The sequence below is a fragment of the Carcharhinus amblyrhynchos genome, chromosome 13 (genome assembly GCF_965287045.1).
Source record: "Carcharhinus amblyrhynchos chromosome 13, sCarAmb.v2.hapA, whole genome shotgun sequence".
Lineage (NCBI taxonomy): Eukaryota > Metazoa > Chordata > Chondrichthyes > Carcharhiniformes > Carcharhinidae > Carcharhinus > Carcharhinus amblyrhynchos.
Window position 1 is genome coordinate 76,768,614 of NC_137336.1, and position 144,179 is coordinate 76,912,792.

The 144,179-nt window shown below is 49.9% G+C and overlaps 3 protein-coding genes across 3 annotated transcripts in view; 2 read left to right on the forward strand and 1 right to left on the reverse strand.

Moving 5' to 3' along the window:
• The first annotated feature begins 48,282 nt into the window (after positions 1-48,282).
• LOC145351602 (solute carrier family 15 member 4-like) lies at positions 48,283-95,554 on the forward strand. The gene is made up of 9 exons (XM_080201186.1): positions 48,283-48,374; positions 61,352-62,100; positions 69,804-70,087; positions 73,280-73,424; positions 77,674-77,769; positions 82,850-83,018; positions 84,143-84,301; positions 90,872-91,030; positions 95,173-95,554. The coding sequence occupies exons 2-9, from the start codon at positions 61,531-61,533 to the stop codon at positions 95,352-95,354; spliced, it is 1,764 nt and encodes a 587-aa protein (XP_080057312.1). The 5' UTR covers positions 48,283-48,374; positions 61,352-61,530; the 3' UTR covers positions 95,355-95,554.
• A 10,809-nt stretch (positions 95,555-106,363) lies between these two features.
• On the forward strand, positions 106,364-128,246 carry LOC145351366 (ribonuclease inhibitor-like). The gene is made up of 12 exons (XM_080200979.1): positions 106,364-106,450; positions 108,659-108,821; positions 110,405-110,587; positions 110,999-111,165; positions 111,692-111,863; positions 114,361-114,730; positions 116,382-116,468; positions 118,321-118,491; positions 119,894-120,064; positions 122,266-122,436; positions 125,357-125,524; positions 127,091-128,246. The coding sequence occupies exons 3-12, from the start codon at positions 110,419-110,421 to the stop codon at positions 127,176-127,178; spliced, it is 1,734 nt and encodes a 577-aa protein (XP_080057105.1). The 5' UTR covers positions 106,364-106,450; positions 108,659-108,821; positions 110,405-110,418; the 3' UTR covers positions 127,179-128,246.
• A 3,323-nt stretch (positions 128,247-131,569) lies between these two features.
• Positions 131,570-144,179, reverse strand: part of LOC145351367 (transmembrane protein 132D-like) — a 57,420-nt gene continuing 44,810 nt past the window's right edge. Inside the window, exon 10 of the mRNA XM_080200980.1 lies at positions 131,570-133,318. Within this exon, the coding sequence (XP_080057106.1) occupies positions 131,570-133,318 (1,749 nt within the window). The remainder of the gene's footprint in view (positions 133,319-144,179) is intronic.

The window sequence follows — 144,179 nt, forward strand, 5'->3', positions numbered from 1 at the left end:
CTGATTCATAAACACGCTGATTCATAAACACGCTGATTCATAAACACGCTGATTTATAAACAAGCTGATTTATAAACACGCTGATTTATAAACACACTGATTCATAAACACGCTGATTTATAAACACGCTGATTTATAAACACGCTGATTTATAAACACGCTGATTTATAAACACGCTGATTTATAAACACGCTGATTTATAAACACGCTGATTTATAAACAAGCTGATTCATAAACACGCTGATTTATAAACACGCTGATTAATAGACACGCTGATTCATGAACACGCTGATCTATAAACACGCTGATTTATAAACACACTGATTCATAAACACGCTGATTTATAAACACGCTGATTCATAAACATGCTGATTCATAAACACGCTGATTTATAAACACGCTGATTTATAAACACGCTGATTTATAAACAAGCTGATTCATAAACACGCTGATTTATAAACACGCTGATTCATAAACACACTGATTCATAAACACGCTGATTTATAAAGGCGCTGATTTATAAACACGGTGATTTATAAACACACTGATTCATAAACACGCTGATTTATAAACACGCTGATTTATAAACACGCTGATTTATAAACAGGCTGATTTATAAACACGCTGATTTACAAACACGCTGATGTATAAACACGCTGATTTATAAACACGCTGATTTACAAACACGCTGATTTATAAACACGCTGATTTATAAACACGCTGATTTGTAAACACGCTGATTTATAAACACGCTGATTTATAAACAAGCTGATTCATAAACACGCTGATTTATAAACACGCTGATTTATAAACACGCTGATTTATAAACACGCTGATTCATAAACACGCTGATTCATAAACACGCTGATTCATAAACACGCTGATTCATAAACACGCTGATTCATAAACACGCTGATTTATAAACACGCTGATTTATAAACACGCTGATTTACAAACACGCTGATTTATAAACAAGCTGATTTATAAACACGCTGATTCATAAACACGCTGATTCATAAACACGCTGATTTATAAACACACTGATTCATAAAAGCACTGATTTATAAACACGCTGATTCATAAACACGCTGATTCATAAACACGCTGATTTATAAACACGCTGATTTATAAACACGCCGATTTATAAACACGCTGATTTATAAACACGCTGATTTACAAGCACGCTGATTCATAAACACGCTGATTCATAAACACACTGATTTATAAACACGCTGATTCATAAACACGCTGATTTATAAACACGCTGATTTACAAGCACGCTGATTCATAAACACGCTGATTTATAAACACGCTGATTCATAAACACGCTGATTTATAAACACACTGATTCATAAACACGCTGATTTATAAACACGCTGATTCATAAACACGCTGATTTATAAACACACTGATTCATAAACACGCTGATTTATAAACACACTGATTCATAAACACGCTGATTTATAAACGCACTGATTTATAAAAACACTGATTGAGAAACACGCTGATTTACAAACACGCTGATTTGTAAACACGCTGATTTATAAACACACTGATTCATAAACACGCTGATTTATAAACACGCTGATTCATAAACACGCTGATTTATACACACGCTGATTCATAAACACACTGATTTATAAACACACTGATTCATAAAAACACTGATTTATAAACGCACTGATTTATAAAAACACTGATTGAGAAACAGACTGATTTACAAACACGCTGATTTACAAACACACTTTTATAAACACGCTGATTTGTCAACACGCTGATTTACAAACACGCTGATTTACAAACATGCTGATTTGTCAACACGCTGATTTATAAACACGCTGATTTACAAACACACTGATTTATAAACACGCTGATTTATAAACACACTGATTTATAAACACACTGATTTATAAACACGCTGATTTATAAACACGCTGATTTACAAACACACTGATTTATAAACACGCAGATTTACAAACACACTGATTTATAAACACGCTGATTTATAAACACACATTTATAAACACACTGATTTATAAACACGCTGATTTACAAACACGCTGATTTATAAACACACTGATTTATAAACACACATTTATAAACACACTGATTTATAAACACGCTGATTTATAAACACACTGATTTATAAACACGCTGATTTATAAACACGCTGATTTACAAACACACTGATTTATAACCACGCTGATTTACAAACACACTGATTTATAAACACGCTGATTTATAAACACACATTTATAAACACACTGATTTATAAACACGCTGATTTACAAACACGCTGATTTATAAACACACTGATTTATAAACACGCTGATTTATAAACACACTGATTTATAAACACGCTGATTTATAAACACGCTGATTTATAAACACGCTGATTCATAAACACGCTGATTCATAAACACGCTGATTTATAAACACGGTGATTTATAAGCACGCTGATTTATAAACAAGCTGATTCATGAACACGCTGATCTATAAACACGCTGATTTATAAACACGCTGATTTATAAACACGCTGATTTATAAACACGCTGATTCATAAACACGCTGATTCATAAACACGCTGATTCATAAACACACTGATTTATAAACACGCTGATTTATAAACACGCTGATTCATAAACACGCTGATTTATAAACACACTGATTTATAAACACGCTGATCTATAAACACGCTGATTTATAAACACGCTGATTTATAAACACGCTGATTTATAAACACGCTGATTCATAAACACGCTGATTTATAAACACGCTGATTCATAAACACGCTGATTTATAAACACGCTGATTTATAAACACGCTGACTCATAAACACGCTGATTTATAAACACGCTGATTTACAAGCACGCTGATTCATAAACACGCTGATTCATAAACACGCTGATTCATAAACACACTGATTCATAAAAGCACTGATTTATAAACGCACTGATTTATAAAAACACTGATTGAGAAACACGCTGATTTACAAACACGCTGATTTATAAACACGCTGATTTATAAACACGCTGATTCATAAACACGCTGATTTATACACACGCTGATTCATAAACACGCTGATTTATAAACACGCTGATTTATAAACACGCTGATTTATAAACAAGCTGATTCATAAACACGCTGATTCATAAACACGCTGATTTATAAACACGCTGATTCATAAACACGCTGATTCATAAACACGCTGATTCATAAACACGCTGATTTATAAAAGCACTGATTTATAAACGCACTGATTTATAAAAACACTGATTGAGAAACACGCTGATTTACAAACACGCTGATTTATAAACACGCTGATTTTTAAAACGCTGATTCATAAACACGCTGATTTATAAACACGCTGATTCATAGACACACTGATTTATAAACACACTGATTCATAAAAACACTGATTTATAAACGCACTGATTTATAAAAACACTGATTGAGAAACAGGCTGATTTACAAACACGCTGATTTACAAACACACATTTATAAACACGCTGATTTATAAACACGCTGATTTGTCAACACGCTGATTTACAAACACGCTGATTTACAAACACGCTGATTTACAAACATGCTGATTTGTCAACACGCTGATTTATAAACACGCTGATTTATAATCACGCTGATTTACAAACACACTGATTTATAAACACGCTGATTTATAAACACACTGATTTATAAACACGCTGATTTACAAACACACTGATTTATAAACACGCTGATTTATAAACACGCTGATTTATAAACACACTGATTTATAAACACGCTGATTTATAAACACACTGATTCATAAACACGTTTGACAAGGTACCTCACAAGAGGTTATTGCAGAAGGTCGAGGGACATGGAGTTGGGGGTAGGGTGTTAGTGTGGATAGAGGATTGGTTGTCAAATAGGAGGCAGAGAGTGGGGGTCAATGGGTGCTATTCGGATTGGCGGTTGGTGACTAGTGGGGTGCCCTAGGGGTCGGTGCTGGGGCCTCAGCTATTTACCATTTATATAGATGATCTGGAGGAGGGAACCGAGTGCAGGGTGTCGAAATTTGCTGATGACACCAAGATTGGGGGAACGGCAAATTGTGCGGAGGGTGTGGAGAGTCTGCAGAAGGATCTAGATAGGCTGGGCGAATGGGCCAGGAAATGGCAAATGGAATTTAATGCTGGCAAGTGCGAGGTGGTCCACTTTGGTAGGAATAATGGTAGGAAGGACTATTACTTACGGGGCAAAAACTGCAGCAGGCGACGGTGCAGAGGGACCTCGGGGTCCTTGTGCATGAGTCGCAAAAACCCAGCTTGCAGGTGCAGCAGGTGGTCAGGAAGGCGAATGGGATGCTGGCCTTCATAGCGAGGGGGATTGAATATAAAAGTAGGGAGGTCTTGCTGCAGCTGTATAGGGCATTGGTGAGGCCGCAGCTGGAGTACTGTGTGCAGTTTTGGTTGCCGCTCTTACGCAAGGATATTTTGGCATTGGAGGGAGTGCAGAGGAGGTTTACTAGGCTGATACCGGAGTTGAGGGGGTTGAGCTATGAGGAGAGGCTGAATAAACTAGGCTTGTACTCGTTAGAGTTTAGAAGAATGAGGGGAGATCTCATTGAGACGTATAAGATGATGAATGGGATGGATAGGATAGAGGTGGAGAGACTCTTCCTGCTCAGAAAGGACAGTAGGACTAGGGGGCACAGCCTCAAGATAAAGGGGAGGCGGTTTAGAACGGAGTTGAGGAGGAACTTCTTCACTCAAAGGGTGGTGAATCTCTGGAATTCTCTGCCCGTTGAAGTGGTGGAGGCTGCCTCGCTAAATATTTTTAAGAAGCGGGTTGATGGGTTTTTGATAAGAGAGGGGATTAAGGGTTATGGGGAGAGGGCGGGAATGTGGAACTGAGACACGACAGATCAGCCATGATCTTATTGAATGGCGGGGCAGGCTCGAAGGGCCAGACGGCCTACTCCTGCTCCTATTTCTTATGTTCTTATGATTCACAAACACGCTGATTCATAAACACACAGATTTATAAACACGCTGATTTATAAAAACGCTGATTTATAAACACGTTGATTTATAAACACGCTGATTTATAAACACGCTGATTCATAAACACGCTGATTTATAAACACGCTGATTTATAAACACGCTGATTTATAAACATGCTGATTTATAAACACGCTGATTCATAAACACGCTGATTTATAAACACGCTGATTTATAAACACGCTGATTTATAAACACGCTGATTCATAAACACGCTGATTTATAAACACGCTGATTTATAAACACGCTGATTCATAAACACGCTGATTTATAAACACGCTGATTTATAAACACGCTGATTTATAAACACACTGATTCATAAACACGCTGATTTATAAACACGCTGATTTATAAACACGCTGATTTATAAACACGCTGATTTATAAACACACTGATTCATAAACACGCTGATTTATAAACACGCTGATTTATAAACACGCTGATTCATAAGCACGCTGATTTATAAACACACTGATTCATAAACACGCTGATTCATAAACACGCTGATTTATAAACACACTGATTCATAAACACGCTGATTTATAAACACGCTGATTCATAAAGACACTGATTTGTAAACACGCTGATTTATAAACACACTGATTTGTAAACACGCTGATTTATAAAAACGCTGATTTATAAAAACGCTGATTTATAAACACGCTGATTTATAAAAACGCTGATTTATAAAAACGCTGATTTATAAACACGCTGATTTATAAACACGCTGATTTATAAACACGCTGATTCATAAACACGCTGATTTATAAACACGCTGATTTATAAAAACGCTGATTTATAAACACGGTGATTTATAAACACGCTGATTTATAAACACGCTGATTTATAAAAACGCTGATTTATAAAAACGCTGATTTATAAACACGCTGATTTATAAAAACGCTGATTTATAAACACACTGATTTATAAACACGCTGATTTATAAAAACGCTGATTTATAAACACGCTGATTTATAAACACGCTGATTTATAAAAACGCTGATTTATAAAAACGCTGATTTATAAACACGCTGATTTATAAACACGCTGATTTATAAAAACGCTGATTTATAAACACGCTGATTTATAAACACGCTGATTTATAAAAACGCAAATTTATAAACATGCTTATTTATAAACACGCTGATTCATAAACACGCTGATTTATAAACACGCTGATTCATAAACACGCTGATTCATAAACACGCTGATTCATAAACACGCTGATTCATAAACACGCTGATTCATAATCACGCTGATTTACAAACACGCTGATTTATAAACACGCTGATTCATAAACACGCTGATTTATAAACACGCTGATTCATAAACACACTGATTCATAAACACGCTGATTTATAAAAACGCTGATTTATAAACACGCTGATTTATAAAAACGCTGATTTATAAACACGCTGATTCTTAAACACGCTGATTTACAAACACGCTGATTCATAAACACGCTGATTCATAAACAACTGATTTATAAACACGCTGATTTATAAACACGCTGATTTGTAAACACGCTGATTCGTAAACACGCTGATTTACAAACACGCTGATTCATAAACGCGCTGATTTATAAACACACTGATTTGTAAACACGCTGATTTATAAACACGCTGATTCATAAACACGCTGATTCATAAACACGCTGATTCATAAACACGCTGATTCATAAATACGCTGATTTACAAACACGCTGATTCGTAAACACGCTGATTTGTAAACACGCTGATTCATAAACACACTGATTTGTAAACACGCTGATTCATAAACACGCTGATTTGTAAACACGCTGATTTGTAAACACGCTGATTTATAAACACGCTGATTTACAAACACGCTGATTCTTAAACACGCTGATTTGTAAACACGCTGATTTATAAACATGCTGATTTATAAACACGCTGATTTGTAAACACGCTGATTTATAAACACGCTGATTTACAAACACGCTGATTCATAAACACGCTGATTTATAAACACGCTGATTTATAAACACGCTGATTTATAAACATGCTGATTTATAAACACGCTGATTTGTAAACACGCTGATTTATAAACACGCTGATTTACAAACACGCTGATTTATAAACACGCTGATTCATAAACACGCTGATTTATAAACACGCTGATTCATAAACACGCTGATTTATAAACACGCTGATTCATAAACACGCTGATTCATAAACACGCTGATTTATAAACACACTGATTTATAATCACGCTGATTCATAAACACGCTGATTCATAAACACGCTGATTCATAAACACGCTTATTCATAAACACGCTGATTTATAAACACGCTGATTCATAAACACGCTGATTCATAAACACGCTAATTTATAAACACCCTGATTCATAAACACGCTGATTCATAAACACGCTGATTCATAAACACGCTGATTTATAAACACGCTGATTCATAAACACGCTGATTCATAAACACGCTGATTTACAAACACGCTGATTTATAAACACGCTGATTCATAAACACGCTGATTTATAAACACGCTGATTCATAAACACGCTGATTTATAAATACGCTGATTCATAAACACGCTGATTCATAAACACGCTGATTTATAAACACACTGATTTATAATCACGCTGATTCATAAACACGCTGATTCATAAACACACTGATTCATAAACACGCTGATTTATAAACACGCTTATTCATAAACACGCTGATTTATAAACACGCTGATTCATAAACACGCTGATTCATAAACACGCTGATTTATAAACACCCTGATTTATAAACACGCTGATTCATAAACACGCTGATTTATAAACACGCTGATTTATAAACATTCTGATTTATAAACACACTGATTTATAAACACGCTGATTTATAAACACGCTGATTTATAAACACGCTGATTTATAAACACGCTGATTCATAAACACGCTGATTCATAAACACGCTGATTTATAAACACGCTGATTCATAAACACGCTGATTCATAAACACGCTGATTCATAAACACGCTGATTTATAAACACGCTGATTTATAAACACGCTGATTTAGAAAAACGCTGATTTCTAGCCACGCTGATTCATAAACACGCTGATTTATAAACACGCTGATTTATAAACACGCTGATATATAAAAACGCTGATTTATCAACATGTTGATTTATAAACACGTTGATTTATAAACAAGCTGATTTCTAGACATGCTGATTTATCAACATGCTGATTTATAAACACGCTGATTCATAAACACACTGATTCATAAACACGCTGATTTGTAATCACTGATTCACAAACACACTGATTTATACACACACTGATTTATAAATACACTGATTCACAAACACAGTGATTTATGAACACGCTGATTTATAAAAACACTGATTTACAAACACACTGATTTATACACATGCTGATTTATTAACACACCTCAGGATTTCCCAGCCTCGCCCAGGGCTGGGATTCCCCGACCTTTCCAGGGATTCCCCGACATCTCCCGTGATTCCCCTATCTAGCTCGGAATTCCCTGACCTCCCCCAGGATTCCCCAACCTCGCCCGGGGCCCGGGATTCCCCAACTTCACCCGGGTCTGGGATTCCCCGACCTTGCCCGGAGCTGGGATTCCCCTATCTCTCCCAGGGCTGGGATTCCCCGACCTCGAATGGGATTCTGGGACCTCACCAGAGCTGGGATTCGCCCGCCTCGCCTGGGATTCCCCGACCTCACACGGGATTCCCCAACCTCGCCCGGGATGGGTGGCACGGTGGCACAGTGGGTTAGCACTGCTGCTTCACAGCTCCAGGATCCTGGGTTCGATTCCCGGCTCGGGTCACTGCCTGTGTTGAGTGTGCACATTCTCACCGTGTCTGCCTGGGTTTCCTCCGGGTGCTCCGGTTTCTTCCACAGTCCAAAGATGTGCGGGTTAGGTTGATTGGCCATGCTAAGGAATTGCCCCTTAGTGTCCAGGGATGTGTAGGTTAGAGGGATTAGTGGGTATAGTGTGTGGGGATAGGGCCTGGGTGGGATTGTGTTCGGTGCAGACTCGATGGGCCGAATGGCCTCATTCTGCACTGTAGGGTTTCTATGGATTCCCCAACCTCGCCTGGGATTCCCTGACTTCGCCCTGTGCTGCGATTCCCGGGATTCCCCGACCTCGCTCCGGGCTGGGATTTTCCAGTCCCACCGCAGTGAATGGAGATTTGCCTGGGTGTCCATTCTCCCGTCACACAGACAGCAGCAGCAGGACAAACGAGACCCGAGGATCCAGGTCAGGGTATCCACCGACTATCGGAGGATCTGCCCAGTCCCAGCAATGGGCAGGGTGGAAAATCCCCGCTTTCAAACACCACAGGGTCTTTAAGAGGATTCAGAGGAGAGGTAGAGAGGCGAGAGATCTTTGGACTGTGGGAGGAAACTGGAGCAACCCGGAGGAAACCCACGCAGACATGGGGAGAATGTGCAAACTCCAACACAGGCACAAGCCTGGAATCGAACCCGAGTCCCTGGCGCTGTGAGGTAGCAGTGCTAACCACTGTGTCACTGCGCCACATATCTGTTCTTCGATAGGAAGGCTAAGATTTGACACTGTACTTTCATTGTGGCCCCATCTATGGCCTATATCATAGGGTGAAACCAATGGCCGAGTGGTATTATGGCTAGACTATTAATCCAGAAACGTTTTGGGGACCTGGGTTCGAATCCCGCCAAGGCAGATGGCAAAATTTAAATTCAATATAAAATATCTGGAATCGAGAATCTACTGATGACTATGAAATCATTGTCGATTGTTGGAAAAACCCGTCTGGTTCCTTTAGGGAGGGAAATCTGCCGTCCTCACCCAGTCTGATCTACACGTCACCCCAGAGCTACAGCAATGGGGTTGATTCTCAGCTGCCTTGTGGTAACTAGAGATGGGCAATAAATGCTGGCCAGCACACGTTCCCACGAACGATTAAAGAGAAGTAAGACTTTTTTATCCTTACACACCTATCGTTTTGTAACAACACCTAGATTCTGAAATGTCGAAGACTGCTAACTCTCTGTGGTTTCTGTACAAAAACACGCAGCGAATCGTTTCCCTGTCTCGCACCTTTCAAAATTATCCGTCCAGTTTATTTTCTGAATCAAAGTGCGTCGCTTCACAATTCGCCATGTTGCATTGCATCAGCCATTTCCTCTCCCGCTCTCAGAACTTGTCTAAATTCCTCTCCAGCCTCTTTGCTTCTTATTGCTTACTCCCCCCCATTTAACTTCTGGGCTGGATAGGCCCCACACTTCATTCCCTCGGCTAAATCATTAACATTGAGAGTAAATCGGTGAGATCCTCGGGGAACTCCCAGTGCCTGCCAACCTGAAACTCAGTCCTGCTGTCTGTCTTTTGCTGACTGACTGATTCACAATCCATACTGATATATTCCACAATCCATCAAGTTTGCTCATCAACACACACAGACCTCAATATTTATTGACAGAGGCACACAGTACAAGCGGACAACTCCAAACATAACAAGCACCGTTTCCATTACTGTCAGAGAAACCCAATTTCAGAATTCCAAACAGCAATTTAGAGACGTGTTTATGAAATTAAATGTACAATTCGATGGACAGCGATTGAGGTAGATTGACAAATCTGATAAATGTTTAATTCTGTGTTGGAGTAAACGAGTATGTTTCCTCGGACAGGATGTTTTGTCCATATAGCACACAAGAAACAATACTTTTCCCTGTATCCCAATACGTGTGACAATAATAAATCAAAATCAAAATCAAAAAATATGTAATTCTATAAATGTTTATATGTAGAACAAAATGGATCTGCGTACAGCTATATAACGGATATAAATGCACAGTTATACACATTGCAGTGCTGATGAATCATAGAATTGCTATAGTGCGTAAGAAGGCCATTCGGCCCATCGAGTCTGCACTAACCACAATCCCACCCAGGCCCTGTCACTGTAACCCCATGCATTTACCCTTGCTAATCCCCCTGACACGAAGGGGCAATTTAGCATGGCCAATCCACTTAAGCTGCACATCTTTAGACAGTGGGAGGAAACCGGAGCAACCCGGAGGAAACCCACGCAGACATGGGGAGAATGTGCAAACTCCACACAGGCACAAGCCTGGAATCGAACCCGAGTCCCTGGCGCTGTGAGGTAGCAGTGCTAACCACTGTGTCACTGCGCCACATATCTGTTCTTCGATAGGAAGGCTAAGATTGCACACTGTACTCTCGTTGTAGCCTCATCTATGGCCTATATCATAGGGTGAAACCAATGGCCGAGTGGTATTATGGCTAGACTATTAATCCTGAAATGCTCTGGGGACCTGGGTTCGAATCCCGCCAAGGCAGATGGCAAAATTTAAATTCAATATAAAATATCTGGAATTAAGAATCTACTGATGACTATGAAATCATTGTCGATTGTTGGAAAAACCCATCTGATTCCTTTAGGTAAGGAAATCTGCCGTCCTCACCCAGTCTGATCTACACGTCACCCCAGAGCTACAGCAATGGGGTTGATTCTCAGCTGCCTTGTGGCAACTAGAGATGGGCAATAAATGCTGGCCAGCACACGTTCCCACGTACGATTAAAGAAAAGTAAGACTTTTTTATCCTTGGTAGGAAGAATGGTAGGAAGGACTATTACTTACGTGGCGAAAAACTGCAGCAGGCGACGGTGCAGAGGGACCTCGGGGTCCTTGTGCATGAGTCGCAAAAACCCAGCCTGCAGGTGCAGCAGGTGGTCAGGAAGGCGAATGGGATGCTGGCCTTCATAGCGAGGGGGATTGAATATAAAAGTAGGGAGGTCTTGCTGCAGCTGTATAGGGCATTGGTGAGGCCGCAGCTGGAGTACTGTGTGCAGTTTTGGGCGCCGCACCTGCGCAAGGATATTTTGGCCTTGGAGGGAGTGCAGAGGAGGTTTACTAGGCTGATACCGGAGTTGAGGGGGTTGAGCTATGAGGAGAGGCTGAATAAACTAGGCTTGTACTCGTTAGAGTTTAGAAGAATGAGGGGAGATCTCATTGAGACGTATAAGATGATGAATGGGATGGATAGGATAGAGGTGGAGAGACTCTTCCCGCTCAAAAAAGACAGTAGGACTAGGGGGCACAGCCTCAAGATAAAGGGGGGGCGGTTCAGAACGGAGTTGAGGAGGAACTTCTTCACTCAAAGGGTGGTGAATCTCTGGAATTCTCTGCCCGTTGAAGTGGTGGAGGCTGCCTCGCTAAATATTTTTAAGACGCGGGTTGATGGGTTTTTGATAAGAGAGGGGATTAAGGGTTATGGGGAGAGGGCGGGAAAGTGGAACTGAGCCACGACAGATCAGCCATGATCTTATTGAATGGCGGGGCAGGCTCGAAGGGCTAGATGGCCTACTCCTGCTCCTATTTCTTATGTTCTATCGTTTTGTAACAACACCTAGATTCTGAAATGTCGAAGACTGCTAACTCTCTGTGGTTTCTGTACAAAAACACGCAGCGAATCGTTTCCCTGTCTCGCACCTTTCAAAATTATCCGTCCAGTTTATTTTCTGAATCAAAGTGCGTAGCTTCACAATTCGCCATGTTGCATTGCATCAGCCATTTCCTCACCCGCTCTCAGAACTTGTCTAAATTCCTCTCCATCCTCTTTGCTTCTTATTGCTTACTCCCCCCCATTTAACTTCTGGGCTGGATAGGCCACAATCCATCAATATTCCACAATCCATCAAGTTTGCTCATCAACACACACAGGGCGCAATGTTTATTGGCAGAGGTACACAGTACAAGCGGACAACTCCAAACATAACAAGCACCGTTTCCATTACTGTCAGAGAAACCCAATTTCAGAATTCCAAACAGCAATTTAGAGACATGTTTATGAAACTAAATATACAATTCTATGGACAGCGATTGAGGTAGATTGACAAATCCGATAAATGTTTAATTCTGTGTTGGAATTTGGTGTTTCCTCAGAAGGGACTCTTCGAATGCAGACAGTAAAAATAGAACAAAACTCACTCCAACTTGTAAATCAAAGGAAGGGTTTAATAAAGAAACTTCATTCTCCAAACTTGGGACCTCGCCCTGGGCCAATCCAAGCTCCCCCCAATTTCCAACAGGTTCTTATTTATCCTGAGTCAGCTGACCATCACATCATTCTGTAATTGGCTCCATAGTTTACAGGTTGTATCATTGGTCACATTACATCCTGTACAAAGTTGTCACCGGTTACATTCTAACACGCGCGCGCACACATATACACACACACACACACACACACGCACACACACACACACACGTGCGCACATACACACACATACACACACACACACACACGTGCGCACATACACACACATGCACACACACACGCACGTGAGCGCACATACACACACATGTGCGCACATACACACACATACACACACACACACACATGTGCGCACATACACACACATGCACACACACACACGTGAGCGCACATACACACACACATGTGCGCACATACACACACATGCACACACACACACACACACACACACGTGAGCGCACATACACACATACACACACATGCACACACACACACACGTGAGCGCACATACACACACACATGCACACACACACACGTGAGCGCACATACACACACACACACGTGCGCACATACACACACATGCACACACACACACACGCACACACACACACGTGAGCACACATACACACACACATGCGCACATACACACACGTGCGCACATACACACACATGCACACACACACACACGTGAGCACACATACACACACACGTGAGCACACATACACACACACATGCACACACACACACACACGTGAGCGCACATACACACACATGCACACACACACACGTGAGCGCACATACACACACACATGTGCGCACATACACACACATGCACACACACACGCACACACACACACGTGAGCGCACATACACACACACGTGCGCACATACACACACATGCACACACACACACACACACGTGAGCGCACATACACACACACATGTGCGCACACACACACATATGAATACAGAATTCATACATAATAAATAAATTTGTATATTTCCTCATTCAAATGTACAGATTTTTAATTGAGTTCAGTAATATAAATGGACAGTCAATATATAAATGTATGTATCCTTTCTGGTCGATATGGCTTCTCCTCTGGTCAAGACTGCAAGAAACTATAAAGGGTTGTGAACGTAGCCCAATCCATCACGCAATTCAACCTCCCATCCACTGACTCTGTCTACACTTCCCACTGCCTTGGGAAAGCAGCCAGGACAATTCAGGACCCCACACACCCCGGACATTCTCTCTTCCACCTTCTTCCTTCAGGAAAAAGTTACAAAAGTCTGAGGCCACGTGTGCCAACCGGCTCAAGAACATTTCTTCCCTGCTGCTGTCAGACATTTGAATGGACCTACCTCGCACTAAGTTGATCTTTCTCTAGACCCGCCAAGACTGTAGCACTACATTCTGCACTCTCTCCTTTCCTTCTCCATGAACGGTATGTTTTATCTGTATAGCGCGCAAGAAACAATACTTTCACGATGTACTAATACATGCAACAATAACATATATTTATAACTTTATAAGACCCTTGTCAGGCCTCATTTGGAGTATTGTGCGCAGTTCTGGTCGCCTCACTATAGGAAAGATGTAGAAGCTATTGAGAGGGTACAGAGGAGATTTACAAGGATGTTGCCTGGACTGGGAGGCATGCCTTATGAAGTTAGGTTGAGGGAACTGGGTCTCTTTTCCCTGGAGAGACGAAGGTTGAGAGGCGACCTGATAGAGGTTTATAAAATGTTGAGAGGAATAGATAGGGTGGACTCTCAGAGGCTATTTCCCCGGTTTGAAATGGTCGCTACGAGAGGACACAGATTTAAGGTGCGGGGAGGAAAGTACAGAAGTGATGTTAGGGGTAAGTTTTTCACTCAGAGGGTGGTGAGTGAATGGAATCGGCTGCCGTCAGTGGTGGTGGAGGCGAACTCGCTGGGGTCTTTTAAAAGACTTCTGGATGAGTATATGGGGTTGTATGGGATTAGGGGTTATAGATAGGTCTGTAGGTTGGTAGGTGTTGGTGTGATCGGCACAACTCGTGGGCCGAAGGGCCTGTTTGTGCTGTAGTGTTCTATGTTCTATGTTCTATATCAAATCAAATGATATCCTAACTATGACAGTAACACACTGGCTGGAATTTTGCCATGTCACCCACCATGGGAATCGGAAAGGACGAGGAGTGGACGATGAGAAGGTCAATAGGCCTCGGACAGGATGTTTTGTCTGTATTGTGCACAAGAAACAATACTTTTCACTGTATCCCAATACATGTGACAATAATAAATCAAAATCAAAAAAAAATCTATAAATGTTTATATGTAGAACAAAATGGATCTGCGTACAGCTATATAATGGATATAAATGCATAATTATACACATTGCAATGCGTAAGAATCACAGAATCCCTATAGTGCATAAGGAGGCCATTTGGCCCATCAAGTCTGCACTGACCCACCCAGGCCCTATCCCATAAATTTACCCCTGGTAATATCCCGACACGAAGGGGCAATTTAGCATGGCCAATCCACTTAGCCCGCACATCTTTAGCCTGTGGGAGGAAACCGGAGTGCCCGGAGGAAACCCACGCAGTCACGGGGAGAATGTGCAAACTCCACACAGACACAAGCTGGGAATTGAACCTGGGTCCCTGGCACTGTGAGGCAGTGGTGCTAACCACTGTACCACCTCGTGCACTCACAAATATAAAACAATGCAATTACATATACGCAGTTACACAAACCACACAGATAAATATTTAACCGCACACAGGGGTCCAATGTATTAAATACACCCACGCAAGCATGTAAATATCAAGTTATAAAGACAGCCTTCTGCAAATCTATGCCAACATCGATACTGACATTGAGACAGGCTGGCAAGAAATCTGGAGGCCATTTGGCCCTCGAAACCCATTTTGCCATTATTTACAGCAATATATTATGTATAAAATATATAAATACACAATTTATTAAATGCTTTTATATATATATAAAATAAATAATTTTACATAATTTCACATTCTAGTTGGTATGGCTTCTGCTGTGATCAAGATTGCAAGAAACTATAAAGGGTTATGAATGTAGCCCAATCCATCACGCAAACCAGCCTCCGGTCCAAACTTCCCGTTGTCTTGGCAAAGCAGCCCCAGGTACCCCAGACATTCTCTCTTCCGCCTTCTTCCATTGGGAGAAAGATACAGAAGTCTGAGGACACGTACCGACCGACTCAAGAACAGTTTCTTCTCTGCTGCTGTCAGACTTTTGAATGGGCTTACCTCGCATTAAGTTAACCTTTCTCTGCACCCTAGCTGTGACTGTAACACTACATTCTGCCCTCTCTCCTTTCCTTCTCTATGAACGGTATGCTTTGTCTTTCTAGTGTGCAAGAAACAATACTGTTCCCAATACATGTGACAATAATAAATCAAATCAAAATCAAAAAAAGTGTAATTCTATAAATGTTTATATGCGGAACAAGATGGATCTGCGTACAGCTATATAACGGATATAAATGCACAATTATACACATTGCAGTGCTGACGAATCATAGTGCAAAGGAAGGCCATTCGGCCCATCGAGTCTGCACTAACCACAATCCCACCCAGGCCCTATCACTGTAACCCCATGCATTTACTCTTGCTAATCCCCCTGACACGAAGGGGCAATTTAGCATGGCCAATCTGCTTAAGCCGCACATCTTTAGACTGTGGGAGGAAACCGGAGCAACCCGGAGGAAACCCACGCAGACATGGGGAGAATGTGCAAACTCGATACACACACAAGATCTGGAATCTGAACCTGTGAGGCAGCGGTGCTAACCGCTGTACCACCTCGTGCACTCACAAATATAAAACAATGCAATTACGTATACGCAGTTACACAAACCACACAGAGACACGGATAAATATTCAACCGCACAGGGGGGGTCCAATGTCTTAAATACACCCACGCAAGCATGTAAATGTCAAGTTATGGAGACAACCTTCTGCAAATCTACGCCAACATCGATACTGACTTTGAGACAGGCCGGCAAGAACTCTGAAGACCATTTGGCCCCTTGATCCTGTTCTAGCATTCGGTAAGCTGGTGGCTGGTTCGATTCGGACCTCGAGTCTGATTTTCTCCTTCCACACCTACATCTCTTCAGCAAAAGAAAAACACTGCCAAACCGGCCAACACCCTGATCAATCACGAATCTGTCAAGCATCAGGCTGTCAAGATTGTTCAGTGACCTAGCTTTCGCTCTGCGCCAGGGAAGAGGATTTCCCAGGTCAGCGGCAGAGACAAAATACAATCCTTCTCTCCGGCTCCAATGGGTGACCTCTTATTCTGAAATAGTGACCACCACAACCACCCCATCCCCCCGCCACCCCGCCTCCCACCCGAGTTTTAAATTCTTCCACAAGAGAAACATCCTCTCCACATCCACCCTATCAGTAAATACCCCCTCAGGATCTGAAAATGCTCCGACACCATCACCTCTCAAGCTTCTAAACTACCATGGGGACAGGCACAACAGAGGAGGTAACATCAGATAAACACTCCGTGGTCACTCCAAATGATTTTGAATTGCAATTTCAGGGACTGAAATGGCAAAATAAATCATCTCTGCTCATTCTTGAGAAAGCTGCCAACTGTTTGCAGTTGTAACTGAAGTTAAGAGGGGAGTGAGAATTAGTTGGGGCTGGGAAGGGACTGCAATGGGTTGGGGGGGGGTTTAATTCCACAGAATTGTGTTTCGCAGGATAGAAGCAGGCCATTCAGCCCAACGGGTCAATACTGGAATTCACAAATCCTGCTCCAAGCCCCCTTACATCACAGTGACTCCCAGTGTGATACGCACTTCCCATCTCTGTATCGCACTGGGAGTCACTGTGCACAGTTCCAGTCTCCGTATCACACTGGGAGTCACTGTGCACAGTTCCGGTCTCCGTATCACACTGGGAGTCACTGTGCACAGTTCCGGTCTCCGTATCACACTGGGAGTCACTGTGCACAGTTCCGGTCTCCGTATCACACTGGGAGTCACTGTGCACAGTTCCCGTCTCCGTATCACACTGGGAGTCACTGTGCACAGTTCCGGTCTCTGTATCACACTGGGAGTCACTGTGCACAGTTCCGGTCTCCGTATCACACTGGGAGTCACTGTGCACAGTTCCGGTCTCCGTATCACACTGGGAGTCACCGTGCACAGTTCCAGTCTCCGTATCACACTGGGAGTCACTGTGCACAGTTCCGGTCTCCGTATCACACTGGGAATCACTGTGCACAGTTCCGGTCTCCGTATCACACTGGGAGTCACTGTGCACAGTTCCGGTCTCCATATCACACTGGGAATCACTGTGCACAGTTCCGGTCTCCGTATCACACTGGGAGTCACTGTGCACAGTTCCAGTCTCCGTATCACACTGGGAGTCACTGTGCACAGTTCCAGTCTCCGTATCACACTGGGAGTCACTGTGCACGGTTCCAGTCTCCGTATCACACTGGGAATCACTGTGCACAGTTCCCGTCTCCGTATCACACTGGGAGTCACTGTGCACAGTTCCGGTCTCCGTATCACACTGGGAGTCACTGTGCACAGTTCCCGTCTCCGTATCACACTGGGAGTCACTGTGCACAGTTCCGGTCTCCGTATCACACTGGGAGTCACTGTGCACAGTTCCGGTCTCCGTATCACACTGGGGCTCACTGTGCACAGTTCCGGTCCCCGTATCACACTGGGAGTCACTGTGCACAGTTCCGGTCCCCGTATCACACTGGGAGTCACTGTGCACAGTTCCGGTCTCTCTATCACACTGGGAGTCACTGTGCACAGTTCCGGTCTCTCTATCACACTGGGAGTCACTGTGCACAGTTCCGGTCTCTCTATCACACTGGGAGTCACTGTGCACAGTTCCGGTCTCCGTATCACACTGGGGCTCACTGTGCACAGTTCCGGTCCCCGTATCACACTGGGAGTCACTGTGCACAGTTCCGGTCTCCATATCACACTGGGAGTCACTGTGCACAGTTCCGGTCTCTGTATCACACTGGGAGTCACTGTGCACAGTTCCGGTCTCTGTATCACACTGGGAGTCACTGTGCACAGTTCCGGTCTCCGTATCACACTGGGAATCACTGTGCACAGTTCCGGTCCCCGTATCACACTGGGAGTCACTGTGCACAGTTCCCGTCTCCGTATCACACTGGGAGTCACTGTGCACAGTTCCGGTCTCCGTATCACACTGGGAGTCACTGTGCACAGTTCCGGTCTCCATATCACACTGGGAATCACTGTGCACAGTTCCGGTCTCCATATCACACTGGGAATCACTGTGCACAGTTCCGGTCTCCGTATCACACTGGGAGTCACTGTGCACAGTTCCGGTCTCCATATCACACTGGGAGTCACTGTGCACAGTTCCGGTCTCCGTATCACACTGGGAGTCACTGTGCACAGTTCCAGTCTCCGTATCACACTGGGAGTCACTGTGCACAGTTCCAGTCTCCGTATCACACTGGGAGTCACTGTGCACAGTTCCGGTCTCCGTATCACACTGGGAGTCACTGTGCACAGTTCCTGTCTCCGTATCACACTGGGAGTCACTGTGCACAGTTCCGGTCTCCGTATCACACTGGGAGTCACTGTGCACAGTTCCAGTCTCTCTATCACACTGGGAGTCACTGTGCACAGTTCCAGTCTCCGTATCACACTGGGAGTCACTGTGCACAGTTCCAGTCTCCGTATCACACTGGGACTCACTGTGCACAGTTCCGGTCTCCGTATCACACTGGGAGTCACTGTGCACAGTTCCGGTCTCCGTATCACACTGGGACTCACTGTGCACAGTTCCAGTCTCCGTATCACACTGGGAGTCACTGTGCACAGTTCCGGTCTCCGTATCACACTGGGAGTCACTGTGCACAGTTCCAGTCTCCGTATCACACTGGGAGTCACTGTGCACAGTTCCGGTCTCCGTATCACACTGGGAGTCACTGTGCACAGTTCCAGTCTCCGTATCACACTGGGAGTCACTGTGCACAGTTCCGGTCTCCGTATCACACTGGGAGTCACTGTGCACAGTTCCAGTCTCCGTATCACACTGGGAGTCACTGTGCACAGTTCCGGTCTCCGTATCACACTGGGAGTCACTGTGCACAGTTCCAGTCTCTCTATCACACTGGGAGTCACTGTGCACAGTTCCAGTCTCCGTATCACACTGGGAGTCACTGTGCACAGTTCCAGTCTCCGTATCACACTGGGAGTCACTGTGCACAGTTCCGGTCTCCGTATCACACTGGGAGTCACTGTGCACAGTTCCAGTCTCTCTATCACACTGGGAGTCACTGTGCACAGTTCCAGTCTCCGTATCACACTGGGAGTCACTGTGCGTAGTTCCGGTCTCCGTATCACACTGGGAGTCACTGTGCACAGTTCCAGTCTCTCTATCACACTGGGAGTCACTGTGCACAGTTCCAGTCTCCGTATCACACTGGGAGTCACTGTGCGTAGTTCCAGTCTCCGTATCACACTGGGAGTCACTGTGCACAGTTCCGGTCTCTGTATCACACTGGGAATCACTGTGCACAGTTCCGGTCTCCGTATCACACTGGGAGTCACTGTGCACAGTTCCGGTCTCCGTATCACACTGGGAGTCACTGTGCACAGTTCCGGTCTCTCTATCACACTGGGAGTCACTGTGCACAGTTCCGGTCTCCGTATCACACTGGGACTCAATATGCGCAGTTCCGGTCTCCGTATCACACTGGGACTCACTGTGCACAGTTCCAGTCTCCGTATCACACTGGGAGTCACTGTGCACAGTTCCGGTCTCCGTATCGCACTGGGAATCACTGTGCACAGTTCCGGTCCCCGTATCACACTGGGAGTCACTGTGCACAGTTCCGGTCTCCGTATCACACTGGGAGTCACTGTGCACAGTTCCGGTCCCCGTATCGCACTGGGAATCACTGTGCACAGTTCCGGTCCCCGTATCACACTGGGAGTCACTGTGCACAGTTCCGGTCTCCGTATCACACTGGGAGTCACTGTGCACAGTTCCGGTCTCCGTATCACACTGGGAGTCACTGTGCACAGTTCCGGTCTCCGTATCACACTGGGAGTCACTGTGCACAGTTCCGGTCTCCGTATCACACTGGGAGTCACTGTGCACAGTTCCGGTCTCCGTATCGCACTGGGAGTCACTGTGCACAGTTCCGGTCTCCGTATCACACTGGGAGTCACTGTGCACAGTTCCGGTCTCAGTATCACACTGGGAGTCACTGTGCACAGTTCCAGTCTCCGTATCACACTGGGAGTCACTGTGCACAGTTCCGGTCTCTCTATCACACTGGGACTCACTGTGCACAGTTCCGGTCTCCGTATCACACTGGGAGTCACTGTGCACAGTTCCGGTCTCCGTATCACACTGGGACTCACTGTGCACAGTTCCAGTCTCCGTATCACACTGGGAGTCACTGTGCACAGTTCCGGTCTCCGTATCACACTGGGAGTCACTGTGCACAGTTCCGGTCTGCGTATCACACTGGGAGTCACTGTGCACAGTTCCGGTCTCCGTATCACACTGGGAGTCACTGTGCACAGTTCCGGTCTCTGTATCACACTGGGACTCAATATGTGCAGTTCCGGTCTCCGTATCACACTGAGTTCTGGTCACAGGGTAACTATTTGGTAGTTTGTGAGGGAGAGACAATAGGTGAAGTTATTTGCTTTTAGGTGGATTTGACTTCAGTGGCGGAAGTGAGGGAGGCTCCTGGGCAGGTTTTTAGGTGAAGTGACTGCGATATAGTGGGACGTGTTCAAAGCAGAAAGGCCTGCGATATGAAACCACCCCATACTGTTAAACACGTGAGCTGAAGAAAGTGGAAGGATGAAAGTGGTGATGGGAGTGCTGGAAACGTCGTAGCTCACATCAAACTGAAAGAGAAAGCCTGCAAAAAACCCAAACTGATTACACAAAGCCTGACCAATGGGAAAGAGGCAAAGAGTTGGAGAGAAGAGTTACAGGATGTGAATATCAAAAGGAATGCGTGAGGGAAATGAAAATCTATCGATATATTCGGGAAAGGAGTGTGGGCAGGAGGAACACCGTCTCTGAAACCTGACAACTTGCATTGTCAATGAGTGAGGCAATGGCGCACACGTTTAATAATTTGGTTTTGAATATCCACAAGAAATCGGAACAGGAGGAGGCCATTCAGACTGCTCCAGCATTCAATAAGATCATGGCTGATCTAACACTCACTGAATCCACTTTCCCGCTGTCACTCCGCAATCCCTAATTACTCAATTAAAAACTTCAACGTTCAAGGCCTCGGCCTCCAGCATCCATGGGTAAGGAATTCCAACGATTCACCACTCTTTCAGGGAAGAGATTCTTCCTCAGATCCATCTTGAATGGAAAGCTCCTTATTCTGTGACTAAGCCCTCAGTTCCTGCACCGTCCATCAGGAAAAACCTCACCCCTCCATTCACCCCGTCACACCCCCCCCATTCACCCAGTCACACCCCCCCCATTCACCCAGTCACACCCCCCCCATTCACCCAGTCACACCCCCCCCATTCACCCCGTCACACCCCCACCATTCACCCAGTCACACCCCACCATTCACCCCGTCACACCCCCCCATTCATTCACCCAGTCACACCCCCCCATTCACCCAGTCACACCCCCCCATTCACCCAGTCACACCCCCCCATTCACCCAGTCACACCCCACCATTCACCCAGTCACACCCCACCATTCATTCACCCAGTCACACCCCCCCATTCACCCAGTCACACCCCCCCATTCACCCAGTCACACCCCACCATTCACCCAGTCACACCCCCCCATTCACCCAGTCACACCCCCCCATTCACCCAGTCACACCCCACCATTCACCCAGTCACACCCCCCCATTCACCCAGTCACACCCCCCCATTCACCCAGTCACACCCCACCATTCACCCAGTCACACCCCCCCATTCACCCAGTCACACCCCACCATTCATTCACCCAGTCACACCCCCCCATTCACCCAGTCACACCCCCCCATTCACCCAGTCACACCCCCCCATTCACCCAGTCACACCCCCCCCATTCATTCACGCAGTCACACCCCCCCATTCACCCAGTCACACCCCCCCCATTCATTCACCCAGTCACACCCCACCATTCACCCAGTCACACCCCCCCCATTCATTCACCCAGTCACACCCCACCATTCACCCAGTCACACCCCCCCCATTCATTCACCCAGTCACACCCCACCATTCACCCAGTCACACCCCCCCATTCACCCAGTCACACCCCCCCATTCACCCAGTCACACCCCCCCATTCACCCAGTCACACCCCCCCATTCACCCAGTCACACCCCCCCATTCACCCCGTCACACCCCACCATTCATTCACCCAGTCACACCCCCCCATTCACCCCGTCACACCCCCCCATTCACCCAGTCACACCCCCCCATTCACCCCGTCACACCCCACCATTCATTCACCCAGTCACTCCCCCCCATTCACCCAGTCACACCCCACCCACCATTCACCCAGTCACACCCCACCATTCACCCAGTCACACCCCCCCATTCACCCAGTCACACCCCCCCATTCACCCAGTCACTCCCCCCCATTCACCCAGTCACACCCCACCCCACCATTCACCCCGTCACACCCCCCCATTCACCCAGTCACACCCCCCCATTCACCCAGTCACACCCCCCATTCACCCAGTCACACCCCCCCATTCACCCAGTCACACCCCACCCCACCATTCACCCCGTCACACCCCCCCATTCACCCAGTCACACCCCCCCATTCACCCAGTCACACCCCCCCATTCACCCAGTCACACCCCCCCATTCACCCAGTCACACCCCCCCCATTCACCCAGTCACACCCCACCCACCATTCACCCAGTCACACCCCACCATTCACCCAGTCACACCCCACCATTCACCCAGTCACACCCCCCCATTCACCCAGTCACACCCCCCCATTCACCCAGTCACACCCCACCATTCACCCAGTCACACCCCACCATTCATTCACCCAGTCACACCCCCCCATTCACCCAGTCACACCCCCCCATTCACCCAGTCACACCCCCCCATTCACCCAGTCACACCCCACCCTTCATTCACCCAGTCACACCCCCCCATTCACCCAGTCACACCCCCCCATTCACCCAGTCACACCCCCCCATTCACCCAGTCACACCCCCCCATTCACCCAGTCACACCCCACCATTCATTCACCCAGTCACACCCCCCCATTCACCCAGTCACACCCCCCCATTCACCCAGTCACACCCCACCATTCACCCAGTCACACCCCCCCATTCACCCAGTCACTCCCCACCCATTCACCCAGTCACACCCCCCCATTCACCCAGTCACACCCCCCCATTCACCCAGTCACACCCCACCATTCACCCAGTCACACCCCACCATTCACCCAGTCACACCCCACCATTCACCCAGTCACACCCCCCAATTCACCCAGTCACACCCCCCCATTCACCCAGTCACACCCCCCCATTCACCCAGTCACACCCCACCATTCACCCAGTCACACCCCACCATTCACCCAGTCACACCCCACCATTCACCCAGTCACACCCCCCCATTCACCCAGTCACACCCCACCCACCATTCACCCAGTCACACCCCACCATTCACCCAGTCACACCCCCCCATTCACCCAGTCACACCCCACCATTCACCCAGTCACACCCCACCATTCACCCAGTCACACCCCCCCATTCACCCAGTCACACCCCCCCATTCACCCAGTCACACCCCCCCCATTCACCCAGTCACACCCCACCCACCATTCACCCAGTCACACCCCCCCATTCACCCAGTCACACCCCCCCATTCACCCAGTCACACCCCCCCATTCACCCCGTCACACCCCACCATTCACCCAGTCACACCCCCCCATTCACCCAGTCACACCCCCCCATTCACCCAGTCACACCCCCCCATTCACCCAGTCACACCCCCCCATTCACCCAGTCACACCCCACCATTCACCCAGTCACACCCCCCCATTCACCCAGTCACACCCCCCCATTCACCCCGTCACACCCCACCATTCACCCAGTCACACCCCCCCATTCACCCAGTCACACCCCCCCATTCACCCAGTCACACCCCCCCATTCACCCAGTCACACCCCACCATTCACCCAGTCACACCCCCCCATTCACCCAGTCACACCCCCCCATTCACCCAGTCACACCCCACCATTCACCCAGTCACACCCCCCCATTCACCCAGTCACTCCCCACCCCACCATTCACCCAGTCACACCCCCCCATTCACCCAGTCACACCCCCCCATTCACCCAGTCACACCCCCCACCATTCACCCAGTCACACCCCCCCATTCACCCAGTCACACCCCCCCATTCACCCAGTCACACCCCCCATTCACCCAGTCACACCCCACCATTCACCCAGTCACACCCCCCCATTCACCCAGTCACACCCCCCATTCACCCAGTCACACCCCCCCATTCACCCAGTCACACCCCCCCATTCACCCAGTCACACCCCCCATTCACCCAGTCACACCCCCCCATTCACCCAGTCACACCCCACCCCACCATTCACCCAGTCACACCCCACCATTCACCCAGTCACACCCCCCATTCACCCCGTCACACCCCCCCATTCACCCAGTCACACCCCCCCATTCACCCAGTCACACCCCCCCATTCACCCAGTCACACCCCACCATTCACCCAGTCACTCCCCACCATTCACCCAGTCACACCCCCCATTCACCCCGTCACACCCCCCCATTCACCCAGTCACACCCCCCATTCACCCCGTCACACCCCACCATTCACCCAGTCACACCCCACCATTCACCCCGTCACACCCCACCATTCACCCCGTCACACCCCCCCATTCACCCAGTCACACCCCACCCCACCATTCACCCAGTCACACCCCCCCATTCACCCAGTCACACCCCACCCCACCATTCACCCAGTCACACCCCCCCATTCACCCAGTCACACCCCACCATTCACCCAGTCACTCCCCCCCATTCACCCAGTCACACCCCACCCCACCATTCACCCAGTCACACCCCCCCATTCACCCAGTCACACCCCCCCCATTCACCCAGTCACACCCCACCATTCACCCAGTCACACCCCACCATTCACCCAGTCACACCCCCCCATTCACCCAGTCACACCCCCCCCATTCACCCAGTCACACCCCACCATTCACCCAGTCACACCCCACCATTCACCCAGTCACACCCCACCATTCACCCAGTCACACCCCACCATTCACCCAGTCACACCCCCCCCATTCACCCAGTCACACCCCACCATTCACCCAGTCACACCCCCCCATTCACCCAGTCACACCCCCCCATTCACCCAGTCACACCCCCCCATTCACCCAGTCACTCCCCACCATTCATTCACCCAGTCACACCCCCCCATTCACCCAGTCACACCCCCCCATTCACCCAGTCACACCCCACCATTCACCCAGTCACACCCCCCCATTCACCCAGTCACACCCCACCCCACCATTCACCCAGTCACACCCCACCATTCACCCAGTCACACCCCACCCCACCATTCACCCAGTCACACCCCCCCATTCACCCAGTCACACCCCACCATTCACCCAGTCACACCCCACCCCCCCATTCACCCAGTCACACCCCCCCATTCACCCAGTCACACCCCCCCATTCACCCAGTCACACCCCCCCATTCACCCAGTCACACCCCCCCATTCACCCAGTCACACCCCACCCACCATTCACCCAGTCACACCCCCCCATTCACCCAGTCACACCCCCCCATTCACCCAGTCACACCCCACCCCACCATTCACCCAGTCACACCCCACCATTCACCCAGTCACACCCCCCCATTCACCCAGTCACACCCCCCCATTCACCCAGTCACACCCCACCATTCACCCAGTCACACCCCACCATTCACCCAGTCACACCCCCCCATTCACCCAGTCACACCCCCCCATTCACCCAGTCACACCCCCCCATTCACCCAGTCACACCCCACCATTCACCCAGTCACACCCCCCCATTCACCCAGTCACACCCCACCATTCACCCAGTCACACCCCCCCATTCACCCAGTCACACCCTCCCATTCACCCAGTCACACCCCACCCCACCATTCACCCAGTCACACCCCACCATTCACCCAGTCACACCCCACCCCACCATTCACCCAGTCACACCCCCCCATTCACCCAGTCACACCCCACCATTCACCCAGTCACACCCCACCCCCCCATTCACCCAGTCACACCCCCCCATTCACCCAGTCACACCCCCCCATTCACCCAGTCACACCCCCCCATTCACCCAGTCACACCCCCCCATTCACCCAGTCACACCCCACCCACCATTCACCCAGTCACACCCCCCCATTCACCCAGTCACACCCCCCCATTCACCCAGTCACACCCCACCCCACCATTCACCCAGTCACACCCCACCATTCACCCAGTCACACCCCCCCATTCACCCAGTCACACCCCCCCATTCACCCAGTCACACCCCACCATTCACCCAGTCACACCCCACCATTCACCCAGTCACACCCCCCCATTCACCCAGTCACTCCCCACCATTCACCCCGTCACACCCCACCATTCACCCAGTCACACCCCCCCATTCACCCAGTCACACCCCCCCATTCACCCAGTCACACCCCCCCATTCACCCAGTCACACCCCCCCCATTCACCCAGTCACACCCCACCATTCACCCAGTCACACCCCACCCCACCATTCACCTAGTCACACCCCACCATTCACCCAGTCACACCCCCCCATTCACCCAGTCACACCCCATCCCACCATTCACCCAGTCACACCCCCCCATTCACCCAGTCACACCCCACCATTCACCCAGTCACACCCCACCATTCACCCAGTCACACCCCACCCCACCATTCACTCTGTCAAACCTCCTCCCAATCTTACTTATGCTTCAATCATACCAAAACTCATTCTTCTGATCTCCAAGGAGTGCAGAGAATCCTTACAGTGCAGGGGATGGCCATTCAGCCCATCGGGCCTGCACTGACTCTCTGACAGACTACCATGCACTGGCCCTCTCACCAGTCTTACCCCTGTAACCCCGCACATTTAGCATAGCTAATCTATCTAACCTACACATCTTTGGACACTGAGGGGCAATTTAAGAACATAAGAACATAAGAAATAGGAGCAGGAGTAGGCCATCTAGCCCTTCGAGCCTGCCCTGCCATTCAATAAGATCATGGCTGATCTGTTGTGGCTCAGTTCCACTTTCCCGCCCTCTCCCCATAACCCTTAATCCCCTCTCTTATCAAAAACCCATCAACCCGCATCTTAAAAATATTTAGCGAGGCAGCCTCCACCACTTCAACGGGCAGAGAATTCCAGAGATTCACCACCCTTTGAGTGAAGAAGTTCCTCCTCAACTCCGTTCTAAAACGCCCCCCCTTTATCTTGAGGCTGTGCCCCCTAGTCCTACTGTCCTTTCTGAGCGGGAAGAGTCTCTCCACCTCTATCCTATCCATCCCATTCATCATCTTATACGTCTCAATGAGATCTCCCCTCATTCTTCTAAACTCTAACGAGTACAAGCCTAGTTTATTCAGCCTCTCCTCATAGCTCAACCCCCTCAACTCCGGCATCAGCCTAGTAAACCTCCTCTGCACTCTCTCCAAGGCCAAAATATCTTTGCGTAAGTACGGCGCCCAAAACTGCACACAGTACTCCAGCTGCGGCCTCACCAATGCCCTATACAGCTGCAGCAAGACCTCCCTACTTTTATATTCAATCCCCCTCGCTATGAAGGCCAGCATCCCATTCGCCTTCCTGACCACCTGCTGCACCTGCAGGCTGGGTTTTTGCGACTCATGCACAAGGACCCCGAGGTCCCTCTGCACCGTCGCCTGCTGCAGTTTTTCGCCACGTAAGTAATAGTCCTTCCTACCATTCTTCCTACCAAAGTGGACCACCTCGCACTTGCCAACATTAAATTCCATTTGCCATTTCCTAAATCCACCAAATCTGCACATCTTTGGACATTGAGGGGCAATTTAGCATGGCCAGTCCACCTAATCCGCACATTGGACACTAAGGGGCAATTTAACATGGCCAATCCACCTAATCTGCACATCTTTGGTCTTTAAGGAGAAATTTAGCTTGGCCAATCCACCTAATCCGCACATCTTTGGACACTAAGGGGCAATTTAGCATGGCTAATCCACCTAACTGTGCATCTGTGGACTGTGGGAGGAAACCGGAGCGCCCAGAGGAAACCCAAGCAGACATGGGGATAACATGCAAACTCCACATGGACAGTGACCCAAGCTGGGATTGAATGTGGGTCTCTGGTGCTGCGAGGTAGCAGTGCTAGCCACAGTGCCACTGTGCTGCCCTACATAAATAAAGACCAAAACTGCACACAATCTCGGAGGTGCGGTCTCACCAATGCCCTGTATAAAGTCATTTGTCTTCTTGACTACAGGGCTGTACATGAATATTAAGTTTTTTTAACCCATGCATGAGAACGTCAAAATCCCATCACTCTGCACTCCTTCTGCATTTGAGTAAAACTCTGCTTGTTCACTCTTCCAGACAAAGCTTCACACTTTCTCACATTGCTCCACACACCACTCACTTAACCTCTCAGAAGACCATAAGGTATAAAGAACAAAGAAAATCGCAGCCCAGGAACAGACCCTTTGGCCCTCCAAGCTTGTGCCCATCATCATGCCTGCTTAATCGAAAACCGTATGTACTTACGGAGCCCATATCCTTCCACTCCCATCCTATTCATGTATCCGTCTAGATGCCCTTTAAATGTCACTATTGTACCTACCCCCACTGCCTCCCCAGGCCGTGAGCTCCAGGCATTCACCACCCTTTAAAAAAAACTTGCCCCTCACATCTCCTCTAAACTCTTCCCACTTTAAACTGATGTCCCCTAGTTTGGCCCTCCAAGCCTGTACGTGTATAACATGTATAATATAATATGTATAATATACGTATTATACGTTGCCTAAACCAAAACCGTACACATTTACACTCTCTGTATCCTTCTGTTCCCATCCTCTTCATGGATTCGTCTAGTTGACATTTAAATGAGGCTATCGTACCTCTCCCATCACAGCATCTGACCATATAAGGACAGATATATCATACACATATAGGAGAGTTAGGCCACTCGGCCCATTGAATTCAATCCACCATTCAATCGTGGCTGATACGATTCTCATTCCCATTCTCCTGCCTTTTCCCCATAACCTCTGATCCCCTTATCGATTAAGAATCGATCTATATACATATTGAACTATCTCTGAAGACGTTCAGTGACCTGGCTTCCACAGCCCTCTGAGGCAATGAGTTCCACAGATTAGCCACTCTCCGGCTGGAGAAATTCCTCCTCACCTCAGTTCTAAAGGGTTGACTTTTCACTCTAAGGTTGTGGCCTCGAGTTTGCATCTCTCCCGCTCGTGGAAACATCCTCTCCACGTCCACTCTCTCCAGGCCTCTCGTTATTCTGTAAGTTTCAATTAGACCCCCCCTCATCCTTCTAAACTCCATGATGTATATAAGGAGGTTGCAGAGAGATACCGATGCTCATATCAATCTGTCAGTAACCTCCTTACGTCTACTGCATGTCTGTCTTTCCTACCTACCCTTGTAGCCAAGACTTTGCAAGGGAATTAGAGACGGGTATATCTAATCTTAGAGTGTACAGTGAAGGAGAGGCAGATTAAAGGAAGGAGAGGTTGGGAAACGTCTATATTCCTATGGAAATATAGACTTAAATAGATGGAAATGTAGACTTAAATATAGACTTAAATAGATGGAAATGTAGACTTAAATATAGACTTAAATAGATGGAAATGTAGACTTAAATATAGACTTAAAAAGATGGAAATGTAGACTTAAATATAGACTTAAATAGATGGAAATGTAGACTTAAATATAGACTTAAATAGATGGAAATATAGACTTAAATATAGACTTAAATAAGTGGAAATGTAGACTTAAATATAGACTTAAATAGGTGGAAATGTAGACTTAAATATAGACTTAAATAGATGGAAATATAGACTTAAATATAGACTTAAATAGATGGAAATGTAGACTTAAATATAGACTTAAATAGATGGAAATATAGACTTAAATATAGACTTAAATAAGTGGAAATGTAGACTTAAATATAGACTTAAATAGGTGGAAATGTAGACTTAAATATAGACTTAAATAAGTGGAAATGTAGACTTAAATATAGACTTAAAAGATGGAAATGTAGACTTAAATATAGACTTAAATAGATGGAAATGTAGACTTAAATATAGACTTAAATAGATGGAAATGTAGACTTAAATATAGACTTAAATAGATGGAAATATAGACTTAAATATAGACTTAAATAGATGGAAATGTAGACTTAAATATAGACTTAAATAGATGGAAATGTAGACTTAAATATAGACTTAAATAGATGGAAATATAGACTTAAATATAGACTTAAATAGATGGAAATGTAGACTTAAATATAGACTTAAATAGATGGAAATGTAGACTTAAATATAGACTTAAATAGATGGAAATATAGACTTAAATATAGACTTAAATAGATGGAAATGTAGACTTAAATATAGACTTAAATAGACGGAAATATAGACTTAAATTCCTATGCAAGTTTAGGCAAGCATCAACTTTCTAACCAGGCCAACAATTCATTTTCCCCTCGCCTTCATGAGTTTCACCGTTAGTTAACCGTCTCTGATGAAGAATTTAAGAAAATGCCTTCTTAAATTCCATAGGCATTTCATAGGAAATTCCATAGGAATTTAAGAAAAGTAAATCGTTGACCTGGTTAGAAAGTTGATTAAACAGCGGGAGACGGTGGAGGAGGGTGAGGGGAGGGATTCTGTTTGGTACGTGACTGACAGAATGTCACTAATGGAGTCCTGCAAATGTCAAGGCCTCAGCGAGTCACTCTATTCACTGACAACTGCAGAGAAAGGATAGATAAACCAAACCTGACCTCAGAGGTGAAGGTATTTCTGACAGGTCAAAGGTTAACAAGAGATAGCGGCAGATTAGTCGAATGGGCGAAACTGGGATTCAGTGAAGGCAATGGTGGCTATTGGAGCTAAAATAAAAAGGGTATTTTCAAAATGGCAAAAGGTGTAAACAGAAGGCAGGATTTTTCGGTCTCGCTCACCCCAAAACCAGATAATCCCACCCAAGGTCCACCCCTCACCCGCTCCAATTCCTGTGGCAGCAGGAAGGGAACATTCGCCGGAGAGAGTTGATCGAGCTACACAGACCACTAGCAGTTGCAGGCAATAATGAAAAGGCTAGTTAAGGCTAAAAGCACACCCCGAGGCCTAAAAGCACACCCTGAGGCCCAAAATCACATCCTGACGTCTAAAAGCACAACGTGAGGCCTAAAAGCACACCGTGAGGCCTAAAAGCACAACGTGAGGCCTAAAAGCACACCGTGAGGCCTAAAAGCACAACGTGAGGCCTAAAAGCACACCCCGAGGCCTAAAAGCACAACGTGAGGCCTAAAAGCACACCCCGAGGCCTAAAAGCACAACGTGAGGCCTAAAAGCACAACGTGAGGCCTAATAGCATACCCTGAGGCCTATAATCACGCCCCAAGGCAAAAAATCACGTCTTGAGGTCTAGAATCATGCCCTAAGGCCAAATTACACTCTGAGGCCTAAAAGCACACCCCAAGGGCCAAAAGCAAGCCCTGAGGCCTAGAAGCACACCACAAGGCCCAAAATTACACCTTGAGATCTAAAAATCACACTCTGATTTTTAGTGTCCTTCGGCCTAAAATTACACCCTGAGGCCTAGGTTATGCCCTGAGGCCTAAAACCATGTCCTAAGACCTAAAATCATGCCATGAGGCCTAAAAGTGCACCTTGAGATCTAGAATCACGGCCTAAGGCCTAAAATATGCCTAAAAGCCTAAATTCACACCCTGAGGTCTAAACTCATTCCCAGGGGCCTAAATTATTCCGAGGCCTGGAATCGCAGCCTGAGACCCAAAATCACACCCTCAAGCCTAGAATTCTGCTCCTGCATCTAGTGGCCTTCTGGCCAAAGGACTTGGAGGGAACATCAACAGAGACACAAAGCCCTGGTTGGAGCAGCTCTGGGCACCCCAACCTCCAGAAGGATATGGCGGGCTGGCTGGGGAGGGTGCAGCATGGATTTATCTGAATTTTACCAGGGTTCGATTACAAGGAGAGTCTGAATGAAACATTCACTGGGATTTCACAGATCCGATGGGAATTTTCCAGTGACTGAGAGGAAGAGAGGGGGCGGATCGAGACATTATTTCCTCTCGCTGGAGGGCAGGGAGGTTTTTGTGTGTGTGTATGTGTGTGTGTGTGTGTATGTGTGGGTGTTGGGGGGGGTGGTAGGGTTCTAAGGGTAGTGAAGGGCGTGCACTATCCAACAATGAGAGATAGGCCCTTACATTAGAAAACATTTTGACCCACAAAGAGGGGGGCTCTTCCAGACAGCCAGGCTCAAGCACGTGGGGACCTGGGTTCAAATCCCTCCCTGGCAGATGGCAGAATTTAAATTCAATTCATCAACTCTGGCAAGTGAGGAGCTAATCCCAGTAACGACGACCATGACAACTATCACCCATCTGGTTCACTAATGTCCCTTTAGGGAGGGAAATCTGCCGTCCTTACCCTGTTCTGGCCTACACGTGACCCCAGAGCCACAGTGATGGGGTTTGACTCTCAAACGCCCTTGGGAAACAAGGAACGGGCAATAAATGCTGGACAACCAGTCCACGAGTGAATAAAAACTAAATAAAAGTCAATATGTCTGCTTGTAAGAGGAACACAAAAGGTCGCGTGGGGTACAGGAAGTGGTTAGGAATGCAAATAATCCGTTCCGCCTTTACTTTCCTTAACTCTTTCACGGAGATTTGGCTAGGATCAGCATTTCTAACCCATTCCTAATTGCCCCCTTGAACTCAGTGTCTCACTTGGCCATTTCAGAGGGCATTTGAGAGTCACCCACATCGCTGTGGTTCTGGACTCACATGTAGGCCGAATCGGGGTAAGGATGGCAAATTTCCCTCCCGAAAGGGACGTGAGTGAACCAGGTGGGTTTTTTATTGAGGGTGACAGAGTTGCGAAGGTTAAAGGTGTTTGTAGGAAGGTAGAGAGGAGGAGCAGGAGTAATTCAGCTGACTTTGGATAGAAATGCCACATTCCCGCTCTCTGGCCACAAATCCAGGCGTCATTACAGGCCAAAAAACATTGTCTGGCGGTACCGCAGAACTGTTAGGGTGGCACACTGGTTAGCACTGCTGTCTCACAGCACCAGAGACCCGGGTTCGATTCCCGGCTTGGGTCACTGTGTGTGTGTGTGGGGAGTCTGCACATCCTCCCCGTGTCTGCGTGGGTTTCCTGCGGGTGCTCCAGTTTCCTCTCGCAGTGCGAAACACATGCTGGTTAGGGGGATTGGCCGTGACAAATTGCCCCTGAGTGTCAGGGGGGTTATCAGGGCAAATAGGTGGGGTAATGGGGATAGGGCCTGGGTGGGATTGTAGTCAGTGTAGTCTACAATTCTATGCAAAGGAGGCCATTCGGCCTATCATGCGTGCACTAGCTCTCCGAACGAGTATGATCTGGTTCCCCGTACCCCTGTTTGGGACAGGAATGGTCACGTACTGGGTAGAGAGGGGAAGGGGGGAGAGTGGGGGGTGGGAGGGAATGGGGAGGGGAGTAGGGGACGAAAGCAAACATGAGCCGTGATCTTACTAAATGGTGGAACAGGTTTGATGTTTAACGGCCTCTTCCGGTTCTCTCGCTATTCGAGCTGTGAGATATCTGGGTATCGGGGAGGTTAAATGGGCAGTACGATCTCAGAGAGAGAGACAGACAGAGGATCGACCTTACAATACAATTCCAGGGTTTAAGCAAAGAAACAAAACTGGGGGAGTTGTTTCAAGTTATGGGGAAGGGAAGGATACTGTCTGGGGTGGGGTCACTGCGTTAATATATATTGGACAGTCACTCATCACCCAATGGGAAATCCAGAGAGAGAGGGGGGAGGATGTGGAACCCACTCCCACAGGGAGGGACTGAGGGTGAATAGTGAGGATGTGTTTAAGGGGATGCTGGATAAAATCACAAGGGAAATAGGGATAGACGGAGATGTGGATAGGGAGAGAGAGGGATAGAGGGAGATGTGGATAGGGAGAGAGGGATAGAGGGAGATGTGGATGGGGAGAGAGGGATAGAGGGAGATGTGGATAGGGAGAGAGAGGGATAGAGGGAGATGGGGATGGGGAGAGAGGGATAGAGGGAGATGGGGATGGGGAGAGAGGGATAGAGGGAGATGTGGATGGGGAGAGAGGGATAGAGGGAGATGTGGATGGGGAGAGAGGGATAGAGGGAGATGTGGATAGGGAGAGAGGGATAGAGGGAGATGTGGATGGGGAGAGAGGGATAGAGGGAGATGTGGATGGGGAGAGAGGGATAGAGGGAGATGGGGATGGGGAGAGAGGGATAGAGGGAGATGGGGATGGGGAGAGAGGGATGGAGGGAGATGGGGATGGGGAGAGAGGGATAGAGGGAGATGTGGATGGGGAGAGAGGGATAGAGGGAGATGGGGATGGGGAGAGAGGGATAGAGGGAGATGTGGATGGGAGAGAGGGATAGAGGGAGATGTGGATGGGGTGAGAGGGATAGAGGGAGATGTGGATGGGGAGAGAGGGATAGAGGGAGATGTGGATGGGGAGAGAGGGATAGAGGGAGATGTGGATGGGGAGAGAGGGATAGAGGGAGATGTGGATGGGGAGAGAGGGATAGAGGGAGATGTGGGTGGGGAGAGAGGGATAGAGGGAGATGGGGATGGGGAGAGAGGGATAGAGGGAGATGTGGATACAGAGAGAGAGGGATGGAGGGAGATGTAGATGGGGAGAGAGAGGGATGGAGGGAGATGTGGATGGGGAGAGAGGGATAGAGGGAGATGGGGATGGGGAGAGAGGGATAGAGGGAGATGGGGATGGGGAGAGAGGGATAGAGGGAGATGTGGATGGGGAGAGAGGATAGAGGGAGATGGGAGGAGGCTCAGAGAGGGATAGAGGGAGATGGGAGGTGGCTCCTGTGAGAGGGGGAACACAGACTGAATGGCCTGTTTGTGAGCTTTGAAATACTATCAATTAATGAGGGGATTTGGGTAACAGACTGGAGGGAAACAGGTCTCGATGTGCACACAATCGAACCTCCTGAGAATGTCAAAGACCCTCTCCCCTCCCCCGCCCCCTCCCCTTCCCTCCTCTCGAGGCCCCTTCGTTTTATCTCCTCGAGCGCAGGGAGACGTCCCCTCGAGTCAGTTTGATTGTTACTGAGAGGAATGGCCTGGGGAGGAGCAGATCGAGGTAGCACTGGGTAAGACCGTCTACATGTTGGAAGAGCTCAATGTCCCTCCCTGGGCTGGACCACATGGTGTGTTTGTGCCGGTGTTGGACTGGGGTAAACGCAGTAAAAAGCCTGACGACACCAGCTTTCAGTCCAACCGGTTTATTTGACAGTTCACCTGACGAAGGGGCTAACCCGAAAGCGAGTGATTTTACTATCAAAGAAATCGGTTGGACTGAAACCTGGTGTTGTCAGACTTTTTACTGTACCACATGAGCCTGGGGAGGTAAATGGGCAACTCTGGGACGGGGATGGTGAGGGGGGACGGGGACGGGGGAGGGGGACGGGGACGGGGGAGGGGGGACGGGGGCGATGGGGAGTTCCCTGATTGGATAAAACACAGCCAGCTCCCCGATCCTGCCCCACAACCTATTTCATCCCACACCCTCTGCTGCCCAAGTGAGGATACGAGACGGATCTCGCCCCCCCCGTCTCTGGCCGCCACCCCATATCGACAACAAACATCATTCTCAGAAATAAACAGAGTCCTCCCCTCTCCCCCACTACCCCCCCAAGCAATTATCCCCACCTCCCCCCAATCCCTGCTCCCCCCTACCTCTGTCTGTCCACATCAGAAGCGCCGTTGTCAGACTCAGCAAGAGCTCCATCCAAACCATCTCTTCATCGGCTCAGAGGGACAACGGGAAGAGGGAGGCGGAGAGGGAGGGAGGCGAGAGGGAGAGAAAGAGAAAACGGATAAAAGAAAGCGAGGTTGAGAGAAGGAGAGAGAGAGTGAACGAAGGGATGAAAGGGGAAAGGGGGTGAGAAAGAGAGAGAGGGCGAAGGGATCAAAGAGACAAAGATGGGGTGAGAGAAAGAGAGATGGTGAGAGAGAGAGAGAGCGAAGGGATGAAAGAGAGAAATAAGGGGTGAGAAAAAGAGAGAGAGAGATGACAGAGGGAAAGTGGGGCTGAGAGAGGGGGATAAAAGGGTGGTGTTGCTGGTTGGGGCAGTGCTGAGGATGTCCCACAACGAGATACAGCTCAGGTCTCGGTTGGCAATGACACAACAGAGAGCAGAGCTTCCTTCAGTTAAAGATACAGAGCGAGCGAGAGGGAGAGAGAGAGTGAGAGAGCGAGAGGGAGGGAGAGCGGAGACTTGCTGTGGAGAGTGGGTCACATTCAGGCAAGGCTGAGCGACAGGTTCTTCCCTCACTGCGATCTCGGGTGCCTCCGAGGCAGCTGACTGCACACACAGCACAACCGCTGAGGCAACCTTTCCCCGTCGTCGCGACACAGGAAGTGGTGAAAGGTGCGGTTGGAATCGCACTGGCAGGAGGAGATGGGGTTGCTCCGATGATGGTGGTGGGACAAGGGAGACAGGTCAAGTCTCCAAGGTGGTGCACAGCCGGGGACAATCCAAGACGGAATACCGGACAGGCGCAGAGTGTTAATGTTCCAGAAAAAAATACATTGAGTTATATTTGAGTTATAAAGAGAGGCTGGGTAGACTGGGGCTCTTTTCTCTGGAGTGTAGGAGGCTGAAGGGTGACCTTATAAAGATCTACAAAATAATAAGGGGCACAGACAAGATAGACAGTCAATATCTTTTCCCAAAGGAAAAGGAGTCTAAAACGACAGGGCGTAGGTTTAAGGTGAGAGGGGAGACATACAACAGTGTCCAGAGGGGCAATCCTTTCACACAGAGGGTGGTGAGCATCTGGAACAAGCTGCCAGAGGTGGTAGTAGAGGCGGGTACAATTTTGCCTTTTGAAGAGCATTTAGACAGCTACACGGATACGACGGGTATAGAGGGATATGGGCCAAATGCAAGCGATTGGGATTAGTTTAGGGGTTAAAAAAAAGGGGGCAAACATGGACAAGTTGGGCTGAAGGGCCTTTTCCATGGTGTACACCGCTAGACTCTATTACTCTACAATAACAATTGTCTCTCCACTAGAAAAGACCGTCAGAGGGTCAGTGCTGAGGGAGTGCCGCACTGTCAGAGGGTCAGTGCTGAGGGAGTGCTGCACTGTCAGAGGGTCAGTACTGAGGGAGTGCCGCACTGTCAGAGGGTCAGTGCTGAGGGAGTGCTGCACTGTCAGAGGGTCAGTGCTGAGGGAGTGCCGCACTGTCAGAGGGTCAGTGCTGAGGGAGTGCCGCACTGTCAGAGGGTCAGTGCTGAGGGAGCGCCGCACTGTCAGAGGGTCAGTGCTGAGGGAGTGCCGCACTGTCAGAGGGTCAGTGCTGAGGGAGTGCTGCACTGTCAGAGGGTCAGTGCTGAGGGAGTGCTGCACTGTCAGAGGGTCAGTGCTGAGGGAGTGCCGCACTGTCAGAGGGTCAGTGCTGAGGGAGTGCCGCACTGTCAGAGGGTCAGTGCTGAGGGTGTGCTGCACTGTCAGAGGGTCAGTGCTGAGGGAGCGCCGCACTGTCAGAGGGTCAGTGCTGATGGAGTGCCGCACTGTCAGAGGGTCCGTGCTGAGGGAGTGCTGCAATGTCAGAGGGTCAGCGCTGAGGGAGTGCCGCACTGTCAGAGGGTCAGTACTGAGGGAGTGCTGCACTGTCAGAGGGTCAGTGCTGAGGGAGTGCTGCACTGTCAGAGGGTCAGTGCTGAGGGAGTGCTGCACTGTCAGAGGGTCAGTGCTGAGGGAGTGCCGCACTGTCAGAGGGTCAGTGCTGAGGGAGTGCTGCACTGTCAGAGGGTCAGTGCTGAGGGAGTGCTGCACTGTCAGAGGGTCAGTGCTGAGGGAGTGCCGCACTGTCAGAGGGTCAGTGCTGAGGGAGTGCTGCACTGTCAGAGGGTCAGTGCTGAGGGAGTGCCGCACTGTCAGAGAGTCAGTGCTGAGGGAGTGCTGCACTGTCAGAGGGTCAGTGCTGAGGGAGTGCCGCACTGTCAGAGGGTCAGTACTGAGGGAGTGCCGCACTGTCAGAGGGTCAGTACTGAGGGAGTGCCGCACTGTCAGAGGGTCAGTGCTGAGGGAGTGCTGCACTGTCAGAGGGTCAGTGCTGAGGGAGTGCCGCACTGTCAGAGGGTCAGTGCTGAGGGAGCGCCGCACGGTCAGAGGGTCAGTGCTGAGGGAGTGCCGCACTGTCAGAGAGTCAGTGCTGAGGGAGTGCCGCACTGTCAGAGGGTCAGTACTGAGGGAGTGCCGCACTGTCAGAGGGTCAGTGCTGAGGGAGTGCTGCACTGTCAGAGGGTCAGTACTGAGGGAGTGCCGCACTGTCAGAGGGTCAGTGCTGAGGGAGTGCTGCACTGTCAGAGGGTCAGTGCTGAGGGAGTGCTGCACTGTCAGAGGGTCAGTGCTGAGAGAGTGCCACACTGTCAGAGGGTCAGTGCTGAGGGAGTGCTGCACTGTCAGAGGGTCAGTGCTGAGGGAGTGCCGCACTGTCAGAGGGTCAGTACTGAGGGAGTGCCGCACTGTCAGAGGGTCAGTGCTGAGGGAGTGCCACACTGTCAGAGGGTCAGTACTGAGGGATTGTTTGGAGTAATTCTATTCCTCTAGCATTATTTGTAAAGGAAAGAGTTCTGGAATAGAGTCACTGCTGTAATCCTTGAGGCTCCGCTGGATATTGGTGCACAGCAAGATCCCTCTGATTCTAATGACCTGGAGGCATTTATGTTTTGCTGACGTTTTGTTTTAGGTGTGAGTTTTGGCTAAGACAGCATCAAACCTCTTCCCCCATCCCGCTCAACTTAAACTGGATGCCATGGTAACCGTTCCGACCTGCCCCATGGACAGGGCCTCGCTTTGAAATCTCTTACGATGGGATAGGCTGACGACTTTCCGTTGGTTCTTTGTGGGAGCTTGCTGTGCGCATTTGGGCCGTGGCGATTCCCACATTGCGACAGGGCGCGCTCGCCCATGGTAGGTTGCTCATTGGCCGCGTTGTGTTTCTTGGTCTGGGGACAGACAGACAGGCAGGGTGGAAACGCCCGTGCCCCTGCAGCTTGGGGGCCTTGCTTGGGCCCTGCCTCCTGGCCCATTCCTCTCCTGTGCCGTCCCCTAGCTGGCGGGGTGGGGATGGGCGCCCTCCGCTAACTGGTTGCCAACTGTGGTGCGGCCTAGGGTGGGATGCTTTGCCGCACAACCGCTATTGGAGGCACCCACCCAGCCCCCACTCACCCTAAGATGCTCTTTTGAAGCGTAGGTGCGGACTGGATGGGCCAAATGGCCTCCTTCTGCCATTCGGTGGATTATCAATAAAATTCTGGGCCCAGCGAGGCCCTTACCCTGTAAACAAATTCTTCACAGCTTGTGCAATTCCCATCTTACATAGTCAACTGCAATCGGAGGCAGAGTGGAGAACAATACAGGGACAAAGCAGGAAGGGTCAAGAGTTGCAAGTTTTTAGGTATCCAGATCACCAACAACCTGTCCTCGTCCCCCCAACACCAACACTATAGTTAAGAAAGCCCCACCAACGCCTCTACTTTCTCAGAAGACTAAGGAAATTCGACATGTCAGCTACAACTCTCACCAAATTTTACAGATGCCCCACAGAAAGCATTTCATTCTGATTGTACCACAGTTTGGTATGACTCCTGTTCTGCCCAAGACCGCAAGGAACTCCAAAAAGGCATGAATGTGGGGTGGGGCAAGGCTTATAAGGGGAGGGTGTGGGGCAGGGCCTTTGGGAAGGCTGCAGGGGAGCGGTGGGCCATCCTGCTGCCAATCTTCACTTGGGATATCAGTGGCAGAGGCAGCAGTGCTCATCAGGGTGGATGGGCGAGTGCGGGGGGGAGGTTTGCGGCCTGCCGGGGGAATTCGGGGCTGAGAGTAATGGAGGCTCGAGGCTGCGATCAGGGAGAATCAGAGGGTCGGCGATGCAGGCTCACGGGGCTGGCCAGCGATTGGGAGGCCAGCAGTGCGGGGTCACTGCGCATATGTGGATCTCGGTGCTGACAGATCAAGTGTGAGATGATCAGGGGTCATAGTCAGTGTCCAGGGGTCAGCGTCTCATAGACGGGGTCAGAGTCTCAGGGTCAAGTGGTCAGGGGTCAGAGTCTCAGCAAGAGGGAATCAGGGGTCAGAGTCTCGGGGCACGGGTCAGGGTCTCAGGGGGCAAGGGGTCAGGGGTCAGAGTCTCGGGGCACGGGTCAGGGTCTCAGGGGCAAGGGGTCAGAGTCTCAGTGTCAAGGGGTCAGGGGTCAAAGCCTCAGGGTCAGGGGTCAGAGTCTCAGGGTCGAGGTCAGAACCTCAGCGTGAGGGGGTCAGGGATCAGAGTCTCCGTGTCACAGGTCAAAGTCTCAGGGTCAGGGGTCAGAATCTCAGGGTCAAGGGGTCAGGGGTCAGACACTCAGGGTCAGGGTGCCAGGGGTCAGAGTCTCAGCGTGAGGAGTCAGTGGTCAGAGTGTCAAGACTCAGGGGTCAGAGTCTCAGGCTCAGGAGTCAGTGTCTCAGCATGAGGGGGACAGGGGTCAGAGTCTCAAAGGTCAGTGGATCAGGGATCAAAGTCTCAGGGTCAGGGGTCAGATCTCAAAGGTCAGTGGATCAGGGATCAAAGTCTCAGGGTCAGGGGTCAGAGTCTCAGTGTCAAGGGGTCAGGGGTCAATGTTCGGAGTCTCAGGGTCAGGGGTCAAAGTGTCAGGGAGAGGGGTTCAGGGATCAGATCCCAGGGTCACGGGTCAGACTCTTAGCATGAGGGGGTCAGGCGTCAGAGTCTCAGGGTCAAGGGGTCAGGGGTCAGAGTCTCAGGGTGAAATTGTCAGAGGTCAGGGTTTAGATTTCACAGGTCAGGGGTCAGAGTCTCACCATGGAGAGGTCAGGGGTCAGTGACTCAGGGTCAGGGGTCAGATTCTCACTTTGAGGGAGTCAGGGGTCAAAATCTCAGGGTCAGTGGTCAGAGTCTCAGGGTCAGGGGTCAGAGTGCCAGCATGAGGGAGTCAGGGATCAGAGTCTGAAGGTCAGGGGTCAAGGTCTCAGGATCGGGCTAAGAGTCTCAGTGTCAAGGGGTCAGGGGTCAGAGTCTCAGGGTCAGGGGTCAGAATATCAGGTTCAAGGGGTCAGGGGTCAAACACTCAGGGTCAGAAGGCTAAGGGTCAGAGTCTCAGCATGAGGAGACAAGGGTCAGAGTCTCAAATGTCAGTGGATCAGGGGTAAAAATCTCAGGGTCCAGGGGTCAGAGACTCAGGATCAGGATCAGAGTCTCAGTGTCAAGGGTTCAGGGGTCAGAGTCTCAGCGTGGAGGAGTCAGGGATCAGAATCTCAGGGTCAGGCTCAGTGTGAGCGAGTCAGGGGTCAAAGCCTCAGGGTCAGGGGTCAGAGTCTCAGGGTTGAGGTCAGAATCTCAGCATGAGGGGGTCAGGGATCAGAGTCTCCATATCACGGGTCAAAGTCTCAGGGTCAGGGGTCAGAATCTCAGGGTCAAGGGGTCAGGGGTCAGACACTCAGGGTCAGGGGTCTAGGGGTCAGAGTCTCAGCTTGAGGAGTCAGTGGTCAGAGTGTCAAGACTCAGGGGTCAGAGTCTCAGGCTCAGGAGTCAGTGTCTCAGCATGAGGGGGACAGGGGTCAGAGTCTCAAAGGTCAGTGGATCAGGGATCAAAGTCTCAGGGTCAGGGGTCAGAGTCTCAGGGTCAAGGGATCAGGGATCAGAGTCTCTGGTCAGGGGTCAGAGTCTCAGCATGGAGGAGTCAGGGATCAGAATCTCAGGGTCAGGGCTCAGCGTTAGTGAGTCAGGGGTCAAAGTCTCAGGGTCAGGGGTCAGAGTCTCAGGGTGAGGGAGTCAAGAGTCAGAATTTCAGTGTTGGGGGGTCAGGGGTCAGAGACTCAGTATGAGGGAGTCAGCGGTCAGAGTCTCAAGGGTCAGACGATCAGGGGTCATAGTCTCAGGGTCAGATCTCAGTGACAGGGTCAGAGTCTCAGGGTCAAGTGGTCAGAGTCTCAGCATGAGGCAGTCGGGGGTCAGAATCTCAGCGTGAGGGTATCAGGGGTCAGAGTCTCGGGGTCACAGGTCAGAGTCTCAGGGGTCAGAATCTCAGTGTCAAGGGGTCAGGGGTCAGTGACTCAGGGTCAGGGGTCAGAGTTTCAGCGTGAGGGAGTCAGGGGTCAAAGTCTCAGGGTCAGGGGTCAGAGTCTCAGTGTCAGGGATTCATTGTCTCTGGGTCAAGGGGTCAGGGGTCAGGGTCAGAGTTTCATTGTGAGGGAGTCAGGGATCAAAGTCTCAGGGTCAGGAGTCAGAGTCTCAGCGTGAGAGAGTCAATCAGAGTCTCAGGGCCAGGGGTCAGAGTCTCAGGGTCAAGGGTCAGAGTACAGGGTCAGAGTCTCAGGTTCAGGGGTCATAGTGTCAGGGTCATGGGTCAGAGTCTCAGCTTGAGGGGTTCAAGGGTCAGAGTCTCTCGGGCACGGGGTCAGAGTCTCAGGGTCAAGGGTCAGTCTTGATGAAGGGGGCCAGGGGTCAGAGTACAAGGTCAGAGTCTCAGGTTCAGGGGTCATAGTGTCAGGGTCATGGGTCAGAGTCTCAGCTTGAGGGGTTCAAGGGTTAGAGTCTCTCGGACACGGGATCAGAGTCTCAGGGTCAGGGGTCAGAATCCCAGCATTGTGGGGGGGGGGGGGGGCGGAGGTCAGAGATCAGAGTCTCAGAGTCAGATGTCAGAGTCTCAGGGTCAGGGTCAGAGTCACAGCGTGAGGGAGTCAGTTGCCAGAGTCTCAGGGTCAGCGGTCAAAGTCTCAGTGTCAGGGTCAGAGTCTCAGGGTGAGAGAGTCAGGGGTCAGAGTCTTAGGTTCAGGGTCAAAGTCTTAGCGTCAGGGAGTCAGGTTCAGAGTCTCAGGGTCAGGGGTCAGAGTCTCTGGGTCAGGTGGCCAGAGGTCAGAGTTTCAGCGTGAGGGAGTCAGGGGTCAGGTTCTCAAGGGTCAGGGGTCAGAGTCTCAGTATGAGGTAGACAGTTGTTAGAGTTTCAGGGTCAGGGAGACAGGTGTCAGAGTCTCAGGGTCTCGGGTCAGAGTCTCAGCATGAGTGAGTCAGGGGTCAAAAACTCAAGGTCAGGGGTCAGAGTGTCAACATGAAGGGGTCAGGGATCAGAGTCTCAGGCTCAGTTGTCAGAGTCTCAGCGTGACGGGGTCAGAGTCTAGGGTCAGAGTCTCAGGGTGAGGAAGACAGGGGTCAGAGTCTCAGGGTCAGGGAGTCAGGGTCAGAGTCTCAAAGTCAGAGTTCATAAGAACATAAGAAATAGGAGCAAGAGTAGGCCATCTAGCCCTTCGAGCCTGCCCCGCCATTCAATAAGATCATGGCTGATCTGTCGCTGCTCAGTTCCACTTTCCCGCTTTCTCCCCATAACCCTTTCATTAAAGGGAAGTCGTGTCTGACAAATTTACTGGAGTTCTATGAGGATGTGTCTAGGGCGGTGGATAGAGGAGAGCCGGTGGATGTGGTCTTTCTAGATTTTCAGAAGGCGTTTGACAAGGTACCTCACAAGAGGTTATTGCAGAAGGTCAGGGGGCATGGAGTTGGGGGTAGGGTGTTAGCGTGGATAGAGGATTGGTTGTCAAATAGGAGGCAGAGAGTGGGGGTCAACGGGTGCTATTCGGATTGGCGGTTGGTGACTAGTGGAGTGCCCCAGGGGTCGGTGCTGGGGCCTCAGCTTTTTACCATTTATATAGATGATCTGGAGGAGGGAACCGAGTGTATGGTGTCGAAATTTGCTGATGACACCAAGATTGGGGGAACGGCAAATTGTGCGGAGGGTGTGGAGAGTCTGCAGAAGGATCTAGATAGGCTGGGCGAATGGGCCAGGAAATGGCAAATGGAATTTAATGTTGGTAAGTGTGAGGTGGTCCACTTTGGTAGGAAGAATGGTAGGAAGGATTATTACTTACGTGGCGAAAAACTGCAGCAGGCGACGGTGCAGAGGGACCGCGTGAGGGAGTCAGGGGTCAGAGTCTCAGGGTCAGTGGTCAGTGTCTTAAGCTGAGAGAGTCAGTCGTCAAAGACTCAAGGTCAGGGGTCAGAGTCTCAGCGTGAGTGAGTCAGTGGTCAAAGACTCAGGGTCAGGGAAAAGAGTCTCAGGGTCAGGGGTCAGAGTCTCAGTGTGAGTGAGTCAGTGGTCAAAGACTCAGGGTCAGGGACCAGAGTCTCAGGGTCAGGGGTCAGAGTCTCAGCGTGAGTGAGTCAGCGGTCAGAGTCTCAGGGTCAGGGGTCAAAGTCTCAGGGTCAGGGGTCAGAGTCTCGGCATGAAGCAGTCTGGGGTCAGAGCCTCAGGTTAGGGGTTGGACTCTCAGGGTAAAGGGGTCATAGTTGGAGGGTAAGGGGTTGGGGTTTGACTTGAGTGAGTCTCTGCTCATGATCTTATTGAATGGCGGGGCAGGCTCGAAGGGCTAGATGGCCTACTCCGGCTCCTATTTCTTATGTTCTTACGTTCTTATGTTCCGCAACTCCGCGCTGTGGTATGTGGTGGGGGCTGTCTTGGAGAACTTACATTCTGATCAGTATATAAACTGTGTGTGACTTTATATGGCCTTCTCTGATCAGAACCTTCCACACATCTGAACAGCGTTTCCGAAAGCTCGTGAGACTACTATCAAATAAACTGGTTGGACTCTAACCTGGTGTTGTGAGACTTCGGTGTTAAGAACATAAGAACATAAGAAATAGGAGCAGGAGTAGGCCATCTAGCCCTTCGAGCCTGCCCCGCCATTCAATAAGATCATGGCTGATGTGTCGTGGCTCAGTTCCACATTCCCGCCCTCTCCCCATAACCCTTAATCCCCTCTCTTATCAAAAACCCATCAACCCGCGTCTTAAAAATATTTAGCGAGGCAGCCTCCACCACTTCAACGGGCAGAGAATTCCAGAGATTCACCACCCTTTGAGTGAAGAAGTTCCTCCTCAACTCCGTTCTAAACCGCCTCCCCTTTATCTTGAGGCTGTGCCCCCTAGTCCTACTGTCCTTTCTGAGCGGGAAGAGTCTCTCCACCTCTATCCTATCCATCCCATTCATCATCTTATACGTCTCAATGAGATCTCCCCTCATTCTTCTAAACTCTAACGAGTACAAGCCTAGTTTATTCAGCCTTTCCTCATAGCTCAATCCCCTCAACTCCGGTATCAGCCTAGTAAACCTCCTCTGCACTCCCTCCAAGGCCAAAATATCCTTGCGTAAGTGCGGCGCCCAAAACTGCACACAGTACTCCAGCTGCGGCCTCACCAATGCCCTATACAGCTGCAGCAAGACCTCCCTACTTTTATATTCAATCCCCCTCCAACTCCTGCATCTCCCCATCCTGAGTGGGACTGGGCAGGGGGCGGGGTCTAGACGCGAGGGGGCTGGGCAGGGGGCGGGGTCTAGACGCGAGGGAACTGGGCTGGGCAGGGGGCGGGGTCTAGCCGCGAGGGAACTGGGCTGGGCAGGGGGCGGGGTCTAGCCGCGAGGGAACTGGGCTGGACAGGGGGCGGGGGCTAGCCGCGAGGGAACTGGGCTGGACAGGGGGCGGGGGCTAGCCGCGAGGGAACTGGGCTGGGCAGGGGGCGGGGCCTAGACGCGAGGGAACTGGGCTGGACAGGGGGTGGGGCCTAGACGCGAGGGAACTGGGCTGGGCAGGGGGCGGGGCCTTGGGGATTGGGCCCGGGGCCGGGGTTCGACTGAAGGGTGTAGTGGCAGGAGGGCGGGGTCCGGCCTGAAGGAGAGGATAGGTAGGGGGCGGGGTTTGGTTCGGGGCGGGGCCTGGGCGGGAGGGGTGGGGCCTGGCGGCAGGGGCTGGCTTCAGGTCGTAGTTTGACTGAAGGGTGTATTGGCAGGAGGGCGGGGTCTGGCCTGAAGGAGAGGATAGGTAGGGGGCGGGGTTTGGTTCGGGGCGGGGTTTGCGCTCCGGATCTGGCGCGCGAACGCAGATTGTTGAGCTTGTAGTGCCCCTGCTGGTGCGGCCAGTGAACCCCTCACCCACTAACTGTCACTCACTCCCTCAGTCCCCTCATCCACTGCCCCTCTGCCTCTCACCCACTCCCTCTCACTCACTGCCCCTCAACCCACTCACTCCCCCTCATCCCACTGCCCCTCAACCCTCTCACTCCCCCTCATCCACTGCCCCTCAACCCACTCACCCCCCTCATCCTCTGCCCCTCACTCTGCCTCTCACCCACTCCCTCTCACTCACTGCCCCTCACCCACTCCCTCTCACTCACTCCCCCTCACCCACTCACTCCCCCTCATCCTCTGCTTCTCACCCACTGCCCCTCACCCACTCACCATCGCTCACTCCCTCACCCACTCACTGCTCCTCATCCACTGCCCCTCACTCACTGCCCCTCACCCACTCCCTCTCACTCACTGCCCCTCACCCACTCCCTCTCACTCACTGCCCCTCACCCTCTGCCTCTCACCCACTGACTGCCCCTCACCCACTGTCCCTCACTCAGTCAGTCCCTCACTCACTCACTGCCCCTCAGTCACCCCCTGCTCTCACGCCCTGCCCCTCACCCGCTCTGCCCCTCACCCGCTCTGCCCCTCACCCACACTGCCCCTCACCCACTTGCTGCTCCTCACTCACTGCCCCTCACTCACTCACTTCCCCTCACTCACTCACTTCCCCTCACCTGCTGCCCCTCACCAACCCCTTTATCCACCTTCACCCAGTCAGTGCTCCTCACCTAGCCCTCTCTTCCTACTCTCCCACCCACACTCCCTCTCTCCCACCCACACTCCCTCTCTCCCACCCACTCTGGCTACACACAAGCCCTGGAGTGATCCCTGACCTGTGATCATCTCTTCTCAGGTCACTCCAAAGGCCACAGCTTGGAAAATCCTGGCTCCAGAATGTCCCAGGAATGGCTGCGGCATTGAACAGGGATTTTGTGTCAGCCTTCACAGTAGAATACACAAATAACATTTCAAAAATTGATGACAGAAAGGCTATAGCAGGTAAGGACCTAGAAATTATCATTATCATGGAAGAGGTAGGGCAAGTTAATGAGGCTAAAGGTAGACAAGTCTCCTGGTCCTGATGGAATGTATCCCAGGATGTTAAAATAGATGGCGGGAGAAATAGCAAATGCACTAGTGGTAATTTCCCAAAATTCGCTGGACTCTGGGGTGGTTCCAGCAGATTGGAAAACAGTAAATGTGATGCCACTGTTTAAAAGGGGAGGTAGACAAAAGGAGGGTAACTATAGGCTGGTTAGCTTAACTTCTATAGTAGGGAAAGTGCTTGACTCTCATCAAGGAAGAAATAGATATCTGGATGGAAATTGTCCCATTGGTAAGATGCTACATGGGTTCAAGAAGAGAAGGTCATGTTTGACTAATTTGGTAGAATACTTTGAGAACATTACATGCTCCGTGGACAATGGGGAACTTGTGGATGTGGTGTACCTGGATTTCCAGAAGACATTTGACAAGGTGCCGCACCAAAGACTGTTATATAAGATAAAGGTGCACAGTGTTACTGGTAATGTATTAGCATGGATGGAGGATTGGTTAACTAAGAGAAAGCAAACAGTGGGGGTAAATGGGTGTTTTTCTAGTGGCGTGCCTCAGGGATCAGTGTTGGGAGCACAATTGTTTACGATTTACATAGATGATTTGGAGTTGGGGACCAAGTGTGTCAAAATTCACAGATGACACTAAGATGTGTGGCAGAGCAAAGTGTGCAGAGGATGCTGAAAAGGATACAGATAGTCTAAGTAAGTGGGCACGGGTCTGGCAGATGGAGTACAATGTTGGTAAATGTGAGGTCATCCATTTTGGAAGGTATAACAGAAAAATGGACTGTTATTTAAATGGTAAAAAATTGCAGCATGCTGCTGAGCAGAGGAACCTGGGTGTCGTTGTGCAGGAATCACAAAAAGCTGGTTTGCAGATGCAGCAGGTCATCAAGAAGGCAAATGGAATTTTGTCCTTCATTGCTAGAGGGATAGAGTTTAAAAACAGGGAGGTTATGTATAAGGTGCTGGTGAGGCCACACTTGGAGTACTGTGTATAGTTTTGGTCTCCTTACTTGAGAAATGATATACTGGCACTGGAGAGGGTGCAGAGGAGATTCACGAGGTAGATTCCGGAGTTGAGAGGGTTGGCTTATGAGGAGACACTGAGTAGACTGGGGCTAAGCTCATTGGCATTCAGAAGAATGAGGGGAGATCTTATAGAAACATATAAGATTATGAAGAAAATATATAAGATAGAAGCAGGGAAGTTGTTTCCACTGGCGGGTAAAACTCGAACTAGGGGGCATGGCCTCACAATAAGGGGGAGCAGATTTAGTGCTGAGTTGAGGAGGAACTTCTTCATCCAAAGTGTTGAGAATCTGTGGAATTCCCTGCCCAGTGAAGCAGTTGAAGCTACCTCATTGAATGTTTTTAAGGATAAATTTTTGAACAGTAAAGGAATTAAGGGATACGGTGAGTGGGCGGGTAAGTGGAGCTGAATCCACGGAAAGATCAGCCTTGATCTTATTGAATGGCGGAGCAGTCTCGAGGGGCTAGATGGCCGTCTCCTGCTCACTGCATTGATCCCGAGCAGGTTAGCGGGGGTCACGACCCCACTCCATTATTGGCGTCTGGGACCCTGGCTGCAGGCCACCTTGGCAACGAATTCCTCTTTTGGTCCCAGACTCGCACCGTGCTGTGAGCTCTGCATCGCCATCCTCATCCCCCTCACCCCTTAACCACTCCGACAGGGTTAAAGTTCAAAGGCACATTGACGCAAAATTGGGGACAGGTGCGTGTGGTGGGTAACCATGGTGACGAGGCCTTGCCACACTGAAATTCCTGAACCCACCCCCCTCCCCGCAGAGGGTGACTGATTACCACGGGTCAAGTGAAAGTTGCCCAGAGTCAGCAGCATGGCAGGAGAGAGGAACATTGTCCACAACTCCACCGATTTTAGTGTCATCCACAAGTTTACTAACCCATCCTGCTAAGCCCTGATCCAGGTCATTTATAAAAACGAGAAGCAGCAGTGGCCCCAAAACAGATCCTTGCTGTACACCACAAGTAACTGAACTCCAGGATGAACATTTCCCATTAACCACCACCCTCTGTGTTCTTACAGCTAGCCAATTTCTGATCCAAAATGCTAAATTACCATCAATCCCATGCCCCTGTATCTTCTGCAAAGCTTACTTTACGTTATCAAACATTTTACTGAAATCCATGTACGCCACATCAACTGCTTTACTCTTATCAACCTCTTTGGTCACCTTCTCAAAGAACTCAATAAGGTTTGTGAGGCACACCCTACCCATCACAACACCGTGTTGACTAACCCTAATCAAATTATTCCCTTTTAGATGATTATAAATCCTATGTCTTATAACACTTCCCAAAACTTTGTCCACAACAGAAGTAAGGCTATTATTACCAGGGTTGTTTCTACTCCCCTTCTTGAACAATTGTTCAATTGTTCAAGGGGCACTCATAACTGAAAGGGAGCATTCCTATTTGACAGGGTGCACTCCTGATTGACAGGGTGCACTCCTGATTGACAGGGGGAGCTCCTGATTGACAGGAGGCACTCCTGATTGACAGGGTGCACTCCTGATTGACAGGGGGAGCTCCTGACTGACAGGGTGCACTCCTGATTGACAGGGGGAACTCCTAATTGACAGGGGGAGCTCCTGATTGACAGGGTGCACTCCTGATTGACAGGGTGCACTCCTGATTGACAGGGGGCACTCCAAGGGCACTCCAAATTGACAGGCAACACTCCTACCTGACAGGCGACACTCCTACCTGACAGGGGGCACTCCTACCTGACAGGGGGCACTCCTACCTGACAGGGCGTTCCTAGTTGACAGTGGGCACTCCTAATTGACAGGAGGTACTCCTAGTTGTGGGGGGAAGCACTCCTAATTGACAGGAGGCACTCCTAATTGACAGGGAACCCCTAGTTGACAGGGGGCACTCTTAATTGACGGGGAGCATTCCTAGTTGACAGGGGGTCTGCTAATTGATAGGGGGACACTCCACATTGACAGGGTCAACTCATTGATAGGGGCAACTCCTTACTGATGGGGTAACCCCTCAATGTCGGGGGGCACTCCTAATTGACAAGGTAACTCCTAATTGACAGGGGGCACTCCTAATTGACAGGGAACTTAAAATTAGGAGTGACCCACTGTTAATTATTAGGGGGCACTCCTAGGTGACATGCAGCACCCCTGGTTGACAGGGGGTACCCCTAATTGACAGGGGGCACCCCTAATTGACAGGGGAACTCCTCATTGATGGGGTAGCTCCTCACTATGAGGGTACACTGCTAATTGTTAGGGGGCGCTCGTAATTGACACGGGCCGCTCCTGATTGACAGGGGTCTCTTCTAATTGACAGGGAATACTCGTAATTGACAGGGGTCATTACTACTGGTCTGGGGGGGACTCGTAATTGTTAGGGGGCATTCCTTGGGCCACTTATAATTGACAGGGGCACTCCTACTTGACAGGGGGCACTCCAAATTGCTAGGGGCAACTCCGAATTGAAACTCTGACCCCTGACCCCCTCATGCTGACACTCTGACCCCTGACACCTTGACTCTGAGACTGTGACCCCGTCACTGAGATTCTGAACGTTGGATCCTGAGACTATGACCCCTGATCCCCTACCCTTGAGACTCTGACCCCTGTCTCCCTCATGCTGAGACTCTGAGCCCTAACCCACTGACACTGAAACTCTGACTCCTGACCACTTGACCCTGAGAATCTGACCTCTGACCCCCTACACTGAGACTCTTATCCCTGAACCTGAGACTCTGACCCCTGCCCCCTACATGGGACTCTTACACCTGACCTGAGACTCTGACCCCTGCCCCCTACACTGAGACTCTTACGCCTGACCTGAGACTTTGACTCCTGACTCCCCCATGCTGAGACTCTGACCACCTGGCCCTGAGCCCTGACCCTGAGACTCTGACCCCTGACACCTTGGCCCTGAGACTCTGACCCCTGACCTTGAGACTCTGACTCTTTGACTGTGGGAATTTGACCACTGATCACCTGAGCAGTGACCCCTGACTCCCTCGTACTGAGAATCTGACCCTGAGCCCCTGACCCCCTCACACTGAGACTCTCACCCCTGACCCTGAGATCCTGACCCTGACTCCCTCACACTGAGACTTTGACTCCTGACCCTGAGACTCTGAACTCTGACCCCCTCATGCTGAGACTCTGAGCCCTGAGCCCACCACACTGAGAGTCTGACAGCTGACCCTGAGACTCTGACCCCTGACCCTGAGACTTTGACCCGTGAACCTGAGACTCGGACCCCTGACACCCTCATGCTGATACTCTGACCTCTGACCCCCTGACCCTGAGACTCTGACACCTGACTGCACCATGCTGAGACTCTGACCACTGACCCTGAGACTCTGATCCCTGATTCCACCACGCTGAGCCCCTGATGTTGAGACTCTGACCCCTGACTCCACCACACTGAGACTCTGACTCCTGACTTGAGACTCTGACCCCTGATGCCTTGTCCCTGAGACCCTGACCCTGACACTGAGACTATGATCCCTGATCCTCTGAAACTTGAAACTCTGACCCCGTCTCCCTCATGCTGAGACTCTGATCCCTGATTCCCTCTCGATGAGATTCTGACCCCGACATTGAACTATGATCCCTAAACTTCTGAAACTTGACTCCTGACCTTTGAGACTCTGGACTCTGACCCCCCTGACCCTGAGACTCTGACCCCTGACCCTGAGACTCAAGCCCCTGAGACTCTGACCCCTGATCCTAAGACTCTAACCCCTCACCCTGAGAGCCTGTCCCATGACCCCTGACCCTCTTGCACAATGTTCTGACTCCGACCCTGAGATTCTAACCCTTGACCCCCTCATCTTCAGACTCTGACACCTGACCCTGAGATTCTGATCCTGAGACTTTGACCCCTGACCTCCTAACACTGAGACTCTGACCCGTTGACACTGAGACTCTGACCCCTGACACTGAGACTCTGAGATTCTGAGACTCTGAGATTCTGACCCCTGAACCTGAGACTGTGACGCATGACCCTGAGACTCTGATGCCTGACCCCGTTAACCTGAGACTCTGACTCCCTCATGACTCTTACCCCTGACCCTCTGACTTTGACACCCTTGTGCTGAGACTCTGCCTTGACCCTGTGACTCTGACCCGTTACTCTAAGACTCTGACTCCTGATTCCCCCATGCTGAGACTCTGACCCTGAGACTCTGAGCCCTTGACCCTTCACCCCCTGACTCTTGAAACTCTGGCCTCTGACTCTCTCATGCTGACACTCTGACCCCTGACCCTGAGACTCTGACCCCTTTCCCCTGACACCTTGACCCTGAGACTCTGACCTGTCACTGAGACTCTGACCCTTGGACCCTGAGACTATGACCACTGAGCCCCTGAGCCTTGACACTGTGACACCTGTCTCCCTCATGCTGAGACTCTGACCCCGACCCATTGACCCTGAGATTCTGACCCCAGACCCTGAGATTCTGATCCCTGACTCTCTCATGCTGAGACTCTGACCCCTGAGCCCCCCATGCTGAGACTCTGACCCCAACCCTGAGACTTTGACCCCTGACTCCCTCACGCTGAGATTCTTACCCTGAGACTCTGACCTCTGACCCCCTGACCCTGAGACCCTGACCCCTGAACCTGAGACTTTGACTGCTGACTCATTCATGCTGAGACTCTGACTCCAGACCCCTTGACTCTGAGACTCTGACCCCGACCTTGCGACTTTCACCCCTGATCCCCAGGAACTTGAGACTTTGCTCCCTGTCTCTCTCATGGTGAGACTTTGCCTCTGACCCTTGCGACTCTATCTCCTGACCCTTGAGACTCTGATCTGTGACTCCCTCTCGCTGAGACTCTGACCCCTGGCCCCCTGACCCTGAGACTCTGACCCCTGACCCCCTGATCCTGAGACTCTGACCTCTGACCCTTGAGACTCTGACCCCTGACCCTTGAGACTTTGATCCCTGAACCTGAGACTCTGACCCCTGACCAACTTACCCTAGACTCTGACCCCTGACCCCCTTACACGAGACTCTGACCCTGACACTGAGACTCTGACTCTTGACTCCATCACCTTGAGGCTCACCCCTGACCCCCTGACACTGAGACTCTGACTTCTGATTACTTGTCAATGAGACTGACCTCGGACCCTAAGACTCGGACCTCTGACCCCTGACCCCCTGAACCTGAGATTCTGAACCCTGACCCCCTGAACCTGAGACTCTGACCCGTACACTGAGACTCTGACTCTGAGACTTTGACCCTTGACACCCCCTTCGCTGAGACTCTGGCCTCTGACCCTGAGACTCTGACCCCTGACACCTTGACCCTGAGACCCCTGATCCCCTGAAGTCTGAGACTCTGACCCCTGTCTGTCTCATGCTAAGACTCTGACCCCTGACCCCCTACACTGAGACTCATACCTCAGACCCCCTGACCCTGAGACTCTGACCTGACTCCCTTATGTTGAGACACTGCCTCCTGACCCCCTTACCCTGAGATTCTGGCTCCTGACCCCCTTATCCTGAGGCTCTGACCCCTGATCCTGAGACACTGACCCCTTTAATCTCAGACTCTTACCCTGAGACTCTGACCCCTGACCCAATTATACGAGAATCTGATCCCTGACCTCAGCTTGAGAGTCTGATCCCTGAGCCAGAGACCCTGACCCCTGAACCTGAGACTCTGAACCATGACCACCTGAACCAGGGATTCTGACCCCTGATCCCCTGAAATTGAGACTCTTACCCCTGATCCATGACCCTGACACTCTGATTCCTGACTCCCCCATGCTGAGACTCTGACAGCTGACTCTGAGATTCTGACCCCTGACTCCCTGACTCTTGAAACTCTGACCCTTGACTCCCTCACGCTGAGACTCTGATCCCTGACCATAAGAACATAAGAAATAGGAGCAGGAGTAGGCCATCTAGCCCTTCGAGCCTGCCCCGCCATTCAATAAGATCATGGCTGATCTGAAGTGGATGAGTTCCACTTTCCCGCTTTCTCCCCATAACCCTTAATTCCCTGTCTATCAGAAACCTATCTACCCGTAACTTAAATATATTTAGCAAGGTAGCCTCCACCACTTCAACGGGCAGAGAATTCCAGAGATTCACCACTCTTTGAGTGAAGAAGTTCTTCCTCAACTCTGATCTAAACAGCTCCCCCCCTTATCTTGAAGCTGTGTCCTCTCGTCCTGCTATTTTTTCTAAGCGGGAGGAATCTCTCAACCTCTACCCTATCTATCCCCTTCATTATCTTATACGTCTCTATAAGATCCCCCCTCATCCTTCTAAACTCCAAGACCCTGAGACTCTGACCCATGACACTGAGACTCTGACTCCTTACTCCCTGACCCTGAGATTCTGACCCCCAGCACTCACTTGACTCTAACCGCTGACCCCCAACCCTGAGGCTTTGACCCTGACTTATGTTGAGACTCTGACCCCTGACCCCCTTATCCTGAGACTCTGACCCCTCACCCTGAGATTCTGACCCCTGACCCTGAGACTCTGATCCTTGCCTCCACCATGCTGAGACTCTGAACCCAGACCCCCTGACCCCGTGAACCTGAGACTCTAACCCCTGAACCTGGGATTCTCATCGCTGACCCTGAGACTCTGACCCCTGACCCCGTGAACCTGAGACTCTGATGCCTGACACCCTCACGCTGTGACTCTGACCCCGATCCTGAGACTCTGATCCTCGTTGGAGTTTAGAAGGATGAGGGGGGATCTTATAGAGATGCATAAGATAATGAAGGGGATGGATAGGGTGGAGGTAGAGAGATTCTTCCCGCTCAGAAAGGACAGCAGGACTCGCGGGCACAGCCTCAAGATAAGGCGGGGGGGGCGCAGTTTAGAACGGAGTTGAGGAGGAACTTCTTCACTCAAAGGGTGGTGAATCTCTGGAATTCTCTGCCCGTTGAAATGGTGGAGGCTGCCTCGCTAAATATATTTAAGTCACGGGTAGATAGGTTTTTGGTAGGCAAGGGAATTAAGGGTTATGGGGAGAAAGCGGGAAAGTGGAACTGATCCACTTCAGATCAGCCACGATCTTATTGAATGGCAGGGCAGGCTCGAGGGACTAGATGGCCTACTCCTGCTACTACTTCTTATGTTCTTATCCTTGACCCCCTACACTGAGACTCTGACCCCTGACTCCCTGAACCTGAAACTCTGATCACTGAACCTGAGATTCTACTCCCTGACCCTCTGAAATTGAGACTCTGACCTCTGACCCCCTGAACTGTGACTCTCATCCCTGAACCTAAGATTCTGACCCCTGACCCTCTGAAATTGAGACTCTTACCCCTGACCCTGAGACTCTGACTCCTGATTCCCCCACGCTGAGATTCTGACCCCTGGACCTGAGACTCTGACCCCTCTCCCCTGACCGTGAGACTCTGACCACTGATAAACAGAGCCTTGAGACTCTGACCCCTGACTCCTTACTCCTGAGACTCTTTCCACTGAACCCCTGACTCTTGAAACTCTGACCCCTGACTCCCCATGCTGAGATCCTGAGCCCCTGACCCCCTCACCCTGAGACTCTGACCCCTCACCCCGTGAACCTGAAACTCTGATGCCTGACACCCTTACACTGAGACTCTTACCCCTGACCCTGAGACTCTGACTCCTGACTCCCCCCATGCTGAGACTCTGACCCATGACCCCCTCACCCTGAGACTCTGATCCCGACCCCCTTCCCTGAGACTCTGACCCCTGACCCTGCCTCCATCATGCTGAGACTCTGAACCCAGACCCCCTGACCCTGAGACTCTCTCCCCTGACCCCATGAACCTGCAACTCTGATCCCTGTCCCTGAGACTCTGACCCCTGAATCTGGGACTCTCATCGCTGATCCTGAGACTCTGACCCCTGACCCCATGAACCTGAGATTCTGAAGCCTGACACACTCACGCTGAGACTCTGACCCCTGACCCCCTACACAGACTCTTACCCCGACCCTGAGACTCTGAATTGTGACTCCCCCATGCTGAGACTTTGACGCCTGACCCCCTTACACGAGACTCTGATCCCTGACCTTGAGACTCTGACTCCTGACTCTGAGGCTCTGACCCCTGACCCTGAGATTCTGACCTCTGACCTTTGAGATTTCTGACCCCTGATTCCCTCACATTGAGACTCTGACCCCCTGAACGTGAGATCCTGACCCCTGACCCTCTGAAATTGACTCTGATCCCTGACCTTGAGACTCTGAGACTCTGACCTTTGAGATTCTGACCCCTGATCCCCTGACCCTGAGAACTGACTCCTGACTCACCCATGCTTAGTCTCTGACATGAGACTCTGACCCCGACTCTCTGACTCTTGAAACTCTGACTCCTGACTCCCTCACGCTGACACTCTGATCCCTGACACTGAGACTCTGATTCCTCACTCCCTGACCCTGAGATTCTGACCCCTGACCCCCCTCGTCCTGAGACTCTGACCCCTGACCCCCGACCCTGAGACTCTGACCCCGACTCATGTTGAGACTCGAGACTCTGACCCCTGACCCCCTTACCCTGAGATTCTGACTCTTGACCCCCTTACCCTGAGACTCTGACCCCTGACACCTTCGCCCTGAGACTCTGACCCCTGACGCCCCCGTCCTGAGACTCTGACCCCTGACGCCCCAGTCCTGAGACTCTGACCCCTGATGCCCTCGTCCTGAGACTCTGACCCCTGACGCCCCCGTCCTGAGACTCTGACCCCTGACGCCCCCGTCCTGAGACTCTGACCCCTGACGCCCTCGCCCTGAGACTCTGACCCCTGACGCCCCCGTCCTGAGACTCTGACCCCTGACGCCCTCGTCCTGAGACTCTGACCCCTGACGCCCTCGTCCTGAGACTCTGACCCCTGACGCCCTCGTCCTGAGACTCTGACCCCTGACGCCCCCGTCCTGAGACTCTGACCCCTGACGCCCCCGTCCTGAGACTCTGACCCCTGACGCCCTCGTTCTGAGACTCTGACCCCTGACGCCCCCGTCCTGAGACTCTGACCCCTGACGCCCCCCGCCCTGAGACTCTGACCCCTGACGCCCCGTCCTGAGACTCTGACCCTGACGCCCCCGTCCTGAGACTCTGACCCCTGACGCCCCCGTCCTGAGACTCTGACCCCTGACGCCCCCGCCCTGAGACTCTGACCCCTGACGCCCCCGTCCTGAGACTCTGACCCCTGACGCCCCCGTCCTGAGACTCTGACCCCTGACGCCCCCGCCCTGAGACTCTGACCCCTGACGCCCCCGTCCTGAGACTCTGACCCCTGACGCCCCCGCCCTGAGACTCTGACCCCTGACGCCCCCGCCCTGAGACACTGACCCCTGACGCCCCGCCCTGAGACTCTGACCCCTGACGCCCCCGCCCTGAGACTCTGACCCCTGACGCCCTCGTCCTGAGACTCTGACCCCTGACGCCCTCGTCCTGAGACTCTGACCCCTGACGCCCTCGTCCTGAGACTCTGACCCCTGACGCCCCGTCCTGAGACTCTGACCCCTGACGCCCGCCGTCCTGAGACTCTGACCCCTGACGCCCCCGTCCTGAGACTCTGACCCCTGACGCCCCCGCCCTGAGACTCTGACCCCTGACGCCCCCGCCCTGAGACTCTGACCCCTGACGCCCCCCGCCCTGAGACTCTGACCCCTGACGCCCCCGCCCTGAGACTCTGACCCCTGACGCCCCCGCCCTGAGACTCTGACCCCTGACGCCCCCGCCCTGAGACTCTGACCCCTGACGCCCCCGCCCTGAGACTCTGACCCTGACGCCCCCCGCCCTGAGACTCTGACCCCTGACGCCCCCGCCCTGAGACTCTGACCCCTGACGCCCCCGTCCTGAGACTCTGACCCCTGACCTGATTCATCAGATATTTCCACTTGCTAGCGAGACCCGAATTGGAGAAGTCAGGGCCTGGGACACTCCAAGAAACTTCCGGAATCTTCCAGTCCCCTTATGCTGTGATTCGGACCCTTTTAACCCTGAGAGTCCAATGCCTGATCCACTTACCCTGCAATTCTGACCCCTGACCCCCTTATGCTGAGTCCAATCCCTGACCCCCTCACTCTGAGACTCTGACCCTGAGACCCTGAGCCCTGTTCCCCAACCCAGAGACCCTGACCCCTGGAACCCCTGACCTTGAGACTCTGACCCCTGACCCTGAGACTCTGACCCCTGACCCCTCTGAACCTGAGACTCTGATCCCTGTCCCCCGACCCAGAGACTCTGACTCCCTGATCCTGAGATTCTGACCCCCAAGGGGCGGCGGGGACTGTGGAACCTACACTCGGGGAGAGTGTCAATCCTTTCTGAGCTAATGAGCTGAGGGAGAGGGATGAATTGTGAAAGGATAAGCTGCCCAAGGAAGGCCATTTGAAGCTTCGTGTCCTGTGCTGACCCTTTAATCCCCCCACCCCGTCTTCTCTCCCCCACGCCCCGGTACGTCCCAGCAACTAGGCCAAGGGGCCAGGGTGGGAGGAGGTGGGGCTGGAGCATCATGTCAAACCAGCAGCCAGCAGATCGGATGAATGGCCTCATTCCACCTTCGATCAACACTCAGTGAAAATCTCAGTATTATTCTCGAGATAGTGTTAATAAATATAAGTCCACCCCCTGATCTGGCTCTCTTTCAGTCTCTATCTGTGTGTGTGTGGTGTGTGTGTGTGTGTGTCTCTCTCTCTCTCTCTCTTTGTCTGTCTGTCTCTCTCTTTCTCGCTCTGTCTCTTTCTATCTCTGTCTGTCTTTGTCTCTGTCCTTCCTCTCCCCCTGCCCCCCTCCGCCTCTCCCCCCTCCGCCTCTCCCCCCCTCCGCCCCTCTCCCCCTCCGCCCTCCCCCCTCCGCCTCTCCCCCCTCCGCCTCTCCCCCCCCTCCGCCTCTCCCCCCTCCGCCTCTCCCCCCCTCCGCCTCTCCCCCCCTCCGCCTCTCCCCCCTCCGCCTCTCCCCCTCCGCCTCTCCCCCCCTCCGCCTCTCCCCCCCTCCGCCTCTCCCCCCTCCGCCTCTCCCCCCTCCGCCTCTCCCCCTCCGCCTCTCCCCTCCGCCTCTTCCCCCCTCCGCCTCTTCCCCCCTCCGCCTCTTCCCCCCTCCGCCTCTTCCCCCCTCCGCCTCTTCCCCCCTCCGCCTCTTCCCCCCTCCGCCTCTTCCCCCCTCCGCCTCTTCCCCCCTCCGCCTCTTCCCCCCCTCCGCCTCTCCCCCCCTCCGCCTCTCCCCCCCTCCGCCTCTCCCCCCCTCCGCCTCTCCCCCCCTCCGCCTCTCCCCCCCTCCGCCTCTCCCCCCCTCCGCCTCTCCCCCCCTCCGCCTCTCCCCCCCTCCGCCTCTCCCCCCCTCCGCCTCTCCCCCCTCCGCCTCTCCCCCCTCCGCCTCTCCCCCCTCCGCCTCTCCCCCCCTCCGCCTCTCCCCCCTCCGCCTCTCCCCCCCTCCGCCTCTCCCCCCTCCGCCTGATTGTGACTCTCTGACTTTCTCTCTGACTTTCTCTCTGTCTCTCTCGCTGTCTCTCTCGCTGTCTCTCTCGCTGTCTCTCTCGCTGTCTCTCTCGCTGTCTCTCTCGCTGTCTCTCTCGCTGTTCTCTCGCTGTCTCTCTCGCTGTCTCTCTCGCTGTCTCTCTCGCTGTCTCTCTCGCTGTCTCTCTCGCTGTCTCTCTCGCTGTCTCTCTCGCTGTTCTCTCTCTGACTCTCTCGCTGTCTCTCTCGCTGTTCTCTCTTTGACTCTCTTGCTGTCTCGCTGTCTCTCTGTCTCTGTCTATCTCTCTCTCTCTCTAGCTCTCTGTCTATCTCTCTGTCTCTGTCTCTCTCTCTCTCTCTGTCTCTCTCTCTCTCTCTCTAGCTCTCTGTCTATCTCTCTGTCTCTCTCTCTCTCTCTCTCTCTCTTTCTGTCTGTCTCTCTGCCTCACACACGAACAAACCTCCTAAATGTGGTCAGGTCCATGTGACGAGATTGAAGACAAATTGCTGGTGTGAAAGAGGAAGCTATGACTGAAAGAAGTTTAGAATTGAGAAGAGAAATGCGTCAGGAACAGGCCGGAGAGGAGAGCTCACGGACAGCTGGAGGGGGGAGAGAGAGATAGAGAGAAAGTGGGAGAGAAAGTGAGAGAGTTGTGGATGGATCGCCGCGGGGAGAGAAAGCCCCTCCTGAGGAGTCGGGTGGAGCAGGCTGGCTCAGCCTTTGCAGGCCGCAGGTTGGCATGTGGGGCTATTTTGACAGTGGAGGTTCTGGAGCGTCTGGCCTTCTATGCAGTGGTGGGCAACCTGGTCCTTTACCTCAACGGCTCGGTCCTGGGCTGGGAGGGTCCCAGCGCCACCAGCGCCAGTCTGGTCTTCACTGGAGCAGCCTACCTGGTCTCACCCTTCGGGGGCTGGCTGGCCGACGCCCGCCTGGGCCGTTTCCGTACCATCGCAGCCGGCCTCCTCCTGTACCTGGCCGGCATGCTCTTCCTGCCTCTCACTGCTGAGCCAAGGACCCGGGCCCTTATCTGCGGCAACCAGACTGCCAACGGTGCGGGAGGAGAGGGGCCGGGTGCTCGCTGGAACGTCTCGGGGCCCGCAGTGGGCGGGGAGCCCGGAGGAAGGGGCCAGGATTACTGCCGGGGTTTCGTCTACACAGGCCTGGTGGTGGTCGGGCTGGCGGTGGGCTGCGTCAAGTCCAACATCACTCCCTTCGGAGCCGATCAGGTGAGAGGCCTTTCTAGATTGTTCCATTGCCTTCCCTCCCTCTCCCCGCTCCTGCCAATCCACCGTCAATCTGATCAAACATGGAGAAGAGAGAAGGCCCAACTTGAAAGCCCCATCCAGCCTCAGAAGGGAAATCCATGCGTGAGTCCAGGACTTTAGGCAGGATGTGTAGTCCCTAAGAGAGGAGGATTTAATTAGTTTATTTATTTGTTTTTTGATTTGATTTGATTTATTATTATCACGTATTAATATTCAGTGAAAAGTATTGTTTTTTTGCATGCAATACAAGCAAATCATACCATTCATAGAGAAGGAAAGGAGACGATGCAGAATGTAGTGTTAGTCATAGCTAGGGTGCAGAGAAACATCAACTTAATGCAAGGTAAGTCCGTTCAGAAGTCTGACAGCAGCAGGGAAAAAGCTGTGCTTGTGTCGGTTGGTACGTGACCTCAGACTTTTGTATCTTTTTCAAGAAGGTGGAAGAGAGAATGTCCAGGGTGTGTGGGATCTTTAATTACGCTGGCTGCTTTGTCGAGGCAGCGGGAAGTGCAGACAGGTTATCCATTTATTAGTCATAAGTAAGACTTACATTAACACTGCAATGAAGTTACTGTGAAAATCCCCTAGTCGGCAAACTCCGGCGCCTGTTTGGGTACCCTGAGGGAGAAGTTAGCATGGCCATAAACCAATATGTCCTTCGGGCTGTGGGAAGAAACCGGAGCACCCGGAGGAAACCCATGCACACACGGGGAGAACGTGCAAACTCTGCACAGTGACCCAAGAGGGAATAGAAACCTGGGTTCCTGGCGCTCTGAGGCAGCAGTGCTAACCACTGTGCTATTTATCATGGAAACATAGAAACTAGAAGCAGGAGGAGGCCATTCGGCCCTTCGAGCCTGCTCCGCCATTCATTTTGATCATGGTTGATCATCAAATTCAATATCCTGATAACCCCTCTTCCCCCCATATCCTTTGATCCCTTTAGCCCCAAGAGCTATATCTAATTTCTTCAAATCACACAACGTTTTGGCCTCAACTACTTTCTGTGGGAGTGAATTCCACACACTCACCACCCTCTGGGTGAAGAAATTTCTCCTCATCTCAGATCTAAAAGATCTTATCCTCAAACTCTGACCCCTAGTTCTGGACTCCTCCCACCATCAGGAACATTCTTTCTGAATCTACCCTGTCTAACCCTGTTAGAATTTTATAAGTTTCTATGCAATCCCCTTTCACTCTTCTAAACTCCAGTGAATATAATCCAAATTGATTTATTCTGTTCTCATATGACAGACCTGCCTTCCCAGGAATCAGCCTGGGAAACCTTCACTATACCCCCTCTATAGCAAGGACGTCCTTCCTCAGATAAGGGCACCAAAATTGCACACTATACTCCAGGTGTGTATCAGAATGGTACTGGAGAGTTAAGGGGCTTCGCTGAAAGTGGCGAGACTAGGATCATAAGGTCATAATAAATAGGAGCAGGAGGAGGCCATTCGGCCCTTCAAGCCTGCTCCACCATTCATTACGATGATGGCTGATCTACCACGCACAAAAAAACACACACAATTCACCAGGCGGCACGGTGGTTAGCACTGCTGCTTCACAGTGCCAGGGACCCGGGTTCCTGCCTCCGGTCACTGTGCCACTGTCTCCGCGTGCTCTGGTTTCCTCTCACCGTCCTAAGATGTATGAGTTAGGTTAATTGACCGTGCTAAATTAGCCCTTAGTGTCCAGGGATTAGAGGGATTTGTGGGGTTACAGGGATAGGGTTTGGGTGAAAATGTTGTTGGTGCATATTTGATGGGCCGAATGGCCTCCTTCTGCAATGTAGGATTCTATGGTTCAGTAATCTACGATTAAAAGCTGGAGTAAATCACGGTGGGTTTTTTCAGCAAGATTTTCAAAATGAATCTCTCGCTCTGTGTGCTGCAGAGTGCCTGAGTGCGAATCATGCGAAAAACCAGTGGCCGGGATCTGTTCCCACTGGAGACACCGGCAGCACAGTACAGTGCTGAGCACTGTCGGCACCGAGATTGGTGTGTGTGCACTAGCCCCGCACTGCATCGGTGACCTCCCTCCCTTTGTCACCACCAAATGCAGAGTGGCGGTGGGATTCACCACCCACCCCCCCCAGCCCTCAGTAGGTGCCAAAACCCTTCTAGCCCGCCCCGTTGGCTCTGCCCTTGGTAATGCCCTTTGAGCATTACCACTTTGTCCCTTGGGCAATGTCAGGTGGGCCCGGCTGGCAATGCACAGGGGGCACTCCTCCCCCACTTACCTCTGACCTTCTGCAGGGGAGGACCTCCATGCCTCCCCTTCACTCCAGCAGGGTCGGGCTACCAGCTCCCTGCTACTGGGGGGCTATAGTAATTCCCGCTGGAGTGAACCATTCCTGGCACAGGCAGAAGAGGCTAGCTGGTCCGGAGACTTCAGTCACGGACCTGCTAATGAAATGGTAATCAGCATTGAAAGAAATTATCCAGCTCCACGCAGATTCCTGGCACGGAACTGACGATGCCAGAAATCTGGTGACCAGAGACATGCAGAGACTGTGGCGCCCAGAGATAAGCCCGCTTCACAGTCTCCGTTTCATTCGCCCTGCCCCGCTGCGATGCTAAAGCAGCAGCACAGCGGGCTGGGAGAATCACTGTCACGTTCTTGCCTTCTCTCCATAACTTTCAAATCCCTCACTGATTAAAACCTATTTACCATTGGAACTGGCATGGTGTCACAGTGGTTAGCACTGCTGCCTCACACTGCCAGGGACTCAGGTTTGATTTCCAGCCTCGGGTCACTGTCTGTGTGGAGTTTGCACATTCTCCCTGTATCTGCGTGGATTTCGTTTGGGTGCTCCAACTTCCTCACACAGTCCAAAGATGTGCAGATTAGCTGGATTAGCTGTGCTAAATTGCCCTTTAGTGTCAGAGGATTAGCAGGTAAATAAATGAGGTTATGGGGATAGGGCTTGGGTATGATTATAGTTGGTGCAGGCTCGATGGGCCAATTGGCCTCCTTCTGCACTGTAGGGATTCTATGAAAAATTATTCATTTCAGACCTGCCCATGTCCTCTGACTATGTAGGTTGCCCCCTTGGTTTCTGATGGGCCCACTCTTTCCCTTGTCATCATCTTACTCTTACTGTATTTATGAAGTGCCTGGAGTTTTCCTTAATCTTATCTGCCAGTGATATTTTGTGGCCCCTCTTTGCCCTCCTAATTTTGTTTTTAAGCATCCCCCACACTGAAGGGCTGAAGGGCCTCCCCTGTTTTTTTTTACCTACCAAAAGATTCCTTTTTCTCTTAATCAACTCCTTAGTATCCCTTATCCCTGGAGTTGCCAGCCTTGCCCTTCACTTGTAGACGAACACATCAGCTTCCTATTTCACGTTTAAAAGAGTCTTACTTTCCAAATGTAGATTTACCTGCAAGTGGCTTCTCCCAGTCTAGGATGGCCAGATCCTGTCTAATGATACTGAAATCTGTCTTCCTCCAATTCAGATACTTGATTTCTGGACTATCTTTATCCCTTTCCATAATGAGTTTGAGACTTAGAGTTATGGTCACTATTGCTAAAATGCTCACCCACTTACACTTCAACCACTTTCCTGTCTGCATTCCCTACGGTTGGGCCTAGCACTGCCCCTTCCCTACTCGCACTATCTATAGTTAAGAAAGCCTACCAATACTTCTACTTTCTCAGAAGACTAAGGAAATTTGGCATGTCAGCTACGATTCTCACCAACTTTTCTGGTGGTATCACAGTTTGGCATGGCTCCTGCTTTGCCCAAGACCGCAAGGAACTACAAAGGGTTGTGAATGTAACCCAGTCCATCATACAAACCATCCACTGGCTCTGTCTACACTTCCCGCTGCCACGGCAAAGCAGCCAGCATAATTGAGGACCCCACACACCCCAGACGTTCTCTCTTCCACATTCTTCCCTCAGGAAAAACACACAAAAGGCTGAGGTCACGCACCAACCGACTCAAGAACATATTCTTCCCTGCGCTGCCGGACTGTTGAATGGACTTACCGTGCATTAAGTTGAAACAAAAGCATAAAAAGCTGGAAAATCTCAGCAGGTCTGACAGCATTTGAGGAGGGAGAATAGAGCCAACATTTCGAGTCTAGATGACTTTTCATCAGAGATTTTATCTTTGCTTTTATCTTTTATATTAAGTTGATCTTTCTCTACACCCTGGCTATGACTGTAACAGTACATTTTGCACCCTCTCCTTTCCATCTCCCCCATGTACTCTATGAATGGTATGCTTTATATAGGCACAGCCCTCCAAGCCTATGCCAATCTTAATGCTCTAACTAAACTAAAAAAAGCCTTCTGTCCTTACTCGGACTGTAGCCATCTATTCCCTCCCTATTCATGTACCCATCCAGATGCCTCTTAAATGTTCCTGTTGTGTCTGCTTTCACCACCTCCCCTGTCAGCACATTCCAGGCACCCACTGTGAAAAACATCCCCTGCACATCTCCCTTAAACTTACCCCCTTTTACCTTGAAACTGCCACTTTGTAATTCACACTCTCACCTGGAAAAAGCCTCTGACTATCAGCCCTGTGTATGTGTCTCATAATTTTGTTGAGCTCTATCAGGCCTCCCCTCAGCCTCCATCTTTCCAGTGAAAACAATCCTGGTTTATTCAACCTTTTCTCATAGTCAACACCTTCGAGACCAGGCAACATCCTGGTGAACCTTCTTTGCACGCTCTCCAAAGCTTCCACGCCCTTCTGGGAGTCTGGTGACCAGAACTGCATGTAGTACTCCAAATATGGCTGCAACATGATTTCCCAACTCTTGTACTCAGTGCCCGGCCAATGAAGACAAGCATGCCATATGCCATCTTAATCACCTTGGCCACCTGTGCTTCCACATTGCAGAGCTGTGGACCTGCACGCCTCTCTATGTTAATGTTCCAAAGGGTTCTCTCATTTACAGTATAATTCACACCTAAATTTAATCCTCCCAATTGCATCACCTTGCATTTGGTCGGATTAAACTCCATCTGACATTTTTGTGCCCAAGTCTCCAATCTATCTATATCACTGGCACTATCCACAACTCCAACAATCTTCCTGTCATCCGCAACTTATTAATCAGACCACCCACATGTTCTTCCAGATCATTTATATAAACTACAAGCAACAGAGGTCCCAGCACAGATCCCTGCGGAACACCACTAGCTACAGATCTCTATTCTGAAAAATACCCTTCCACTGCTACTCTCTGTCTTCTATGACCAAGATGTGGAAATGCCAGCGTTGAACTGGGGTAAACACAGTAAGAAGTCTAACAACACCAGGTTTAAGTCCGACCGATTGATTTGATAATAAACTCACAAGCTTTTAAGGTTAAACTCTTTGTCAAGTGAATGGAGAGTTCTGGCCTCAGACAGAGCATATAAATTGTCTGTGCTTTATATGCTCTGTCTGAGGCCAGAACTCTCCATTCACCTGACAAAGAGGTTAACCTCAAAAACTTGTGAATTTACTATCAAATAAATCGGTTGGACTTAAACCTGGTGTTGTCAGACTTCTTTCTATGACCAAGCCAGTTCTGTATCCATCCAGCCAGCCCACCCCAAATCCCATGTAATTTTGTACCAGTCTACCATGTGGGACCTTGTCAAATGCCTCACTAAAGTCCATGTAAGCTACATCTACAGCCCTTCCCTCATCAATTATCTTTGTCACCACTTCAAAAAATAGAGTTGGATTACTGTACAAAGAGATGAACAGTCTGCACTGGAGTGCTGCCTTAGGAGTGTGACTGTTGGAGTTTCGTGCATGTGGAAATTGAAGGGTTAAGCTAAGGGATAATTTCTATCTGTAGTCTAGTGTGATGTATCTCTAAGAGGTTTTTAAATCATGTTCACAGTGTTGGGTGATGTCATTGTGGGAGGAGAGAAAAGTCAGGTGAGCGAAGTTTTCAGTGTTTAATTTTGTTTTGGCTGCGCTGTGAGAGCTCAGCTGAAAGACGTCTCTCTACTTCTGTTTTGTGAGTTTTACCAGTTAGCTGAAAGCACATCTCGTTTGCCATCCTGCAGTGTTTTGGAGAGCTGCTCTGAGTTTTCAAGATCATTTGAAATCAGCATTCAGCCCAAGGAACTGGATTCAGAATCATGTGATCTTTAACTTGTGATAAATCTGGTTGAAGGATTTTGATTGGAACATCTGATAAATTGGTGACAAGTTATACATGATAGTGGCTGTTTTCTTTCTTGTTTGTAATTGATAAAATTAATAATTTTCTATAATAATTTACTTACTCTACATGTTAACTATATTGTTAAATAAACTTTGTATAAAGAACAAAGAAAATTACAGCACAAGAACAGCTCCTCCAAGCCTGCAGTAACCATGCTCCCAACTGAACTAAAACCCCCTACCCTTCCAGGGACCATATCCCTCGATTCCCAGCCTATTCAGGTATTTGTTAAAATGGCCCTTAAAAGTCACTAAGGTATACACTTCCACTACCCCCTCTGGTTCCAGGATAAAAGCTCCCTAGTGGGTCTTTTGAATCATACCTGATTTGAAACATCTCATGCTTATCCTAACCAAATTCAAGATGCAAAATGTGTTGTTCAGGCAGCCTCATGAAACAGTTTGGAGTTTCTAACCTGAACTATAACACTGGCATTTCTTAATTTAGCAATTACTTAAATCCTGCTCTTTGAATTGGAAGGTTAGTTTTAGTTGTAGCTTACAAACAGGGCTGAGACTGGCCCTGCTTAGAGTTTGAAGAACCATTCAAAAGTCTGACAGCAGTAGGGAAGAACCTGTTCTTGAGTCGGTCGGTACGTGACCTCAGACTTTTATATCTTTATCCCGAGGGAAGAAGGTGGAAGAGAGAATGTCCGGGTTGCGTGGCTTCCATAATTGTGCCGGCTATTCTCCCGAGGCAGCAGGAAGTATAGACAGAGTCAATGGATGGGAGACTGGTTTGTGTGATGGATTGGGCTACATTCACAACCTTTTGTAGTTTCTTGTGGTCTTGGGCAGAGGAGGAGCCATACCAAGCTGCGATACAACTAGAAAGATTGCTTTTTATGGACCATCTGTAAAAGTTGCTGAGAGTTGTGGTGGACATGCCAAATTTTAAGTTTGAAGTTTATTTATTAGTGTCACAAGCAGGCTTACATTGACCCTGCAATGAAATTACTGTGAAAATCCCCTAGTCGCCACACTCCGGCACCTGCTCAGGTACACTAAGGGAGAATTTAGCATGGCCAACGCACCTAACCAGCGCGTCTTTCGGACTGTGGGAGGAAACCGGAGCACCTGAAGGAAACCCACGCAGACATGGGGAGAACATGCAGACTCTGCACAGACAGTGACCCAAGCCAGGATTGAACCCTGGGTCTCTGGGGTGTGAGGCAGCAGTGCTAACCACTGTGCCACCGTGCAGGGCCTAAAGTGGATATTAGGCTTCCTTTGAGCTGGAATTTCCTTAGTCTTTGGAGAAAGTAGAGGCATTGGTGGGTTTTCTTAACTAAAGTGTTGACACGGAGGGACCAGGACAGGCTGTTGGCGATCTGGACACTGAGAAACGATGATACAACCAGAAAGGATGCTTTCTATGCTGCATCTGGATAGATGGTGAGAATTGTAGAAGAGATGCTGAATTTCACTCGCAGTGCAAGGCGCTATATGAACGTATCTCTCTTGCTCTCTGTCTCCTCAGGTGACGGACAGAGGACCTGAAGCCGTCAGGAAATTCTTCAACTGGTTCTATTGGTCGATAAACATTGGTGCCATTCTGTCCCTCCTCCTGGTTTCTTATATCCAACAGAACATAGATTTCTTCATCGGATACGTCATTCCCGTCATCTGCCTGGTGCTGGGACTGCTGGTCTTCCTGCTCGCTGGCCCAATCTTCATCACCAAGCCCCCGGATGGCAGTGCCTTCACAGGCATGGCCCGTCTCCTCTTCCGTTCCTGCTGCCCGCGGGCAGCTGGCTCAACCAGGTGAGGTGACACTGGGGGTATGAGGGGGACAGCTCGACTGGCACAGTGACTCTGACAGGGCACTCTCTCAGCACTGACCCTCTGACAGTGCGGCACTCCCTCAGCACTGACCCTCTGACAGTGCAGCACTCCCTCAGCACTGACCCTCTGACAGTGCGGCACTCCCTCAGCACTGACCCTCTGACAGTGCGGCACTCCCTCAGCACTGACCCTCTGACAGTGCGGCACTCCCTCAGCACTGACCCTCTGACAGTGCGGCACTCCCTCAGCACTGACCCTCTGACAGTGCGGCACTCCCTCAGCACTGACCCTCTGACAGTGCGGCGCTCCCTCAGCACTGACCCTCTGACAGTGCATCACTCCCTCAGCACTGACCCTCTGACAGTGCGGCACTCCCTCAGCACTGACCCTCTGACAGTGCGGCATTCCCTCAGCACTGACCCACTGACAGTGCCGCACTCCCTCAGCACTGACCCACTGACAGTGCGGCAGTCCCTCAGCACTGACCGTCTGACAGTGCGGCAGTCCCTCAGCACTGACCGTCTGACAGTGCGGCACTCCCTCAGCACTGACCCACTGACAGTGCGGCACTCCCTCAGCACTGACCCACTGACAGTGCGGCACTCCCTCAGCACTGACCCACTGACAGTGCGGCACTCCCTCAGCACTGACCCACTGACAGTGCGGCACTCCCTCAGCACTGACCCACTGACAGTGCGGCACTCCCTCAGCACTGACCCACTGACAGTGCGGCACTCCCTCAGCACTGACCCACTGACAGTGCGGCACTCCCTCAGCACTGACCCACTGACAGTGCGGCACTCCCTCAGCACTGACCCACTGACAGTGCGGCACTCCCTCAGCACTGACCCACTGACAGTGCGGCACTCCCTCAGCACTGACCCACTGACAGTGCGGCACTCCCTCAGCACTGACCCACTGACAGTGCGGCACTCCCTCAGCACTGACCCACTGACAGTGCGGCACTCCCTCAGCACTGACCCACTGACAGTGCGGCACTCCCTCAGCACTGACCGTGTGACAGTTCCCTTTGGCCCAGTAGGCTGTGTTGATTTGGGATCAGTGCTGGGGACCTCAGTTAGCTGCAGTGTATATTAATGACTTTGACGAAGTAACTGGATGTGTAGTCACTAAATTTGATAATGATACAAGAAAGAACATAGAACACTACAGCACAAACAGGCCCTTCGGCCCACGAGTTGCGCCGATCACATCAACTCCTATCTATAACCCCCAATCCCATAAAACCCCATATACTCATCCAGAATTCTTTTAAAAGAACCCAGCGAGTTCGCCTCCACCACCACTGAAGGCAGCCGATTCCATTCACTCACCACCCTCTGAGTGAAAAACTTACCCCTAACATCACTTCTGTACTTTCCTCCCCGCACCTTAAACCTGTGTCCTCTCGTAGCGACCATTTCAACCCGGGGAAATAGCCTTTGAGAATCCACCCTATCTATTCCTCTCAACATTTTATAAACCTCTATCAGGTCGCCTCTCAACCTACGTCTCTCCAGGGAAAAGAGACCCAGTTCCCTCAACCTAACTTCATAAGGCATGCCTCCCAGTCCAGGCAACATCCTTGTAAATCTCCTCTGTACCCTTTCAATAGCTTCTACGTCTTTCCTATAGTGAGGCGACCAGAACTGCGCACAGTACTCCAAATGAGGCCTGACAAGGGTCTTATAAAGTTAAAGGGAGGAAAGTGAGTTGTCAAGAGGAGATGGAGGGTAACAACAGCGTATAGAGAGGGTGTACGAGTGAGGAAAATAATCAATAGATGGAATATAATCACACATTTAATGTATGAAATGTGAGCTTAACCGCTTTGGACTGGGCTTGTTTACACTGGGGTTTAGGAGAGAGCGAGGAGGATTGATTGGTATCTATAAGACCCTGAATGGTCTTGACAAGGTAGAATCATAAAATCCCTCCATTGCAGAAGGAGGCAATTTGGCCCACCACGTCTGCTGTAACTTTTGTATGGTCCTGTTTCCTCTTGCAGGAGAGATTAGAACCAGGGGGTCACGTGAAGAATAAGAGGTTAGAGGTAATGAGGAGGAGCAAGTTTTATCATTTATCTCTCTCGTGGAGTTGGTAGCCTAAGTGGGTGAAGGGAGGTGGGGTGGCGTGGCGGGTCAGATTGAGTTTGACATTAAGAACAAAGCTTGAGAGGCGAGTTGGGGAGGGGGCAGAAGACAGGAGTTGAGATCATGACAGGATCTGGCATGATCTGAACTTTGGAACAGACTCAAAGGGCTGAATGGCCTCCTCCAGCTCCAAACTCCTGAGTTCCCAGCTTGGTCCATGGAAGCTCCTGTGGAAGTACTCAAAACCAGTTCAGAGTGAACCTTTGGAATTCCTGATCTCTGTCGGGCTGTTGAGGCTCAGTCACTGAGAGTGTTTCAATCAGAAATCGATGCAGGAGGCCATTCAGCCCCTTCTCCAGCCTGTTACACAGGAACAGCAGGAGGCCATTCAGCCCCTTCGCCAGCCTGTTACACAGGAACAGCAGGAGGCCATTCAGCCCCTTCTCCAGCCTGTTACACAGGAACAGGCCATTCAGCCCCTTCTCCAGCCTGTTACACAGGAACAGGAGGAGGCCATTCAGCCCCTTCTCCAGCCTGTTACACAGGGAAAGGAGGAGGCCATTCAGCCCCTTCTCCAGCCTGTTACACAGGAACAGGAGGAGGCCATTCAGCCCCTTCTCCAGCCTGTTACACAGGGACAGCAGGAGGCCATTCAGCCCCTTCTCCAGCCTGTTACACAGGAACAGGAACAGGCCATTCAGCCCCTTCTCCAGCCTGTTACACAGGGACAGGAGGAGGCCATTCAGCCCCTTCTCCAGCCTGTTACACAGGAACAGGAGGAGGCCATTCAGCCCCTTCTCCAGCCTGTTACACAGGGAAAGGAGGAGGCCATTCAGCCTCTCATATCTGTCAGACAGGAAGAGGAGGAGGTGGGAGCTCTTTACTCAGAAACAGGAGAAAACCAATCAGCAACTTAAGTCTTTACAATTAGGTCACAGCTTGATCTCTGACCCGACTCCATCTTGGTTTCCCCACCCTTGGAGGGGGAGGGACACTTCCCTGAAACCAAATACTCTTGAGCTGCCATGAGGAATGGCCTGTCCTGCTTTCTAATTTGTCTCTGCCTCCTTGAGAACAGATCCCCCTACAGCGACCTTTCCGAGGAGACCCTGTTCAGCAGTGGCATGCGGCCCCTGGATGCTACGCGGGAGAACATGAAAGTCCTCAAGAGAGTCCTCCCAGTCTTCCTGACGCTGATCCCCTACTGGATGGTCTACTTCCAGGTCAGAGCTCACAGGCCCACTCACAACCACTGGGAAAGGCCCAACAAGCGGAGATGGAGGGTGGACTGGAGGGGGTTGGGGGGGTGGTGGGCTGGGGATTCGGGGGTGGGGGGTGGGCAGGAGTGGCTGGGGGGTGTGGGGCCTGGAGGTTGTGGGGGCTGGGGTGGGGGGTGCTACATTTAAAATGGGGATGGCTGATCAAATAGATTGTTCGGGTCATGAATGGTGGCACAGTGATTCGCACTGCTGCCTCAGAGCCAGGGACCGGGGTTCAATTGCGGTTTTCCTCCGGGCGCTTCGGTTTCCTCCCACACTGCAAACACATGCAAATGAGGTGGATTGGCCATGCTAAATGGCCCCTTAGTGTCAGGTGGATTAGCAGGGTAAATGTGTGGGGTTACAGGGGTAGAGAACATAAGAAATAGGAGCAGGAGTAGGCCATCTAGCCCTTCGAGCCTGCCCCGCCATTCAATAAGATCATGGCTGATCTGTCGTGGCTCAGTTCCACATTCCCGCCCTCTCCCCACAACCCTTAATCCCCTCGCTTATCAAAAACCCATCAACCCGCGTCTTAAATATATTTAGCGAGGCAGCCTCCACCACCTCAACGGGCAGAGAATTCCAGAGATTCACCACCCTTTGAGTGAAGAAGTTCCTCCTCAACTCCGTTCTAAACCGCCCCCCCCTTTATCTTGAGGCTGTGCCCTCTAGTCCTACTGTCCTTTCTGAGCGGGAAGAGCCTCTCCACCTCTATCCTATCCATCCCATTTATCATCTTATATGTCTCAATGAGATCTCCCCTCATTCTTCTAAACTCTAACGAGTACAAGCCTAGTTTATTCAGCCTCTCCTCATAGTTCATAGAGCCTGGGTGGGACTGTTGGCGGTGCAGGCTTGATGGACTGAATGGCCTCCTCCTGCTCTGTGATGAAAGGGTTTTAATAGGACTCTCCATCCGGGAACTAAATAGTTCAGACCAGTATTCCGAACTCCCTGCTTAACTGTGTTGTTATCCTTCTGGGTACAGCCTGCAGCAACACAGAACCATCAGAAATGAATCCATTCGGGGAATTCAGAAAACAAAATCACTGCCCACTGAGCAGTGAAAATGTGGAACCCACTCCTACAGAGAGTGCTTGTACTAAATCATGTCACTGTGTCTAAGGGGAAGCAGGGCTAAGAGAGAGACAGAAGGAGTAGGAGGAGATGTTAATGGCACAGATGCAGGGTGGAGCTGGGAGGAGGCTCACGTGGGGCAGGAACACCAGAACAGAGCAGATGGGCTGAATAGACTGTTTCAAAGCAACACTGTTTTTGCGTGAACTATGAGAAAAGCCTTCATACACCACTGAAAAGTAAAGGAATATGGCTGAAGAAGCTTCTGGAAATCGCCAGTAGGTTGTCGATTGGATACAGAGTAAAACTCCCTCCGCATTGTCCCCATCAAACACTCCCAGGACAGGTACAGCACGGGGTTAGATACAAAGCTCCCTCTACACTGTCCCCATCAAACACTCCCAGGACAGGTACAGCACGGGGTTAGATACAGAGTAAAGCTCCCTCTACACTGTCCCCATCAAACACTCCCAGGACAGGTACAGCACGGGGTTAGATACAGAGTAAAACTCCCTCTGCATTGTCCCCATCAAACACTCCCAGGATAGGTACAGCACGGGGTTAGATACAGAGTAAAACTCCCTCCGCATTGTCCCCATCAAACACTCCCAGGATAGGTACAGCACGGGGTTAGATACAGAGTAAAGCTCCCTCCGCATTGTCCCCATCAAACACTCCCAGGATAGGTACAGCACGGGGTTAGATACAGAGTAAAGCTCCCTCCGCATTGTCCCCATCAAACACTCCCAGGATAGGTACAGCACGGGGTTAGATACAGAGTAAAACTCCCTCCGCATTGTCCCCATCAAACACTCCCAGGATAGGTACAGCACGGGGTTAGATACAGAGTAAAACTCCCTCTACACTGTCCCCATCAAACACTCCCAGGACAGGTACAGCACGGGGTTAGATACAGAGTAAAGCTCCCTCTACACTGTCCCCCCCATCAAACACTCCCAGGACAGGTACAGCACGGGGTTAGATACAGAGTAAAACTCCCTCTACACTGTCCCCATCAAACACTCCCAGGACAGGTACAGCAGGGGGTTAGATACAGAGTAAAACTCCCTCCGCATTGTCCCCATCAAACACTCCCAGGATAGGTACAGCACGGGGTTAGATACAGAGTAAAGCACCCTCTACACTGTCCCCATCAAACACTCCCAGGACAGGTACAGCACGGGGTTAGATACAGAGTAAAACTCCCTCTACACTGTCCCCCCATCAAACACTCCCAGGACAGGTACAGCACGGGGTTAGATACAGAGTAAAGCTCCCTCTACACTGTCCCCATCAAACACCCCCAGGACAGGTACAGCACGGGGTTAGGTACAGAGTAAAGCTCCCTCTACACTGTCCCCATCAAACACCACAGTTACACGGGTTTGTAAAGTTTGATGTTGCAATGTTGTGTAGCCTGTCTTTGCTCAGCCCGTACAGATTACCTGTGCCAGGCTCTCTGTGAAACATGTGAAATAGGCTCTGTCCCTGAGTGAGCTCAAACACCACAGGAATCCTTCATCAATCCCGTGCTATTCTCACGCTACACTCCCTGTGACCCTCGCTTCCTCCTCCCTACACCACCCAGAAATCAGCAACAGCTCTGTTCTGTCCCACACCACTTACTGACCGAGACTGACTCCCTGATATAATTCCCTCCCTACCTCTGTAACCTCCTCCAGCCCTACAACCCTCCCTATCTCTGTAACCTCCTCCAGTCCCTACAACCCTCCCTATCTCTGTAACTTTCTCCAGTCCCTACAACCCTCCCTATCTCTGTAACCTCCTCCAGTCCCTACAACCCTCCCTATCTCTGTAACTTTCTCCAGTCCCTACAACCCTCCCTATCTCTGTAACCTCTTCTAGTTCCTACAACCCTCCCTATCTCCACAACCTCATCCAGCCCTGACACCCCTCCCTATCTCTATAGCTTCCTCCAGCCCCTATAATCCTCCCTATTAATGTAACTTTCTCCAGCGTTTATGGGGAGGCGATGGCCTAGTGGTATTTATTGCTAGACTGCTAACCCAGAAACTTAGCTAGTGTTCTGGGGGACCGTGGTTCCAATTCCGCCATGGCAGATGGTGGAATTTGAATTCAATACAAAATATTTGGAATTAAAAATTTAGTAGCGGTAGGTACAATTTTGTCTTTTAAAAAGCATTTAGATAGATACATGGGTATGATGGGCATAGTGAGATATGGGCCAAATGTGGGCAATTGGGATTAGCTTAGGGGTTTTAAAAAAAAGGCCAGCATGGACAAGTTGGGCCGAAGGGTCTGTTTCCATGCTGTAAACCTCTATGACTCTACTGATGACCATGTATCGACTGTTAGAAAAACCCATCTTTAGGGAAGGAAATCTGCCGTCCTTACCTGGTCTGGCCTACATGTGACTCCAGACCCACAGCAATGTGGTTGACTCTCAACTGCCCTCAGGCAACTAAGGATGGGCAATGAATACTGTAAGAAGTTTCACAATACCAGGTTAAAGCCCAACGGATATATTTGGTAGCAAAAGCCACTAGCTTTCGGAGCGTTGCCTCTTCATCAGGTAACCCGGACTTTAACCTGGTGTTGTGAGACTTTTTACTGTGTTTACCCCAGTCAAACGCTGGCATCTCCGACATCAATAAATGCTGGCCAGCCAGTGCCGCCCATGTCCCAGGAATAAATTTTAAAAAAGTCTGTACATTCCTCAGAGATCTCTGCAATCATCTAAGTTTTAGAGCTTCCCTGATCTAAACTCCTCTGTAGCCATGATGTGGAGATGCCGGCATTGGACTGGGATAAGCACAGTAAGAAATCTCACAATATGGACTTTAACCTGGTGTTGTGAGACTTCTTACTAACTTCCTCCACCAGATGTGGTTGTACTGTCAGTTACCTGGGCAACAGCATTCTGGAATTCCTTCCTGGAACTTCTCTGCTCTTTTGTCTCTTCCTTCTTTTATTAACAAGCCCTCTAAAAACCTGCCGTTTCCAGTGATTATGTGAATGTTGTGATTCAGTGTGAAATGTTTTTGCAGTGGAGTCTTTGGGGCTGGTTTATTTTATTCGGGGAGTTATATAGTACAGGTTATTTTTCTCCCTTTGTGAGGAGCTGTCCCAATGTCTCTCTCTCTTTTTTCAGATGGAGAGCACATACGTGTTACAAAGTTTACACCTGCAGCTACCCTCTCTGTTCGGCAATCAATCACAAAACAGTGGCACGAATCGCCAACAGACGGTGAGTCCTGCTTCATATACCAGCCGACAGATCCCAGGAGGCCATTCAGCCCCTTCTCCAGCCTGTTACACAGGAACAGGTGGAGGCCATTAAACGCTTCCCCAGCTTGCTACACAGGAACAGGAGGAAGCACACTTACACCCACATACTCACTCTCACACAGACTCGCACACACACTCACACACGCATGCTATTACACTCAATCACAATCTCACACACACCATCATACATGTGTAGGAACAGATGGGAGGAAACCCACACAGATACATTGGAGACTATTAATCTAGAAACTCAGCTAATGTTCTTGGGGCCCGGGTTCGAATCTCAGCACAGCAGATGGTGGAATTTGAATTCAATAAAAAAGTCTGGAATTAAGAATCTGCTGCTGACCCATTGTCAGAAAAACCCATCTGGTTTCTTTAGGGAAGGGACTCTGCTTCCTGGTCTGGCCTACATGTGACTCCAGAGCCACAACAATGTGGGTGAATCTGAACTGCCCTCGGGCAGCTAGGGATGGGCAATAAATGCTGGCTAGCTAGCGATGCCCGTGTCCCCTGAATGAGTAAAGAAAAGTAAAGAAAAACATTGAACTTGCGTCCCTGGTGCTGTGAGGCAGCAGTGCTAACCACTGTGCCAACCATATTCATGGAATCCTGCAGTGTAGAAGGAGGCCATTCAGCCCATCAAGTCCACGCCAACCACAATCCCATCCAAGCCCTATCCCCATAACACCATGCATTTACCCTGCTAATCACCTTGACACTAAGGGGCAATTTACCATGGCCAATCCAGCTAACCCACACATCTTTGGACACGAAGGGGCAATTTAGCATGGCTAATCCACCTAACCTGCACTTCTTTGGACATAAGGGGCAATTTAGCATGGCCAATCACCTAACCTGCATATCTTTGTACACTAAGGGGCAATTTTTCATGGCCAATGCACCTAATTTCGCATGGCCAATGCATCTTTGGACTGTGGGAGGAAACTAGAGCACCCGGAGGAAACCCACACAGACGCAGGGAGAATGTGCACACTTCACACGGACCAAGCCGGGAATCGAACCTGGGTCCCTGGAGCCCAGATATTGATTGAATTCAATTAAAATCTGGAATTAGAAGTCTAATGATGACCATGAAATCATTGTCGATTGTTGGGAAAACCATCTGGTTCCTTTAGGGAAGGAAATCTGCCGTCCAGCAGTGGATTTTGTGTGAAAGTACATGTTGGCTACATGAGGATCCTGCGGGTATAATTTCCTCTTGCCCGGTGTGGAGTAGGAATTTCCATCGTGCTAGTAAACTCATGAGTTAACGCAGCAAGGGGCAAGGCAGGCTGTGGTAAGAGTGTGAGGGTCACAAGTCTATTTTTGTTGTAGTTTCAAATTCCCCTTTCTTCCAGCAGTTGATGAGTGAAAGCGAAAGGGGATGTGACTGCTCTGTGAGGCACTTTTTCAAGCCGCGAGGCAAGGCCACATCCATTTCCCTGCTGCCCAGAGCTGTGGGTGATTGACATGAGTGTGAGGAAGCCTGCACTGCTAGGCTTGGTTCTGCTTTCCTGCCTGCTTCACTGGTGGTTGCGCAACACCTCCTGGCCTGTTAGCAGGAATCAGTGCCTCTTCAATCGGGAGGCCATTCATCCCATTGTTCCTGACCCTGAATTTTCCAATCATCCCCTTTCCGTCCTGCTCCTTTCCCACCCCCCCTGCAAAATAATGAGGTAGCACGATGGCTGGCACTGCCACTTCACAGCGCCACGCACCTGAGTTCAATTCCGGTACATTGTCAGTTGTTCATCCTGTGTCCTCGGATGTTTCCTCCGGGTGCTCCTGTTTCTTCACACAGTCCGAAAGATGTGCAGGTTAGTTGGATTGGTCATGCTAAATTGTCCCTTAGTGTCCAAAGATGTGCTGGTTAGGTGGATTGGCCATGCTAAATTGCCCCTTAGTGTCCAAAGATAAGAACATAAGAACATAAGAAATAGGAGCAGGAGTAGGCCAACTAGCCCTTCGAGCCTGCCCCGCCATTCAATAAGATCATGGCTGATCTGTCGTGGCTCAGTTCCACATTCCTGCCCTCTCCCCATAACCCTTAATCCCCTCTCTCATCAAAAACCCATCAACCTGCGTCTTAAAAATATTTAGCGAGGTAGCCTCCACCACTTCAACGGGCAGAGAATTCCAGAGATTCACCACCCTTTGAGTGAAGAGGTTCCTCCTCAACTCTGTTCTAAACCGCCCCCCCTTTATCTTGAGGCTATGCCCCCTAGTCCTACTATCCTTTCTGAGCGGGAAGAGTCTCTCCACCTCTACCCTATCCATCCCATTCATCATCTTATACGTCTCAATGAGATCTCCCCTCATTCTTCTAAACTCTAACGAGTACAAGCCTAATCTATTCAGCCTCTCCTCATAACTCAACCCCCTCAACTCCGGCATCAGCCTAGTAAACCTCCTCTGCACTCCCTCCAAGGCTAAAATATCCTTGCGTAAGTACGGCGCCCAAAACTGCACACAGTACTCCAGCTGCGGCCTCACCAGTGCCCTATACAGCTGCAGCAAGACCTCCCTACTTTTATATTCAATCCCGCTCGCTATAAAGGCCAGCATCCCATTCGCCTTCCTGACCACCTGCTGCACCTGCAAGCTGGGTTTTTGCGACTCATGCACAAGGACCCCGAGGTCCCTCTGCACCGTCGCCCGGATTGACCATGCTAAATTACCCCTTAGTGTCTAAAGAAGTGCAGATTAGGGGGATTGGCCATGCTAAATTGCCCCTTAGTATCTGAAGATGTGCAGGTTAGGTGGATTGGCCATGCTAAATTGCCCCTTAGTGTCTAAAGATGTGCAGCTTAGTTGGATTGGCCATGCTAAATTGTCCCTTAGTGTCCAAAGATGTGCAGGTTAGGTGGATTGGCCATGCTAAATTGCCCCTTAGTGTCTAAAGAAGTGCAGGTTAGAGGGATTGGCCATGCTAAATTGCCCCTTAGTATCTGAAGATGTGCAGGTTAGAGGGATTGGCCATGCTAAATTGTCCCTTAGTGTCTAAAGATGTGCAGGTTAGTTGGATTGGTCATGATAAATTGTCCCTGAGTGTCCAAAGATATGCCAGTTTTGGGGATTGGCCATGCTAAATTGTCCTTTAGTGTCCAATGTGCAGATTAGGTCTAAAGTTGTATAGGTTAGGTGGATTGCCCATGCTAATTTCCTTACCTTGGTCCCCTTTCCCTGATTACCTTCAATCTCTGTCCTTCTGGTACCCTGAACCCTCCTCCTTCCCTGCCTCTGGGGAAGGGTTTAGGATCGTAGAATCCCCACATTACAGAAGGAGGCCATTTGGCCCATCAAGCCTGCCCTGACAACAATCCCACCCAGGCCCTATCCCCGTAACCCCACATATTTACCCTGCTGGTTCCTCTGTCAATAATGCACAATTTAGCATTATCAAACAACCTAACCCGCACATCTTTGGACTGTGGGAGGAAACCCGAGACCCGGAGGAAACCCACGCAGAGACAAGGAGAACGTGCAAACTCCACACAGACCGTGACCCGAGGCCGGAATCGAACCTGGGTCCCTGGCACTCTGAGGCAGCAGTGCCATCCACCGTGCCACCCAAGCTTTCTCCAGACACAGCCCATGAACAGCCTTTCTGCTGAGTGGTTTTGGGGGATCTGGGGAAGGTTGGGCAGAAGGGGCCCAGCACAGTGCTCATGCTGTAGAATAACTGTAACGATGGTGGAGCTGATTCAGGACATCTTGAAAAGGGAACTGGATCACTACTTCGGACAGGTAAATGTACAGGACGAGGGGGGGATGGAGCAGGGTAAAGGGGGGGAAGGAGCAGGGTAAAGGGGGGGGGAAGGAGCAGGGTAAAGGGGAGGAAGGAGCAGGGTAAAGGGGGGGAAGGAGCAGGGTAAAGGGGAGGAAGGAGCAGGGTAAAGGGGGGGAAGGAGCAGGGTAAAGGGGAGGAAGGAGCAGGGTAAAGGGGGGGGAAGGAGCAGGGTAAAGGGGAGGAAGGAGCAGGGTAAAGGGGAGGAAGGAGCAGGGTAAAGGGGGGGTGGAAGGAGCAGGGTAAAGGGGAGGAAGGAGCAGGGTAAAGGGGGGGGAAGGAGCAGGGTAAAGGGGAGGAAGGAGCAGGGTAAAGGGGGAGGAAGGAGCAGGGTAAAGGGGGGGAAGGAGCAGGGTAAAGGGGAGGAAGGAGCAGGGTAAAGGGGAGGAAGGAGCAGGGTAAAGGGGAGGAAGGAGCAGGGTAAAGGGGAGGAAGGAGCAGGGTAAAGGGGAGGAAGGAGCAAGGTAAAGGGGGGGGAAGGAGCAGGGTAAAGGGGGGGAAGGAGTAGGGTAAAGGGGAGGAAGGAGCAGGGTAAAGGGGGGGAAGGAGCTGGGTAAAGGGGGGGAAGGAGCAGGGTAAAGGGGGGGGAAGGAGCAGGGTAAAGGGGAGGAAGGAGCAGGGTAAAGGGGGGGAAGGAGCAGGGTAAAGGGGAGGAAGGAGCTGGGTAAAGGGGGAGAAGGAGCAGGGTAAAGGGGAGGAAGGAGCAGGGTAAAGGGGAGGAAGGAGCAGGGTAAAGGGGGGGAAGGAGCAGGGTAAAGCGGAGGAAGGAGCTGGGTAAAGGGGGGGAAGGAGCTGGGTAAAGGGGGGGAAGGAGCAGGGTAAAGGGGAGGAAGGAGCAGGGTAAAGGGGGAGAAGGAGCAGGGTAAAGCGGGGGAAGGAGCAGGGTAAAGGGGGAGGAAGGAGCAGGGTAAAGGAGGAGAAGGAGCAGGGTAAAGGGGAGGAAGGAGCAGGGTAAAGGGGGAGAAGGAGCAGGGTAAAGGAGGAGAAGGAGCAGGGTAAACGAGGAGAAGGAGCAGGGTAAAGGGGAGGAAGGAGCAGGGTAAAGGGGGGGAAGGAGCGGGGTAAAGGGGGGGAAGGAGCAGGGTAAAGGAGGAGAAGGAGCAGGGTAAAGGGTAGGAAGGAGCAGGGTAAAGGGGGGGAAGGAGCAGGGTAAAGCGGGAGTAGCTGTGTGGAACTGGAAGTGCACGATGGGCTGAATGGCCCCTCCTATCTCCAGGCCAGGATCCAATCTCTTTCTTTGTGTCTGCAGTTTCCCACTGCTTGGTTGACCATGTTCGATGCTGTGATGCTTCTGCTGCTCATTCCCCTCAAGGACAAAGTTATCGATCCATTCCTGGTGAAGAGGAACCTTCTCCCGACGCCCCTGACCCGGATCAGCCTGGGCATGCTCTTCGCCATGTTCTCCGCCATTGCTGCAGGTGAGGCCGGCTGAGGAGAGTGGACACGGCCCTCCGCACGGGGGACGCCGCCCTCCACACCAGAGATAAGGCCCTCCATGATGGGGACGTGCCTCTCCCTATCTCTAGCCCTGACAACCCCAACAATCCTCCCTATCTCTAACCTCCTCCAGCCCCTACAACCCTCCCTATCTCTGTAACCTCCTCCAGCCCCTACAACCCTCCCTATCTCTGTAACCTCCTCCAGCCCTTACAACCCTCTCTATCTCTGTAACCTCCTCCAGCCCCTACACCCCCTCCCTATCTCTGTAACCTCCTCCAGCCCCTACAACCCTCCCTATCTCTGTAACCTCCTCCAGCCCCTACAACCCTCCCTATCTCTGTAACCTCCTCCAGCCCCTACAACCCTCCCTATCTCTGTAACCTCCTCCAGCCCCTACAACCCTCCCTATCTCTGTAACCTCCTCCAGCCCCTACAACCCTCCCTATCTCTAACCTCCTCCAGCCCCTACAACCCTCCCTATCTCTGTAACCTCCTCCAGCCCTTACAACCCTCTCTATCTCTGTAACCTCCTCCAGCCCCTACAACCCTCCCTATCTCTAACCTCCTCCAGCCCCTACAACCCTCTCTATCTCTGTAACCTCCTCCAGCCCTTACAACCCTCCCTATCTCTGTAACCTCCTCCAGCCCTTACAACCCTCCCTATCTCTGTAACCTCCTCCAGCCCCTACAACCCTCCCTATCTCTGTAACCTCCTCCAGCCCCTACAACCCTCTCTATCTCTGTAACCTCCTCCAGCCTCTACAATTCTCCCAATCTCTGCACTCCAATTTGAGCCATTTGGTCACTCCTGCTTTGAATCTTACCAGCATTGGTGGTCCCAAATTCCGGAATTCCCCCAGTAAACCTATCCACTTCCCTCTGTCCTCTGATCGGACGCAGCTCACTCAAGTGGAGCGTCGTTGTCCATGTATCTCCTAATGGGATTCGCTGTGAAATTCCCGGTTGTTGATAAGTCTCCAGTGTGGAGACTCTGAGCGTATTTAATTTGGAGATTTCCCCATTGTTGGGTTTTGAATTGGCAAATGAGGCCTTTTTTCTCCAGAGTTAATGGAGAATTTTTCCATTTCCCCTATTCTGACAGGTCTGCTGGAAAGCCAGCGTCTGATCCACATCCGCAACAACGACACCATAAGCCAACAGGTTGGGAATACAAACTTTACAGCGGCCCGTCTCGCTGTGTGGTGGCAGGTCCCTCAATATCTCCTTATTGGGGTCAGTGAAATCTTTGCCAGTATCCCAGGTAAGCATGTTGGTGCGTTATCAATTACAATGCGTGTTACTGCCAATTACATTGCTGATGTTTCTTCATGTCAATGGGGAGGCCATGGCACAGCGCGATTGTCATTGGAATAGTGATCCAGAGATCCAGCACAAGATCTGGGGAAGTAAATTAAAGTGCCACGATGCCAGATGCTGATATTTGAATTCACAAAACAAACCAAAATTAACAGGCAAATCATCAGTTTCACTAATGTCCTCTAAAGAAGGAGATTTGCTATACATATCCCAGTCTAGCCTTCATGTGACTCAGGAGCTACAGTAATGTGCTTGGCTTGCAATTAGGGTTGGGCAATACAACATGGCCAAGCAGGGGGCCCACATCCAGCAAAAAAAATTTCATGTTTAATGTGTGTTACCATCAATAATGTTTAATGTGTGTTACTGTCAATAACATTGTTTAATGTGTGCTACTGTCAATAACGTTGTTTAATGTGTGTTACCGTCAATAGCGTTGTTTAATGTGTGTTACTGTCAATAATGTTGTTTAATGTGTGTTACTGGCAATAATGTTGTTTAATATGTGTTACTGTCAGTAATGCTGTTTAATGTGTCTTACTTTCAATAACATTGTTTAATGTGTCTTACTGTCAGTAACGCTGTTTAATGTGTGTTACCGGCAATAATGTTGTTTAATGTGTGTTACTGTTAGTAACGCTGTTTAATGTGTGTTACTGTCAATAATGTTGTTTAATGTGTGTTACTGTCAGTAACACAGTTTAATGTATGTTACTGTCAGTAACACTGTTTAATGTGTGTTACATTAAACAGCGTTACTGACAGTAACACACATTAAACAGCGTTACTGACAGTAACATACATTAAACTGTGTTACTGACAGTAACACACATTAAACAACGTTATTGACAGTAACACACATTAAACAGCGTTACTAACAGTAACACACATTAAACAACGTTATTGCCGGTAACATACATTAAACAGCGTTACTGACAGTAAGACACATTAAACAATGTTATTGAAAGTAAGACACATTAAACAGCATTACTGACAGTAACACATATTAAACAACATTATTGCCAGTAACACACATTAAACAACATTATTGACAGTAACACACATTAAACAACGCTATTGACGGTAACACACATTACTGTCAATAATGTTGTTTAATGTGTGTTACTGTCAGTAACGCTGTTTAATGTGTGTTACTGTCAGTAACGCTGTTTAGTGTGTGTGACTGTCAGTAACGCTGTTTAATGTGTGTTGCCGGCAATAATGTTGTTTAATGTGTGTTACTGTCAGTAATGCTGTTTAACGTATGTTACTGGCAATAACGTTGTTTAATGTGTGTTACTGTCAGTAACGCTGTTTAACGTATGTTACCGGCAATAACGTTGTTTAATGTGCGTTACTGTCAATAATGTTGTTTAACGTTATTGCCGGTAACATACATTAAATAACGTTATTGCCGGTAACATACATTAAACAACGTTATTGACAGTAACGCACATTAAACAACGTTATTGACAGTAACGCACATTAAACAACGTTATTGCCGGTAACATACATTGTTTAATGTGCGTTACTGTCAATAACGTTGTTTAATGTGCGTTACTGTCAATAACGTTGTTTAATGTGCGTTACTGTCAGTAACATTGTTTAATGTGTGTTACTGTCAGTAATGCTGTTTATTGTGTGTTACCGGCAATAACGTTGTTTAATGTATGTTACAGTCAATAACATTGTTTAATGTGTGTCACCGGCAATAATGTTGTTTAATGTGTGTTACCGTCAATAACGTTGTTTAATGTGTGTTACCGTCAGTAACGCTGTTTAATGTATGTTATCGGCAATAACGTTGTTTAATGTGTGTTACTGTCAGTAACGCTGTTTATTGTGTGTTACCGGCAATAACGTTGTTTAATGTATGTTACTGTCAATAACGTTGTTGAATGTATGTTACAGTCAATAACATTGTTTAATGTGTGTCACCGGCAATAATGTTGTTTAATGTGTGTTACCGTCAATAACGTTGTTTAATGTGTGTTACCGTCAATAACGTTGTTTAATGTGTGTTACCGTCAGTAACGCTGTTTAATGTATGTTATCGGCAATAACGTCGTTTAATGTGTGTTACTGTCAATAACGTTGTTTAATGTGTGTTACTGTCAGTAACATTGTTTAATGTGCGTTACTGTCAATAACGTTGTTTAATGTGTGTTACTGTCAGTAACGCTGTTTAATGTATGTTACCGGCAATAACGTTGTTTAATGTGCGTTACTGTCAATAACGTTGTTTAATGTGCGTTACTGTCAGTAACGCTGTTTAATGTGCGTTACTGTCAGTAACATTGTTTAATGTGCGTTACTGTCAGTAACATTGTTTAATGTGCGTTACTGTCAATAACGTTTAATGTGCGTTACTGTCAGTAACGTTGTTTAATGTGCGTTACTCTGAGGAATATACTTTTACAGTGTTTTGACCATTTACTGTTTTGAATGTCATTTGCTGGAAAAGTTTCTTTCGGTACTTTTTGCGAATCCTTCTTAATTTTGAACACAATTAAATCTCGTCATAACCTTCTTGGTATATGGCAGAACTTTTCCAGCCTCTCCACATCACCTGAAATCCCTCATTCCTGGTTCTCCTGAATTTTAGACCAAGTGTAGGCCATTCAGCCCAATGAGCCTTGGATCACTCGGGCAGATTGAGGCTGTAACTTTATCTGTCCAGATGTGATTAGGTTCATCTTCTCCAGTCTCTGCACAGCAGTAAAGTGTCTCAGTCTGATCTCTCACACTTCTTAAGCCGATAAGAAACATTGATATAGTCTACATAAATCAAAGTGTTGATCAAGTGTTGATCCCTGCAGAACCTCACTGACACAACACAGAGTTCACACACTTATGATGACTAAATTTGGATCGAAAGAGTAAGGAGAGGTAGAACATAGAACCCTACAGTGTAGAAAGAGGCCATTTGACCCATCAAGTCTGCACTGACCACAATCCCACCCAGGCCCTACCCCCATATCTCTACACATTTACCCACTAATCCCTCTAACCTCCGCATCTCAGGACACTAAGAGGCAATGTTTTTTAGCATGGCCAATCAACCTAAACCCGCTCTTCTTTGGACTGTGGGAGGAAACCAGAGCACCTGGAGGAAACCCACGCAGACATGAGGAGAATGTGCAAACTCCACACAGATGGTGACCCGAGCTAGGAATTGAACCCAAGTCCCTGGAGCTGTGAAGCAGCAGTGCTAACCATTGTGCTACCGTGCCGCCCATCAAACCCTCAGTGAGAACTTTGGATGGAACTTACCAATTTGCCGTGGATTGCATGAGTTTTTGAGACCAGCTTTGCCACATGGGTCCTTATTCAAAGCCTTGCTAAAGTCTACATAGACCACATCAAATGTGTTACCCTTATCGATTCGCCTTACTGAAATGTAAGAACATAAGAGCAGGAGTAGGTCATCTAGCCCTTCAAGCCTGCCCTGCCATTCAATAAGATCATGGCTGATCTGTCGTGGCTCAGTTCCACATTCCCGCCCTCTCCCCATAACCCTTAATCCCCTCGCTTATCAAAAACCCATCAACCTGCATCGTAAAAATATTTAGCGAGGCAGCCTCCACCACTTCAACGGGCAGAGAATTCCAGAGATTCACCACCCTTTGAGTGAAGAAGTTCCTCCTCAACTCCGTTCTAAACCGCCCCCCCTTTATCTTGAGGCTGTGCCCCCTAGTCCTACTGTCCTTTCTGAGCGGGAAGTGTCTCTCCACCTCTATCCTATCCATCCCATTCATCATCTTATATGTCTCAATGAGATCTCCCCTCATTCTTCTAAACTCTAATGAGTACAAGCCTAGTTTATTCAGCCTCTCCTCATAGCTCAACCCCCTCAACTCCGGCATCAGCCTAGTAAACCTCCTGTGCACTCCCTCCAAAGCCAAAATATCTTTGCGTAAGTGCGGCGACCAAAACTGCACACAGTACTCCAGCTGCAGCCTCACCAATGCCCAAGACAGCTGCAGCAAGACCTCCCTACTTTTATATTCAATCCCCCTTGCTATGAAGGCCAGCATCCCATTCGCCTTCCTGACCACCTGCTGCACCTGCAGGCTGGGTTTTTGCGACTCATGCACAAGGACCCCGAGGTCCCTCTGCACCGTTGCCTGCTGCAGTTTTTCGCCACGTAAGTAATAGTCCTTCCTACCATTATTCCTACCATAGTGGACCACCTCGCACTTGCCAACATTAAATTCCATTTGCCAGTTCCTGGCCCATTCGCCCAGCCTATCTAGATCCTTCTGCAGACTCTCCACACCCTCCACGCAATTTGCCGTTCCACCAGTCTTGGTGTCATCAGCAAATTTCGACACCCTACACTCGGTTCCCTCCTCCAGATCATCTATATAAATGGTAAATAGCTGAGGCCCCAGCTCCGACCCCTGGGGTACTCCACTAGTCACCAACCGCCAATCCGAATAGCACCCATTAACCCCCACTGTCTGCCTCCTATTTGACAACCAATCCTCTATCCACGCTAACACCCTACCCCCAACTCCATGTCCCCTGACCTTCTGTAATAACCTCTTGTGAGGTACCTTGTCAAACGCCTTCTGAAAATCAAGAAAGACCACATCCACCGGCTCTCCTCTATCCACCGCCCTAGACACATCCTCATAGAACTCCAGTAAATTTGTCAGACACGGCTTCCCCTTAACGAAACCGTGCTGCGTCTGCTCTATCAAGCAATTCCCCTCAAGATGCCTCGCTATTTCCTCCTTGATGACGGATTCTAACATTTTACCTACAACAGACGTTAAACTAACCGGCCTATAATTCCCTGCATTTTGCCTGGCACCCTTCTTAAACAACGCCATAACATTAGCCATTTTCCAATCTTCCAGCACTTCCCCGGAATCTAGCGACGTTTGGAAAATAACCACCAATGCATCCACTATCACCTCCGCCATTTCTTTCAGAACCCTTGGATGCATTCCATCCAGTCCTGGGGACTTGTCCACAATCAGTCCCTCCAGTCTGTCGAGCACCGCCTCTCTAGTAACAGTAATGTCATTGAGACCCTCCAGTCCTACCACCTTTCCATCGCTAACACCCGGCAAATTATTCACGTCTTCCTCCGTGAAGACAGAAACAAAAAAGTTATTCAAGACCTCAGCCATATCCCCATCCCCTACCACTAAGTCCCCCCTCTCATCCTCTAAGGGTCCAACGTTCACCCTAGCCAGCCTCTTCCTTTATATGTATTTATAAAAACTCTTGCTATCCTTTTTTATATTAAGCGCTAGCCCAGCTTCATAGTTTCTCCTACCCTTCTTTATCAACTTCTTTGTCAATCTTTGTTGACATTTAAACCTCTCCCAATCCTCTTCTCGCCCACTACTCTTAGCTACTCTAAATGCTTCCACTTTTAATTTAACACTTTCCTTCACCTCCTTCATTATCCACAAAACAATCCAATCAAGTTGGTCAGGCCTGAATTTCCCTCATCCTGCGGACTGTCCTTGATATAAACCAGGATTCCCTTACTGATTAAAAATCTATCTCAGCCTTGAACACATGTAATGACGCAACATCTACATTCCTCTGCGATAAAGAATTCTTCATGTTCACTGCCTCTGAGAGAAGAAATTCCTCCACTATCTCTCTGCATTTTATTTCCCACTCACATGCACTCTTCAATGTGCGCCCCCCCCTTACTCTGAGTTTATTCCCTCTGATCCAGTCTCTCCCACAAGGGGAAACAACCTCTCAGCATCGACCCTGTCAAAACCTCTGAGAATTAGCATTGGTGCCTCAACTGGGACCCGGGTTCAATTCCCGGCTAGTGTCACTCTGTCTGGAGTCGGCACGTTCTCTCCCAGTCTGCATGGGTTTCCTCCGGGTGCTCTGGCTTCCTCCCACAGCCTGAAAGACGTGTTGGTTAGGCGCATTGGGTAAGATAAACAGGTGGGTCAGTGTAGACTTGATGGGCCGACTGGCTTCCTCATGCAGTGTAGGGATCCTATTACACCCTTGGTCAAGGACCCTTAACATTTTCCCAATAACAGGAGTTCAGCCTACTGACCTATAAGTAACTGCTTTTAGTCTCCGCACACCCACTCTCCTTTTTGAATGAGGGTGTTACCTTGGCAGTTTTCCAATCCTCTGGGATTTTTCCAGAATTTAAGGAGTTTTGGAAGATTAATACCAGCCCAGGCACTATCTTTGTCATCATTTCCTTTGATATCTTAGGCAGCCTTGATGTCCATGGCTGTCACTCTCACCCCACCTCTGGAATTCAGCCCTTTTGTCCATGTTTGAACCAAGACTGTAATGAGGTCAGGGTCTGAGTGACCCTGGTGAAACCCAAACTGGGCATCGCTGAGCAGGTTATTGCTGATCAGGGCTGCTTGATGTTGATGACCTTTTTTCTGATGCTGGAGAGCAGACAGGGGCAGGAACTGGCGGCTTGGGATTTGCCCTGTTTGTTCTCCAGGACACACCGGGATTGTAGTGGCTCTGATGGTGTCTCTGGGTTTGTGTTTGTGCCCAGGTTTGGAGTTTGCCTATTCAGAGGCCCCGAAGTCCATGCAGTGTGCCATCATGGGCCTATTCTTCTTCTTCTCTGGGATTGGCTCCTTCATTGGCTCCGGCCTCCTGGATTTAGTATCCCTCCCTGTGATTGGCTGGCTGAATTGTCATCAGGACCACGGTGAGTTAAGAAAGTGGGAGCAGCTCGAGGGCGGAGGGGAGGCAGCTCGAGGGCTGAGAGAAGAGCTTGTGGTGGAGGGGGACAGCTGGAGGTCGGGGGACGGGTAGCTCAAGGGCAGAGGGGGTAGTTCTAGGCCGGAGAAAGGGCAGCTCAAGGGCAGAAAGGAGCAGCTCGAGGACGGGGGGGAAGGGAGGAGCAGCTCGAGGATGGGGGGGAAGGGAGGAGCAGCTCGAGGATGGGGGGGAAGGGAGGAGCAGCTCGAGGATGGGGGGGAAGGGAGGAGCAGCTCGAGGACGGGGGGGAAAGGGAGGAGCAGCTCGAGGATGGGGGGAAGGGAGGAGCAGCTCGAGGGTGGGGGGGAAGGGAGGAGCAGCTCGAGGATGGGGGGGAAGGGAGGAGCAGCTCGAGGATGGGGGGGAAGGGAGGAGCAGTTCGAGGATGGGGGGGAAGGGAGGAGCAGTTCGAGGATGGGGGGGAAGGGAGGAGCAGCTCGAGGATGGGGGGGAAGGGAGGAGCAGCTCGAGGATGGGGGGAAGGGAGGAGCAATTCGAGGATGGGGGGAAGGGAGGAGCAGCTCGAGGACGGGGGGGAAGGGAGGAGCAGCTCGAGGACGGGGGAAGGGAGGAGCAGCTCGAGGACGGGGGGGAAGGGAGGAGCAGCTCGAGGACGGGGGGGAAGGGAGGAGCAGCTCGAGGACGGGGGGGAAGGGAGGAGCAGCTCGAGGACGGGGGGGAAGGGAGGAGCAGCTCGAGGATGGGGGAAGGGAGGAGCAGCTCGAGGACGGGGGGGAAGGGAGGAGCAGCTCGAGGATGGGGGAAGGGAGGAGCAGCTCGAGGACGGGGGGGAAGGGAGGAGCAGCTCGAGGACGGGGGGGAAGGGAGGAGCAGCTCGAGGGTGGGGGGAAGGGAGGAGCAGCTCGAGGACGGGGAGGAAGGGAGGAGCAGCTCGAGGACGGGGAGGAAGGGAGGAGCAGCTCGAGGACGGGGAGGAAGGGAGGAGCAGCTCGAGGATGGGGGGGAAGGGAGGAGCAGCTCGAGGACGGGGAGGAAGGGAGGAGCAGCTCGAGGACGGGGGGGAAGGGAGGAGCAGCTCGAGGACGGGGGGAAGGGAGGAGCAGCTCGAGGGCAGAAGGGGGTAGCTCGAGAGCAGAGGGGAGGCAGCTTGAAGGCAGAGGGGGACAGCTTGAAGGCAGAGAGGGGACAGCTTGAGGGTGGAGAGGCAGGGAGTGGAATATCAGGGAGAGGAGAGAGTGAGGGGAGGGAGAGGAGAGAGGGCAGATGGGGAGAGGAAGATGTCATAGGGCGGGTGGAGAGAGAGAGAGAGAGAGAGGGAAATGAGCTGAGAGGGGAACAGGCAGGGAGGGCTGATAGGAGGGGGAAACATGAGTGAAGGGAGAGGGGGAGAGAAGATGCGGAGAGAGGAAGGAGCGAGGAGGGGGAGAGAGGCAGAAGGATACTGACCCTCTGACAGTGCGGCACTCCCTCAGCACTGACCCTCTGACAGTGTTGGCACTCCCTCAGTACTGACCCTCTGACAGTGCGGCACTCCCTCAGGACTGACCCTCTGACAGTGCGGCACTCCCTCAGCACTGACCCTCTGACAATGCGGCACTCCTTCAGCACTGACCCTCTGACAGTGCGGCACTCCCTCAGTACTGACCCTCTGACAGTGCAGCACTCCTTCAGCACTGACCCTCTGACAGTGCAGCACTCCTTCAGCACTGACCCTCTGACAGTGCAGCACTCCCTCAGCACTGACCCTCTGACAGTGCAGCACTCCCTCAGTACTGACCCTCTGACAGTGCGGCACTCCCTCAGCACTGACCCTCTGACAGTGCAGCACTCCTTCAGCACTGACCCTCTGACAGTGCAGCACTCCCTCAGCACTGACCCTCTGACAGTGCAGCACTCCCTCAGCACTGACCCTCTGACAGTGCAGCACTCCTTCAGCACTGACCCTCTGACAGTGCAGCACTCCCTCAGCACTGACCCTCTGACAGTGCGGCACTCCCTCAGCACTGACCCTCTGACAGTGCGGCACTCCCTCAGCACTGACCCTCTGACAGTGCGGCACTCCCTCAGCACTGACCCCCTGACAGTGCGGCACTCCCTCAGCACTGACCCTCTGACAGTGCGGCACTCCCTCAGCACTGACCCTCTGACAGTGCGGCACTCCCTCAGCACTGACCCTCTGACAGTGCAGCACTCCTTCAGCACTGACCCTCTGACAGTGCGGCACTCCCTCAGTACTGACCCTCTGACAGTGCAGCACTGCCTCAGTACTGACCCTCTGACAGTGCAGCACTCCCTCAGTACTGACCCTCTGACAGTGCGGCACTCCCTCAGCACTGACCCTCTGACAGTGCGGCACTCCCTCAGCACTGACCCTCTGACAGTGCAGCACTCCCTCAGCACTGACCCCCTGACAGTGCGGCACTCCCTCAGCACTGACCCTCTGACAGTGCGGCACTCCCTCAGCACTGACCCTCTGACAGTGCGGCACTCCCTCAGCACTGACCCTCTGACAGTGCAGCACTCCTTCAGCACTGACCCTCTGACAGTGCGGCACTCCCTCAGTACTGACCCTCTGACAGTGCAGCACTCCCTCAGTACTGACCCTCTGACAGTGCGGCACTCCCTCAGCACTGACCCTCTGACAGTGCGGCACTCCCTCAGCACTGACCCTCTGACAGTGCGGCACTCCCTCAGTACTGACCCTCTGACAGTGCGGCACTCTCTCAGCACTGTCCCTCTGACAGTGCGGCACTCTCTCAGCACTGTCCCTCTGACAGTGCGGCACTCCCTCAGCACTGACCCTCTGACAGTGCAGCACTCCCTCAGCACTGACCCTCTGACAGTGCGGCACTCCCTCAGCACTGACGTGTCGTTGTGAACATCCCCAGTGTATTGCTGACACCGTGCTGTGGATGATGGGTGTGAATGTGGGGGCAGTGTAGGTGAATCCAATCAGGAGCAATTGTGAAATCGATGGGAATATTAAATTGGGGGAGGTGTGGGGGGGGTGGATGTGTGTAATGTTAACAGAGACAGGCAGCAGTGATGAAGCAGCAGGAAGCCTCGATTCAGCTTGCTGTCTGGCTTATTGTCAGTGGTGTGTGTCTGTGGGAGGAAGGAGGGTGCAGGCTGTGTGGTTAGTGAGAATCCGAGTAAAGGAGCAGAGAGGCAGAGGAATACTGAAACACCTATCGTTCAAAAATAGTGACACTTCAAAAATCATATAAATGTAGAGGGACAGAATTAGGAAGTACAGTGCAGAAGGAGGCCATTCGGTTCTACCCCTAAAACCCCACGGTTTTTCCCCACCAGTCCCTCTAACACTGAAATTTAAGTTTATTTATTCACGTCACAATTGGGCTTCCATTAACACTGCAATGAAGTTACGTGAAAATCCCCTAGTCGCCACACTCCAGCGCCTGTTTGGGTACACTGATGGAGAATTTAACATGGCCAACACTGCCAGCACATCTCACACACATTGGGAGGAAACCGGAGCCCCAGACGAAACCCATGCAGACACAGAGAATGTGCAAACCCAAGTCGGGAATCAAACCCGGGTCCCTGGCGCTGAGAGGCAGCAGTGCTAACCGCTGTGCCTCCTCGGCCTGTCAACCTAACCCACACACCCATGCTAATGTTAAACTGGTCTATGAATTTATGTTAGGCCTTGTCCGGGATCACTGCGCACGGCCCTTGACCTCGACGTTTGAGAATCTGCCCTGACCCCCCCCAGGCAGGGATTGGGGTCCCGGTGTGTGCTCACCCCACTGAGATCACCCTGATTGTCACCGCTCTGCCCCTGCTGCTGCGGTGTGTGTGTGTGTGTGGTGCCTGTCTCTTTAAGATAGTATAGCAGGAGTGAGTGACTTGACCTGAGGCAACAGAGCAAGGGACAGGGGGCACAGAGTGAATGTGCTTGCTCAAGTTGCCGCGATCAGGAACTGAGTGAGTGCAGACGAGCATCAGTGCAATCAGAAGCTTCAGAAAGAATTGGATTGATACCAGCGGGGGATAGATTGTCTAGGCTATGGGGTTAATGTTTGAAGGATGGGCTGAATGGTCTCCTGTTCTGAATCTGTCTATGACTTCTCTCTCCCGCTCCCCTTGCCCCCTCTGCCTCTGCAGGGAACATTAACAGTTGCCATATGGATTATTATTTCTACCTGCTGGCTGGTCTCCAGTGCCTCACACTCGTCCTGTTCAGCTCGCTGACTGTCTGGTACGACAAGGGCCATAACAAATCCTGCACAGGCTGTGTGTGGGGCGGACGGGCCTCCGGGAACTCCCGTGGTGAGATGAGGACCTAGCCCCCACTTATCCATCCCATTCCCACCCTCCATGCTGCTCCCCCACTCCGCACAAATTCCAGGAAGAGGAGCCAGTATAGGCCACGCTGGGACTGTACCACCAACCAATATGATCGCAGTTTTAATTAGGCATCAGTGGCTGGCACTTTATCACACATACACTCAGAAATACACACACTCTCTCTCACACACACACACACACACACACACACACACACACACACTTAGAAATACACACACACACACACACACTTAGAAATACACACACACACACGCTCTCTCACACAGACACTCACACACACACACACACACACACTTAGAAATACACACACACACACACTTAGAAATACACACACACACACACACACGCTCTCTCACACAGACACTCACTCTCTCACACACACACACACACACACACACTTAGAAATACACACACACACACTTAGAAATACACACACGCTCTCTCACACAGACACTCACTCACACAGACACACACACTCTCTCTCTCTCTCTCTCTCACACACACACTCTTTTTCTCTCTCTCTCTCACACACTCTTTTTCTCTCTCTCTCACACACTCTTTTTCTCTCTCTCTCACACACACACACGTTCTCTCTCACACACTCAGAAATACACACACACTCTCAGACACACCTACAAACACTCTGTCACACAAACTCTTTCACACACCAACTCAGAACTACACACACTCACACACCCACAAAAACTTTCTCACACACACTCAGAAATACACACACAGATACGCACAAACACTCTCTCTCTCTCTCTCACTCACACACACACACACACACACACACACACATAAAGATACTCTTTCACACACAGACTCAGAAATAAACACACACTCTCTCAAATATACACACTCAGAAATATACTCAGTGTCTCTCAGACAGACACACACAAACTCTCTCTCCCTCACACACACACACACCCACACATACAAATATACACACACACTCTCACACACACACAGACTCAGAAATACACACACACTTTCTTTGACAAGCACTCACACTCACTCAAATACACACTCACTCTCTTCCATATACACACGCACTCTCTCACACTCACACACACACTCTCACACACACACGCACACTGACACACGCACACTCACACACACACTGACACACACACACTCACACACACACTCTGTCTCACATACACACGCACACATTCACTCTTTGTCTTAGAAATACACATACTCTCACACAAATGCAAACACACATGCACACACACTCACTCAGAAATACATAAACACTCACTCTCTTTCATATACACACACACTCTCACACACACTGTCTCTCACACACACACACTCACGTACACACACACACACACTGAAGTACACATTCATTCACTCTCTCACACACACACAAACACACACACACAAAAACACTCATCCACTCACTGTCTCTCTCACACTCTTAGCCACACTCACACATACGCGCCGGGGAGATGGTCCGGGGTATGGGCAGTGGGTGCAGGTGACGGGTTGCTAAAGAGAATCTACATTTTTGCGGTTGCACAGAGGAGGCCAGCATATGCAATAGTTTCAAGGATTGCAGGCTATTGGAATTAGATGTTTACGATGAGTGTGTGTTAAGGTGCTTATTGTCCCTCTGTGTCACCCCTTCCTAACTCACCTTCTGTGTATTCCACACCAACATTATTCTGATTTGATTGCATCCAACTCCGGACTGGAATCTTCCTCCTCCACCTTACACCCTTTCTTTTATATCCCCTGCGTTTATTGTCTCAATGCAAAAACCTGCCCCTCTATTCCCTCCCCCACCCCCCTCACACTGGGGTTATCTCCCTGTTGTTCTTAATATTGCTACATCTTAAGAACATAAGAACTAGGAGCAGGAGTATGCCATCTGGCCCCTTGAGCCTGCTCCAACATTCAATAAGATCATGGCTGATCTTTTTGTGGAATGAGCTCCACTTACTGGCCCGCACACCATAACCCTTAATTCTTTTACTGTTCAAAAGTCTATCCTTGCCTTAAAAACATTCAATGAGGTAGCTTCAACTGCTTCACTGGGCAGGGAATTCCACAGATTCTCAACACTTTGGGTGAAAAAGTTCCTCCTCAACTCAGTCCTAAATCTGCTCCCCCTTATTGTGAGGCCATGCCCCCTAGTTCTAGTTTCACCCACCAGTGGAAACAACTTCCCTGCTTCTATCTTATATATTTTCTTCATAACCTTATATGTTTCTATAAGATCTCCTCTCATTCCTCTGAATGCCAATGAGTATAGCCCCTGTCTACTCAGTCTCTCCTCATAAGCCAGCCTTCCCAACTCCAGAATCAACCTAGTGAATCTCCTCTGCACCCTCTCCAGTGCCAGTATATCCTTTCCGAAGTAAGGAGACCAAAACTGTATACAGTACTCCAGGTTGGCCTCACCAGCACCTTATACAGCTGCAACATAACTTCGCTGTTTTTAAACTCCATCCCTCTAGCAATGAAGGACAAAATTCCATTTGCTGCCTTAATTACCTGCTGCACCAACTCCTTGTGATTCTTGCACAAGGAATGAAGTTACTGTGAAAATCCCCTAGTGGCCACACTGCGGTGCCTGTTGGGGTACACTGAGGGAGAACTTAGCATGGCCAGTGCACCCTAACCTGCACGCCTTTTGCACTGTGGGAGGAAACTGGAGCACCCAGAGGAAACCCATGCAGACATGGGGAGAACGTGCAAACTCCACACAGACAGTGACCCAAGTTGGGAATTGAACCCAGGTCCTTGGCACTGTGAGACAGCGGTGCTAACCACTTCGCTCTGGAAGGAGAAAGAATGATCTAAGTGATCTTGTTGCAATTCCACACATGCCCCCTGCCCCCCAGCTACAGTTTAATATCCAACACATTCCTCCCTCGCTTTAGTTCTGATGAAGAGTCACAGAAACTCAAAACATTAACTCTGTTTCACTCCCTACTAATGCTGGGCTTTTTCAGCCTTCCCTGTTTTTAAGATCCCAGCGTCAGTGATATTTTGCTTATTTATCAGAGTGTACCCAGTCTTGGTTGGAGATTTGGGTAGACTGGTCAAAATGATGTACTTAGCCCCAGCGCTTTATTGAGTTTACACTGTGGTCCAGGTCTCCTGACAGACAGCAGGACTGACTTTGTGTTAATAACCTAAGAATTGGGTTTCACTGTATTTCGAGGTGGTGCATGTTACCTGAGAAGCTGTAATTAGACACCAACTAAAATTCTGGTTGTTGGGTTTGGAGCTGTTTGCTTGTGATGTGGAACTCTGTAAATAAATAGAAATGCGTGTTAAGATGTTCTCTGATTCTGCCCTTCACCTCATGTCTTTCTGGAATATAGCATGGCATGCACTTCCAAATGATGGGAGCTCACGGCAGGAACATTGTCCCTTCTCCTTGGAATAATGGAATGATAGAGAGAAAGCGAGAAAGAAAGTAAGAGAAAGAGAGAAAGGTATGAAAGAAAAGAAGAAAGATGCAATTTTATATGGCAGCTTTCACCACGATGTGGAGATGCCGGCATTGGACTGGGGTAAACACAGTAAGAAATCTCACAACACCAGGTTAGAGTCCAACAGGTTTATTTGGTAGCACAAGCCGCTAGCTTTCGGAGCACTGCCTCTTCGTCAGGTAAGTGGGAGCTCTGTTCACAAACAGGGCATATAAAGACACAAACTCAATTTACAAGATAATGGTTGGAATGCAAGTCTGTGACTTGTGATAAGACTCGCATTCCAACCATTATTTTGTAAATTGAGTTTGTATCTTTATTTGCCCTGTTTGTGAACAGAGCTCCCACTTACCTGACAAAGGGGCAGTGCTCCAAAAGCAAGTGGCTTCTGCTACCAAATAAACCTATTGGACTTTAACCTGGTGATGTGAGACTTCTTACTGAGCTTTCACCACTGCAGGGTAGGCCCAGATCACTTTGCAGCCAACGAGAAGAGTGGTCACTGTTGCAGCAGAGGGAATTTAGTCATTAATTCTGTATACAATAGGTTCCAGTGAACAACAATGTGTTTCAGGGTCTGATAGCCTGTTCTTGTGATGTATGTGGCCAACGGGTGGGGGGGGGTGAGGACGTTGGAATAGTCCAATGATAAGAGCTTGGTGACCTGGAATGTTGTACCTGAAGCTGCAATAAAAGCAGATTGAAGGGAAGGTGATAACCTAGTGGTATTATCCCTTGATTATTACCCCAGAAACTCGGCTAATGTTCTGGGAACCCAGGTTCGAATCCCGCCATGGCAGATGGTGGAATTTGAATTCAATTAAAAATTGAATTAAAGATATAAAAATACCTCGAATTAAGAATCTGTTATAAAGTGAGGATGATTCCCCCCCTTCTGAAAACTAACACCCTGTAATCTGCGTGAAGTGGTGTATCCTACGCTTCAGCAACCCTTCGTGGTTCAATGCAAAATAACTCCTGACACCCTCTAAAATCAACGCCTAACAATTTATTTATCTAATAGTGAACAAATTAACTAAACTATTAACAAACCAAATAAACCTTTCTAACTATTAACTATTCCCAAATAAAACATGATTCTAATGGAATGCTGTTCCAATAAGCACAATTCCCATTCATGAACAAAAAAACAGAAATTTAATCACTCCCCAACTTACAACCAGGTTTTGTGTCTTCCGGAATATTCTCAGTTTTTCTGTTGATTCTTCTGTCTGGAACTTCTTTCTGCTTTGGCACCTTTGATATCTAGGTGGTGCTTTCTCTAAGACATCGATGCAGCTATGAGAGCCAGTGATTCTCTCTGAGAGCTATGAGCTGTTAACTCTGGCAGAACTCTCTTTTTTTGTTCCACTGCCCCCTTTCTTTTATACCCGTGATGACAGATCAATATTTCCCACAATAGGATCGGTCCTAGTTTATCAAAACCATAAAATATTAAAAACCATAATTTAAAACTGTTAAAAAAAAGTTTAAATTTAATAGGTTCTTGGTATCTGATTCAAATTGATTGGCGAAATTCAAAAGCCTGTTGTCTTGGTAACATTGCTGTTTGGCCTTTCGATATAAATGTTTCAGTTTGGGCTCTCTGTGTACTTGTATTTTTTCAAAAATCTCTAAGCGCTGAAAAAGCCCCACCTTTTAATGGGACTGCAGTGCTTTCCCCTCGAGCATTTTACACTTTTACACACTCCAAATTCTAACTTCCCAATTTACAATTACTCGACCCAACTTCACAATAACTGATGACTGTGAAACCATTGTCGATTGTTGGAAAAATCTGGTTCCTTTAGGGAAGAAAATCTGCTGTCCTTACCCTGGTCTGGCCTACACGTGACCCCAGAGCCACACAATGACTCTCAACAGCCCTCGGGCAACTAGGGATGGGCAATAAATGCTGGCCAGCCAGTGACTCCCATGTCCCACGGATGAGTAATAGAAAAGAGTCGTCACTTTCAAACAGGGATTGGGATTAAGAAAAAACTTGGGAAAGGGTGGAGAGTTGGGGGAGGAGAATGAAATTGCAGGGTACTGGGGGGTCAGAGCCTGGTGGCAGGGTGGGAATAATAATGTTGCTCTTTCAAGGGGTGGGCACAGGCTTGAAGGGCTGAGTGGCCTCTTTACCTTAATCTTCCTCCACTGAAAGACTGCTGCAAATGAGGGGAGGGATATGGGGGGTGCTAATGTGGGGTCGAAACACGAGGACTGGAATTCCACCATCCCACCCGCCACGGGAATCAGAGTGGGCAAGGGGCGGACAATGGGAAGGTCCAAAGGCCTCGGACAGGATTTTATGATTTCGGGTCAAGTGAGGCCGCAGGCAATATGGAGTCCTGATGTCACCACCCAATATTCCAGTGGGCGGGAGCGTGGATGGGAGAAGCGTACTTGCCGACAACCAATCAGCAATTTATCCCATTCATGGGGAAAGTTTTAGCTTCCACCTTGATCCCAGGCCGGGGTGAACTGTCAGGGCTGTAATAACATTAACAGCTGTGACTGGGGTACTGAGCTCTGTGTGTGTGATTGTGCCGTCCAGATAATTGAGGTGTTAACATCGATATTTATCTGTCACAGGTCAGCAGCTCCCTGAGACCGCTCTGCCGTGACTATCCCTCTGAGGAATCACATACAGAAACCTCACACCCTCTCTGCCCACTTCCTGCCCTCCCCAGGCAGAGCTCAGCCTTTCACAGAGTGAGTTTTGCACTGGATTACTGTTAAACGGAAAGCCAGAGTGATATTGCGTTTGTGGCCGGGAATTTCTTATTCATTTCTGGGGCATGGATGGCACTGGCTGGCCAGCATTTATTGCCCATCCCTAGTTGCCAGAGAGCAGTTGAGAGTCACCCATATTGCTATGGCTCTGGAGTCACATATAGGCCAGACCAGGGTAAGGATGGCAGAGTTCCTTCCCTAAAGGAACCAGATGAGATTTTAATGACAATCACCAACGGTCCCCTTAGACTATTTACTGCAGATTTTTTTTTGTTATTGAATTCAAATTTCACCATCTGCTGTGGCGGGATTCGAAGCCGGGTCTTACTGGATTACTAAACCAGTAACTGTACCACTAGGCCACCAGTGACAAAGATGGTCCTGATGGACAAATGGCCTCATCTGGTTTCCATATCATAAAGAATTCCTGTAGAAGGTGCAGGAAGGATTGACTTGAATGACACTATATCTGGGTCTTAACCACTCTGTAAAAGTCAAACAGGTTGGGTCTCCTTTCTTGGGAAAGGAGATGATAGCTCGGGAGTCCGATTCTAAATACACACCTTGTCAACCCACTGCTCCCACCCTCAGAATTTTATACTTAAGAACATAAGAACTCGGAGCAGGAGTAGGCCATCTGGCCCCTCGAGCTTGCTCTGCCATTCAATAAGATCTTTTCGTGGACTCAGCTCTACTTACCCGCCCGCTCACCATAACCCTTAATTCCTTTACTATTCAAAGCTTTATCCTTGCCTTAAAAACATTCAATGAGTTAGCTTCAACTGCTTCACTGGGCAGGAAATTCCACAGATTCACAACCCTTTGTGTGAAGAAGTTCCTCCTCAACTCAGTCCTAAATCTGCTGCCGCTTATTTTGAGGCCATGCCCCCTAGTTCTAGTTTCACCGCCAGTGGAAACAACTTCCCTGCTTCTATCTTATCCATTCCCTTCATAATTCCTGTAAGCCCTGGAGAACAATGGCAAAATGGAGATCTTTAAGTGTATGAAAGGGTACAAGAGGGTAAGTGGAGGAGATATTTTCTTCCAGTAGGTAATGCCTCTGTCCTCTAAGCCCTGGTATCGAGTCCCATCCCAGAAGTGTGGTATGTCCTCTATGACACTCACTAATTTTTACAGATGCATCATAGAAAGCATCCTTTATGGTTGTATCACAACTTGGTATGGCTCCTGCTCTGCCCAAGACCACAAGGAATGACAAAGGGTTGTGAACGAAATCCAGTCCATCAAACCAGCCTCCCATCCATTGACTCTGTCTACATTTCCCGCTGCCTCAGCAAAGCAGCCAGCACAATCAAGGACCCCACACACCCCGGACATTCTCTCTTCCACCTTCTTCCTTCAGGAAAAAGATACAAAAGTCTGAGATCATGTACTGACCGACTCAAGAACAGCTTCTTCCCTGCTGCTGTCAGACTTTGAACCTACCCTATATTAAGTAGATCTTTCTCTACACCCTAGCCATGACTGTAATACTACATTCTGCACGCTCTCCTTTTCCCCTATGTGCTGTATGAACAGTATGCTTTGTATAGTGTGCAACAATACATTTCATTGCATTCCAATACATGTGACAATAGTAAAGCAAATCAAATGATGGCGCAGGAAGGTGTGCTCATAACTCAACCTACACATCCTTCCAACAAGCCTGTCCACCATCTACAAGGCTCAAGTCAGGAGTGTGATGGAATACTCCCCACTTGCCTGGATGGGTGCAGCTCCAACTATACTCAAGAGGCTCAACACCATCCAGGACAGAGCAGCTCCGCTTGATTGGCACCACATCTACAAACATTCAATCCCTCCACCACCGACTCTGAGGGACAACCGTGTGCACCATCTACAAGATGCCCTACAGCAACTCACCAAGGCTCCTTTGGCAGCACCTTCCAAACCCACGACTGCTACCATCTAGAAAGACAAGAGCTGCAGATACCTGGCAACACCACCACCTGGAGGTTGTCCCCCAAGTCCCTCACCGTCCTGACTTGGAAATATATTGGCCGTTCCTTCACTGTCACTGGGTCAAAATCCTGGAAGTCCCTCTCTAACAGCACTGTGGGTGCACCTACACCCCAGGGACTGCAGCGATTCAAGAAGGCAGCTCACCACCTTCTCAAGGGGCAATTAGTGATGGACAATAAATGCTGGCCAGCCAGCGACACACATATCTCATGAATTAATATATTAAAAAAAAATTCCAACAGCAGGTGGCTAGGGCAAGAGAATTTCCTGGTTCCACCACAAGATGGAAAGAAAATGGGAAAGTCCACCGAGGTGGTGATCATGTTGGTGGGGACGCTGCCATTGCAAGTCAGATTCCATGGGACATGGTGTTGCTGGCTGGCCACCATTTATTGCACATCCCCAGTTGCCCAAGGGCAGTCGAGAGTTAACCCCATTGCTCTGGCTCTAGAGTCAAATGTAGGCCAAACTAAGGTAAGGACAGCAGATTTTTTTCTGTAAAGGAACCAGATGGGTTTTTCTGACAATCAACACTTGTTTCATGATCATCAGCACAGTGGCACAGTAGTTAGCACTGCTGCCTCACAATGCTAGGGACCCAAGTTCAATCCCAGCCTCAGGTCTGCACATTCTCCCTGTGCCTGCATGGGTTTCGTCTGGGTGCTCCTCCATTTTAGAGGCACCAGTTAAGAATCGAGCACATTGCTGTGGGCTCTGGAGTCACATGAAGGCCAGACTAGGGTAAGGATGGCAGATTTCCTCAGTGTACCAGTGGGTTTTTTTAAAAAGTGACAATCAGTGAAGGTTTCTTGGTTACCAGAACTGAGGCTGGGTTTTCCGATTTCAAATCCCACCAGTGATGGGATCTGAAGCTGTGTTTACCATACGTGCTGCTCCCAATGTGGTCTTACTCCATGTTGGGGAGACTAAACGCAGACAGGGTGACCGCTTTGCGGAATACCTTGGCTCTACTCACAAGCTGGATCCCGGCCTTGCTGGATTGTCTACTCCCGCTGCTGGGATTTTCCACTCCCACTCTGGGATTCTCCATTCCCGTAGCTGAGATTCTCCGCTCCCACTGTTGGGATTCTCCATTCCTGTGTTTGGGATTCGCCACTCCTGCTGCAGGAATTCTCCACTCCCGCTGCTGGGATTCTCCATTCTCGTGGATCGGATTCTCCACTCCCGCTGCTGGGGTTCTCCACTCCCGCTGCTGGGCTTCTCCACTCCCGCTGCTGGGGTTCTCTACTCCCGCTGCTGGGGTTCTCCACTCCCGCTGCTGGGCTTCTCCACTCCCGCTGCTGGGCTTCTCCACTCCCGCTGCTGGGGTTCTCCACTCCCGCTGCTGGGCTTCTCCACTCCCGCTGCTGGGCTTCTCCACTCCCGCTGCTGGGGTTCTCCATTCTCGTGGATCGGATTCTCCACTCCCGCTGCCAGGGTTCTCCACTCCCGCTGCTGGGGTTCTCCACTCCCGCTGCTGGGACTCTAAACTCCGGCTGCTGGTGTTCTTCACTCCTGCTAGGATTCTCCAGACCCGCTATTGGGATTCTCCACTCCCGCTGCAGTAAATGGAGATTCAGCTGAATTGCAAATTCTCCATTCCCGCTGGCAGTGGAGGCGGGCCAGGCGAGACCGGAGGATTCAGGCCAATATCCAAAACATTATTCCCGTTTTGTACTCCTGAGGATGTTTTAAGTTTCTTTATTAGTGTCATAAGTAGGCTTACGTTAACACTGCAATGAAGTTACTGTGAAAACCCCCTCATTGCCAAACTCACAGTTCGGTTACACTGAGGAATAACTTAGCACGGCCAATCCACCTAACCAGCACGTCTTTCTGACTGACGGAAGAAATTGGAGCACCTGGAGAAAACCCACACAGTCACAGGGAGAACGTGCAGACTCCACGCAGACAGTGAGTCAAGCTGGGAATAGAACCTGGGTCAAATTCCGTTTCTCTCTCCCTACAGATGCTGTCGAGTTTTTCTGGAACTTCACTTTCTCTCTTCAGACTTATAGCTGGATGGCTGGATTACTAATCCAGTGACAAAAACACGAAGGCACCAATTTCCCCACCTATAATCAGAATACTGGGAATGGCTAGAGTGAACAGGGAAACATCAAAACTAGAAGCAGGAGGAGGCCATTTGGCGTTTCAAGCCTGCTTCACCATTCATTTTGATCATGGCTGATCATCAGATTCAATATCCTGATCCCCCCTTCCCCCCATATCCCTTGATACCTTTAGCCCCAAGAGCTATATCTAATTTCTTCTTGAAATCACACAATGTTTTGGCCTCAACTACTTTCTGTGGGAGTGAGTTCCACACACTCGCCACCCTCTGGGTGAAGAAATTTCTCCTCACCTCAGTTCTAAAAGGTTTCCCCCTTATCCTCAAACTCTGACCCTTAGTTCTGGATTCCCCCACCATCAGGAACATTCTTTCTGAATCTGCCCTGTCTAACCCTGTTAGAATTTTATAAGTTTCTATGAGATCCCCTCTCATTGGAAGCTGGGATGAACAAATGGGGGAAGGGAAAGAATCTGATGGTGGAGTGAGATGGAGAGGTGGGCAGGTCTGAGTGGAGCAGGAACACCAGCAGGTGGGCCAAATGGCCAATTTCTGGACCGCACTTGATCTGTAACTTTCCAAAGGAACAAACTGGTGCCTGTTCCGAACCTTGGTGAGGGGGAGAGGCAGGCTGCTTATCACTACTGGGGAGGGCCCCACTGCAGTTAAACCACCCCTAGGGCTACGCCCTGCTGATCAACTGCTGGTGACTGTCAGGAGAATTCACTTCCTCTCCCAAGCGGAGATCCAACGTGAGCAAGGAGATGCCAGGGAGAATTGGACGTCACACACTTCAATCAACTTGCCTTATTCTGGCTCGCTGCAGCAGAAGGTGGGTGAGGTGCTTACTTTTTTTCATTCATCTGTAGCACATGGGTGTCACTAGCTGACCAGCATTTATTGCCCAGCCCTAGTTGCCTGAGAATAATTCAGATTTGAGACTCATTCCACAGAGGTATGGATAGATCATAAAACCGAACTGGTGCCGCACTGTCAGAGGGTCAGTGCTGAGGGAGTGCTGCACTGTCAGAGGGTCAGTGCTGAGGGAGTGCTGCACTGTCAGAGGGTCAGTGCTGAGGGAGTGCTGCACTGTCGGAGGGTCAGTACTGAGGGAGTGCTGCACTGTCAGAGGGTCAGTACTGAGGGAGTGCTGCACTGTCAGAGGGTCAGTGCTGAGGGAGTGCCGCACGTCAGAGGGCCAGTGCTGAGGGAGTGCTGCACTGTCAGAGGGTCAGTACTGAGGGAGTGCTGCACTGTCAGAGGGTCAGTACTGAGGGAGTGCCGCACTGTCAGAGGGTCAGTACTGAGGGAGTGCTGCACTGTCAGAGGGTCAGTACTGAGGGAGTGCCGCACTGTGAGAAGGCCAGTGCTGAGGGAGTGCTGCACTGTCAGAGGACCAGTACTGAGGGAGTGCCGCACTGTCAGAGGATCAGTGCTGAGGGAGTGCTGCACTGTGAGAGGGTCAGTACTGAGGGAGTGCCGCACTGTCAGAGGGTCAGTGCTGAGAGAGTGCCGCACGATCAGAGGGTCAGTACTGAGGGAGTGCCGCACTGTCAGAGGGTCAGTACTGAGGGAGTGCCGCACTGTCAGAGGGTCAGTGCTGAGGGAGTGCCGCACTGTCAGAGGGTCAGTGCTGAGGGAGTGCTGCACTGTCAGAGGGTCAGTGCTGAGGGAGTGCTGCACTGTCAGAGGGTCAGTGCTGAGGGAGTGCTGCACTGTCAGAGGGTCAGTGCTGAGGGAGTGCTGCACTGTCAGAGGGTCAATACTGAGGGAGTGCAGCACTGCAAGAGGGTCAGTGCTGAGGGAGTGCCGCACCGTCAGAGGGTCAGTGCTGAGGGAGTGCCGCACCGTCAGAGGGTCAGTGCTGAGGGAGTGCCGCACCGTCAGAGGGTCAGTGCTGAGGGAGTGCCGCACCGTCAGAGGGTCAGTGCTGAGGGAGTGCCGCACCGTCAGAGGGTCAGTGCTGAGGGAGTGCCGCACCGTCAGAGGGTCAGTGCTGAGGGAGTGCCGCACCGTCAGAGGGTCAGTGCTGAGGGAGTGCCGCACCGTCAGAGGGTCAGTGCTGAGGGAGTGCCGCACCGTCAGAGGGTCAGTGCTGAGGGAGTGCCGCACCGTCAGAGGGTCAGTGCTGAGGGAGTGCCGCACCGTCAGAGGGTCAGTGCTGAGGGAGTGCCGCACTGTCAGAGGGTCAGTGCTGAGGGAGTGCCGCACCGTCAGAGGGTCAGTGCTGAGGGAGTGCCGCACCGTCAGAGGGTCAGTGCTGAGGGAGTGCCGCACTGTTAGGGGGTTTGTAAAAGTCTCCCAGCATTCATTTATTAATGAACATTACTGAGAGAATGAAAATCCCATCATCGTTCTTCTTTGGGATCTTGCTGTTCACAGTTTGAAGCTTGGATGGGTTTGGATTCAGGGCTCGAGGGGAGTTAACATTGAAGCTGATGATGTTTGTCGGTTGCCATGGAGAAAGAACAAGGCCGAGAGCCTGACTCCGATGTATCCAGGGAGTTACCTCAGACTGCAACATGTGGAGAATGAAGATAAGGCTGGGAGGGTTTGAGCTCCCTGCTGCTGCTGTGTTAATGTGCCTCAGATAGAGAAAGGACTGTTACCCAATAAAACATCCTGAATACCACACACACTTATCCCATTGTCATTTAGGGGGCGTCATAGTGTCACAGTGGTTAGCACTGCTGCCTCACAGTGCCAGGGATCTGGGTTCGATTCCAGCTTGGGTCACTGTCTGTGCGGAGTCTGCACATTCTCCCTGTGTCTGCGCAGGTTTAATCCCACACTCCAAAGCTGTGCGGATTAGATGGGATAACCGTGCTAAATGTGTGGGGTTACTGGGATAAGGAACAATGAGCTGGGGAAAAATGCCTATTTAAAGTGTCTATGCAGACTCAATGGGCTGAATGGCCTCCTTCTGCACAGTTGGGATTCTTGGATTGCATAAAAAGAGGGTAGCCATGTTTCTGGCTTCAATTTGTATTAGCAAGAAACCTAGTATTTTCACAGTGTTTCATACAACTTTGTCTTATAGCCAACTGACCCTCTCTTGTGTTTTGGGAAGCTGTCTTGTCTTCAAACTGTTCTGAGCCTCAACAGCATTTGACTGCAGAATTCAACTAACAGCCTTGATCCCAGCATCACGTGAGCATTAGTCTGTGCTGTGTTAAACCTGTTTACAGAGTTGGAATATGGAGGTTGGTTTGTTTGGATAGCTTACATATATTCATTAAGGGTTATATATTGTGGTTGTTTTGTTACATGCTTATAATTGATAAAAGTTCTTGCTAATATTTTTACTATACATGTTAACTATATTCTTAAATAAACATTGTTTGATAAAAGCTCCCCAGTGGGTCATTTGAATCGTATTTGGAGTGAACCATATCGTGCTTATCCTAACCAAATTCAAGGTGCAAAAGCTATGATCCAGGGGACTCCCGAAAACACTGTGGAGTTTCTGACCTGAACCATAACAGTATCCAGGTCTTTCGAATATTGTTAACATGATGAACAAATATCTGGAATGAGTGGGCATCGCTGGCCGGCCAATATTTATTAATGGCCAGCGTGGTGGCACAGTGGTTAGCACTGCTGCCTCACAATGCCAAGGGCCTGGGTTCAATTCCCCGCTTGGGTCACTGTCTGTGCAGAGTTTGCACATTCTGCCCGTCTCTGCGTGGGTTTCCTCTGGGTGCTCCGGTTTCCTCTCACAGCCTGAAAGATGTTCGGGTTCGGTGCATTGACCAGGCTAAATTCTCCCTCAGTGTACCCGAACAGGCACCGGAGTGTGGCGGCTAGGGGATTTTCACAGTAACTTCATTGCAGTGTTAATGTAAGGCTTGTACTCGTTAGAGTTTAGAAGAATGAGGGGAGATCTCATTGAGACGTATAAGATGATGAATGGGATGGATAGGATAGAGGTGGAGAGACTCTTCCCACTCAAAAAAGACAGTAGGACTAGGGGGCACAGCCTCAAGATAAAGGGAGGGCGGTTTAGAACGGAGTTGAGGAGGAACTTCTTCACTCAAAGGGTGGTGAATCTCTGGAATTCTCTGCCTGTTGAAGTGGTGGAGGCTGCCTCGCTAAATATTTTTAAGACGCGGGTTGATGGGTTTTTGATAAGAGAGGGGATTAAGGGTTATGGGGAGAAAGCAGGAAAGTGGAACTGAGCAGCGACAGATCAGCCATGATCTTATTGAATGGCGGGGCAGGCTCGAAGGGCTAGATGGCCTACTCCTACTCCTATTTCTTATGTTCTTATGTTCTTATGTAAGCCTACTTGTGACACTAATAAATAAATTTTAACTTATTTATTGCCTAGGATTGTCTTATGAGAAAAAGTTGGTTTGGATTGTACCCACTGGAGATTAGAAGAATAAGAGATGACTTGATTGAAACCTTTAAGATCCTGAGGGGGGATTTATTGACAGGGTAGCTGTGAAGAGGACATTTCCTCTTGTGGGAGAATCTAGAACCTGGGGTCATTGTTTAAAAATAAGGCGTCGCCCATTTAAGACGGAGATGAGGGGGATTTCTTTCTCTCCGGGGGTGGGGGGTGAGTCTGTAGAACGTTCTTCCAGCTAACAGCAGAGTCGGTGAATATCTTTAAGGCAGAGTGAGAGAGATTCTTGATGAATGAGAGGGTGAAAGGTTATCGGTGGGTCAGCAGGAATGTGGGGCTGGGGTTACAATCAGATCAGCTGTGAATGGAGCAGCAGGCTCGAGGGGCCGAGTGGCCTATTGCTGAACCGAACTGGGACGTTTGTTGTGATTTCAGGTGGTGGTGACGAAATGGAGGATGAATACCCCAAGCATCAAGCTCATGGCCTGAGTCTCAATGCGACAGGTGGACTTGGAGAGGAGATTGGAGATGAGGGAAATCGACTTGAATACAGTGAGGTCAAGGAACATGATCTCCCCACGGAGAACACCAACATCAACAACAGTCAACCCCAGGAAGGTCAGAGAATAATAACTTACCATCACTAGATTCATAAAAATCCCTATAGTGCAGAAGGAGTCTGCACCAACCACATCCCACCCAGGCCCTACCCCCATAACCTCATACGTTTCCCCTAGCTAGTCCCCCTGGTGGTAAGCGACAATTTATCAGGACCTAACCCTATCATCTTTGGACTGTGGGAGGAAACCGGAGCACCCCGTGGAAGCCCATGCAGACATGGGGAGAACGTGCAAACTCCACACAGACAGTGACCCAAGCCGGGAATCAAACCTGGGTCCCTGGCACTATGAGGCAGCAGTGCTAATCACTGTGCCACCGTGTCACCACAAATGTAGCGCAACATTTCAGAGCCACTCAACGGAGGTAATGATCAAACAAAAATGTAACCCGGTTTCTCCCTCCCTCCAGACCTCATTGCGGAAGTGAAAGGAACTGAAGACTACTCCTCAGACGCACATCTACATAGAGTCAGCCGGTTCTACTGTCAGCGTCTCCTGCTGGCCATGGATGGCTTTGTGGAGAGACTCACCTATGCACCACTGGAGGAGGCTTTACTGTACACACAGGAGCAAGGGGTAAGGCCCATTGGGGGCGTCCTATAGTCTGAGGCCACAGGCACCGTGTGAATGCAAACTCAGACTGTACAGCTCACTGCTAAGTGGCAAAATGATGCCATACACACACAATGAGGTTGTGAAATTTAATCTAAAACGCAATGCAGCCCACTTAACCTGACTATCCCACTGTAGACTATGTATTATCCTCACCATTTGCCTTCCCACTTATTTTTGTGTCATCTGCAAACTTGGCATGAGTACATTCCCTTTACTTGTGTTACTGAATTGACATAATTTGTGTTATCCTGTAGATTTATACATTGATAATTAGCACAATTTGCTGTTCTGTGGATTAGCCATAGCATACAATGCCAAGGAGCAAGGGAGGAATATACCTGTTCGTCCCACTAGGGGAATCATAGCAGGTGGGACACAAACCATGACTATCTACCTTGTCTATGCCCCTCATTATTTTATAAGTTTCTCACTCCATTAAAGTCCAGTGAATATAATTCTGATTCAGTGTCATTCTGGGTCCTTCCAGGAATTCAAGCCAGTGGTGGAGGTGGAAGGGAAGAAGGAACCTTCAAACCATCTCCTGAAGATGCTGAAGGAGAGAGATCTGCCTTTCAGTGAATGTCTGGGGGATTTCCTGAGCAGATTGTGCGATGTGAAGAAGGAACTGCAGGGCATCGTGAAGGATATGAATGAGAGAGGTACCTCAACAGCCCTCACCTCAACAGCCCTCACCTCAACAGCCCTCACCTCAACAGCCCGCACCTCAACAGCCCTCACCTCAACAGCCCTCACCTCAACAGCCCTCACCTCAACAGCCCTCACCTCAACAGCCCTCACCTCAACAGCCCGCACCTCAACAGCCCTCACCTCAACAGCCCTCACCTCAACAGCCCTCACCTCAACAGCCCTCACCTCAACAGCCCGCACCTCAACAGCCCTCACCTCAACAGCCCGCACCTCAACAGCCCTCACCTCAACAGCCCGCACCTCAACAGCCCGCACCTCAACAGTCCTCACCTCAACAGTCCTCACCTCAACAGCCCTCACCTCAACAGCCCTCACCTCAACAGCCCTCACCTCAAGTCTTCCAGGATACCACCTTCCCCTTTTGGATGTTGGCACTGAATCTACCTCCTCTGTTCTTTCAGGCAGTGCCCTCCAGATCACCACTCGCTGCGTCAAAAGCAATGTCACTTTTTGCCAATTATCTTCAGTCTGTGACCCTCCGGTTACTGAGCTTCCTGCCGTTGCAAACAATATCTTCACAGTTACTTTATCAAAAACCCTTTGAGATTGTGAATCACTGCCAATAAATCCCCCCCCTTAACCTGATCTCTCCGAGGAGAACATCTTTAACAAATTCAACCATAGGATGTGCAGAGTCGATGGGCTGAATGGCCTCCTCCTGTAGGGATTCTATGTGTGGGTGTCAGTGGCTGGGCCAACATTCACTGCCCATCCCTATTTGCCCCTTGAAAGGTGGTGGTGAGCTGCCTTCTTGAACCACTGCAGTCCCTGAAGTGTAGGTACACCAACTCCAGGATTCTGACCCAGAGACAGTGAAGGAACGGCCGACATATTTCCAAACCAGGATGGTATGTGGCTGGGAGGGGAACCTCCAGGTGGTAGTGTCCCCAACCTCTCCGGTCTTAACAGAAGTCCCTCAATCCCTGGGACCATTCTGGTCAACCTCCTCGGTACCCTCTCCATGTTCCTGAACATCCTCCTTAAATCTTGTTATTCCAAATTGGCTGAGCAGGCTGGGTCTCGCAGTGAGCAGTGAGGTGACCGCTTTGGCCTTGAAGAAAGTTCCCACGAAAATCGAGTGATTAGATGGCATGGTGGCACAGTGGTTAGCACTGCTGCCTCACAGGGACAGGGACCCGGGTTCAATACCAGCCTCAGGTCACTGTCTGTGTAGAGTGTGCACATTCTCCTTGTGTCTGCATGGGTTTCCTCCAGGTGCTCCGGTTTTCTCCCACAGTCCAAAAGATGAGCTGGTTAAGGGGATTGGCTATGCTAAATTGCCCCAAATGTCCAAAGATTGTGGGTTAGGTGGATTGGCCATGATAAGTTGCCCTTTAGTGTTCAAAGATGTGCCTGTTAGGTGGATTGGCCATGCTAAATTGCCCCTTAGTGTCCAAAGATGTGCAGGTTATAGGGATTGGTCATGATAAATGTTTGGGGTTACAGGGATAGGGTGGGGAGAGGGTCTGGCTAAGATACTCTGTCAGGGAGCCAGGGCAGTCTTGATGGGCCAAATGACCTCTTCTGCACTGTAGCCATTCTGAAGTCTATGATTTCTGTGGCAATGGCTCTCACCTCTTTTCCTGCCATTAGTTAAAATCTGGCACCATATCACAGCCAGTGTGTTCTGCGAGAACATGGTCAACAAGCAGGCTAGGCAGCCAATTGCATTGAAGGATTCTCATAGGCAGCAAGCAGACAACAAAAACTACCGAGTATGCTTCTTCTACTGTTGAATCACAGCGGGGAGAAGGGCATGCAGATGGGGGCAGACACACAGGGTAAAAGTACAAGCTGCAATTTCTAAACATGTTTTTTATAAAAAAGGTCTCTTGATTTTTTTTTTAACCTGGAAATTCAATCTTTTTTACGATGGAGAAATTTGACTTCCACCAATGTAAATCGCAGCTTCTCGGGGCCAGGGAGGTTCTCTGAGTCAACGCTGATAACTAGCAAAATGTCACACCCACGGAGGAGGTACAGAAACAGGGAGAGATGTAGGGACTGGAGGAGGTTAGAGATAAGGAGGGTTATAGGGACTGGAGGAGGTTACGGAGATAGGGAAGGTTGTAGGGGCTGGAGAAGGTTACAGAGATAGGGAGGGTTGTAGGGGCTGGAGAAGGTTACAGAGATAGGGAGGGTTGTGTGGCTGGAGGAGGTTACAGAGATAGGGAGGGTTATAGGGACTGAAGGAGATTAGAGAAAGGGAGGGTTGTGGGGGCTGGAGGAGGTTACAGAGATAGGGAGGGGTGAAGGGGCTGGAGGAGTTTACTGAGATAGGGAGGGGTGGAGGACTGGAGGCGGTTACAGAAGTAGGGAGGGTTGTAGGGGCTGGAGGAGGTTACAGGGATACGGAGGGTTGTAGGGACTGGAGGAGGTTACAGAAATAGGAAGGGTTGCAGGTTTTGGAGATGTTTTCAGTGTGATTTTTTTGGTGTCCTGCTGCAGATCCAGCGAGTGGGTGTGGGGGGTCTGCGCATCGTTGCAGTGACAGTCAGATGGAGAGGATCTCTGAGCAGATGGAGATGAGGCAGACTGGAAACAGGAAGTCGATACGGAGCAAGAGGAGGCTCCTGGATACCATGTACATAATGTCTGAGACCAGGAATGCCAACCTGCTGCAGATGAGCAAAATCACCCTGGGTGACAGCCAGGACCCGGGCAAGGCCCTGAGGCTGTGCCCGATGGACTGTTCCACGCTCGCCGCTGCCCTCACGCCCATGGGTATCATTGAGGAAGTTAACCTCAGCCACTGCTGCATTGGGCCTGAGGGCTTGCAACAACTCTCTGATATCTTACACCACTGCAGGAGCCTAAGGTAAGGCCCGTCCTCATCGCCAGTTAACATACACATCACACAGAGCTTGTCAGTGAGGTGCATGGTAACATTGATCTCTCCAGACAGGAACAGTGTACCTTTACTCATTCAGGGGACATGGGCATCGCTGGCTGGCCAGCTTTTATTGCCCATCCCTAGTTGTTTGAGGATAGTTGAGATTCACCCACATTGCTGTGGCTCTGGGTCACATGTAGGCCAGACTGGGTAAGGACGGTAGATTCCCTTCCGTAAAGGAACCAGATGGGTTTTTCTGACAATCAACAATGGTTTCATGGTCATCAGTAGAATCTCAATTCCAATTATTATTTTACTGAATTCAAATTCCACCAATTGCCGGGGCGAGATTCGAACCAGCTCCCCAGAACATTAGCTGAGTTTCTGGATTAATAGGCTAGCGATAAATACCCTCGAGGAGCAGGTCTTAGTTTTGAAGAACCCTGTTACAACTCGAGTGAAGAACAGGTGAACTTTGTGACGTTACACATCTTAGTGTGAGCTACAGGTCAGCAAAAGTTAAAAGTTTAGTTATTCTCTAGTGTCACAAGCAGGCTTACGTTAACGCTGCAATGAAGTTACTGTGAAATTTCCCAAGTCTCTACAGCTGGCACCTGTTTGGGTCAATGTACTGACCAGCACATCTTTCAGACTGTGGGAGGAAACTGCAGCACCCGGAGGAAACCCATGAAGAGAATGTGAAAATTCCAGACAGACAGTGGCCCAAAGCAGGAATTGAACCTGAGTCCCTGGCACTGTGAGGCAGCAGTGCTAACCGCTGTGCTGCTGTGCCAGCCCATTCTGCTTGCTTCTCACAAACAAGGCAGAATCCAGGTCACAAACTGAGGAGATTGGCAGAGGATGAGGGATGCAGTGCATCACTCCCTCAGCACTGACCCTCTGACAGTGCGGCACTCCCTCAGTACTGACCCTCTGACAGTGCGGCACTCCGTCAGCACTGACCCTCTGACAGTGCGGCACTCCCTCAGCACTGACTCTATGACAGTGCGGCACTCCCTCAGCACTGACCCTCTGACAGTGCGGCACTCCCTCAGCACTGACCCTCTGACAGTGCAGCACTCCCTCAGCACTGACCCTCTGACAGTGCAGCACTCCCTCAGCACTGACCCTCTGACAGTGCAGCACTCCCTCGGCACTGACCCTCTGACAGTGCAGCACTCCCTCAGCACTGACTCTATGACAGTGCGGCACTCCCTCAGCACTGACCCTCTGACAGTGCAGCACTCCCTCAGCACTGACTCTATGACAGTGCAGCACTCCCTCAGCACTGACTCTATGACAGTGCGGCACTCCCTCAGCACTGACCCTCTGACAGTGCAGCACTCCCTCAGCACTGACCCTCTGACAGTGCGGCACTCCCTCAGCACTGACCCTCTGACAGTGCGGCACTCCCTCAGCACTGACCCTCTGACAGTGCAGCACTCCCTCAGCACTGACCCTCTGACAGTGCAGCACTCCCTCAGCACTGACCCTCTGACAGTGCAGCACTCCCTCAGCACTGACCCTCTGACAGTGCAGTAACATTCCTGTACTGTCTGTTCTCATTCAGAGTTCTATTCTGGGTGTAGAATTTCTCTGGTTGGATGTTATTCCATTTCCCCCTGTTTTTCCACAGGCTCAGTTGGAACAGCCTCGGAGATTTGGGAGTGAAGATATTGTGTTCATCACTACGGGAACCACTCTGCGAAATCCAAGAGTTGTGGTGAGTGAATCAATGCTTCCCTGTTACAGGAGACACAGGAGTCATTACAGAGCAGACACAGGAACAGGAGGAGGCCATTTGGCCCCTTCTCCAGCCTGTAACACAGGGACAGGAGGAGGCCATTCAGCCCCTTCTCCAGCCTGTTACACAGGGACAGGAGGAGGCCATTCAGCCCCTTCTCCAGCCTGTCACACAGGGACAGGAGGAGGCCATTCAGCCCCTTCTCCAGCCTGTTACACAGGAACAGGAGGAGGCCATTCAGCCCCTTCTCCAGCCTGTAACACAGGGACAGGAGGAGGCCATTCAGCCCCTTCTCCAGCCTGTTACACAGGAACAGGAGGAGGCCATTCAGCCCCTTCTCCAGCCTGTTACACAGGGACAGGAGGAGGCCATTCAGCCCCTTCTCCAGCCTGTTACACGGGAACAGGAGGAGGCCATTCAGCCCCTTCTCCAGCCTGTTACACAGGAACAGGAGGAGGCCATTCAGCCCCTTCTCCAGCCTGTTACACAGGAACAGGAGGAGGCCATTCAGCCCCTTCTCCAGCCTGTTACACAGGAACAGGAGGAGGCCATTCAGCCCCTTCTCCAGACTGTTACACAGGGACAGGAGGAGGCCATTCAGCCCCTTCTCCAGCCTGTTACACAGGAACAGGAGGAGGCCATTCAGTCCCTTCTCCAGCCTGTTACACAGGAACAGGAGGAGGCCATTCAGCCCCTTCTCCAGCCTGTTACACAGGAACAGGAGGAGGCCATTCAGCCCCTTCTCCAGCCTGTTACACAGGAACAGGAGGAGGCCATTCAGCCCCTTCTCCAACCTGTTACACAGTAGCATTAGGGACCATTCAGCCCCTTCTCCAGCCTGTTACATAGAAATAGGAGAATGCCATTCAGCCCCTCTTGAGCCTGTTCCACTCTTCAAGTAGAGCAAGGCTGTCCTGTATCTGAGCTTGACCCTTCTTGCCCTGGTTCTGTCATCCTCGTTTCTGTCAATTGATTTCCGGTGGTGACATTTTCGACTGGTGCTCCGGCTTACCAGCTTCTTGTTGGAGATAGTGCCAATTTCCATACCCATTGGTGTCTATCATTTCCGCAGAAGGATCTGGCTCCAACTTTAGGGCCTTCTCCCCCCCGCCCCCACCGGTGGAATTAATTCCTCTGTGACAATCCCATCAACTGGTTAAAGAGCTCGATTAGATCAGAATCCCCTTCATTTTCCATACCTGGGGGAATAAAAACAGAAAGTGCTGCAAAAGCCCTGAGGGTCTGGCAGCATCTGTGGAGACGACGAGAGTTAATGTTTCGCGTCTGGGGCTAAGGAGAGGTAGAAATGTGAGGGGGTTGAAAATGAGGTAGGGGCAGTTAGGGAGAATTAGTCAGGAATATACTGCAGGGCAGGAGCGATTAAATAACCAAGCTGTCATGGAATGCAAGACAAGGGGAGTGGTCATTATATCACTAAAGATTAAAGCAAATAGTAACAGCAAAATAAAGGTCAGTGCTGTCCGAAAGCAAAATAGCAGATTGTGTTAATAGCAGAATAATGGTCAGGACTGCCTGAAAGTGACACAGGTGGGACACTTGGCGTGACAAACATTGTGAAGATATTGAACTCAATGTGAAGTGTAGAAGGCTGTAGGGGGCCTGATGAGAAGGTATCCTGCTGTTTAACCGGGGTGTGTTGGCCTTCACTGGAACATTGCTATATTTCTCAGACAGTGTGGAGGAAGGTGGTGAACTGACAGTGAGGGCCGGAGTCATACAGGCCATCCACAGCTGATTCTGCCCAGTCTGTGTGCTGTTACCTCGCAGTGGCTGTTGTGTTATATTCTGATATTAGTTACTTTCCCATCAGGGTTGATTACAATGGCCTGACGAGTGTAGGGACCAAGGAGCTGGTCCACGCCATAGTGAAGAATCAGTCCCTGCAGCTGCTAAGCCTGAGTTACAACAGGGTGGGAGAGGCTACTGTGAAACTGCTGTGTGACGTGCTGAGGAGACGCTGCTGTACAATCCAGTTTCTACGGTAAGTGGGACTTTCAGTTTGTGTTACTGTGACTCTGAGTGTGAACACATCTCCCTCAGCCTCTCAGAGAGCTCTGTGCAAGAGCCATGTCTCCAGCTCTCCCTCCAAAGCCTCATTCAACATCTCAATCACACCAAATTCCCCTCATTAACAGCACTGCTCACTCATCACTACCTCCAGAACATCCTTCAGCCCCACAACACTCCCCATCCCTGTAACCTTATCCAGCCCCAACAACCTTTCCTATCTCTGTAACCTCCTACAGCCCCTACACCCCTCCCTATCTCTGTAACCTCCTCCAGCTCCTACACCCCTCCCTATCTCTGTAACCTCCTACAGCCCCCACACCCCTCCCTAAATCTGTAACCTCCTCCAGTCCCTACAACCCCCCCCATCTCTGTAACCTCCTCCAGCCCCTACACCCCTCCCTATCTCTGTAACCTCCTCCAGTCCCTACAACCCTCCCTATCTCTGTAACCTCCTCCAGCCCCTATACCCCTCCCTATCTCTGTAACCTCCTCCAGCCCCTACACCCCTCCCTATCTCTGTAACCTCCTCCAGCCCCTACACCCCTCCCTATCTCTGTAACCTCCTCCAGCCCCTACACCCCTCCCTATCTCTGTAACCTGCTCCAGCCCCTACACCCCTCCCTATCTCTGTAACCTCCTCCAGTCCCTACACCCCCTCCCTATCTCTGTAACCTCCTCCAGCCCTACAATCCTCCCTATCTCTGTAACCTCCTCCAGCCCCTACACCCCTCCCTACCTCTGTAACCGCCTCCACCCTACAATCCTCCCTACCTCTGTAACCTCCTCTAGCCCCTACACCCCTCCCTCTCTCTGTAACCTCCCCCAGCCCCTACACCCCTCCCTATCTCTGTAACCTCCTCCAGCCCCTACACCCCTCCCTATCTCTGTAACCTCCTCCAGCCCCTACACCCCTCCCTGTCTCTGTAACCTCCTCCAGCCCCTACACCCCTCCCTATCTCTGTAACCTCCTCCAGCCCCTACACCCCTCCCTGTCTCTGTAATCTCCTCCAGTCCCTACACCCCTCCCTATCTCTGTAACCTCCTCCAGCCCCTACACCCCTCCCTATCTCTGTAACCTCCTCCAGCCCCTACACCCCTCCCTGTCTCTGTAATCTCCTCCAGTCCCTACACCCCTCCCTATCTCTGTAACCTCCTCCAGTCCCTACACCCCTCCCTACCTCTGTAACCTCCTCCAGCACCGAGGGAAGCAATGCTGCACCCTCGGCTCCCATTCCTAATATCCCCTGGTTCTGATGCAAGGTCACAGGGCTGAACTGAGTTGTGTCTCTGTCTCTCACTAACGCTGTCTGGCCTGAGGGATATTGCCTCACACTCCTGGTTTTGATCTGAATGATGTGTTTTCTCTCTCTCAGCTTGTGTGGCACTGGTCTGACCAGCGCTTACTGCAAACAGCTGGCCTGGGCCCTCTCCACAAACCGCTCCCTCACCCTGCTTGACCTGGACAATAATCAGCTGGGAGACTCTGCCGTCTCCAACCTGTGCAGAGCTTTAATGAAACCAGATTGCAAAATCCAAACTCTCAGGTAAGCTTCTCAAAAGACTGCAATTCGTGAATCAAATGTGGCCCATTCAGCCCCTTCTCCAGCCTGTTACACAGGAACAGGAGGAGGCCATTCAGCCCCTTCTCCAGCCTGTTACACAGGGACAGGAGGAGGCCATTCAGCCCCTTCTCCAGCCTGTTACACAGGGACAGGAGGAGGCCATTCAGCCCCTTCTCCAGCCTGTTACACAGGGACAGGAGGAGGCCATTCAGCCCCTTCTCCAGCCTGTTACACAGGAACAGGAGGAGGCCATTCAGCCCCTTCTCCAGCCTGTTACACAGGAACAGGAGGAGGCCATTCAGCCCCTACTCCAGACTGTTACACAGGAACAGGAGGAGGCCATTCAGCCCCTTCTCCAGCCTGTTACACGGGGACAGGAGGAGGCCATTCAGCCCCTTCTCCAGCCTGTTACACAGGGACAGGAGGAGGCCATTCAGCCCCTTCTCCAGCCTGTTATACAGGGACAGGAGGAGGCCATTCAGCCCCTTCTCCAGTCTGTTACACAGGAACTAGAGAAGTCCATTCAACCCCTCAAACCTTTTAGATAGGAAACAGGTGAGGCCATTCAGCCCTTCTACCTGTATCTAGGAACAGGAGATCTTTCAGTCCCTCGAGCCAGCTCCACTTACTCCATGAGATGATGGCTGCTGTATATCCTATCGACATCTACCTGCCTTGTCTCCGTGTACCTTCCTACCCTGGGCTCACATAACCCTATCAATCCCAGCTGGAAGGCAGTTCCTTGAGCATCTAGAATCACGGAATTCTGTCGAATAGAAGGTGGACACTTGGCCCATCATGTCTGTGTTGGACTCTGAGAGGGAGATTCACTTTCCAACCCCTATCCCTCTCAGCTTTAACCCTGCAAATCCCTCTTCCTCAAGCACTAGTCCCATTCTCTTTTAAATGTCCCCACCAAAGTTACTTCCTTCCCGCTGTGTTTTTCCAGATCACAACCCCGTGGGGAGAAATTTCCCCTCGGATCCCCTTTTGCTGACCATCTTAAATCTGTGTTTCTTCCGGTGACTGACCCTGTTGCTACTAGAAACAGTCGCCCCCTACCTGACATGTCCAATTCCCTCACCAGCCTGAGCGCCTCCGTGGAATCTTACATCCTCCTGTGCTCTAAGGAGCACTATCCCATCTTCTCCAATGTCTCCATGGTGACTGGAGTCCCACATCCCTTGTCCCATTCTGCTAAATCTTCTCTGCATCGGCTTTAACATCCTTCCCACAATGCAGTGCCCAGCATTCAATTGCAGCTGAGGCCTAGGCCTAAGGCCTGTTCAGGGAATTATTATTTTATTATCCATGGGACATGGGCGTCGCTGGCTGGCCAGCATTTATTGCCCATCCCTAGTTGCCAGAGGGCAGTTGAGAGTCAACCACATTGCTGTAGCTCTGGAGTCACATGTAGGCCAGACCGGGGTAAGGACGGCAGATTTCCTTCCCTAAAGGAACCAGATGGGTTTTTCCAACAATCAACAATGGGCCATCAGTAAATTCTTAATTCCAGATATTTTTTACTGAATTCAAATTCCGCCATTTGCCGTGGTGGGATTCGAACCTGGGTCACCAACATTAGCTGAGCTTAGAATCATAGAATCCCTACAATGCAGAAGGAAGCCCATCACGTCTGCACTGCCCACAATCCCACCCAGTCCCTATTCCTGTAACCCCTCATATTTACTCTGCTAATTCACCTGACACTAAAAAGCAATTCAGCATGGCCAATGCAGCTAACCCACACATCTTTGGACCGTGGGAGGAAACCGGAGCATCCGGAGGAATCCCACGCAGAAATGGTGCTGGAATTGAACCTGGGTCCCTGGCTCTGTGAGACAGCAGTGCTGACCACTGTGCCACTGTGCTGCCCCTGGATCAATAGTCTAGGGATAATACCACTAAGCCATTGCCTGCCACGTTGCTGAGGCTTTCGTTGTGCATTTACAAATCCAAATATTCCACCCCATTCCTCCTCTCATTTCTGCCTTAGCAGCTTGTCCGAACACCCGGAAAGTTTTGTGAAAATGTAGGCTCTTTGAGTATCTCTGGTTAACATTGTGCGTGTGTCTTTGTGTCTGTGTCTGACTTTGTATCTGACTTTGTGTGTCTGTGTATGCACAATTGTGTGTGTATGTGTGTCTGTGTGTATGTGTGTGTGTGTATTCTTCTCCACGCAGGCTGAGCAGTAACAGACTCACTGCACTGTGCTCCCTGGAGCTGACCCGCGCCCTCCACACTAACCGCTCCCTTAGGCAGCTGAGTCTGAGTTACAACCGGCTGGGCCTGCCGGGATTGAGGAGACTCGCCACAGCATTGAAAGGACCGGCCTGTCGGATACAGAAACTGGAGTAAGTCTGTCACCATCTATGCATCCGGGGATGGGTTTCGCTGCCTTGTTAAATGAGGTTTAGTGGTTGGCACTGATGCCTCTCAGCTCCAGAGACCTGGGTTTGATTCCTGGCTTGGATCACTGTCTGTGTGGAGTCTGCGTGTTCTCCCTATGTCTGTGTGGATTTCCTCCGGGTGCTCCGGTTTCCTCCCACAGTCTGAAAGACATACTGGTTAGGTGCATTGACATGAACAAGTGCTGGTGTGTGGTGACTAGGGGATTTTCACAATAACTTCATTGCAGTGTTAATGCAAGCCTTACTTGTGACTAATAAATACATTTTACTTCTACTTTACAAACGGCTTCCTTTGCACTGTAGGGATCCTAGTGCATGAATCACAAAAGACCAGTATACAGTTACGGCAAGTAATTCGGAAAGCTAATAGAATGTTATTTATTGTGAGAGCAGTTGTTACAGGAGTAGGGAGGTGATGCTTCAGTTGTACAGGGCATTGGTGAGACCACATCTGGAATATTGTGTAAGTAACCCTAACCCTCATTATTTAAGGAGAGATGTAAATGTGTTGGAAGCAGTTCGGAGAAAGTTTACCAAACTCATACCAGGAAATTGGGAATCGAGGGATATGGCCTCTGAAATGGTAGGGGGCTTTAGTTGAGCAGCATGATCGGTGCAGGCTTGGAGGGCTGAAGGGCCCGTTCCAGTGCAATTTTCTTTGTTCTTTGAATGGGCGTGTTGTGGAAAGGTCGGAGAGGTGAGGATTGTATCCGAGAACAAAGAAAAGTACAGCACAGGAACAGGCCCTTCGGCCCTCCAAACCCGTGCCATCGTGATGCCCTAATGAAACTAAATAAAAACCTTACTCAGTCCGTATCCCTCTATTCCCTCCCTATTCACGTACCCATTCATTGGGGTTTAGAAAAGTAAGAGGTGACTTGATTGAAACCTTTAAGATCCTGAGGGAGTATTGACGGAGTGGATGTGGACAGGATATTTCCACTTGTGGGAGAATCTAGAACTCAGGGTTTAAAAACATGGGGTCACCCATTTAAGACAAAGATGAGGGGGATTTCTTTCTCTCAGAGGGGGTGAGTCTCTGGAACATTCTTCCAGCTAACAGCAGAGTCTGTGAATGTTTTTAAGGCAGAACGAGAGAGATTCTTGATGAACAAGGAGGTGAAAGGTTATTCGAGGTGGGCAGGAATGAGGGGCTGAGGTTACAATCAGATCAGCTGTGAATGGGGCAGAGGCTGGAGGGGCTGAGTGGCCTACTCCTGATCCTAATTTGTGAAAAGAGTAGGGTGGGGATGTGGAGGGTGATATTAGCGTACCTTTAAGAATTAAAAAAAAATTATGTTCTCTGCAGTGATTTAGAAGGGATACTAAGCAGACCTTTTCAGGTTTTTTTCTTACTGTTGCCAGGCCCTCTGCTAAAAGTCCTTTTATTGCTACTTCAATGACTTTGCCAGAGGTTTGTTTATTTTTACTCTGTTTATTTTAAGACCTTGCATTGTGAGGGGTGAGATTGATTGACAGGTCAAAGTCAGGTGGTCCCTAGAAAAAAAACTAACAATTCATTTTCAGTTTTAGTTTGGAAGGGGATGGACATCAGACTGAAAGCAGTGGTTCTCTCTGCCTGGTATTACAGTCTCTGCTGTTAGCTGGAAGTAAAGTTCTTGGTCTTTCCGGAGTGGGAAATCTGCTGTTGGTGGTTGGCTTGACTTGAGTCTCTCTCTCCCTGGTGTTCTGGCAGCAGTTCTGATCTCAAACTGTTCTGGGTGTATCCAAAGGGCTGCTAGAAGTTAAGACTGGGAAGTCAGGGTTTCAATTCTCCAACCAAAGGATTGAAGCTATTCTGACTCCAAGCTTGTCAGTGTGTGTGCCTCAAGAGAACTGTAGCATTCAACCAAAGGACTAAATTCCAGTGTCACGTGAACATTAGTCTTTGTTGTGTTAAACCTGTGACAAAGGTTTTGTTCATGGGATTTGTTTGCTTGGAATGGTGTTTAGCTGTTAAAGTTTGTACAATACCATGATTTTTTTTCTTGTAATTGGTAAAAGTTCTTGCTCAAATTCTTACCATACATGTTAACTGTATTCTTAAATAAACTTTGTTAGATAAAAGCTCCCTAGTGGGTCATTTGAATCAAACCTTTTCATGAGCACCTTAGCCAAATTCAAAGTACAAAATCCAGATGGGCTTCATAAAACACTTTGGAGTTTCTTACCTGAATTATAACAAGGGAGAGAGGTGAGAAACATGGTGAGAAAAAGGGAGAGGTGTGAGTGACTTGGAGGGGAAACTCCAGGTGGTGGTGTTCCCAGCTATCTGCTGCCCTTGTCCTGCTAGCTGGTAGTGTCGTGAGTCTGGAAAGTGCTGCCTAAGGAACCTTGGTGAATTGCTGCAGTGCATCTTGTAGATAGTACACCAGGCTGTTACTGTGTGTCGGCGGGAGTGAATGTTTATGTGGGCGGATACACACCAAGAAACGCTACAGTGCAGAAGGAGGCCATTCAGCCCATCAAGTCTGCATCTACCACAATCCCAGAAGACCCTATTCCCATAATCCCAGAAATTTACTCCACTAATCCCTCTGCTCTACACATCCAGGGACACTAAGGGGCAATTTAGCATGGCCAATGCATCTAGCCCACACATTATTTGAGTGTGGGAGGAAACCGGAGCACCCAGAGGAAACCCATGCAGACAGGGGGAGAATGTGCAAACTCCACACACGGAGCTAAGCTGCAAATTGAACCCGGGTCCCTGGAGCTATGAGGCAGCAGTGCTAGCCATGTGTCATCATGCTGCCATACTGAGTGTTGGTAGTGGGGGGAGTGTGTATTTATGTGGGTGGTCTGGGACTGTCTCTATCCTGAATCTTGTATCACTGTTGATGTTGCTTTGCTGGGTTTGCAGGCTGGATGACAATGGTCTCCGGGATGCCTGCGCTGAGGAACTGGCCACAGCTTTCAGTGGAAACCGATGGCTGAAGGGACTGTACTTGAACAGGAACTGCTTCACTGACCACTCCATCCCCGCCTTCCACCGTCTAGCGGAGAGCTGCCCGAGTCTGCGGTACATCTGGTGGGTGCACTATTGTTCATGTTACACTTGCTTGATAGAGCAGACGCAGCACGGTTTTGTTAAAGGGAAGTCGTGTCTGACAAATTTATTGGAGTTCTATGAGGATGTGTCTAGGGCAGTGGATAGAGGAGAGCCGGTGGATGTGGTCTTCCTTGATTTTCAGAAGGCGTTTGACAAGGTACCTCACAAGAGGTTATTGCAGAAGGTCAGGGGACATGGAGTTGGGGGTAGGGTGTTAGCGTGGATAGAGGATTGGTTGTCAAATAGGAGGCAGAGAGTGGGGGTCAATGGGTACTATTCGGATTGGCGGGTGGTGACTAGTGGAGTGCCCCAGGGGTCGGTGCTGGGGCCTCAGCTATTTACCATTTATATAGATGATCTGGAGGAGGGAACCGAGTGCAGGGTGTCGAAATTTGCTGATGACACCAAGATTGGTGGAACGGCAAATTGTGCGGAGGGTGTGGAGAGTCTACAGAAGGATCTAGATAGGCTGAGCGAATGGGCCAGGAACTGGCAAATGGAATTTAACGTTGGCAAGTGCGAGGTGGTCCACTTTGGTAGGAAGAATGGTAGGAAGGATTATTACTTACGTGGAGAAAAACTGCAGCAGGCGACGGTGCAGAGGGACCTCGGGGTCCTTGTGCATGAGTCGCAAAAACCCAGCTTGCAGGTGCAGCAGGTGGTCAGGAAGGCGAATGGGATGCTGGCCTTCATAGCGAGGGGGATTGAATATAAAAGTAGGGAGGTCTTGCTGCGGCTGTATAGGGCATTGGTGAGGCCGCAGCTGGAGTACTGTGTGCAGTTTTGGGCGCCATACTTACGCAAGGATATTTTGGCCTTGGAGGGAGTGCAGAGGAGGTTTACTAGGCTGATGCCGGAGTTGAGGGGGTTGAGCTATGAGGAGAGGCTGAATAAACTAGGCTTGTACTCGTTAGAGTTTAGAAGAATGAGGGGAGATCTCATTGAGACGTATAAGATGATGAATGGGATGGATAGGATAGAGGTGGAGAGACTCTTCCCGCTCAGAAAGGACAGTAGGACTAGGGGGCACAGCCTCAAGATAAAGGGGGGGGGGGGCGGTTTAGAACGGAGTTGAGGAGGAACTTCTTCACTCAAAAGGTGGTGAATCTCTGGAATTCTCTGCCCGTTGAAGTGGTGGAGGCTGCCTCGCTAAATATTTTTAAGACGCGGGTTGATGGGTTTTTGATAAGCGAGGGGATTAAGGGTTATGGGGAGAGGGCGGGAAAGTGGAACTGAGCCACGACAGATCAGCCATGATCTTATTGAATGGCGGGGCAGGCTCGAAGGGCTAGATGGCCTACTCCTGCTCCTATTTCTTATGTTCTTATGTACCTAACAAACTCTGCCTTATCAGATGAGGGGCTGAATGGCCTCCTCCTGTTCCTGTGTAACAGGCTGGAGAAGGGGCTGAATGGCCTCCCCTGTTCCTGTGTAACAGGCTGGAGAAGGGGCTGAATGGCCTCCTCCTGTCCCTGTGTAGCAGGTTGGAGAAGGGGCTGAATGAACATGTAGAGATTGAGTTTCTGTTTATCTTCATTGGCACAGGTTGTGGAGAAACCAGTTCAGTGCAGAGGGCCGCAATAAACTCCAATCATCAGAGGAATTGTCAGGTCAAGTGACTATCTTCGTGTGAATGAAGACGACCTCTTTCAGCAGTGAACACCGACCTGTGCAGTGGATAAAACAATATTCCAGGCCCCCTTGTTATTGGCTGGATGGTAAACCTTTATCTGGCTGGGTTTGCTCTACGTAAATTAATGTTGTTCATCTGACATCTCTCGGTGTCCCAGTCAGTGAAGGAGCTCACTTGTACTTGGGGACAGTTCCAGCTTTAAAGTTTACTGGTGTCACAAGTCGGCTTACATTAACACTGCAATGAAGTTACTGTGAAAATCCCCTAGACCACTGGGGAACAGACGATCGATGGCGCTTTGAAAATTTGGGGCCTGTGGTCGGGTCAGTCAACCATGAGGGTCCTCGCCTGGCTGGATCACAGCAGGCACAGGCAAAGGGGTACATTCAGAAATGGAAGAGGTAGCTTGTCAGCCACAGAGGCATCACACCTGAGCTTTGTCCCCTCATCAGTGTATGTGCACATTTACCAAACTGAGCCCACCCTGCTATGCCACCACTGGGGCCATCACACACATATCAAAGTCCTCTTCATATATTTTTTCTATTCATTCATGGGTGTCACTGGCTGGCCAGCATTTATTGCCCATCCCTAGTTGCCCAAGGGCAGTCGAGAGTCACCCACATTGCTGTGGCTCTGGAGTCACACGTAGGCCAGACCGGGTAAGGACGGCAGATTTCCTTCCCTAAAGGATCCAGATGGGTTTTCCTGACAATGGTTTCATGGTCATCAGTATATTCTTAATTCCTGATATTTTCTTATTCAAATTCCACCATCTGCTGGGGCTGGATTCGAACCCGGATCGCCAGAACATTAGCTGAGTTTGTGGATTAATAGTCTAGTGATAAATACCACTAGGCCGTTACCTCCCCTTGTTTGGGCACAGTTACAGGATGAGCAAAGTCTGCCTGGGGCATCATGGTTAACATTGGCAATGTTGAGTTAGCTTTCCGAGTCATCTCCATGTGAACATGCAGCTCTCGGGCCTATTACATAATCTGGGTTGAGGCCATTCAGTCCCTCAAGGCTTTTTGTTATACAAGAAACCACTTAACCCATTCAAGCCTCTTGCACAGGAACAGGAGGAGGCCATTCAGCCCCTTCCCCAGCTTGTTACGCAGGGACAAGAGGAGGCCATTCAGCCCCTTCTCCAGCCTGTTACACAGGAACAGGAGGAGGCCCCATTCAGCCCCTTCTCCGGCCTGTTACACGGGAACAGGAGGAGGCCATTCAGCCCCTTCTCCAGCCTGTTACACAGGAACAGGAGGAGGCCATTCAGCCCCTTCTCCAGCCTGTTACACAGGAACAGGAGGGGACTACCCTGCAATTCAATCATATTATGGCTGTCTTATCCTTGACTGAACCCTGTCATAAACATCGAATTACTAATAGAAAAAAAAGACTCCCAATTCAGTTTGTTTTATTTCATTATTTAAATATAAGACACACTTGGTAGGTGTGGGAGAGGGAGAAGGATGAGTTTTCATTTATATGATTGTATAGTTCTGATCTGATTCTTGCAATGTAGCTGTTTGAAGTGGCAGAAACATTGTATCTCTTTGTTCCACAGAGCATGGTCCCTCAGGACCATTCAGGGAGGATTGTTTCCTGGTATAATTTTGCTCACCACTAAAATTCACTGTCCCTTTTGCAAACTCCATACTGCCACCAGTCCGTGAAACCTCCTCCAGGCCATAAATCCCTAACTCTGTAATCTCCTCCAACTCCTATAATCCGATCTATAACCTCCTCCAGCCCCTGTAATCCTCCCTATCTCTAGAATCCCCCCAGCTCTGTAACGTCTTTAAGTCTCTAAAACCCTCCTGATTTCTGTACCCTCCTCCTGCCCCAAAACCATCCCTCTGTAACCTGCTCCAGCCCCGACAACCCTATCTCTGTAACCTCCTCCAGCCCCGCCAACCCTCTCTATCCCTGTAACCTCCTCCAGTCCCTACAACTCTCTATCCCTGCAATCTCTTCCAGACCCTCCAATCATCATCACCTCCTCTGGACTGTACAAACCTCCCCATCTATGTAACCTCTTCCAGCTCCTACAAACCTCCCCATCGCTATAACCTCCTCCTACCCCAAAACCATCCCTATCTTTGTAACCTCCTCCAGTCCCTACAGCCCTATCTCCATAACCACCTCCATTTCCTGCAACCCTCCCTATCTCTGTAACCACCTCCATTTCCTGCAACCCTCCCTATCTCTGTAACCTTCTTCAGCCACGACAACCCTCCCTATCCCTGTAATCCCCTACAATCCTCCCGATTTCTGTAAACCCCTCCAGCTCCTACAACTCTCCCTATTGCTGTAATCTTCTCCAGCCCCTACAACCCTCCCTACCTCTGTAACCTCCTCCAGCCCCTACAACCCTTCCTTACCACTGTAACCTCCTCCATCTGAGATCTCTGTGCTCCTGCAATTCTGGCCTTTTGAGCCTATCCTGATTTTTAATTACTCCTTTTAGCGTTGTTCTGTCTTCAGCTGCCTGGGCTCCCAGCTCTAACATTCCCTCCCAGAACCTCGCCACCTATTAAACATTCCTTGAAACCTAGTTCCTTGGTCCTGTTCCTGATATTGCAAACTATTGCTCTGAAGTAGTTGGTTGGTTATTCTCTATCCCTCCAAGATACAAGTACTTCGGAAGCATTTCAGAATGTGTGTCCCAGACTAATACTAGGAATGGGTGGGTTATCTTATGAGGAAAAGTTGGAGAGGTTAGGATTGTATTCACTGCAGTTTATAAGAGTAGAGGCAACCTTTAAGATCCGGTACAGTGGTTAGCACTGCTGCTTCACAGCTCCAGGGACCTGGGTTCGATTCCCGGCTTGGGTCACTGTCTGTGTGGGTTTCCTCCCACAGTCCAAAGATGTGCAGGATAGGTTGGTTGGCTATGCTAAAAATAGCCCTGAGATATGTAGGTTAGTGGGTAAATATGTAGGGGGATAGGGTGTGAGTGGGATTGTGGTTGGTGCAGATTTGATGGGCTGAATGGCCTCTTTCTATACTGTAGGATTTCCAAGATCCTGAGGGAGTATTTACAGGGTGGCTGTGGAGAGTATGTTTCCGCTTTTGGGAGAAGCTAGAACTCGGGGCCACCCGTTTCAGGCAGTGGAAGCAGAGTCTGTGAATATTTTTAAGGCAGAGCAAGAGAGATTCTTGATTAGTGAGGGACTGAAAGGTTATCATGGAGTCGGTAGGAATATGGGGTTGGGGTTACAATCAGATCAGCTGTGAATGGAGCAGCAGATACAAGGGGCAGAGTGACCTACTCCTGCTCCTAATTCACATGTAACTTGCCCCCTCAGCATCACCTTTCACTGACTGAATTATAAGCTCCCGCCTCTTTCAAGTTGTGTTTACATCCATAACCATAGGGCGGTGAGAGATAACCAGAATTCACAGTAAGGAAAAGCACCGGAGGGCGTTTGCTTTATAAATAGAGTGACAGAGTACAAAACAAAAGGAATGCTGAACATTTACACACCACTACTCAAGATTGTGTCTTGTGATTAGTTCTGCAAAGCCGCACTTTAGGAATATTGTCCAGTTGCTGAACCCCAGATTGGATCTCTGAGGCAGTTAGGAACGATCACGTGATGTTGGGGGAGGGGAAGGGGTGTCAATGTTCTCCCTGGTGTGTCCTGCTGCCGGTAAAAGATCCCAAAAAAAAACAAACCAACAAACTTGATGGGTCGAAGGGCCTCCTTCTGCTCTGTAGGGATTCTGTGGATTCGATCCCAAGCACTGAGCTGCATCATGGGCCTCTGCTATACACTCAGGGCGTCACTGCCGTACTAACCTTCAGCTCCTGTCCGTGAAAGCAGTTCAGAGCAGATCGAGGCCAAGTGTGAGAGAAAGGAGAGAGGTGCCATGTGATTTTGTCATTGCCCCATCCTTCATATATCTTCTTCCAAATTACTTCCCCTCTGAACGGTCTCGCTGTGGTAATTGTTCTCTTCAGTTCTGACGAAGGGTAATCCAGACTCGAAACGTTGGCTCGATTCTCTCTCCACAGATGCATCTTAAAGGTGGCACCAGAGGTGACCCCAGAATACCCTCCAATTTCGTACTTTATTCTCACTCAATGCTCTTAAAACTTTACTCTAACTCCTTTTAAACTTTCTAATAACATCCAGCCTCTCCTTTCCTTCTCTATGAACAGTATGTTTTCTCTGTATAGCACACAAGAAACAATACTTTTCACTGTAATGTTAAGACATGTGACAATAACAAATCAAATCAAATTCTGTCAGACCTGCTGAGATTTCCCGTTTTGTGTGTGGTAACTTTTCCCAATCCTGGGAAAAGGAGTGAAATCATGTCTTTAAGCAGTAATGTCAGATCTGGTGGGCCCACCAGCTGGAGGTAGGTGCATTGCCGTTTTAAGAAGCCTCCCTGATGCGCTCCATGTAGCTCCGCAGTTGCTCAGGGTCCTGCAGTCCCATGTCCTGACACACCCATCTGATATCCTCTTCGTCGGCCACAATGATGGACTGGGTTGTTGGCAGCAGCTCCGCCAGCTTCCCCGGAGCTGCGAAAGTGGACAACTGGACCCTCTGAGGCCGGCGGTCCTCCGGCACCCCCAGCTGGATGTGCTGCCCCTGCCCCCGCCCCCTGGAAACCCCTTTGATGGTGCAGTACCCGTCCACGAAGCCCTGTGCGCATGGGCGGGAGATCCAACCCGCCTCCCCTTCCCCCGCATCGCTCCCACTGCGCATGTCAGCCTCCTCCCGTGTGCCGCATGCGCGCGAGCCGCTGCCCCGACACCCAGCTTGATCATGGGACCCGAGCCTGCACATGTCACCTGCTGGCGCCCCCTCTCCCACCTCTGCTTCACCCGGTTGCCAGCCACCAGTGCGCATGTCCGCCCAACCACCGCCAGGCACATGGTGCTGCTTCTGGAGGCTTGGCCGCCGGAGGGGCCCCCTGGGGCTGGCCTGGAAAACCCCGTCAGGGCACCCCTGGGAATTGAGTAGGGAAACCCCATCAGTGAACCCCTGCACGCAAGGCGAGGAGACCCCATCGGTGAACCCCTGCGCACTGGGCAGGGGAATCCCATCAGTGAAACCTTGAGCATTGGGCAGGAAAGCCCCATCAGAGAACTCCTGCCCATTAGGCAGGGAATCCCCGTCAGTGAACCCCTGCACACTAGGCAGGGAAACCCCATCGATGAACCCCTGCATATTGGGCAGGGAGACCCCGTCGGGGAGCTCCTGCGGGTCGGCCCGGGAGACCCCATCGGGGAGCCCCTGCGGGTCGGCCCGGGAGACCCAGCCATTGCTCCGGTGCCTGCTGGCCCCCCGGATTGAGTCACCATGGGCCTGCCGTCCGGGCCCTAGGCTGACTGCCCGCTCCCGCGATGAGATGTCTGTCCGGCGGACAGCCCCCATCTGCTCAGCCCCTGACCACACCCAGTGGGGTGGCCGTCCAGCCTCGGTGGGGGGCAGCTCCTTGTGCCTGTACTTGAGCACGAAGGTGACACAGTTGATGAAGAAGACCAGGATAGTCAGGCAGAAGACCCCCAGCAGTGCATACATTCCAATTTCCAAATCCGTCACGCCCTTGAAAGTCATGGAGAACTCTTCCCCTCCAAATCCCGGGAGGGGGTCCAGAGTGGTGGGAGCCTCTGTCTCTGAGGGAAGGTCACGAAGCCTTGGATCGAGGGCAGCAAATACAGAATTGTCAGGAGCCCATTTTGCCCCTTGTCCCTCAGGGTGAAGTCGGCGAGTTGTGCTTTCCACCTTCATGGCTCCCTCCTCGCGTTCGGACATCCGGGTGTCGTAGTGTTCCCATTCCGGAAAGGTCCATGCGTGCTCTGTCTCAGCCTGGCTGTCTGCCTCCTGCTCAAAAAGCACCTCCACCCTCGCCTCCGCTGAAACTAGAACCAAGCCATTCTTACGTTTGGACTTGTGACAGGCTGTGGGGACCGTCATTTTCACCCAGAGAAGCTGGCCGCCACCCCCGCCCTCTGCTACCACTGTCACGGGCTCAGCAGCAGCCTCGGGGTGATGCACAGATACTACGCGCTCATCCAACGATGAGACTGTCAGCGAGTAGTCCTCAGGGTTGTAAAGCTGGAGCGGTGCAGCGGTTCCGTCGCTGTACTTTAACCAGACGCTCAGCACACCTTCCTGGTCAGGAGAGAGAGAGAAACATCAGTCACACGTCACCACTCACTCACGTCAGGAAACAGAGGTTGACAAGTAATCATATATATATACACAGGTTGTTACATTTTACAAATAAGGTTTCAATTTCCTTGGGGTTAATTTAATTTCTGTGTAGGAAAGAGTACAATGCTAGTTAGATTTGTGTTAAATGAAGGTGATGCATATATGGGCCTTTTCATTTATAGTTCAAACTGTATTTGCATCGTGCTTCGAGTTTACCATGTGTAAAGTAAATAAGAGATTGGGGTATAGAACCATAGAAATGATACCACACAGGAGGCCATTCAGTCCATTGACCATGCTAACCTAAAGACACCCAGGTGTCTTTTCTAATCCCACTTTCCTGCACCCAGCTGTTGTCCTGTTACTTACAGCACTTGAGGTGCAGATCCAGGTGCTTTTTAAAAGAGTTCAGAAACTAGCTCCATTGCCAACAATTCACACCTCTTTAACCTGTGATTATCCCTCTCTCCACTCACGTTGTCTGTACCTATAAAGACTTGCACTCCAACCATTATCTTGCAATTGTGACTGTGTCTATATATGCTATGTTTGTGAAATCACTCACCTAAGGAGCAGCACTCTGAAAGCTCGTGATTCCAAATAAACCTGTTATTTAACTTGGTATTGTGAGACTTCTTACTGTGCCTACCCCAGTCCAACACCAGCATCTCCACATCACCAAAATTTTGAAGTTAACATTTATTTTTTAGTGCCACAAGTAGGCTTACATTAACACTGCAATGAAGTTACTGTGAAAATACCCTAGTTGTCACACTCTAGCACCTGTTCAGTGGACTGTGGGAGGGAACAGGAACACTCGGAGGAAACCCATGCAGAAACAGGGAGAATGTGAAAATTCTACACAGACAGTGACCCAAGCGGGAACTGGGTCTCTGGCGCTGTGAGGCAGCAATGCTAACCACTGTGCCACCGTGCCGCCACCATCTTGGGCAGTGAATTCCAGACATCCACCACCTTCTGCATAAAAGAAGTTCTTCCTCATGTCCCCTCTACACCTTCTGCCATTTAGCTTGAATCTGTGTCCCCTGGTTTTTGAACTCTTTGCCTACTCTTATCTATACCCCTCACAATTTTGTATACCTCAACCATGCCACCGTCTCATTGTGTTATGTTCCAAAGACAATAATCCTTGCCTTTCCAATCTCTCCTCTTAGCTACAGTTTCCCAGCCCTGGCAACATTTGGGTTTTCAGTGTGGGGGACAGCACTTCCAGGAAATGTGCCTGGCAGATATTATGTAGATTTCCATGGCAAGAGGAAGGGTAACTTGCAGGCATGGTGCAGAGTGAAGTAGGCAGGACAGCACATGCAAAAAAAAACAACAGTGGTTAGTTTAACACTGTTAAAGCAACAGGTTGTGAAGCCCAATAAGGGATCCAAGCCCTATATTAAACCAACTCAATAAGGTGCCACAGAGAAATATGGAGGTCAACACAGAAACCGCAGCCACAGTCAGAGGGGAACAGGCATTCAGATACATCCAGAAAGGACTTCAATACTTGAGCTTGAGTCTATGGTACAGTGATTAGCATTGCAGCCTCACAACACCAGGGACCCAGTTAGATTCCCAGCTTGGATCAGTGTCTGTGCGGAGTCTGCATGTTCTTCCTGTGTCTGCTTGGGTTTCTCCTGGTGCTCCAGTTTCCTTCCACAGTCTGAAGGACATGCTGGTTAGCTGCATTGACCCAAACAGGTGCCTAAGCATGGCAACTAGTGCAAATTCACAGTAACTTCATTGCAGTGTTAATGTAAGCCTTACTAGTGCCTAATAAGTAAACTTTTAAATTTTATTTGGAAGCTATTTTGTCTATGTACACAGCAGAGATCATAGAATCATGGAACCTACACTGCAGATGGAGGCCAGGTGGCCCATCGAATCTGCACCACCACAATCACATCCAGGCCTTATCCCCGTAACCCCATGTATTTACCCTAGCTAGTTCCCCTGACCTTGAGGGGCAATTTAGCATGGCCAATCCACCTAACCTGCACTTACCCTCTGGAGTCTCATTGGACTGTGCCATTTCCCAGTGTATGGTGGAAAGTTTATAGCAGGGCACTTCAAACAAGGAGAATATGTAGACGCCACACAGACAGTGACCCAAGCCATGAGTCGAACCTGGGTCTCTGGTGCTGTGAAGCAACAGTGCTAACCACTGTGCTACTGGCCACCGTGATGCTACAGACTGTAGGGAAAGGATAGAGGGAATTTTGAAAGGGGAGGGGACCCAGGCAGAAGTAATAATACACGCAGGGGAGAGGGATGTAGGAAGGCGGAATAGGGTAGATGAACGTAGGCAATTTAGGGAGTTGGGGTCCAAACTGAAGAGCAGGACCTCCAGGGTGGCATTCTCTGGGCTGCTGCCTAGTACCAGCAGGGCTAGGAATAACGAGATCATGCAGCTGAATGCATGGTTGAAGGATTGGTGCATGGTAGAGGGCTTTACTTTTGTAGACCACTGGGAGGTATTTGTGAGAGAAGGGCAACTGTATAGGAGGGATGGGGAAAATTTGAATGGGAGAGGGACAAATGTCTTAGCAGGGAGATTAGCTGGAGTGTTTAGGCAAGGTTTAAACTAATAGGGAGGGGGGGTGGGGATGTGACTGATGGCTCATTAGACACTGGGGTCGGGAGTGAGTTGGGTGATAGGGTAGGTTTGGATGAAAGGAAAATTATCAGGGAGAAGGAGGTTCTGAGTGGCACTGGTGGGTTGGACTGCGTCTGTTTCAGTGCGAGGAGTGTGACGGGTAAGACGGATGAGCTTAGGGCCTTGATGTTTGTGAGGAAGTTAGATGTGGTGGCAGTAACGGAGACGTGGTTACGTGAAGGGCAGGATTGGCAGCTGAATGTTCCTGGGTATAAGTGTTTTAGGTGTGACAGAGGAGGGTTGAAGAGAGGTGGTGGGGTGGCGTTGTTAGTAAAAGGAGCACATCACAGCAGTGCAGAGGGAGGACAATATGGAAGACATAGGGATTGAGTCGCTGTGGGTGGAGTTGAGGAATAAAAAGGGAGAGATTACGATGCTAGGGGTATACTATAGGCCACCCAACAGCCCGAGGTCAGTGGAGGAAGGTATTTGCGGAGGCATTTTAGATAGGTGCGGGAAGAATAAGGTGGTTGTAGTGGGTGACTTTAATCTTCCTGGAGTGGATTGGAGGGGGCCTAGAGCTGGGGGTACGGAGGGAGAGGAGTTTGTAAAATGTGTGTTGGAAGGGTCCCTGGAGCAGTACGTAACTAGCCCGACTAGGGAGGGGGCTATACTGGATTTAGTGTTGGGAAATGAGCCAGGGCAGGTGGTGGAGGTTGAGGTGGGCGAACATGTGGCTAACAGTGACCACAAGTCCGCCTACTTTAGGATAAAAATGGAAAGGGACGAGTGCCGTCCAAAGGGGAGGGTTCTGAACTGGGGGAAGGCGAGCTATAGCCGGATTAGGAGGGAGCTGCAGGACACTGATTGGAGGGGTTGTTAGCTGGCAAGTCCACGGTTGGTAAGTGGGAGGCTTTTAAGGGCAAACTGAAAATGTTGCAGGAAAGGCATGTTCCGGTAAAGAGGAAGGATGGGAAAGGTAGGATTAGAGAGCCGTGGATTACAGGGGGTATCGAAGACTTGGTCAGGAAGAAGAGGGAGGCGTATGTTAGGTCGAAACAACTGGGTACGGAGAGTGCGCTGGAGGAATATAGAGAGAGTAGGAGGGAGCTAAAAAGGGGAATTAGAAGGGCGAAGAGAGGGCATGAAATGGCTTTGGCTGATAGGATTAAGGAAAATCCAAAGGCATTTTAGATTTATATTAGGAGCAAGAGAGTGGTTAGAGGGAAAATTGGTCCTCTTAGGGACAAAGGAGGGAAGCTATGCATCGAGTCTGAGGGAATGGGGGAGATCCTGAATGAATACTTTGCGTTGGTATTCACGAAGGAGAGGGGTTTGGTGTCGTGTAGTGTCTTGGAGGGAGCTGTAGATCAGTGGAAGGAAATATCCATTACGAGGGAGGAAGTGCTAAGGTTTTTAGGTAGCGTAAGGACGGATAAAGCTCCAGGGCCTGATGGTATTTATCCCAGGCTGCTTAGGGAGGTGCAAGATGAAATTGCTGGGCCTCTGACGCAAATCTTTGTCTCTTCTTTGGACATAGGTGAGGTCCCAGAAGACTGGAGGGTAGCAAATGTGGTACTGCTGTTTAAAAAGGGTAGTAGGGATAACCCTGGAAATTATAGACCAGTGAGTTTGACATCGGTGGTAGGAAAATTAATGGAAAAAATACTTAGGGGTAGGATGTATGAGCATTTGGAGTGTTGCGATCTGATTAGGGATACGCAACATGGCTTTATTTGGGGGAGGTCTTGCCTTACAAATCTGGTAGAATTTTTTGAGGAGGTGACAAAAACGGTTGACGATGGGCGAGCCATTGATGTCATCTATATGGATTTCAGTAAGGCGTTTGACAAAGTCCCTCACAATAGGCTGGTAGAAAAGGTTAAGGCACATGGGATACAAGGACAGGTAGCTAGGTGGATTGAAAACTGGCTGGGCAATAGGAGACAGAGGGTAGTTGTCGAGGGGACCTTTTCTGGCTGGAGGCCAGTCACCAGTGGTGTGCCGCAGGGCTCAGTACTGGGACCTCTCCTCTTTGTAGTATATATAAACGACTTGGAAGAGGGCGTACGTGGTGTGATCAGCAAGTTTGCGGATGACACCAAGATGGCAGGATTGGCAGATACGGAGGAGGACTGTCAGGTGACACAGCAGGATATAGATAGGTTGGTGCATTGGGCAGATAGATGGCAGATGGAATTTAATCCTGACAAATGTGAGGTGATGCATTTTGGAAGGAATAATGCAGGGAGGAGTTACGTGATAAAAGGTAGACCGATTAAGAGTATAGAGATACAGAGGGACCTGGGAGTGCAGGTGCACAAGTCTCTGAAGGTGTCGACACAAGTAGAGAAGGTTGTAAAGAAAGCTTATGGAATGCTAGCCTTTATAGGAAGGGGTATAGAGTATAAGAGCTGCCGTCTAATGCTTCAGTTGTACAGAACGTTGGTTAGACTGCATTTGGAGTACTGCGTCCAGTTCTGGTCACCTTACTACCGGAAGGACGTGGAGACCCTGGAGAGGGTGCAGAGGAGGTTTACCAGGATGTTGCCTGGCATGGAAGGACTGAGTTACGAGGAAAGGTTGGAGAAACTGGGGCTCTTCTCCTTAGAAAGACGGAGATTAAGGGGGGATATGATAGAGGTATATAAAATACTGAAGGGAATAGATAGAGTAAACAGTGGTAGGCTTTTCCCCAGACTGGGGACAATTATGAGAGGTCACGATCTAAGGGAGAAGTATAAGAACATAAGAAATAGGAGTGAGAGGAAGGTTTTTCACGCAGAGGGTCGTGGGGGTATGGAACGCGCTACCGAGTAGGGTGGTGGAGGCAGGCACGTTGGACTTGTTTAAGGTTTACTTAGATAGACACATGACCGAAACAAGGATGGAGGGTTACAGTAGAGGGTATTAAATAGGGACAAAACCTCGGGACGACACCGGAAATGTAGTATTACATGTTAACGTTTTGTCTTTTTATTCCACAGGTATCGGTCTACCTTGTTGTCAAACGAGGGGCATGCACACGGTGGGTCGTGCATGGGCTGCTCTTGGAGGTTCCGGAAGTGGCCTAGTACTTTGTGTCGTTGTGTGTGCTTGATCCTGGACCAGCAGACGGGCACCGCAACAGCTCAGTGACTATCACTGCTAGCTGTGCAGATACATGGATTTGGGCCTGTGTCTGTGGGAGTTTGTGCATTCTCCCTGTGGTTGCGTGGGTTTCCTCCGGGTGCTCCGGTTTCCTCCCACTCCCCAAAGATGTGCTCTTAGGCTGATTGGTGTAACAAATTGACACTATTCTCCCCTGAATCTGGCTGAGTTAGGGGTTCCACTCACATACACACAGGGCAGAGTAGGTGTAGGAAGATGTGGTGGCGCGGGCTTGTTGGGCCGAAGGGCCTGTTTCCCGTGCTGGGTTGTTCTTTGTTCTAATTACAATAATAGTATCCAAACAGCACAATTACCTGTTCTGGTGATTGAGGGCCACAGACCTTGTATCATGGGTCGAGACTGGCCGAAACAGATAAAAACGGTCTGGCTAGAGATATTACATAATCAAGATGGAGGATTTCAAGAGTTACTGTGCGTGTGGAAGAGGATTTTAGGTCCTAGCTGGATCCTCAGGCAGATCTTTAGTCTATAGTGACAGAGTAGTGAGAAGGGGTTAAATGATTATACCCAACGAGATAATGTTAACAGTTTGCTCATATCTGAATGCAAATCAGTATTAAAATGAATTAAATATGATTTTAAATTATATATTGGAATATTAAATCTATTTTTAATATATGTAAATGTATTGGATCAGTCATAAAATGGAAATGCTGCAGATATATAATGATCAGGTCAGAAGTTCAGCAGTTAGAAGTCCATTAGTCAGCAGAATGGGCGTTAGTAGCTTCAAATCCCAGGACAGTTATTGAAATGTAATGTATGAAAGAGAGGCTTCCACTGTCTAGGCATAAGGAAGAATCTTTCTAACGAGCCCAGAGAGACACTTATCTCAATGTCTTGGCAATGCACCTATGGGAAAGATACAGCAGCAGAAGCATCAGAGAGAAGATGGCTATCGCTATATCAAGTAGTATATTGCAATTGGCTGAAAACGTGTCTACAATTTTAACCCCACGTTGCCAGTTTTGAAGAAGCATCAGCGATGGAAATGGGGGAAGAACAAAAAAAGACAGTTGCAAAGGTAAAGTAAGCCTTACAGTCGACAGTGCTGCTTATACACTTTGATCCAACCAAACCACTGGTGATTACCTGTGACACAACACCACATAGAATGGAAGCAATCCTGTTCCACAAGATGTCAGACAAATAGAGAGGCCAATTGCATTTGCATCAAGAACCTTGTCAGATGATGAGATATTCTCAGATAGACAGAGAATGTCTGGTGGTAATTTGAATGGTGAAGAAGTTTCATCAATATATACTGTTGCAAAGTTGGGTCGAGTAATTGTAAATTGGTGTGTGTAAAAGTCTTGAGGCAGAGAGAATGGTCTGCTGGTGTTGTGAGGCCCAGGTTTTTATATGGGCAGCTGAGATCAGCAATGTCTCTATCAGGTGCAGCACCAGCATTATTTCTTGTGGTAGAGGGTGGCATGGTGGTTAGCATTGCTGCCTCACAGCGCCAGGAACCCTGGTTCCATTCTCAGTCTGGGTCACTGTCTATGTGGAGTTTGCACATTCTCCCCGTGTCTGTGTGGGCTTCCTCTGGATTCCTCTCATACTCCAGGAGATGTGAGGGTTAGGTGGATTGGCCATGCTAAATTGCCACTTAGTGTCACGGGGACTAGGTAGGGATTATGGGGGTGGGTTTGTGGTCGGTGCAGACTTGATGGGCTGAATGGACTCCTTCTGCACTGTAGGATTCTGTATTTACAAGTGGTGATGGTACAGTCTGCAATAGAAGGAAGCAGCTGAGTGGATGCACATTCAATATTTGCATCCCTGACCAATGCTGTAAGAGTAACTGTACACAGCTAACAAGAGACCATCTCTGCACCCTCGCAGAGGCAACTGGTGGTATTGGTTTATCCTTTCAGAATAAACCCCACAGCAGCTTGTGATCTGATACTTTGGTGAATCGTCTACCATATGTGTTATTATAAAGTGGAGGTTGAACCCTTTCCCCTTGAACTAACACCAAAATACCCAAAGACGAAGACCTCACCTTATAAGTTCATAAGATGTCGCTGGTAAATTCATGCGAGTGGCCATGGCCAGGATTGTACAGCACCTTCGCAGGACCGTTCAGGGACACACGTTCCCAATCTGGCTGCTGCACATTCAAAATGGCTAAAATATCCAACTCATGAAATCTAGAATGGTCACAACCACCACCGACAAGTTGTGGCAGTGTTTTGCCTTCCATGGCATCCCAGAGGTCTTAGTATCGAGCAGGGGCACAGCATTTGCAGTGGAGGAGTTTGAGATTGGTTAAGCCAAACAGTAATCGCTACTTTCAGTCAGCCCCTTACCACCCAGCTTCGAACGGCTCAGCAGAACAAACCATACAAATGTTTAAGTCATCAATGAGAATGCAAGTTCAGACCTTTTCACTTGGCGAGTTTCTTCTTGTTGTATATTAATATGCAAAATGCTACCACAGGGGTCACACTAGCTGAATTTTTAATGGATGCTACCTACAAACTCATTTGGCTTGGTATTTCCAGATTTGGCAGGGAGGTGGAGGCTAAGTAAGCTTCTCAGAAAGAAATCCATGACTGGAGAAAAGATAATTTAGTTATGGTCAGTATGATGTGAGCTTACTGATGAGAGGTTTTTTTAATCATGGTCACAGCCTTGGGTGATGTCATTCCTGGAAGGAGGAAAGAAATCTGTGGGCAGGTCAGGTGAGCAAAATTTCTCAGCCTTCAGTTTGCTTTTGGCTGCAGTGTTAGAGGCAGTCCTAGAAGCAAGCTAGAAAAGAAGTCTCTTTTTCTCTCTCTTTTGCTTTGAAAATGTTACCAGTTAGCTGAAAGGGAGGCTTGTTGGCACGCTGCAGTAAAGAATCTGTGTTTTGGGGAGTTTTCAAGACTATTTGAAATCAGCATTCAACCCAGGGAACTAGATTCCGGTGTCATGTGATCTTTAACCTGTGCAGTGATAAATCTAAGGTTTTGTTTATTGGGTGTTGGTTTTTGATTGGACTATCTGATTAAGGGTTATGCGTTATTGTGGCTGTTTTGCTTGTAATTGATAAAAGTTCTTGCTAATTTTCTTATTATACATGTTAACTATATTCTTAAATACAGTAAGTAGTCTCACAACACCAGGTTGAAGTCCAACAGGTTTATTTGGTAGCATGAGCTTTCAGAGCGCTGCTCCTTCCTCAGGTGACTCATCTTATGAAGGAGCAGCAGGGAATAGAGGAATATAAGCAGCTGGTTTAGATAGGACAAAGTGATCGGCACAGGCTTGGAGGGCCGAAGGGCATGTCCCTGTGCTGTATTGTTCTTTGTTTCGTGGGTCTTTTGAATGATACTTGAGGTGAAACATCTCATGCTTGTCCTAGCCAAATTCAAGTTGCAAGAGTTTGCCAGGCTTTGGCGAACTCTTCGGAGTTTCTAACCTGAACTATAACACAAGTGAACTTTGCTGGAGGGTTGCAGGCAAAATTGTGGAAAGAACGGGACCGGTCCCATATGTAATAGAAGTGAAAAGTCACCGTGTAAAGAAGCATGTGGATTATTTGAGTTGTGTACTGCATGCGACATGTGTATGTCAGCTACTGATCCAGGATTATTGGGGTTAATGGGGTGTCTCAGGAGCCCAGGGGGAAGAAGCTACTTGACCCCTGGATTGATAAGTTTGCCTTTTGCATCTGCCTGCCCAGATTTTGTACTCACTGAAGGACCCAGTACCGTGTTGAGATGTTCTTCCAGAGTCCAGAAGTCTCCAGACCAATTGACTAGTGAACCTTTCTCTGGTGTGCTGTTGTGTCGTGTCTGCCTGTGTGTAATGACGTTTATTTTGTTTCATTCATAGGTGAGCTCAGGAGTTAAGGAGGAAGGAGTGTGGTAATGTGGCCCTTTAAGAGGATGTGGAGAGGGGAGAATCCTTTGAGGGCCATGTGATCAGGCCAGGCCCTGTGGAGAGGCTGTATGGAAAGCTGAGCCAATTGGGAGCAAAGGGACGTGTTCTGGGATGGACAGCAACATCAGTTGGAGCAAGAGAGGAGAAGACAGTAGACTTGTACTTTAGTTCTATCAGGCCCTCATTGATAATAAATCATTCATTGTTGAAACCATAATGAGTCACCTTCAACTTTACTAAATACATTTTAAAATTGTATTGTGTTCCAAGATCCAAGTCATTATATACTATATATAATTCACAACGTCCCGGCATTGACCCTTGGGGAACATATCTACCTTCCTGCTCTCATTAAAAAATAAAACAGGAGTTTCAGGTAGATGTGCTGGGGAAGTTTTTCATACAGAGTGGTGGGTGCCTGGAGTGCAATGCCAGAAGAGGTGGTGGAACCAGGCACATGAGCAACATTTAAGATGGGTGAGTACATCAGGGATGTACTAATGAGGTCAGACCCCATTTGGAGTACTGTGAGCAGGTTTGGGCCCCATATCTAAGGAAGGATATGCTGGCTTTGGAAAGGATCCAGAGGAGGTTCACAAGAATGATGCCTGGAATGAAGAACGTGTCGTATGAGGAACGGTTGAGGACTCGGGGTCTGTACTCATTGGAGTTTAGAAGGATGAGGGAAACTTACAGGATGCTGCGAGGCCTGGATAGAGTGGACGTGGAGAGGATATTTCCATTAGTCGGAAAAACTAGCACAACCTTTAAGATAGAGATGAGGAGGAATCTCTTCAGCCAGAGAGTGGCGAATCTGTGGAACTCTTTGCTGCAGAAAGCTGTGGAGGCCAGGTCATTGAGTGTCTTTAAGATAGAGGTTGGTTCTTGATTAATAAGGGGATCAGGGGTTATGAGGAAAAGGCAGGAGAATGGGGATGAGAAAAATATCAGCCATGATTGAACGGCAGAGCAGACTTGATGGGCCGAGAGCCTAATTTTGCTCCGATGTCTCATAATTCAGGAATAGGGAGAGAATAGAGTGATAAGGATCAAGTGAGGGCAGAAGTTTTTTTTTCGTTTAGTTACGGCATCATCTACCCTGACTTAGTGTTTTGTGTGCTTAAGATAACTTGTCCAACATGACCCTCCCATTCCACCAGCCTCAATTTT

What these genes read in the sequence shown, in the direction of transcription:
- LOC145351602 (XM_080201186.1), top strand. Translation starts at nt 61,531, where the DNA reads ATGGATCGCCGCGGGGAGAGAAAGCCCCTCCTGAGGAGTCGGGTGGAG. An exon ending in GCACGAATCGCCAACAGACG is followed by an intron (nt 77,770 to 82,849) that starts GTGAGTCCTGCT and finishes TTGTGTCTGCAG; the next exon opens with TTTCCCACTGCTTGGTTGAC. An exon ending in AATCTTTGCCAGTATCCCAG is followed by an intron (nt 84,302 to 90,871) that starts GTAAGCATGTTG and finishes GTTTGTGCCCAG; the next exon opens with GTTTGGAGTTTGCCTATTCA.
- LOC145351366 (XM_080200979.1), top strand. Translation starts at nt 110,419, where the DNA reads ATGGAGGATGAATACCCCAAGCATCAAGCTCATGGCCTGAGTCTCAAT. An exon ending in TGCGAAATCCAAGAGTTGTG is followed by an intron (nt 116,469 to 118,320) that starts GTGAGTGAATCA and finishes CTTTCCCATCAG; the next exon opens with GGTTGATTACAATGGCCTGA. An exon ending in TGCAAAATCCAAACTCTCAG is followed by an intron (nt 120,065 to 122,265) that starts GTAAGCTTCTCA and finishes TTCTCCACGCAG; the next exon opens with GCTGAGCAGTAACAGACTCA.